Source organism: Chelon labrosus (assembly GCF_963514085.1).
Source record: "Chelon labrosus genome assembly, chromosome: 14".
Lineage (NCBI taxonomy): Eukaryota > Metazoa > Chordata > Actinopteri > Mugiliformes > Mugilidae > Chelon > Chelon labrosus.
This window is the reverse complement of record NC_140347.1, coordinates 10,407,657-10,551,835: the sequence shown is the minus strand read 5'-3', so window position 1 is coordinate 10,551,835 and position 144,179 is coordinate 10,407,657. Positions and strand designations below refer to the sequence as shown.

Sequence of the window (144,179 nt, the reverse complement as noted above, 5' to 3'; positions counted from 1 at the left end):
GCAAAAACAATGACACTACCGTTGGCCACAGAGGAGGCCCAAGAATACGAACTTGAAATGTGATTGGTTAAAGGAACAGCATCATTACAGTGTATTTCAAGCTTCAGCCGCCGGCAGTTTTAATTGAAAAGCCCCAGGCAGATTTCTTCTACTCCGGCAACACATGATGGCTGAAATATGATTGGATAAAAGCTCCAAGGCAAAGTTACACAGCCAGGAGCACCGCAGCTAGGAGACACACAAGCCATTAAATGAAAATAATAGATTAATTAAGATTAACGTGAAAATAATAAAATGTAAGTCAGTGATTTTGATAAAGTTTAGGCCAGCAGAGAAGGCTTTGCTGGCCCTCACGGCCCACCACTGGTTGTCAGAGTAAAATGTCCCTACCAGACGGTTTAGCTGCAGAATGCGCCACAGTGGTTATCCCACTGCTGCTTCAATTAGCTGCATATTTGAGGAGGCAACACATTTTCCCTGCCATAAACTGTGGCGGAACAGTTTCTTTTCTGCTTTTACGGGGCACGGCGGGGCAGCTCCGTTCTCCGAACACCACGTGCGTGGATGTGGCTCGCTGGCGTACATTTTGAAAACATGTCCTCACCACAGAGGGAGGAGCCGCGCAGCGATCAGCGTGTCTGTGCAAGACTCGGATTCAAGCTTGCTCAGCTGAAGCCTTAACTAGACGCAGGACAGAAAAGAAAAGCTGTAAAACTAGGGAGATCATCATCAAGCTCTGACAAGAAGAGGCTATCAGTACATTTAAAAAAAAAAAAAAGACTGTACCCACTGTATCGCATTCTGCATAAAAGTTCTGGAGACTAATGGGATTATCATGAATATCATGTGGTGATGTGGCAGCTACACTGATGACTAGCCCAAGGGTGCGGAAAAACAATTATTGTGCAAAACCACCAAGGGAAACAGAGACCATTTTCCAAAGCAATGCATTTTCTCCCCTCATTTTCATAAATCTATGCTGAGAGAGACGCTTGGGAGGAGCCATTGTATTTTAATAGCTGTCGGAGGATGTCACTCATGTTTCAGCCGTTTTGACAGGTCGAACATTATCCCTCAAGCCAGGAAAATGTCAAGCAGCATTCCTGCTAGTAGCTACTGTAAAACTGATGAGCCGTAAGGAGACGTAGTACAATCACAGATCTATTATACCAAGGAAAAAGGATTTCAGTTTAGTGGCAAACATAACCTCGCCGCATCTTCAGCCCATGAAATGCATTTTCGACTGTCTTTCTTACACTGTGGACATTTTTAAGCAAGGCTCTTGAAATCAGGAACGCCTATTGTTCTTTATAATCTTCCGATGCTGCGATATGTCAGAACATAAAGACTCTTCTCGGCCCTTTGTGAGCCGGAGTGGCAGTTTCGATTTCACATGTTGAATCTGACATGTAGGAAGATGTGGAGCGCGCTCGTCCCGAGATTTAATTATCTGATAGCATTGTATGAAGTATGGCTTTTTTCAATTATTGTAAATTCAAGAATGGCGCCCCGTCGCGTCAGCTGCGACCCCGGGCCGATCTCCCTCAGCTTTTGCTTGCGCATCTCTGGGATCATAAACCGATCGGTATCTGTGTCCTCATCCTGTGTCCACCCTCCGTTTCCTCGTGGTTGCAAATCACCCTGACAATTTTTTATTGCTTCTATCTTTTGATTTGACATTGTCTGCTGCCCTCAGGGGTGACATGGAAATAAGATGAACGCATGTATGCCTGGTCACTGTCGCGCGGACTAAGGTTATTTCTGTAATATGGACGCAGACCAACTCTCTGTCCTACTATATACACTAATATATTTCACGGAAATGTCTGGTAGCCCTTGCATTGTGTGTGTGAATGTCTACGACAAGGGTTTGTTGAGGCCTGGGCAGCAGCTTTAGATCGTGCTTGAAGATCTAATCTATCGATTTACTTCTCAGATCTTTGTCAGAGTATAATCAGCTCCCAACGGAGTGACCCCAGCCCAACTATCCACCACAAAAATGTCGTCAGTGAATTGACTCGGGCCGGGTTCCAGGCTAGGATTTTAATTGTGGTTTACACAAACCATACTGACGCCCTTGGCAATCATCCACAAATACCAACAGACTGTTTTCAAAACAGAACGAAAACCACAGGTATAAATTATAATACTAATTGCTCCGTCACGTTAACCCGCTAATCTACGACAATGAGACAGCTCCCACAATACCAGCACCCTGAAACTGGCCACTGTAACTGTGCCTGTTAATGTTTGTATTGCTCAACAGACCTGCGTGATGTGAATGGGACATGCCAGGAGTCTGATTTATGTGTTGGCGCAGTTCAAATACAGATAATAGCGTTAGCGTAGCTTGTCAACTTCCTTTCCAGCAACTCTTGTAGCTCCACTTGTCTGGCGAGCTACTGAGCATCAGATCAAATCTACCACATGATTTAAGAGTTGACTGTTACCGTTTAAAACGAAAAGCTTGTTTCTGCCGTCGCCTGTGAGAATTATACGACTCGTTTAAAAAATGACTACAAAGTTAAAGCTCTAAATGTGCCGCTGCTATCGCTAACTGCACATGTCTGCATCGCACGCGTTAGCAAGTGTGATGTGTGTTAAGTGTTGCCTCGCTAAGGTATTCAGTGTATTAATGCCGGGAAGCTCAAACGTATGAGACAACACGGATTCCATTTAGTCTGTCATTGTGAGCAGAAATAGTCCATTAGACTACTGTAACTGGTTCTTTAAATACAATGGCAGCAATATAAGTAAGAATGCTCACAGGCAGCACATTATTTCTGCAGGGTTCCCTTTGTCAAAACACACACTGACAGAAAAAGCAGTGTTTGAGACTCAGCACACACAGCAACATGCATTCATTCATCTTCTGTAACTGCTTGTTCCTGTTAAGGCTCGCGGGGTCTACTGGAGCCTATCCCAGCTGTCATCGGGCGAGAGGCGGGGGTACACCCTGGACAGGATATTCAATTTTAAGGTTTAAGACCTTCTTGATAAAGCTTATAGTTGGTGTCACTGAACTATCCCTTAGTTATGCTGCTATAGGCCTAGGCTGCTGGGGGATGATGCACCTGTCCTCTACTCTCTTCATTCTTGCACCAAGCGCTTATCCTCTAATTTCTTTTCTCGGGCACCAAGCTCCTGTCCTCTAATTTCTTCTCTATTACCGGTTTCAGACCAGGTTCTGTAAAGCGTCTCAAGACCATTTTTATTGTTATTGACGCTATATGAGTAGAATCGAATTGAATTTTCAAATTATTCATGCAACAGTTGCTTGTAAAGCTGCAGGGTCACGCAAACTGCACTCTGCCTAATACGCTCTGATTTGTACAACGTATTTTCAGACTCTCTACGACGAAAGGGAGGAACGGAAAGTTAGCATTAACTTGAGCCACATTAATGTGTGAAAATAAGCCAGAATTTTACTTTAGGATAGCTAGATGTGTGAACAATCTTGTCCCACATGTTGTAAAAACATCATTAAATGTATATACTTTAAGCAGCTGGAGGAAATTTCCTTCTGATAAAGGCAAGTACAGTCTCCAGCTGTGCTAGCAATACTGTGAGAATGAACTAAAAGGCTCACAGCCCTGTAAAAATTTACAGCATAGATGAGAACATGTAATACATTCAGTTTACGGGTTAAATTTTCAACAGTTTTTATTATTAGTCACGACTCTGCTGTCTGCTGGACAGGTTTATTCTAGTTTAAGGTATTTTTTCTGTGTCTGTCATACGAATAGACGGGGTTACAAGGGACTCACCATTTAAATGAAATAGTCGCATTTCCATGCAGGACTTAAAGTGATGTCATGTTCAAGAAATGAATTTGTCATGGAATCACAGTTTCAGTTGAACATTTTCCTCGTCGGACCGGTGTCTCAAACTGTCTCTTCCTCCTCGACATCCCATAACAGCCTTTAATAAACCCATTACCGCTTCCTCTTGGAAATGCTTATTGGCATACTGGGGGGATTTATGCATGAAACACGGAAGGCGACGGGCTTCACACTATTTCACACTGGATATGTTTGGTGACAGCAAGCGGTAATGGATTGAAAGGTGCAAATCTATATGGATTTACTATGGGGAAATAATAAAACCCGCTGGCCCATTCTTTCAGGTGGAGTGGGCAATGCAAAACTGGCTGGGACAGATTTCACATTATCACAAATGTGTGGTTTCAATCCTCACCTTCCATCAAACACATTACAATGTGGCTACAAAAGTTTTACAGTTACACTTCGTTATAAACCAGAAAGTTTCTCCCGTCGTTTTTCTACTTTGTCGGAGTTCGTTTAGAACTTTAAAATGAATATTTAACACGTTTTGGGAGTACATTTATTTCCAAAATATTTTATGTATAAAAGCATTTACTTTCTCCTCTCTCATATGCTTTTACAATTACCTGTGTCTGTACTGAACATCTCTTAAATCCTTCATTGAGCTTATTCCTTTTTTTAAATTTATGATTCTTTTCTTTGCTCTTTCTCATTTGGTGCTCTGCTCGTACAAATGTGTATTAAAAAGACACAGCATTAATTCCTTCTTTCTCCAGATTACTATGTACCAAGAACATGACAATTTGAGACAATCTTAATCATGGAAACTCGATTAAAAAAAAATAATAATCTAATTAATTAGAAGCTTTGTAATTAATTAATCTCGATTAATCACATTTTAATCGCATAACAATATTTGCCCCTAAAAGCTACACTTTTTTAATTTAAATGGTTTTTGGTGGACAACTGAATCAAATAATAGACACAGACATGAATATTATAAACTCAAGCTCTTTTAATGTCTGGAAAAATGCATTAATTGCATTTCAATTCAAAACAGTAGAAAAAGAAAGAAAATATCCCTGGCCAGAACTGAACAGACCTAAAGTTAAAGTGCCATTTTAAGTACTTTAATTCCTTTTTCCGAAAAGTACGTACTTTAAATGGTTAAAAACAAACAAAAACAAAACAAACAAACAAATAAAAAAAACATGTCTTGTCTATACTCGGACCAGGACTGCTAGCGCTAACAGCACCGGCATTTCCTCCATTTTGCTAGCTGTTAGCTGAGCTCTGACGTGTGCATCAGTGTAATCTGTGTACCAGGAAATGGTGCACTGACATAAGTTCCGCCTTATTTGGAATGCAAACTGCGATTAAATGCGTAAATTTTTTTAACGGGTTAATTTTTTGTAATAAATTAACCGCAATTAACACGTTAAAGTACCACCCCTAAAAAACTAAAATTATTACAAAATTCCTTTCAGAAACATTGTGCGCAATGACCTGCAATTCTTTGCAGAAAATCTACAATGGTAAGTCTGAATTCCGCAGCCTCTCAAGGTGTTATGCCACCCAAGGACATAAGTTATGAGCGAGTCCATTGTCAATATTAACGTTATACTATTTTTGTTACATCATGACATCCAACTATGCATTAGAGCTGAGCACAAACACTGTATCTTCGAGACTGTGCGACCGTCTTCACCCCCCCTCCTTATCTACATCACAGAACAGCAAACAAAAGTCTTGCTTCTGTGGATCTGACAGCGGTGCAGAACCCAAAGTCACATAAGTTAACAAGTGGCAGATTTCCACATGCTAATTCAGTCGCTCTGGGAAGTGGGCATGCAACAGTGACCTCTCTCTGAGTCAAAGTATGCCACTGGCATATTAATGCCAACGTGAACATAGTCAAGGGCTAAATTACAGCGCTTGCAACTGCATCCTTTACATTTTAATTAAGACCATGTGCTTTCAGTACTTTATATTTGTTTTGCAATGGAGCATTCTCTGAATCTTAAAGGTCGCTGTGGTCAATCCAAGCTATAATTGTCAAAGAAACTTGCGTATCTGTCACTTTCAGAATTAATCATGCCCTAAACAGACGTAACAGGATTATAATCAAATAAAGTCAGATAAAACAAACATATAATCATTATTTATTAATTAAATTCTGGAAGTAAATTGAAAGAAAATTCAGGATGCTAAATAAAATAACGATTAAAAGATGACAGGTATAATAAAAACAAAGAATACATCGTGAATTCTTCAATACGCCATTCAATCGTGATAAACTATCCCGAACACAACCCTTTGAAATAATATTGGGTAGTCCCTGCAACCTGAATTGGCTATTTAGTGAGGCCTTTAAAATAAATGGTGAGGCATAAATTGATGAACATATACTACTGAAATTTGATTAGTATAAAAAACTAAAATGTGCGCATTAGAATAAAAAGGGTAAGTCGTAACTGAGTGTGAATGGAGTGCACCACTCAGTACGTATCAGATACAGCATGACTGAAAACAACAGGCGAAGCTTTTAGCAGCATAAAACGGTTTCGGTATTGCACAACTATTAGTTTTGTGCAGCTTTTCTTTAATAAATATATTTATGATGTGCGCTCTAGTTGAATTTCTTGTACTTACAATTAGCCTGTACACTCGTATCTACCAAATAACAGTACTCATTCATTCATTCATTGTATAGGCAGCCCTTAAACTTACAGTTATCCTGTGTACTTGTACATATCATAACAATGTCAAGTTTTTTGTATACAGAGTACAGTTGTATATACCGATATCAGTGTACAGTCACTGCATAGTTAGATGTTCCACTTGTAGATTCTGTATATCTTCTGTTTAGGAAATAGGTTTTGTATTCTGTGACGTCACATGTTGTAGGGTAGCAGGTTTTGTGGAAGTGGCTGTGAACTCAACTTCAGTCCTGAATAATAGACCTGGATAGACGAACATGGAGCAAAACACTGCGGCCCAGTCAGCCATCATTCACGTTTCTGTGGTCAAACCGCCTTGCCCCTGTATATCGAGTTGATTAAAATTGATCTAATGTTTACAGTAATAGCAATGAAACAGCTCTGAGGTCACGCTAACGCTACCGCAAACCCCGCCAAGGCATACTTCCAGGATTCACAGACGGTAAAAGACGGTAAAGGTACAGAACAATGCAGCCATTAAAAATGAAAGGAAAGCCAGCCAATGGAGCCCATAACATTATGACCACCTTCCTATTATTGTGTAGGTCTCCCTTGTGTCTCCAAAACAGTTGCGACTCATCAGATAATGGACATGGGTGTCCTGTGTCTGGCAACAGTTGTTCCTAAAGTGTTTTTATGTATGTTCCTGTGTCAGGCTGCATCCTGCTGGGGATGGCTGCTGCCATCAAGGAGTGTCATTGCTATGGGGTGGGGGTGCCTGGTCTGGTCTAGGTGGGTGCTACATGTCTAAGTAACATCCACATGAATGGATGAATGAACATTTCCCAGCAGAACACTGGATTGTCACAAGATGGACAATGGTATTTACTTCTCCTGTCAGTGGTCATAATGTTGCGGCTGATCGGTGTACATGATGAAAGCACACTGCTGCTGTCGCACACCACTGAAGGAGCAGCAGCGCTTCTGTCGTAACTACTCTGTTATGTAATTATAAGTGTTCCGGACTCTAGTGTGGTTGTTGTGTTCATTCCAGCCCAACCAAACTGACCAAGCAAAAAAAATCTAAATATAAACAGGAAATAAGTTGCAAGTAATAAACGAATAAATGAGTAATAAACGAGTTTCGATTATATTTCAATTTCGACTCTAAAATGTGGTTCGGAACAGTAATGAGAGGATCATTGATGGCAGATGATGATTTTTCTGTCATACATTACAGAAAGGTTAGCATACAATGAACAATGAGTCTGGCTCCAAATGACCCTGAGAGGGAATGCATTAAGGTTAACATAATGAAAAACATTTTCCTTAAGCCCTAGCTATTCAAGGTTTTAACATCATGGCTCTACAGTCATTGTTGTTGGTGTAAACTAGACCAGAGGTACGAGCCGAACTCAAAAGACTGTTAATACATTTGCTTAAAAGGTGTAATTGTGTGTATTGTGCTGTTTCTGTCTACTTTCAGTTTTTCAGTCTACTAACCTAGATTAACCATGTCCAGGCTCCACTTTTGTACTTTGCATTAGTGATGTGTCAAGCGCAAAAGAGCCGGTTCTAAGAGCCGATGCTTGGTTGTTAATCAGAGTCGATTCCTATCCAGTGAGAGCCAGCTCCCCACTATTTTTCCTTTTGCCTGTGAGGACTTAGGATCGTACAATTATGTGAAAGCAGAGAGGAGGACAGATGCTGTGGCTGACTGAGTAAGACAGCAGACAGCGGTGAACATATTCTCATGGAGAGAAGAAATCGCATCAGCTCATCAAATCTGAGGCATCAGATTTTTCTCAGTTTTCGCAAATATTCGCTAAATGTGTTTATACTGTTTGTTTACCGAATTTGGTTCTGTTTTTGCTCGTGTCGATTTGATTGCAGTCTTTTGTTCATTTATTTGCACAATTAAAGTTTTATTGAAATATTTAACAACAGTGAGAATGCTTTTGTAAAAGAATAACGGCACAAAATGAGACGATTATTAGGCTTCTCATAAAAACATTGAATGCAAAAGGGTTTATCAACACACAAACCATATGTATTTGCTGTGTTGGGCTAAAATATCAGGCTATAAACGATAAATAAAGAGCCATTCGGGAGCCGAAAGAGCCGGCTTTTGTTTGGAGCCGTGGCAAAAGAGACGGTTCTCGGAAAAGAGCCGAACTTCCCATCACTACTTAACACACAAAGATAGGACATAAATACATTTCCTAGAATACAAAAACTCATCCCATAACTACAGTTTAAACATCACAGTGCAAGTGCTAAATGTAGCAGACAAATAAAACAGCGCATGTCAAAATCAGAACAAATGTAGAAAGCCAAAAGTGCTGCGTGAGCGCTGTCCTCATTCCAAGCCACAGTCCTATTTCTCCCTTCGCCTGACCAATAATTATCCCAATCAGACGATGAAAAGGAGCGAAGGGGGCCGGGATGTGGACTGATCCCCGTAAATCTTACATAATCCCTTTTCTTTCCCTAAAGGGCAAGAAAAAAAACTCAACGCGGAGTCAAAAGTGCACATGGGGTGTTTTAACGACGGAGACGAGCCAGAAAGTTTGGAGCTAGCCAGTGGCGTCTCATTAATATATATACACGCTCAGACCCGAGCCGGCGAGCGTTAAAGGATGAGTACCTGCTCCAGTCGGGCGCTGATGTGCTGCAGCTAAAATGAGCGGTGATGAGGAAGGAGTTTGAGGGAGGCGTGTAGCGATTGATGTTATAATGATAGCGGGTTTCCTCCCAGAGGCTGACTCCTTTGCTGTTGAAAAGCTGCGGGTCCGACGGAAACCTGCTGAGGACCGGGCACATTTTCCCTGACTTGTCAGAGGATGAAAAGAGCTAAACGCCTCACAAAGCAGCAATGTGCACGAATAGTAAAAAAAAAAAAACTGCTCTCATCAAAAATGCTGTTTTCAATTGTTTTTTTTTTTTTATCTGTGATACAGTAAGTGGCTGGATGGATCTCTTTAACCCTGTTTCTTCTGCATTTACTGTCTTTTTATACTGACGTTAAATTCTATACCTTCATATTGTCATCTTGCAAGAATATTTTCATATTGTTTTGACTTTTGTGGTGCTCTTATTTGTGAAATCATTTCAAAACGGCCCCTGCACGGTGGATGTTTAACAAAAGGAAGACTAAAATTAACTTTTTCTCCAGAGGTGCAGCTAAAAAATTCTGTCCCCGCTGGACAGAAGACCTGGGCACAAAATGCATGCAGCTGCATGTTAAGTTGCTCAGCCTATTGTGCAGAAAGCTGATTAAAGAGCAATTGTAAAAGAAAAAAAAAGGAGGATGTCTATTTCTCATGGGTCAGGAGTGCCAGACAGGCTGCACGGCTAAAGACGGTGTCTGGGAAGATGGACGGCGGTTGGACGGTCTGCCCGAGGCAGACGCGGGCCGAGCGCGGCCTAGCCTGGACGCTGTCGGCATCGCGACACGAGCAGCTGGAGAAACAGTGAAATAAAACACTTTTTCTGCCGGGCGTTCTTCAGATTCAATGCGGGGGCCACCTTCTTCTCTTTCCAGCTATCGGAAACCTAAACTTCACCCCGACACCGAGCTTCATTTACAGGGGGGGCACTCCAGCAACCCGACACCGCTGCTACATTTGGATCGGGCCAAGGTGCAGTATTCCTAACAGTGCGGTGTGTTCAGTACCGGGGCAGGGTGATAGATAGGAGCACAGTGCAGCGGTGCTGTTAATCCTATTTCACTTCATAAAAAGACTTATAGCTGGATGAGCAGCTGGACAGTCGTCTCACTAACAGTTTTTCCAGTTGTGCTTTGACATCTCCAGTGTTATGATCGCTACAGAGCTAGTAAGAGATACCACAAGTGATATAGGAAGCAGTCCAGATCACTTGGCTTCAGTTTTTATCCTCATTTAAAGTGTACGGTTGAGCTACGTGTAGCATGATAATGTCCAACGCTCCTTGGAAAATTTGGAAAAACTCAGGTGGAACATTACAAGGCTGTAGGTTTAGTTATTAGTGTAGATAATAATTTACATTTACAAGCCCCCGCCATTCCAAATACACTCATAGCTCATTTGCACTATAATGAAAATGCAAAGAGATCAGGGGAAGACTTAGACCACAGGTGTCAAACATACGGCCCGGGGACCAAAACCGGCCCGCCAAAGGGTCCAATCTGGCCCACGGGATGAATTTGGAGAGTGCAAAAATTACATTGAAATTGCGCTTTTTCTTAAAAAATGTACAGTTGTACACTTTCATAACGTACGTGTACTTTTTTATTTGGTCGTTTTTTATTGGTTAATACGCCGTTGTGTTAGTGGTCCGGCCCCCTTGAGATCAAACTGGGCTGTACGTGGCCCCAGAACTGAAACGAGTTTTACACCCCTGAGTCTTTGACTTTGACTTTATTGATCCACAAGGGGAATTGCTTGGTCACAGTAGCTCAGTGGCATATAAATCAATCAATCAATCAATCAATAAATCAATCAATAAATAAATAAATAAATTAAATTAGTTATGAAAATATGATAAATTTTATTATGAAAATAAAACTAAAAAAAATTAAAAAAATAAAATAAATAAAAATAAAATAATAATAAAAAACTAATACTTCATTAATAATAATATAATAAATAAATTACAATAGTATATGCAAAAAAATTACAAGATTTACATATGTACCAATCTACAAAAAAATAAAAATAGAACTAAATATACACTATATACATATAGGGAAGGGCAAACAATAAGGCGTAAGAATATGGATGGAGGAGCATTAACATGAATAACATGGAGCCATCTGTTACACAAAGGTGAGTTGTTGGCGTATGATTCTTTTCAAACATCAGTTTCGCTCATCGGAGATCGACGTGCAGCATCCGAGGTTAAAATTTGCAACGTTTGGGTTAGGCTCACTCAGGTCCGCCATGTTTCTGTGTACGATTTCCTCTATGATCTGAATCAATTTTTTCCAAATTCCAATGATAGTACAATAAAAACAATGCAGCCAAACTACATTATTATTAATGTTTTCCATTGATTTTAAGCATTTTAGGAAAAGACAAACTGTTAATAGTGTATGACAACCCTATGTGACAGCATGCATACACACACATTCTCTGAACAATCATCCCTCATTCAGCTGACATATTGTCACTGACACATTTGCATTAAAACAGGAGCTCCCGACTTCCGACTGCCGCTCGGGTTTCACCAAAATTGCTCCTTCGAGTTTGTTTTCAGACGTCTCGACTGCGGGGCTCTGGGCTGCGAAAGGAAGTCATTTTAATCAATCCTAAATAAACAAACAACGGTGGAAGCTCCGAATGACGGAAAGCGAAACTGACCGCATGTTCCCCATAGGTGCAGACGCCTGGAAATCGTCATTTGTCAACACCGATTTCAGTCGCGTCGGCGAAAAGAGCAGTGACACTGGGAACAGTGCGGCGGCGTTGTGACATTTCGCTCACTAGAAGGGAGTGATCCTGGGATCATTGGAAATTGGACCACAAAAGAAGCGCCTTATGCGAGCAGGGCCTATTAATTAGCACGCTAATTAATTTTCATTTGCGTGGAAATATCAGGCCGGAATTAAAGGGATTGTCTTCACATGTGGTTGTCTTTAATGTGGATACATCAATTACTGCTGTTGTGTGTTATAAATAGGGAGAGTGTTGAGTCATTTGAGGCTCCATTAGTCCTGGTTTTGTCTCATATTCCATTCTGGCTGTTGTTCTTCCTGTAATTACAGGATTATTATTTTTTTTTCTTCTGCAAAAATTAGCTCTGTTATCTCGCTCACTCTCAAGCTGCAGTATCACACATCCTGTGACCCATTAACTAAGATGCAACAGCCCAAAGTTCTGCTTTACTTAAGTAAAAATTAGAGCGAGACATCAGACGAAAATAAACACGCACTTCTTTCTTTGATTCTCCTAATTGGATCGCAAAGAAATGTGGATTTCTGGTGTACTTCCTTGTCTACAGATGAGCCCAATTTCATAATTGCAACCCAAGGCGCATGTGACTTTAAACGCTTGGGGGTGGAGGGGGGGGACTCAGCGTGGAACGATTACTCCTTCTCCGGTGCTTTGCATTTTAAAAACGTCACCGCGGCCGCAGACAGACTCCAGCAGGAATGTGATTATATCAACAAAAACGGTGTCAGGTGCAAATGGCTTTGAGCTGCCCCACAACAATACCAGTTGAATTTTCAACACTTGAGATTTCCTCTGGGACGACCGTTCCGTATTACTGATCTATAAAAAGAAGCAAATTGCCCGCTTGCACAACCGAACTGCCGTTTGACAGGGCCTCTGGGCGGCTTCTCGTGGTCGCTATTAAAGCTCTGGGTGGTGTTTTCCTCCGGGGCCCTGACAGGCGGACTCGCCCCCACCCGAGCCTGCTGGATGCCAGGATCGGCCTCCCGCTGCTGGGGCCGAGGACGGCTTGTTCGCTTCTCTCTGAGAGTCGCTTTGGAACAGGACGCGAGTGTGTGCAGAAGCATTCCCAACTTCTTTACACATCTCAGCAGTCTGTGGGACTCTGCCTGTCTGAGACATGTAATTTGAGCCTGGAGGGAGGAAACACTGGAGAGGAGTTAAGTGCTGCCTGCTGATGAGGACGCCGGATGAATGTTTAACAGATTTCTGGAAGGAATACACACGGCGCTCGTGTTCTTCCGACGTTTCCCCGCTCTGTGCGATTCTTTGGGGACTTAAAAGACCTTTATAGCTGTAGCGTCTAGAATAGCTCCAAGATATCCACTTTGTCATAACAAATTGTCGCGTTTGCTCCGCGAGGCCGCTTGACCTACTGCACTGGCTCAGATGCGGGAGGGACCGCTGGCACGGAGTTAAGGGATCAGGGCTGTTGCGGGATATTTTAAATAGTTGTGCGAGGTGCCCAAATTCCACTGCAGGGCAACTCCCACAGCGGCCAGAAGCACATAGTCACTTAGCTGAGACACTGAGATAGGCGGATTGGTCACACGTCAACGAACTTGCGGGAAGTGGTTTTTATTACTGCTCTCGTGTCGGGGCCCTCTGTAGAATCTTTCACCTGGCAGAAATCTTTATTTTTGTACTCCCATCATTATTTATTCAAGAAATAATCCTTTGAGTATATGTGTTTTAATGTCAGTCAGTGATCTGCATCATGGGAATTGCACATCCGGAATTGCACAAAAGTTTCCTCCTCTGACCAAAGGATCTCTTTGTAAATGTATTTCTTTGACCTGTTGATCGTCTAGCAACAACAATGGTCAGTCAATGAATTTTCATTCATTCATCTTCTGTAACCACTTGTTCCTGTGAAGGGTTGCGGGGTCTGCTGTAGCCTATCCCAGCCATCATCGGGCAAGAGGCGGGGGTACACCCTGGACAGGTCTCCAGTCCATCTCAGGACTAACAAACACATGCACACCTACGGCCAATTTAGAATCATCAATTAATCTACTGAGTGTCTCCATGTCTTTGGATAGTGGGAGGACGAAGGAATACCTGGAGAGAACCCAGGTAGACACAGGGAGAATATGCAAACTCCACACAGAAAGGCCTAGTTCGAACCCAGGACCTTCTCATCTATACCTTCTCGGTATAGACTAATATTTCAAGTTTATTCTCAGGTGATGATGGATGTTGTCGTTAATCCAGACAGTAAAGGCGTTAGTGACCAAGTAACTCACCTGCCTTCGTCTTGGATCTGTAGTAACGCTGAGGCTAGGTGAGCAGGGCCAACAGAGACAAACATCTTAAATTAAAGATCAAAAAATTGCACTAAAGGAACGCTAAAATGCAAAAACATACACACAAGGCACAGGCAGCTGGTGAAGCAAATAATAATAAGACAAGACTGCGTGATGGCCACAGTTAGTATCTACACAGCTGCTGGGATCCAGAAAACACTTAGCGGCTCTGTGAGACGCGTCAGTCCACAGTCTGCGGCAACAGCTCGCCTCGGCGCATCATGTTGCAACAGCTGAACCACTCCCTCTCCAACAAGTCATTGTTGCCTGTCCCAACAGAGCGCCCAACCTGAATTAGCCTCGAAAGCGGAGACATGGGAGGCCGACGGAGAGGAGAGCGCGCCGGCACGCAGACGAGTTTCGCCGCCCCGACCGCCTCGCGGTGACCTTTTGACTGTCGCACACTTTCCTCCGTCAGCCGATCAATTTGGCGATAACAAGGCGAGACGATGGCGGATTCATTACTGTCAGTGCTCAGCATAATACCTCTGATGCTTAGTGTCCCCCCCCCCCACACACACGAGGATAACAGGAACACTTTAATTAGAAGACGCCATGGCAACAGTGAACATGTTTGGCTTAGGCACAATGGGGCGAAACAGACAGTTCCTCCCATTAGCCGTGAGGTTACAGATGTTGTTGTGATCGTGGGGATGTTACCAAGAGACAAACAGCGAGGATATTTTCTGGGGTTTGTCTTGCTCTTGACTTATATATATATAAAAGAAGTCCATCTCACAAACAGACAGGAAAGTCAGTCTTTAAGTCTACACCTGTCAGAACGGAAGGAAAGCCAGGGAAGAGGGAGGAGGAAACTCACATTGTTGTTTAAAATCCTTTGAAGACACGCACATTTTTTCCCATTCACGAGTCTTACTTGCAGCGCCAGTAGCTCTGGCCACCGGGCAACGATAACATTGTATTCACCAAAGCAATTGGCAGCAGAACCACTAAAAAGAAGTCTGAAGGAGAAAGAAACACCAGCAGCGAGGGTACCTGGAACTCGAAACACGTTAGTCATTGCGCAGCACGTCAACCGGGAAGAATGACGAATGTCTTCACGGCTTGAGAACAGGATGTGAGGGAAAACAAAGAGTAGGATTTGTCATGGCCAAGTAATGTCTCTTCCAAAGAAAGACATAAAAGAGGTATTGCAGAAAAGCTTCCATGATTCTGACCCCTATACATCCAGCAGGAGTTGTACAGTTAAGAAACCATCTACAGACGCATGAAAACCAGGAGTCCTGCAACAGGTGGTCTAACCCCCACAAGGGTCTGATCTCAAAATCAGTGGGTCAGTCTGATGTGACACTGAGACAGGCTAACTTCGCAGAACTGTGCAAACTTCTTCAAGACTCTTGGAGAAAGCGACCCTAACCCTAAGCCTAACCCTCCCCCTAACCCTTTGTCCCCAAACCTAACCCGGGTCTAACTTGTAGAAGATACAACCTGTGCCTGCGCATAAGTAGCCTCCTCTTTAGGAGTAAGGTTACTTCCTTGTCTCCAAACCTAACCCTAACCCTAACCCGCCAAGTAAAGATTTTAAAAAAGTCATGCAGTGAAAACCAACCATGTAACTTGAGGACTTACAGAAAGACAACAGGTGGTGACGTACAAACAGAACGTTAGGGAAGCAAACCTGGGTGCAGCACACCTGACCAGCTTGTCAAAACGAAATGGCACTTTTGTATTCTGCAGCTGCGATCGGTCAGCTGATCCTTCTTAAATTCCTCCTTACCAGACTCATCAGACTCACTCTGTCCTTTCATTATTTTCAAATGACGTGGGACTGTCCCCCGGTTAAGACATTTTGGCTTGCCTACCTTCTTGACTAGTGTGTTAAGTGGTTCATTTGCAATGCAGAACTGATGACTCATCTGGCAAAACGACTTTCCATCAGAACCGTCTGTGGCTCACTGAGGTTGCATCCTCCCTGTTAATGCACTGATGTGCTCTTAGTGTGTTGGACTCAAATTTACACCGATCAGGCATAACATTATGACCACCTTCCTAATACTGTGTAGGCCTCCCTCGTGGTGACTCGTCAGAGAATGGGCCTTCTGAGGGTGTCCTGTGGTGTCACAGCGATTTTAGAACCACCGAGAGAATAATTAACATGCAGCGTGGGTGTTCCTCCTTCCTTCAGGTGGCTGGTTCTCGGTGACCCTGGATTCCAGGGCACCATAGCTGTGTTGGGAACAGGTGTGTATCCTTTCCCTGAGACCTGGGGATTTCCATCACCCTTCGTGGGATCTCTCAGGCCGCTTAAAATGGTGAGTGTGTGCTGCACTAGCAGAAGGTTTTTTAATTTGGTATTTTACAGACGTTAAAACCTCCTGGCTTTGGAGGCTCTCTGAATTTCCCCTTGAAATCAGAATGTTTTTAGTTAAATATTTCTGCACTTCTGGAGCAGCTATTTAGTGAACTGGATAATACATCAATCAGGCATAACATTATGACCACCTTCCCAGTATTGTGTAGGTCCCCCTTGTGCCTCCAAAACAGTTGTGACTCATCAGAGAATGGACATGGGCCTTCTGAGGGTGTCCTGTGGTGTCTGGCAACAGAATGCTGTTAGTGGGGAGCCTTTAAGGGGAGAGGCCTCTGTGGATCATCCCACAGATACTTGATCAGTTTGGGATCTAGTGAATTTGGAGGCCAGGTCACCACCTTGCTGTTCATGTTTTTTTTTAGTTGTTCCTAAAGCGTTCTTGTGTGTGTGCCTGTGTCAGGCTGCATCCTGCTGGGGATGGCTGCTGCCATCAAGGAGTGCCATTGTTATGGGGTGGGTGTGTCTTGTCTGGTCTAGGTGGGTGCTACATGTCTAAGTAACATCCACATGAATGCCAGGTCCAAAAGTTTCCCAACATTGCATTGTCAATGGTCATAATGCTATGCCTGATCGGTGTATGTTCAAATTTGTTGCTCCCATTTTTTTCTCCACACAGCCAGGAAGATGTTTTTCTTTGTTTGGGGAATAGCACTAGTGTATCATAGCTAAATATTGGTGAAATGAACGAGTTTCGTGGCAGATTTAGAGGCTGCGTTTCGGTGCCCCATTCACTCCCACTATATGGATATACGCGGATCTAAATATCGTCCGAACGACTCAAAGTGACACCAAAGTTATATGGGTGAGTAAACGTCGTATTTTATGCCAGAAATAAGGTCCATGTTGTAAAAAACGGTAATTCTCCTTTAATATTTAAATTCACAAAAACATAATGAGCATATGGCTTTGCCGTCCGTAATGCAAGGAGTCCTGCTGATCCAAATGATGGCCAAAACTCAATAAATAAATAAATAAAAAAAATAGAGCAAAATGACTGTTTGTAACTGATGGAGTCTGTTTTCTGTGAATACATCACGTGAAGTCTGGGTCTGTCACTGGGCAGCTAAGCCAGAATTGTATACTAAAATCCTAAATTTCCACTCACACTTTCACACAGTGGCTTTACACTGACTATCCGTGCACCATACAGACAGTTTATGATAAAGGTAACATTAATCCAGATTAATTCCAACAATCATTAGTAAAACACATCCAGTCAGGACTTCCACCGCGCATCAAGGGCGAAAAGGATTAGCTACAATTTGCATAATGAACGGGCCAAACAAACAAACACACACACACACACAAAAAAAGCAGAGGTAAATAAACCTTGAAGTGAGTCCTTGTCTCTTTCTGTCCATTTTTATGTACGGGGTTTATTAATCAATATTTGTGGGCCATAATTATGGCTGTTTTTTTTTTTTTTCTCGTTGAGAGGTAATGGAGATTAATTAGTGACCTGCGACAAATGCCGTACATATAAAAGGATAACGAGCTCCGCTTTGTGCTTTCATTTTTTAAGTGATATGCCAAGTCATCTGAGAAAGTGAGAAATTAACTTTGGACGTTTTAATTGTGTTTATGTTTGTCATTTAAAGACCCCCCGGTGGGTCCGGCTTTATGGTGAAAGCGTCTGGAGCGGCAGACACTTAATGAGTCGGGTCCCGTCGCGTGGATGGCCTGTCTCAGTGGGACCCTGTCTTACTTAAGGTAAACTTCTATGGATGAAAGCCCCATTTACCTCCCCATCATGTGCTTTAGGTGGCTCAGATATTAAAAAAAAAAAAAAACGCCGCCAAAGCTTATAATCCATTAGAAGCGGCCTGCACTCAGTCTGAAACTGTACAACTTTTTAATTAAACTATATGTACTTTTTTTTCTCCAATATAACCACTATCCTTATTGTATTTCCACCGCCTCCACATTTGTCTTGTCAGTAGAGAGGACACCTATTACATGTTTGTCACTTCTAGAATATGGATCTTTTTTTTTTTTGGCTTCCTTATATTTCATCTTTTCTTCCATTTTTTTTTGTGGATTCCGTCGTCTTGAATCAAAAATAGAACAACCGAGGGTGCGTGGCGTCCACCAAAGCCAATTTTGAACACTTACACAGCTTTTTTCCCCTTCTTTTCCACTTTGAAATCCCACGCCAGTCCGCTGCCAAATATCTTCTCACCGGCTGATTATTGCGGGTTCATTTTCCATTTATTCCCGGGCCGAGCGCTCAGAGACCGTGTCTTCACCTCCTACACACACGCGTGAGGAAAAAGCATGAACTTATGCTGCAAATATGTCGAATATTTAAAAAAGAAAGAAAGAAAAAAAAAACACTTCTTCAGAGGCCACTGCTGAGAAGTTTGCATCTTTGACAGGGCTGGCACCGCCGCTACACCTCCTCCTCCTCCTCCTCCTCCTGACCACCAACATGGTGCGACCGCATGGTTTCGCTCCCTAGAGGAAACTCAAGTCCCAAATCTGTAATTAACGTGATGGCGAATGTTAAATCCAGCGAATCTTATCCACTCGCCCCCGACCGCGGAGCAGCTCTGAAACAGAAACACCATTATGCCGTGGAAACACACGAGCAGTTAAGTAACACCACTACACTGTGACTAGTTGCTGCTAGGTGGCCGGGAAGCCTCGTGCAGGCTGCACGGATAACGCTGGGACGCAACAGCATTGTGAAAATACATCTACCTGGGCACATTTAATTAAAATAATACTTTTGAAATACTTTTTTTTTCATCCTAAAACAGTTTTAAAAGGATACTTTCTTGCACATTTGGTGTGTGGAAAAGGTCACGTGGTTTATAAATATTCTATAAATTGCCAATGTGCTACCCAGCCTGTGGCATTTGGGCCTCGTCCGGTCAATGTCTGCACTTGCCAGAGCCTTAACGCAGCTGTAAGTGCCAAAAGTTTCCCGGATTTGTTTCCCCAAATGCGCCTGCTGTCCGGGCTGTCTCTTCAACCTCTGACATATTTTATTTATTTATCTATGTTAAATGAAGCTATTTACATCAGGGGTGTAAAACTCGTTTCAGTTCTGGGGCCATGTACAGCCCAGTTTGATCTCAAGGGGCCCGAACCACTAACACAATGGCTGTTTTTTGCACAAACCACTACCTCACCAACTCAAAATGTTTTTCTCATAGTTTAAGCAGTTGTTTATTTGTAAAGTCTATTCCACCACCACCCTGTACATACAGAATGTCTTATATTTCTAGTTATTTTTCCTCCCTATATTTTCTCAGAGTATGGTTATTCTTTTTTGTATATTTTTTGATATATATTTTTTAAATTTTTGTATTTGTGCTTTTTTTTTGATAACCTTTTCCCTGTCAAAGTCGTCACTGTCTTCTGTATATATATTTTTGCCAAATTCTGTGCTACTGGAACAAGGAAATTTCTCACACGTGGGATTAAATAAACGTCTTATGTCTCTTATGTTTTATTAAGCAATAAAAAAACGACCAAATAAAAAAGTCCAAATGTTTCCCCTTGTTTTAGCGCAAAGAAGTACACGTACGTTATGAAAGTGCTTACATTTAATGAACAGCTGTAGATTTTTTAAGAAAAATTGCAATTTCAATCACTCTCCAAATTCACCCTGTGGGCCAGATTGGACCCTTTGGCGGGCCGGATTTGGGCCCCGGGCCGTATGTTTGACACCTGTGATTTACATCGTATATTTAGCGTACGTGTTTTAATCAAAGCTATTTTAAGGTTTTACTTGTATGTTGCACTTTTTTTGTGCTGTTTGTCTTGCAGGAGAGCAGAACTCTTAGTAAAGTTGCGGAAGGACTCGCAGGAAGCTTAAACTTTAACACTGTGGCGCTCATTGTTTTTTCAGAGGAGCTATTTCAACCTCAGCCTTCTTGCCGTGTGTGTGTTCTGTGTTTTGCGCCTGGACGCCAACTGCAACTGCATCCCGTGGCCTTCCCTTTGAAGGAACCCAAAAAACAAAAAAAACACCAGCTCCGACGTTGCATCTACCTCCCTCCTCCCCTCCCTCGCGTGAAAAAAACGCTTCCACGCGTCCTACTGGCTCTCCCTCCCCGTGACGCTTCCCCCTCCGCGCCGCCATTGGCCCGCGCGAGCGCCAGTCGCCTTGACTGACATCACCGGGGGCGCAGTCTCCTCCCAGCGGCGGCGGACGCTTATTTGAGTGGGGACCAGCGGATCCGTTGTACATTGAGCCGGTTTTTTGGCGTCGTCAATGGGAAGCGCGCGAGGCGGTGGAGAAGCGAGTTACGGTTTTAAATTGAGATCCGCTGCAGCACCATGCTCTCCGCGTCCATCCCGCGTCTGTGGATTACGCTTTGCCTTCATTTGTGCTGTTGTGTGGACAGCGCGCGAGCACAGAATGCGAAAGAAGGTAAGTTCTTAAAGTTTGGACTCTGCTCCATCCCGTCGCGATGCGAGATAAGATCCAGTTTTTACGGAGACGTGTCTCCCAAACAGCTTAGAGACCTTTTTTTTTTATCTTTCTCTGTGCGTGTGTGTGCATTGCCTCTTTAGTTTCCTTTTTTTTAATTATTATTAATAAGTCAGAATGTGGATGTCATATGAGGCCGGGGAGCGGAGGTGACAGCTCCCCGTCTGCTCCCGGGGTTGTTTCGCCTCTCGGTGTTTTTACGCACGGCGATTAAACAACGCGTAACAAGGATCCAGGACTCGCACGCTGCCGTTTTTTATTTTATGTGTATTTTATCCCACTCCGGTGCGCAATTGGCACCTCCAGCCTCGCTCCCTTATAGATTAACAATCTGTCACGACGACAAACTGGGTGATATCAGCGGTTCGATCGATCGTTGCGGGCTCGCCCCGGCTGGGAAGTGAGCGCGCCGTCCATCAGGACGCAGTTTCCGAGGCTTGTTTCCTTCCAAAGTGGCCCGACAGTCCTGTGTAGTTTCTAGTGAAACACACAACTGACGGATTCGTTACCGTAATCTGTCCTAGACGGTGGAGTTGTCTGGATCCGAGATAATAAAAGACCGAAAATAAAGCTGGAAAACGGCACATTCTGATTATGTTATAGTCATTATTCTATCCGTAAAAAAAAAAAAAAGAAAGAACTCTGCAGGTATTGAGGATCAAAATTACAGTGTGACAACCGAGCGTGGCGTGGATCTGGATCTGGATAGGGTGTCCGGATCGTAAATCCTTGGTGTTTATATGCGGAATTTCGTGCCCCTCCATATCAGACACTCTCCTCCAAAACATGACCGTATCATTATTATTATCATTATTTTAATTTCCACGGCCGTGCGTCCCGGCTCCCTGCCCGGAACCGCGCGCTGACATTAAACGCAATTTTAACCAACTTCCTTCTTTATTATTATTATTATTTTATTTTATTTTTTTTGTGTGTGGAAGCCACCGCGGTGCCCCGCTTTGCGCTCTCGCACGCGTCCGGAACGTGAAGCAGGCTCGGGCAGAGACGCGTTTATCGCTCTCGCTGAATAAACCCTTTAGCCTCGCGTCGCACGTGGTTAAATTACCAGTTATTTTATTTTATATATTTTGCTCCTTTTGATATATATATATATATATATATTTAAAAAAAAAAAACAACCTGTCGTTCATATTAAGCCCACGTAGGCTACGGTTTGCTCCTTGGAAGCAGCAGCAGCAGCAGAAGCAGCAGCGGCTCTTTTAACCTTAACGCACCTCTATACTCCAAAAATCCCATCTCTCAATAAAGGTCAAATTAATCAGTGAAGAAAAAACGTGCAGCAAATCTCTAGACTGTAAAGTGTTTCTAGACGTCCATTCCCTCTCCATACGCATACGTGTCTTCATTTGTCTCCTAAAAGTTCCCCCTGCAGACACGAGGTCCACGTCTCCTGCTCCTGCTCCTGCTGCTGCTGCTTCTTCTGCTGCTGCAGTGTATACCTCCTTCTTATTGAATGTTTTTGCTTTAGCCGCTGCTGCTGCTGCTGGAAGAAATCAGGTCACGGGTAAACGCGCTATAGATGTACTGTAGACGTGTAGCCTGTATCAGTAATGCCGAGGCCCGCTTGGCCCCCGGTGAGATTTAACCACCTGCCTTCTTGGTTTCCTGTCACTAGTGATTCTGCTGGACTCCAAGGCGCAGCAGACAGAACTGGAGTGGATCTCCTATCCTCCCAACGGGGTAAGTCTGCAGAATCCCTGCGTCCCCTGCATGCAGATGTACCCCTCCATCTCTTATATTTTTCTGCTTTCTCTGATGTCTGGAAACTGTGATCGGAATAGTAAAATAGCGTACAGGAGGATCGGCGTGCCACATTCCTCTGCTTCCAAAAGTCTGCCGTCCAGAAGCAGAAGAATGTAACAGGCTTTCTCTGCGTGCAAACTCGCCCCGGCCTTTCTTTTTTTTTTATTTTTGACACTCCCGGCTCAAAGGCCTTAAAGCAAATCCAAACTAACCAGGCCGATTAGATTAAACGCAAGGCGGTGAGAAACTTTCCAAATAAACAATGCGAGCCCGGGCACATAAACCGAGCACAATCGCTATGGAGAGGTGTGCCCGCGCGATCAAAAACAAACTGCTAATCCGCCTCCCTCCTGTGCGGCTCATTGTCCGCGGCACGGTCTGTTGTGACTTTGAATGCCGCCGCCGCCGCTCGGGCTTTGACTGCCAGCCGTTTAGCTCGCCCGTCTCCGCTTGTGATGACTTCTTTGCGGATGCGTTCACTTACAAACACTGTGTTGCTTCTTTCAGTGGGAAGAGATCAGCGGCCTGGACGAGAACTACACGCCCATCCGCACGTACCAGGTTTGCCAAGTCATGGAGCCGAATCAGAATAACTGGCTTCGGACTAACTGGATAGAGAAGGGCGATGCCCAGAGAATTTTTGTGGAGCTGAAGTTCACCTTGAGGGATTGTAACAGCCTGCCCGGTGTGGTGGGCACGTGCAAGGAGACGTTCAACCTGTACTACCAGGAAACGGATTCGGAGGTGGGCAGGAGCTTAAGGGAGAACCAGTACGTGAAGATTGACACGATCGCCGCGGACGAGAGCTTCACGCAGGGCGACCTGGGCGAGAGGAAGATGAAGCTGAACACGGAGGTGCGCATCATCGGGCCCCTGTCCCGGCGGGGCTTCTACCTGGCCTTCCAGGACGTGGGCGCGTGCATCGCCCTCGTCTCCGTGAAGGTCTACTACAAGAAGTGCTGGTCCATCATCGAGAACCTGGCCACGTTCCCGGACACGGTGACGGGCTCGGAGTTCTCCTCGCTGGTGGAGGTGGAGGGCGCGTGCGTGAGCGACGCCGAGGAGGAGGCCGACAACTCGCCCAAGATGCACTGCAGCGCCGAGGGGGAGTGGCTGGTGCCCATCGGGAAATGTATATGCAAAGCCGGGTTTCATCAGAAGGGGGACGCGTGCGAACGTGAGTGCCCGTAACAGTATTTTTCGGAGTGTTTTTTTTAGATGTTGAAGTATTTGTTTTTGTCTTCTGCTTGGGCTTCACATAACAAAAGGTGCGTCTAGACGGAAATCTCAAAATAAACGGGGAGTGTTTGTGATTTAATTATGCAAAGTCGAGCGGCAATTTAGGCGTCGGTGGGTGAGTCGTCGGCAAACAGGATTAGAGCGGCCGATTCGACGGCGGCGGAGTTGAGTGAAGCATCGGCGGCCGGACGTCTTCGGTGTAATAATTGGATCCCGCGCTAATTGATTGCGAGGCTCTTAATTTATCGGCACGATTCTGTTGACACTGGGATTAAATAATAACTTCAGTTTAGCTCCTTAGCTCCACCACGTCTCCCTCTCTCTCTCTCTCTCTTTCTGACTGGCCGGGAGCCAAGACAATCACTAACAGAATAGAGTAGAGGAAGTCCAGCCGAGTCCGTGTCTTTCTGTCGTTCTCCGCCCCGGCCGACGACCCGGATGGAGAGGGAAAACAAATAGCGTTCATACTGTGGCACTGGGCCTCGGGATATTTACAAAGGAGCACCCTAAATCATGCTGTTGCAATTAGCAATACGCATTTTGTCACTCTAAACATGTAGAGCGTTATTTTCAGCGGTAGAAATCACTGTGGATTAAAAAGGGGGGTGACTCAGGTCACGGAACTTAAGTGGCCTGCCTTGTCAGCCTTGTTTTTTCTTCTTCTTTTTTTTTTTTTTTTTTGCAAAGTGGGCAACCTCAATCTAAGCAGCTTAAAAGGAGCAGCAGCCAGATATAATTGAACGGAATGCGTCTAAGAACAAATTAGTGTCCCTGGCAGACGAGCTTTTATGCCACGCTGTCATCCATTAGGGACCCCTCTGAGGGAGGTGTGTTAATGAAATATATTAGGCCGTGTAATTTAGAGCAGCGCGGCCCGCCCGGAGTCGGCTCCCGCGTCTCCCGGCGTTAGCGGGCTATCGCTGATTCAACCCCGCGGAGCCGCCTCTTATTGTTCTTGTTGTTTTAATATGCACGGATGCGAGATCCTGTCGCGCCCTCGGGTTGAGAGAAAGCCCGCGACTTATTTCCACAGGGAGAGCGGTGCAGCAGCAACAACAACAACCGGCGGCGTAATTTTAGCTACCCCTTTTTCTTATTGCGCGAAGCCCGCCGAACTGGAGACTGTTGCTTGTCTCTGTTAATTAATCCGTTCATGTGTCAACTGAAACAAATACCCACAGATGTGGGCAAGAGCCTACCTTTAGGTTGTTTTATAGCCAGAGGAAGGACGCTCCTTAATGTGTGTGTGTGTGTGTGTGTGTGGATCAAATTCCGGGGTTGACACTGCACCTTTATGAGCTTTATCTCCACCGAGGCATGAGAAGCTTTTGTATTAAGGGGTAGTTAATCTAAATAAAATGAGAATCACGGTGCACCATCAGCACTTCTTCCAGCGGCTCCGCTGACATCAAATTGTCCATTCAGTGGTTTCTTCAGAACAATCTAAAAGCTATTCAAAAGTATTTCTATCAGCCGAACAGCAGAGCAACGGGTCCAAGTGTCTGTGACCGTAAAAAAATAAGTGAAATCCAGCAGACTGGTCAGCCTCAGCTGCTCTAAAAGTACATCATCTTTCAGCCGGGAACATCTCAAGATGCCTCAAGATACACGACGGAGCTTTACCGTCTAGGGCATATGTGTCAAACATACGGCCCGGGGACCAAAACCGGCCCGCCAGAGGGTCTAATCTGGCCTGCAATTGCAAAAATTGCAAAAATTACATTGAAGACATTAACTGCAATTTTTCCAATAAAAATAATTGCTATTTCCTAGGGTTCACACAGATTTAGAGTTGTGGACATAACACAACACTGAGACCTAGAACTAAACAGAAATTGCACTACTTTTTCTTAAGAAAACGTAAAGTCATTAAATGTAAACATTTTCATAATTTTCTTCTTTGCACTAAAACAAAGGGAAACATTTGGAGTTGTCGTTATTTCTAGATAAATACGCTATCGTGTTATTGGTCTGGCCCCCTTGACATCAAACTGGGCTACATGTGGCCCCTGAACTAAAATGAGTTTGACACCCTAGACTCTAGGGTGTATTATGCTTCAGATGAACTGGAATTTAGTGAGAGGCCTGTTTATACCAGTTCTGAACGGCCAGAGCTGAAGGTGGGAAAGGTGAGCAAGGGGCAAAGGACAACCACACACTTGAAGGTCTCTCCCCTAAAGCTCGGCGCTTGCTTCATCGTCAAACGAGAGCTTTAAGAGAGCGCTTTCCTGGCGTGTTGTCCGTCTGGCAAAGTTAAAAATGTTGCCGCGAATCAATCGAATCAAATAAAGAAGACATTTTGCCCCAAACGCTTTGTCTAAACTGGTGGAAGCACTTCCGGGCGCGTTTTCCCAACACCCGACAAGTTGCTTCAGAAGTCGCCCAGTCACCTGACAAGCACTCCTTTTGACGCAAACCTCAAGCCGGTCCCGGCCTATTTTAGAACCGGGGCTCTGTGCTATGATTATAACACGGTCGCTGAGTAAAACCCTCAGCTGGAGGGTGGGTGCAGGTGGAGCGAGCAAGTTGAGCTGTCAGTCATGTCATTTGAGGAGCCCCCTGTGCGGAGGCAAAGGCCCTCTCCGAAACTTGTTGTGATCCACTCATTCATCACCGTCAGCAAAGAGGGATCCCTTGTCTTTCACTTCTACTCCCCTCCCCCCCACCCTCCCTTCACCTCCCCTCCCCGAGCTGTCTCTCTTTAACTCTTTGTGTAGCAGTCCGTGGCAGTAAATGTCACTCTTCTTCTCCGCCCGCTGTGTCCGCTCAGTGGTCCCAGTGTAATGGGTGTTGAAAAAGGCCAGTTGAAGTGTCCCCGCAGCCTGCGAGGGCTTCATTTCGCGGAGAAGTGCGTGCTTGCGAAAATAGCGCCCATTCATCCGCCGGTTCTGTTTAGCGCTGGCCGCTGGTTGCAGCGGAGCCACCGAGTCGATTAGGCAGAGAGAGGGCCCTTGTGGGGGGACACTGGCGCCTTTGTCCCGCTCAATCCCGGGAATGTATGTTGTCCAATTTTGACACATCGCATCATTGTGGCGCTAAGTAACCAGTGCCTGAGAAATGATTAACTGTTGACCCTCGCCCAAAAAAAAAAAAGGCCTCTGTTTGGTGGAAAACACATAAAACAGGCTGTATCTCGCTGCTATCGGTGCATGCTAACAAGTGAATTAATGAGAGGTTACAACATCCTGTAGATGCCGGCGCCATCCATCTCGACTGTCAGGGAGTTGGACAGAAGTTAGTTGGAGACTGATTGATGATTGAGCCCCCGGGGGGAAAGGGCCGAGGAGCAGTCGGGGTCTGACCGCGACAGCTAACGTGCTCGGCAAGCCACCAGGCGCACCGTTGCAGCCAGACCTAAGGAAAAAAGCCGCACTTAGCATTTCAAATGAAGCCAGGAAGCCGAGAGTCAGGAGGTCCTCATACATCTTGATGCTCCCCTGATTGATAAGGAGCGAGTTTAATACACCAAATGGCTGCCTTTTACAACTGTCCCCAGCTTAATTATGCAAATGACAGGTGTGTGCCGAATCCACGGGAGACGCAAATGGACCTAAATCGCTCAGGATTGAAATAAATTGGTGATGGATGGGATCTCATCCCGTCGCTGCCGGCGTCTGCTGGGTGGGAGCATTCTTTCACATCCCGGGGCTTTTTCTTTTTCCCCCCCTTGTTGTCTTGGCCTGGCAGGTAGCAGTCAGACAAACAGATGTACCATTCTCTTCTCGGGAGGCTCCTACCGGCACAGTTGCCATTTTTCCTAAAATTAATCACTGAGGGGAGGACACTCGGAGACGCAAACCATTTTATCCTTGAACTGATTGATGAAATATTAAATTAGATGATTTATTGAGTGAGATGCTAAATATCTCCAGCTGAATATTTGGAGTTTTGGACTGAACGGGGTTCTTTCTACTTTTTCTTTGGCCTTAGTTTTTCAGCGGGGAGAGACAGCGGGTAATGGGGCGGGAGAGAGGAGAAGGCATGCAGCACAGGGCGCAGGGTGGAATCAGATTTGCCCAAACGGGAGGTTTTCACTGCATTCAAGAAGAAAAATGCAACATTTTTAATGATAAAAGGGAAAACATTTGGAGTTGTCGTTATTTCTAGGTAAATGCGCTATCGTGTTATTGGTCTGGCCCCCTTGACATCAAACTGGTCTGTATGTGGCCCCTGAACTAAAATGAGTTTGACACCCTAGACCACAGGTGTCGAACATACGGCCCGCGGGCCAAAAGCGGCCCGCCACAGGGTCTAATCTGGCCCGCAGGATGAATTTGCGAATTGCAAAAATTACATTGAATACATTAACTACAATTTTTCCAATAAAAGTAATTGCTATTCCTAGGGTTCACACAGATTTACTAAGAGTTGTGGACATAACACAATACTAAGACCTAGAACATTTTTAATGATAATGCGGCCTGTTCCTCATGCGGAATTCAGCTTTTTGATAAATTAAAATCCACCAGCCACCTAGAAGGCATTCAAACAAAAACACAGAACTAGGGAAAAGTTTGACGTAACTTAATAAAAGAAATGGATGGAGTTTATGCTTTAAAGTCTGGGCTTTCTTACATTTTTGTCGTCTTTTTCCGCTACGGACATCTCAAAAGTCGCTGTATTCGCTCTCTACTGTAGATTCCATTTTCTCTTGATGCTGTGTCTGATTTCAGTTAAAGTCAGTTGATTTTCTTCCTGAACATATCACTACGAGGCTCCTTTTCCTCTAATTCCTTCTCATTAGTAGAGACTAAACGACGGCTAGCTCCTCGGAGGATGAAGGGAGGAAAGAATGTTTGAAATCTCGAGTTGGCAAGCTTTAATAAAGAGCGTTTATTTGACTTCCACTTCTTCTTATTTCCCCCGTTTTAAATATATATATGCGCTTCCGTGTATTCGTGAAGTAAAGGCAAGGAGACTTTGCTTCCCGGGATTCCCGCTTTCTTGAGCTGGTGCCAGCAGCGCTTTCTGTGGGATCCAGGTCCCCTGTCAACGCTTCAAATGAAATATTAAATTTTACATAAAAAAAAATAAAAAAAGGCTCATTCACGAGGTGGTTTGGCTTAGTAAATATTTGTGTCATGTTAACCACAATTAGGCGTAAAGCAGAAAGGAAATGAAAAGCCTGTCATGCCCAATTATTTACCGCCGAGCTAAAGACGAATGTAAACCACACAATCGGGGTGCAGATAAGTGGGTTTGAAAAATGGTACAAGGCTGCCGGTTTAATGGCTCTGTCTCTCACCTCCGCCGATAAACTGTAGCTGCTGACTGCTGACGGAAAAGCTCAGTCCGCGCAAGTGTTTTAGGCCTTGTTCAGGCGATACTCGTGGGGCTAATGACAGCAACTCTGACGGAGAAATCTCAGATATCAATCTCAGATATTCTTTAATACTGCTCTTGAGTTTTGAACCCTGGGCTTGTCCCTCTTCCTACTCAGTCCTAGACTCGTGGCGTTGTCGCGGCTCGGCCGGGTGCCATTTGACGTCATTTTGAGACTCTGAAACAAGGAAACAAGACCAACTGACCTGCTATCGTGACCCGACAGGACTATATCTGTGTTCTTCAAAAAGAAAAAAAGTACACACCAAGGAGCTGGATTGCTTCCAATCCCGCGTCGTCAATTGTTGGTGATGAAAGGAGCAAGCCTTAAAGGGGAACTACCATTTTTTACAACCTGGATGTTATTTCTGGCATAAAATGCGATTGTTTACTCACCCATATAACGTTTGTGTAATTTTTAGTCCTTCGGGAGATATTTAGATCTGTGTATATCCATATAGTGGGAGTGACTGGGGCACTGAAAAGCAGCCTCTAAAAACGCATTATCTGCCACGAAACTCGACTGCTTTTCGGTGCCCCAGTCACTCCTACTAAACAGTAGTTCCCCTTTAAAGAAGATTTCTGTATTTTCGTTGACGTTCATCCCCGGTGCAAATTAGAAATACGTTCCTGCGTAGAGCTGCCGATTCTCGGAATGTGCGCCAGGCATTTTGCGCGCCCTTGTTTGACCGGGTTGTGGTGAGAAGAAAGGTCGGGATTTTGTTGCAAATCGCGCTGACCGCTCCTTTCAAGTCGGCAAGAAGGAAAAAGAAAGAAAGAAAAACGAGAGTGATGGCTTATCAGCATTGAGGTCTTGAGGAATCTGACCTGCCAGTCCAAATTTGAGACCCAGTGTTGCATGACGTGAAAAGACCCGAGTAAACATTCCTCATTCTCACGCAAACAAAGGCATATGGTCAACCATACCGGTTAAAGACTTTGCAACCCCCAGAAAGGGAGACCTTTGGGCCTTTGCGTCAGATAGCGTTATTTCCAAGGTGACGCCGAGGTGCATATTTGGCCAGGCACGAGGTCAGTGAATATTAACTTCATTTACACATGGCTGCAGACCAGCGCAGTGCCACAATGGGGGCCTGCCTGTTGTGTTTAGTAACACGAGCGCCCCGGCTGACAGGACACTGTCAAGAAGAAGATGGATGATCGCAGCAGTTGACCCCTGATCACCAGAAGAGTCACCTCTCCAGCCCCCTCTCCCCGCATGACAAAAGAGCCCTCCCCACAGTGCGGCGGCCCTCATCTCCACTTGCACTAACGGGTTCAGACATCTCCATCGATCCCTGCATCCATATCTCTTTGCAGTTCTAAGCTTTTGCCCTTTTTGGCTATTCAAACTGTGGCACAGATGTCTTTTTTTTTTTTTTTTGTAATTGCTCGCTCGCCGACTGCGCCGGAGAGATGCGATCTGACAGGCGAGCCCCATGTCAAAAGACAAAGTCTTTGGCGATCTGCGCCGTGTCCCCCCGTGGCACGAGGGTGAAAGTGATACGCGACCGGGCCCGGGGTCTTGCCACCTTATGAGGCAGCAGGAAGGGCCCCGTTGACAGTGGAGCTGCTCCTCTGGGAGGCTTCAGATGACTGGCTCGGCGCTTCGCTCTTCCTTTAAAAGAAAAATCAATAACTTATTACATAACCTCGCACTTTTTTCTTTTCCCCCCGCTCACACCCAGGGCAGAGGAAGCGGAACTTAAAATGTGATCATGATGGCTCTGTTGTAGGAGATTCACCTGCTTCTTCCTAGTAGTTTTTATAGAATTAGTCATTCTGAGAAGAAAGGTGGTTATGTCCATTTTTAGTCCTTCGGGAGATGTGTATGTCCATATAGTGGGAGTGACTGGGGCACCGAAACGCAGCCTCTAAAAACGCATTATCTCCCGCGAAACTCGTTCATTTGGTGATGACAACAAGTAACAAGTAACTCAACGGGGAATAGCACTAGTGTATCATAACAAAATATTGGTGAAATTAACGAGTTTGGTGGCAGATAATGCGTTAGTTAGAGGCTGCGTTTCGGTGCCCCAGTCGCTCCCACTACATGGATATACGCAGATCTCAATATCTCCCTAAGGACTATAAATTAGACAAAAGTTATATGGGTGAGTAAACGATCGTATTTTATGCCAGAAATAAGGTCCAGGTGTTAAAAACAGTAGTTCCCCTTTAAAGAAGATCTCTGTATTTTCATTGACGTTCATCCCCGGTGCAAGTTAGACATTCCCCCTGCTCACACCCAGGGCAGAGGAAGCGGAACTTAAAATGTGCTCATGATGGCTCTGTTGTAGGAGATTCACCTGCTTCTTCCAAGTAGTTTTTATAAAATGAGTCATTCTGAGAAGAAAGATGGTTATGTCCATTCGTGAATTTTTTAGAACTTGGTTGAACCGAGCGGCCAAGCTGGCGCCTTCGTGTGTCGGGGGAGGCTCGGACACAGCAGCGACGAGCGGCCGGTTTGACGTTGTTCCATTCCTTTCTGTCACAGCTCTGCTACCGGAGCGGGGGGCAGCGGGGGAGGGGTGGACTGCAGTGGGCGGGGGTTGGGTCAGGAGGGCTGGTGTGGCACTGGCACAATTCAGGGAGATAATGCTCAGTTGCTGACTGCGGGCATTTTCAGTGCCGATTTCGCTTGGGCTGCAGGGGGCTTTGGATCGGTCAGACCTTTAGACCCCGCGCTTTCATCCCCAGAATGCAGAGTCCGTGGTGTCTTTTAGCACGGCTCCCTTTTTTTTTTGAGCCGACCACCTCATCCATTAAAGGTAGCCGCTCGGCTGGCCTTAAGGGCCCGCTCTCCTGTTTCCATGCGAGTTAAATGAACTAAACAAAAGACGATTAGGCGGGGACATTTTCCGTGTCACCGAGAATCCATTTCAAAAAGCCCACTCTGCATGATAACTCAAAGAAGCAGGGAGCTCTTTGGAGCCTCAGACTGACGCTGCTGCTGCTGCAGCTCGGGCAGAGTGAGAGGCCGTAAATTCACTCAAATGTAATGGGTTTAATCTTAAAGCGCCCTTCATTTTCCACCTCCGAATCCACACAGTGAGTCGGCAGGAGCGCTGAAAAGAGAAAACAGGTGTTTGAGGCTGTTGTTTGCCATTTGTACCGCTGTCAGCGGCGGCTCTAGTGCAGTTGTCTTTTGTGAGGTCGTGTTGCTCCTTTGCATATTTCACACCTTAGTTAGTAGACGCATTTGTTTGGCGCCAGTGATTTATCCTAAAAGACAAGGTTGGAAGAATACGATTTTTTTTCTTTTCAACAAACAAAAACACCAAACCCAAAGGCAGTCTGACTGAACTGACTGAATTTTTATTTATTATTTATTCTGGAAAGTGCTGCCAGAAGTTTAAGGCTATATACGAACTATTTGGATAAACTGCCCCACTTTCAAACTTTCCAGACGAGTCGAAACATTTTTTTTTTATCCGCGCTGCAGAAGCATTGGCTTAAATTTTTAGTGTAACTTAATCAGCGTCGGGCTTTGATCTTCGCCGCGAACAACCGAGCAGGCACTTCCTTCGGGTTTTTCCTGCTCGGAGGGCAAAGCTGCATGCCCTCCAACACAGTGTAAGGGAATGCTAATCTTCTCTTTGTTTCTCGTGGAAAGCTACTTATCTCCCGCTAAGCACAGGTACCTCGGATGAATGGGCTGGTTTGTGCGGATGTGTGGAGCGCGGTGGCAGCCAGACGGAGCCGTCCCAAGTATGCATGGGGGGGGGGTGGAGGAGGGGAGGATCCGGCGTAATGTGACATCAAATTCATTACCCGTTTAATATTCTGTATGTTCCAGTGGATCCTTTTAATTCTGTTTTTCGGCCTTATTATAGCCACGTCGTAACTTCCCTCCTTCTTCCAAAGCCCCTGGGAGGTGGTGCTGCTCGAAATTAATTATTTTTTTTCTGTGAGGGGTTTGACATTGAAACTCTATCTACGTCCCGAGTAGAGATTTTCAGCACGGGCTCAGTTCTTCTCCCTTTCTTTCTTTGTGCGTTCAGCCACTGCTTCCCTGAGCCTGGTTGGCGCCTCGCCTCTCATAGGTGGGAGATTAACATGTCTGCGGGCAAAAACCCAGCCGCCGAGCATCTCTTTCTTTCTTTCTTTGCCGATGGACGAAAACTGAGGTTTTAGAGCGGCGCATCTGGGCTCTGAGGAAGAAAGAGAGCTTCGACAAACACCTGCTGCTTCCTTTGCTAATCCTGTTACCAGGCTCGAAAACAACAACCAAAAAAAACCCAATAAAAATAATTAAATTATGAACCAGAAGAGTTTCATAGCATAATATTGGAGGACATTGAGTAGAGTGTAAATGATTCAAAGCTGTAAACAAAACGCTAGCAAGCGCTGCAGTAAGCACGATAAATAACTCAGACCTTCCCACAACTTGATTCCTCCAAAAACCTTCCACACATTTCTTAAAAGATGAGATCAATTGAGTTGTCCTTTGGCGTGAAAAATGCACTCGAGTAGGATTTTTCTCACGTCGGCCTGTCTGAGCGGCTCTGCACTGCAGATGGAAACCTCCGCGCGCTTTAGTCCGTAATAGAGATGCAGCCACAGTTCAGCACGGGGCAGAACACAAGTAAACAGAACCTGATGAATGTCCACACTGTGGCCTACTATTCGTCGAAGCATTGAAACATAAGTCACATCTAATCAGACCAATGCGCGTAGGCCTCGGGCCACATTAATGCATAAGAAATAAGCTCTGTGTGAGCTATTGACATCCTTCTCTGTGGCCGCGAAAACACCCAGTCATGGTCCTAATTGTGCGCCTCGAGAGGAAAAACTGGAAAACATAAAGTAGGAGCTGGGGTTTAAATAACATTTCATGGCTGTCTGAACATCCAGCTCGACTCGGGGCGTTTTGAAATGGCTGTCAGAGAGTGTTTATGGCGGCATTAACATCGGACTGCAGCGTAATGGAAGTGATCAGACAATAGTGAGGGAGGGGAATGTCTGTTTACTCGCAGGTCGCGCCGGGGCGTCAGGAACATCTTCATGCGCCGCCCAAAAAGTGCACAGAGTCCACATGTTGCTGAAAAGTTGCCATCCATATTTTGTTCCGTTCTTCGGGGAATTCCTGACATTAAAACATTTGGTTTTGGACAGTCAGATATCTTGTACAGCTGTTTGTGTTTCAGCAACTTGAGTATGAGCAGACCAAGTTGCCAAGGAGCAAAGAGCTGGACTCACCCCCCACTCTCAGTCCAATGCGTCTATGTTATCCGGCCAAGATTAATGAAAAAAAACACTTTAACACGTTTATTTGGATCCCACTGTACATATTGTACCCGCAACGCTCATAAAACGATTCCTGGACTCTTTTCAAGTCAGGGAATTGAGAAGGAATACCCCAATCGTATCGCCATTGTGTTTTAGTTGTAACCATTCCCAAACAAGTGCAAAATAGTTGACCCACCGCAAAACTTTCAGGGGCCCCGCCGGTATTCTGAAGGCCCAGAGAAGCTACTCGCTCTGCATGGTTAGTAATCCCATATCTGATGAGTTGGGCTTCCTTTGTGAAAAGTAAAAATGTCCATGATAATGTATTCTAGAGTCACGGATCAGCAACGAGCATTTTGTCCAAAGCTTTAGACCGTGTCCCATGGCCTTCTTCGACATGCTCGCTTGGAAAGAGGTACTGAAATCAGCTGTGGGAGATACTGTAGGGGAAAAAATGTGGGAAAATTTTAAACAATACAGGTCCCTATGGTGCCTGTAAGCATCGGTGCCCCAGCCACTCCCACTATATGGATATACGTACATGATACGGGGTCTGTAGGTCAATCTACAGACCCCGGATGATGATAACAGGTAACTCCGGACTCAATGGGGAATAGCACTAGCATATGATAACAAAATATTGGTGAAATGAACAAGTTTTCCGGCAGATGATGCGTTATTTAGGGGCTGCGTTTCGGTGCCCCAGTCACTCCCACTATATGGACATAAGCCGTTCTAAATATCACCCGAAGGACTACAAATTACACAAAAGTTATATGGGTGAGTGAATGACCGTACTATATGGCAGAAATAAGGTCCAGGTTGTAAAAAACAGTAGTTCCCCTTTAAGAAAAAAAGTTCTACGCTCAAGGTTGTTGGATACTCCGTGAGCGTTGAGCGAAGTTTGTTCTCGCTCCTTGGGTTGCGAGAAAAAAACTCTCATTTTCTGGTTTGGGGGTTCTCGCAGCTCGTTCTCGCCACATCAACCGGGCAGAACCTTTTTCTTGTGTGGTGTCCAGAAATTGGAAGTGGGCGTGGTTGATGCGGAAAAGCAGACAATACAGGTCCCTGCGTAAGCATAGACGAGCAGAAGTGAATGTTAGAATCATGTAGACAATGAAGTAAACACTGGAAGGAAACATGCGCATAAATCACAAGCGACTCCACAGCGTACCACGCCTGTGTTTAGAGCTGGTATTTATAAAGACGTTTCCCTATCAGAGCAGCCCTGGTCATGGCGCTCATTTTACCAAATGCGATGGCGTTTTTTTATTTTTTTTGAAATAAGAAAATAAACAGTTTCCTTTATCGCACTTGACCCTTTCCACCTGGCGTTCGTCAGCCGCGCTGCCTGCATGTTGGTTCTGTCGGCCGCCCTCCTCCTCCCTCTGCCTCTTTTATCACTCTAATGGGGTGCTATCTCCAGACCGCTCTCCCCGGGTCTCGCCGGCCCTGCGCGGCTCCCTTCGCCGCGCATTCTTTCCACATCCATCCCGACACGCGGGCGGATTTAACACATAATCAGGCCGGACGGGAGGGCAGCCGGAGAAGGAGGGAAGGGGGGGGAGGCGACGGGTCTGGTCTTGACAAGACGCATCATGCGAGGGCCGTGGAGACAGAAACGCCTAAACTAGTCATTCTCACTTTGACTCTGGCAGTCTGCAAAAAAAAAAAAAAAGGGGAATCTCCCGTAGTCCCGCGCTGCTGCGGCTCACTTTTAGCCTCGCCCGTTGCAATGTTGAGACAGATGGGGAGAAGCTCAATATCCCAGCTGCTTGGACAAGCTAGTCCTCTGTGTGCTCAATAGTAATAAGGATTGTATCCGTGATTGGATTTGCGGATTGTAAGCAAATAAGGAAGCTTAGTTTTCAGCTCCTGCAAGACGGGGTGAATGAACACATTCACACAGGCTAAAAACTAAAACGGGGGTATTCTTGACCTGCTTTAGTGGGACCTGGACTTCAGTCCTTGACAGTTTCCCATAGTTGATCCTTGGGAAAACATTTCAGCCGCTGCTCTAAGAAGAAAACCACACTCTCTGCGTGCTTACACAGTGATTCATCATCTAAACTTTGTCGGATCTGACCAGTGCTCTGATTCGTCCGTGATTCTTGACGCTGCAAAACTCTTCACGTGCGCAGGAAGTAATTATTTTCTAATTTGGTCGGGGAGAAATGTGTCAGGCTTTGCCCCCTCCCAGAGTGTCATGACACCGCCGCGTGAGAGTCGAGAAATCGGCTGTAATTCAAGAAAGTCGAGAAGCTCGGCTCGGAGGGAAAATCAAATAAACCGGGATCTTAGAAAAACACAGAAATCCGTTTTTAAGCAGTTTTTTTTTTGTGTGTGTGTGTGTGTGTGTCTGCATAAGATAAGGAGACTTTGTTTAACTCTCCGGGCTTGTGTCTGCCGTGGTTGAGACACTACATTCACAGGAGCGTTTGATTATCTATATCCCGCTACTCCGAGGACTTTCTTTCTTCTCAGGCTCCTCTTCCTCTCTCTCTCTCTCTCTGTGTAAAATTGCTGACTGCAGCTTGTCCCCTTACACATCGCTGAATGAATGCTCTTGACCACTGGAAAGGAAATTACAGATGCTGGCTCTGTAGCCTGCCGAGGAACCAGTTGGAATGTAAGACTTATTTATTTATTTTTTGTCCTCCCTTTCTCTCTGCTAAACCTCATCCCGCTCCTCTAAGGACTGACTAATTTCTCTGTGTCGTAAATAAGCTCGCTGTTGTGTCTCTTGCGCCGCTGAGCTTCTTTAACAGGCCCCGTGTCAACAAGTACAAGCCCGCAGTCGGCCTTTATCTCCGCGAGAAGGAGACCAGACTTACATGAATTGGCTTCTTCCCAAAGAGTCACTCTGAAACACTTCATCCTTACAAATGTAATTACATGTCGGACTGTAAGTCCTCTTGTCAAAGTCAGTTCAAGTGGAAAAGAGTGTGGGGTTTTTATACATTGTCTCAACATGTTTGTGTGTCAGAGTTTGCTAGTAAGGTATCAGTCATTTTGTCAGTTCGGGCGGCTACCGGGTGAACAGACTCGGTGTAATTGCTTCGCAGATATATCCCCTCACAATGAAAGTATTGCTGCGGGGACAGTCGACAAAGAACCTCTCACTCACGATCATGCCATCTTGACTGAGAGCGTCTCTTCGGCATCTGGTGCCAGGGAAAGGGGGGAACTTGCCAGCAGCGCGTCAGTGTGTTGATGCTGGGAAAGGAATGCCGTGCCGGGACGGCTGTGTTTGTACTTGTCACTCAACGCACCGCCGGTGGTGGAGAGAGCCGGAGAAACACTTAGTCGCTGGTGTCATACGGCCGTTCAAAATTTTTGAGGCCTCATTTGCCGCCTTGTTGCTTCTGTAAACATTTCCGGGTGCCAAACCCGGTCAGACGCACTGATAAACACATGGGCTGTCGCCGAGGACAAGCATGGGAAATCAAGCATGTTTTGCTTGTTCGAATTAAAGCGCAAGTAGGGTTTATATATAAAACTCTTGTTTTTGCAGTCTGTGCCGTCAGTTTTTAGCTATGACAGCGGATAACTCACCAAAGCAGTTTCTCAGATTGGAAGAGCACGGCAAAAGTCTGATGAGCCAAGAACTGCAAAGGCGGTCGAGATGGGTGGTACACCCGCAAAGGGCCAACCTTGACCATTTTAATCCGAGCAGGCACTGGTCAATTGTCTCATTTCCGAGCCAGAGTGAGATTTAAAAATCTCCAGCAAACGCTGACATTTTTACTTTCCCGAAAACAGTAAATAACAACCTTGTATCAATGAGTCGGCAACACATATTTCCTTGAAAACCAAAGTGGATGCATTGGAAATTAAACACAAAAAAGCTACAACTATTTCATAGTGTTAGTAGGCATTCTTCATTGAATTTTGCATGACTTGCAAATCTTCCGCAGGAAATAATTATATGGTTTTTCTCCACAATGGTCGCCCCAAAAGTGAAGTGGTTAGTTGAAGAGATTGAGAAGCCTGTGCGTGCTGATCGAAGCGCTTTCCCTTGAATATCATTGAAAGATCAAGAAAAAAAAAAAGTTTTACGCTCAAGGTTGTTGCATACTCCGTGAGCGTTGAGCGAAGTTTGTTCTCGCTCCTTGGGTTGTGAGAAAAAAAAGACCTCATTTTCTGGTTTGGGGTTCTCGCAGCTCGTTCTCGCAGCTCGTTCTCGCCACATCAACCAGGCAGAACTTTTTTCTTGTGTGGTGTCCAGCAACTATTCTGTGATTGGTCAGAAATTGGAAGTGGGCATGGTTAATGCGGAAAAGCAGATATGCTAGCAGACACTCTGTGAGCTACCCGATGCTAATATTTGTGACCGTGGACCGTGGACACCAGAGTTTCCAGAACAAACTTTTTTCTTGTTCTCGCAGTCCGAGAAGTGAGAACAAAATTCTCGAGTATGTAACAAGCTTTCTTCAGTTAAGATTTGAAGTGTGGTTGTAGTTTTAAATGTGGGGATCCCTGAAACAGAAGAGTAAAACTACCATAAGTCACGATAAACTGGAGTTGTCCTTTAAAGCTGCGTTTAATTTCCCCTCAAAGGCCTTGCATATGCCTCAACCTACACTGCAGATCCTCTGGTCTGCCGGAACCGGAGTTAGCCCCGGTCCCAGCTGGGTTTTCCCCCCTTCGCGCACCGGTCACCCAGCAGATGAGCTCTCCGAAACCCAAAGGCAAACAGACGTGCTGGCTTATCAGAATGTTAAGAAGCCCCGGCATGGCGGGCGAAAGCAGTGGGATCTAGCCAATCTTTAACCTGCCGGAGAAAAGCCCTTCAGTGTCATTATGGACATCCGTGGGAGACTGTTTACACTGTGTATTAGACCCGGCAACTGCACACGGTTTCCTCCGCTGTCTGTTAAATATTATCACTCACCAGAACTGTAGGTACAGTAAAACAGCCTAATGTGATGAGGAAACTCTTGAAGGCACCGCGGGCTGTTGTTTTGCCCGGCCTGCGTTCAAGACCCACGGCTCACGGATCTGTTTTCAGTTACGCGAAGGTAAAGAAAGATTAAAGATAAAATGATGTTGTTTTACTCCTCGAAGAAAAAGGTCTCGTTCCACAACGCTGCGGCCGTGCGGGAAATGGAGAATGACAGGGCTTTCATGTATCTGTAACGTGGGGGGAGGGGTGGACACCTGGGCTTCGGCCTCTTCTTCATGCCGCTCTGGAAGTGTCTGGAAAAGTCTGCTTCCGCTGTCCGTTACAAAAGAAAAACAACACAACAGCAGCGGAACAGAACTGAGCTCTGACGCAGGGGAAGCCGGTGTGAAAACCTGTCGCTCGTTTCCCCCCGGTGGCTCATGAAAAAAGCATTTTTTTTTTTTAGTATAATTTGATAGTTTCTATGCAGGACTGTTCGCGGTGTAGATTTTCTCGCAGATTGTTTAGAAAATCATGTGGCCTAGATTGCAGTTTCCTAACTGGGCTTAGCTGAGATTTGCAAACACAACCAACCGGCGTGGATTAGCAGACTTCCAGGCTAAAGTAGCCGGGCTCTGAGTGGAGATTTTCCCTCTTCGCAAGTATTAAACATCAGCTGCGTGACTCACATTCAGGTTGGCCATGAATCATTGTATCTGTTTTCCATTATCCGTCCTGGCTGTCATTACCCGGCACATCCGACGATCATTTGTAGCTTAAGAAAAAAACGACGTGTCTGCAAATTGATTGGGTTTAAGAACATAATTGTGAAATTACTACCTCGCCACAGAAGCAGTGATGAGTTTTCCTTCATTAGTCACGGCGGCAGCATCGTGGTTTGTTTACCTACTTGGTCAAAGGTGAAATGTTGAAATGATCCATGTGCTCGTGCTTGATATATATATATATATATATATATATATATGCTTATCTCCCTGCTTTACTGAAGAATGTTTCCTCTCACAGATAGGACTTGTTATAAACAAGCCGGACCCCCTTTGCTGACCTGAGGATTCATCAGAATAAAAATAGCCTTGTTATTTCCTCTCTAAGTGAGAGGTTGTAGTTTATCCCTAGGCGGTGGGCGTCTGCGCGCTGCTTCGTGGCTCAGCCTGCGTGATGAAGCCCGAGGGGGGGGCCAGGTTCCCTCAAATACTGGCTGCATTAAGATGTGAACACAGCGGATTGTTCTGTCATGCCCTCTTCATGGTGGGAATTCAAGTGTGACGCTGAGACTCTTTGAGGCTGTGTTTGCACAGGACTAATATCACCTCAAGACATTCAGTCGTTTTTTTTCTTCTTTTTAATGACTTCTGAGATCATCAGTGAGCGCGATCCTGTGTGAACCTCGCTCGGCTGGATTATACCAAATAAAAATTACAGTGAGAATTCCAAAGGTCTGTGAAATCTCTGCGTGGGGATGTTTATATTTTCTATTTTCAATGCCGGCATTAAGGTATTAAGCGAAAAGCAGCCCAGAGCCAGAAATAGGGCTGTCTGCCTCAGCTGACAGGTCGCAGTTTCTTTTCATAACCCCTGACAGACGTGTTCCTCATCCAGTTGGTCTAATGGAAATTGAACATTTCAAAGGTTAAACGTCCCTATCAATCACGATAGCCTTGGATGCGACTCCTTAAAAAGCAAATCCCGTGCTCCCATTCACATGCAGTCATGGCACGTTTGACTGCGTACGATTGTTTTGGGTTCTTTGGATGAAAACGTGAATGAAAATGTTCTGGGAGGCAGGTTGGAACAACTGGCGAGATCAAAGGGGAAACTCTGTCGAGTCTTGCATATTTCTTATCCGTACTTAACGTAACCCGTACCAGTTGCGGCATGTCCAGCGAGGCCACAACCGAAATTGAAATGTTTCATATTAACCCGATAGGGCAAGAAATCAAACTTTCAATGTTCTTTGGGCCAGGACGCTCAAAAGTATGGGCTTCAACATCGAGTCCGTTCCAAACCTGAATAATGACGTGATCCTCCACGGTTTCCAAGCCCTTTTATTGGGTCAAAACATAAATGTGAGGGATTGCAAGATGAATTGGACAGGAAAGAATAAAGATAGATGAACTGATGCCTTGATAATCAAGAAGTTGGGAATTAGGGGTTAGGGCTAGGGTTATAATTGTGGTTTGGTAGCCTAAAGAGGCAAACTCAGCTTTTGACTTTCCCTTTTCTCTGTGCTTTCCGCAGCATGTGGCCGTGGTTTCTACAAGTCGTCCTCCCAGGACCTCCAGTGCTCCCGCTGTCCGGCCCACAGCTTCAACGACCGAGAGGGCTCCTGGCGCTGCGACTGCGAGGACGGCTACTACCGAGCACTCTCTGACCCTCCGTCTGTGGCCTGCACAAGTAAGTCCGCCTCGCCGTTGCTAGGTAAACAGAGCCCGGCCTCGGTTGCGTTTAAGCTGCCACACATGCGAGCGGGGGGAGGAAGCAACACACTCCAGAGCCCCTTATCCAGACCTGTTCGGTCTGTCTGCAGTGGTCTCATGAAAAGCCCCAGATGTGTTCCATAGCAGTTCCTCTGCCTCCCAGTATGTCATTATAATTATGTTTGCAGGCTCGCGTGTCTGTTTTCTGTCTTAGCCGGTTGCTAATGATGAGAGGAGCAATTTGCCATTTCCCGTCTGAAAGATTGCAATTACAGTCAGCAGCGGCAGCCCACGCAGCACCCCGCTTCTTCATTTGTCCTGGCCAGTGTAACGGTCCTGTGACAGCCATTGATGGCTTATTTACACAGACGGGGGGGGGGGGGGGGATTCAGTCTGGGTGGGGCTCATTTGCTTCCAGATCCATTCTCAAACATGTTTATTTCAAAGTGCGGCTGGATATGTTCCTTTTTTTTTTTTTTTTTGCCTTCGGCTTCTGTGCGCGGGGGAGAGGCGCACCCCAGCGTGGCCACGTTAGCGCTCGTTTTATCTCTGGAGGTGAACAGGAACCCCAAACTAAATCTCGGCGCCTTATCAGTGTGTCTTTCTACTGATAACGAACCACAGGGCTCCTAGTTGGGCCCACTAGCTTTTTACTCTCATACATACATACGCTTCTGTTTGTTTTCTGGACGTTTCTATTAGGGAGATAAATTAGTTTCAGATTGTGGTAATTTATTTTGTAACCTTTTCTGTTCATTAAAAGAAAAAACAGACATTAATATGCATTCTTGGTTCATATCTTGGGCAGCGGTCTTTTTTCCCCAGTACATTAAAACTAGGCCATGTCGGAATTTCTAATGTGTGTGTTTGTGTGTGTGACGGAGAGAGACCGCTGGTGAGATATCATGCAAATAAGTAGAATTTTATAGCTCCGCATCGGCTTGTCTGCGCATTACATCAGAGAATCAAAGAGAGTATTCAACGGATTTTGGATGCAGTGTTGTAAATTCCATACAAACGACAATTCATTGTTATTTATGGGTGCCCGTAAAACAGCTTGTTAGGCGGAATCCCTGCCTCTGCTTGCCCCGAATATTTCCAAGTTTTCCCTTGCGCACAGGTGTGTTTATGTTGCCAGAAGTGTGAGCCTGAGTCCTGAACTTTGCACCTTTTCTTTCTTTTTTTTTAATTACACTCTCTGAGAATCCACTTTCAAGATATAATGAATTAAAATACTGGAAAAAGAACAACCTGTTTTTTCCCCATATTTATCTTTAAAACCTATGACGCCCATTTTCAATTAACGGTCTGACAAATTTGGAAGAAATGCGTTTGGTTGTGTCTCACACTGTCCACAGAGTCAGCCATTTCTTTTTCTGTCCCTGTGGTAAAATTGTAACAGGGCTGGGATTAAATTTTCCCCAAAAGCAGCAGAACTGACCCTCTCGGATCTGTTATATACTATTAAATACCGACTCTATCAATGTAGTGTGGCTGTGGGCCTGTTCAGACCTCGCGTTAAGATCCGATCTGGTCTACCCGGTCACAAGGACCCAGCTTTAGGTGCATGTGTTCAGACCTGGCATTAACATGCGTCTCCAGATCTGATCTCAGTTTCTCCGTATGTAAATAAACCCCGACATCATTTGGGGTGCAGTGGAATATTTTAACAGCTGCTGTCTCTAATGGATCTCTACTGCCGCTCCAGAGCTAAGAACAGCGCTGTTTTATGTGTGTGTGTCATAACTGTGGCTTCACACGTCAAGTTATTATTTATTGATCAACACGTCACAACTTCTCTGACGCGGGAGCACACCTGTTGAGTATAGGCGGTCTTTAATGTGACTCAGGACGCATTGCGTTCACACTACCAAGGAAACGAGAACACATCCGGATACATGCGACCCAGACCACCTCCAAATGTGGTCAGAGATCGGACCTCTCAAATGCGATCTCAATGCGTCCAGGGGGTGTTCATGCCCATCCTTTACGTGATCGGATCGCCCAGATCAGATCTTAAAGGGGAACTACCGTTTTTTACAACCTGGACCTTATTTCTGGCATATAATATAATCGTTTACTCACCCATAGAACTTTGGTGTCATTTTTAGTCCTTTGGAAGATATTTAGCTCCAGCAGACAGCTGCGTATGTCCATATAGTGGGAGTGACTGGGGCACCAAAACGCAGCCTCTAAATAACGCATTATCTGCCGCGAAACAGGTAACTCCGGACTCAATGGGGAATAGCACTAGCATATCATTAAAAAATATTGGTGAACTGAGCGAGTTTCGCGGCAGATAATGCGTTATTTAGAGGCTGCGTTTCGGTGCCCCAATCACTCCCACTACATGGATATACACGGCGTCTAATGCAAGGTCTGAACAGGCCCTATTAAACAACTATAGCAACTGATGGCTGCTAATGCTCCATAGCTATGTTGTAGGTGTTGGTTCATCGGCTGTCAACTGACGAATACCAAATTTATTTGTGTATATGCACAGCTAGGTTGTTGACGTATTTGTGAAGAAAATTCAGTGACCTCAATTAGAGCACAAAAGTTTTCTTTTTTTTTTTTTTTAGATATTAACGCGTCACTCTAACATCCCACTGATCAAGGGAACGACACGTATGCATTCATGAGAACAGGAAAAAGTTCCCACTTCTTTGCGGTGTCCTCTGGCTGTTCCCTTTTGGGTAATCACCTTGGCCAAGTAGTGCAGTAATTACTGAAGTTGCCTAATGTACACTTTCCATTATTCATTTTCATTAACTTTAGGCCTACACTTGATGACCCCATACCATTATATGTAAATATGTATTTTTAACTCATCTGAATAAGTTCACCCTCCTCCCCATTCAACCGGCGCGATTTTTTTTTGCATGGCTTTCTGTACGTGCATTTCCACATTCGCTCCTGGATTAAGTCAGTGTGACCAATAGTGACTGTGATTTCCTTTTTTCATGCCTTATCCAGACCAGGAGTGAATAGTAATTGAAAATGAATTTGCACTGCCTGAATAAATAGCTTGATTGACAGATTTTTTTAAATAGGGGTTTGTAAAGCTACCATATCGTAGGCCTTAGCAAAACAGTGAGATGGATCTCTGGCACACAGAGATTAAGGACGTGTCTACGAGGATTTGAGAGGAAATGAGATGAAGATGTAATGTGGGGACATGAAAAGCCAAATCCAAGCTGAATAAAGATGAGGGAAGAACTTCCAAAAAAACATGTCTCCAAATGCATTGTTTCCAATGTGGGATGTACTGAGAGGGGGACGTTGGAAGAAAGAAATCGTCTTTGTTTGTTGAATGTTTGTCCGTGCCATTCATATGCAAAGTTGTGAAAAGATGAGATGTATGTGGACGACTGTCAGGAGGCATTTTCTCCAGAGACGAGGCACAGACTGAGTTGTTGACAGTCTGGGGAGTTGAGCATCAATCATGCGACAGCTGTGTGTGGTGCTGGCGCAAGCTAGGGGCTGAAAGGGGCATTTGTGAGCAGTCATCTACTACCCCACCTCCCCATCACTACCCTTAAAAATGTGCCACCTCAACATGTTGATGTCCGACAGAGGGTCCACCCTGCCTGTAGTAACAGATTATACCACTAATCTGCAAGGGTTGGGGCTGGTCTTAAAGGGGAATTACCGGTTTGTACAACCTGGACCTTCTTTGATTTCTGGCATAAAATACGATCGTTTACTCACTCATATAAGTGTCATTTGGAGACGTTCGGACAATACTTAGATCTGCGTATGTCCATATAGTGGGAGTGACTGGGGCACCGAAACGCAGCCTCTAAATAACACATTATCTGCCGCGAAACTCAATATTTTGTTATGATACGCTAGTGCTATTCCCCGTTGAGTCCGGAGTTATCATCATCAAGAGTTTCGCAGCAAATAATGTGTTATTTAGAGGCTGCGTTTCGGTGCCCCAGTCACTCCCACTATATGAATATATGTGGATCTAAATATCGTCCGAACGTCTCCAAATGACACCAAAGTTATATAGGTGACCGTATTTTATGCCAGAAATAAGGTCCAGGTTGTAAAAAAATGGTAATTCCCCTTTAAACTTTAAAATAATGGCCAACCTGTTACAAATTTGACTTCTTCTAAGGCGTCCACCATGGTCATGCACATGGAAATTCTATGTAAATTACCACATGTTTTTTGTTTCCACGCTGTAATTAGATAAGGCCATGCAAATGCAGCCAGTTCACTCAAAACAAGATTCCCAAATACTACCACATGTAAGGACACATAAGACATCCCACCCTCAAAGGCTTTGGGCCTTGCTCCAACACTTGACTGCTTCACAGGGTTGGCGGGGCACTGGAGGCCCGGCACTGAGTAGCTCCACGAAGCTTTCATCAAATCCTTCACAGCATCAGAAATCAGAACTTTGCTTGTGCGTGCCGTTGAGCTGCACCAAACAAATAAAATAAAACAGAATATATAACACAGTCGTCGAAATGCTTTGGTTTAATTTTTCATTCCTGTCCACGTGCCATCACGTACTCTCCAGAGACAGAGGCTGAAATAGAATTTCAGTTTGGAGCACAGCATTGTGTGCAAGCAGCAAATCCAATATTGAATTCAGGTCGCCGCCGTAGTAGCACTGAAATTTAGTTATTATGCAAAAAAAACAAAAAAAAAAACAGCTTCAGCTAAAAAACTCTTTCCCTCTTCAGCATGTGTTCCTTCATGCAACTTCTACTGCATGCGGCCACATCATTAGAGCCGAGGCCACGGGGTCACAACACACATTTGTAGAGTGAGGATTACCTCATGGGCGATTTGAATACCACTCACCCCTGCCACCCCTCTCCCCGCAGCTCCCCAATTAGAGCACAGCCAGCTAATAGGCTGTGGAGGGTTAAGTTAGCCCCGAGCACCTCTCAAGGCCGATAAGCGGCAGATTCTTCCCTCCTAAGCCTGGATTTACTCAAGACTTACAACTCTGCACAGAGTGGAGATGGGGTTGAAACATGACCTAAAAACAAGCTGCTGCTATATATTGTTTTATATTTGATAGATTATTAGTGGTTCCGCACTCTTCACAACTGAAGCCGTTTTCCCACAGCTTTTTATTCAAGGGGGTTTTGCTCGACAAAATCCCCGGTTACCCTTTAAAGTCTGTGCCATGCTAACATGCAAATGTTGTAGCAGGAAACATAAAGTGTGCATATACGTATTCCATATTTATGCGCAGCGAGAATACCCTCACACATGCCTACCCATGCTTGGTTGCGGTGGCGCGCAGGGAAGCTAGCAAGTGATTGAGACATTTCAGGCTGTGGGGGCTCGGGCAGGCTAATCCGTGAAATGAAACTTGACTGGGAGGAGGGGTGAGAGGAGAGAACACGGAAAGATAAGACAGAGTGGGGAAGAGAGAGACAGAAAAAAAGGGCAAGAAAGAAGAGGGAGAGCGACAAGCCCTTGAGCTGCAGGGATGAGCAGACAGCGGAGGGCTCAGGATGTGGTGCAAATCTGTGCTGCGGGTGAAGTTGGGGCAAGAAGAGTTTCGTATTCCTGAGTCTAGACAGAGGCTCGGCAATGGAGAGAAACAAAGAGACGTCAAGGGAGAAGAAGCGAGAAAGAGAGAGTGAGCTGCGTTTCAAACAAAGTGGGACATATCATGTGTCATTGTACCATATCAATGACTGGACATCCTTAAAGGGGAACTACTGTTTTTTTCAATCTGGACCTTATTTCTGGCATAAAATGAGATCGTTTACTCACCCATATAACTTTTGTGTAATTTGTACTCAGTCGGGAGATATTTAGATCTGCGTATATCCATATAATAGGAGTGACTGGGGCACCGAAACGTAGGTCGGGGGTCTGTAGGTCAATCTGCAGACCCCGGATGATGATGATAACAAGTAACTCTGGACTCAGTGGGGAATAGCACTAGCGTATCATAACAAAATATTGGTGAAATGAACAAGTTTCGCGGCAGATAATGCGTTATTTAGAGGCTGCGTTTCGGTGCCCCATTCACTCCCATTATATGGATATACACGGATCTAAATATCTCCCGAGCGACTGCAAATTACACAAAAGTTATATGGGTGAGTAAACGGTCGTATTTTATGCCAGAAATAAGGTTCAGGTTGTAAAAAACAGTAGTTCCCCTTAAAGGCTGGGCAAACGTCTCTACCTATATACTTGATTTTTCTTTTCCGAGGAGACATAATAAGTTGTACAACAGTGAGACAGAGAGAGAGCATGAGAGAGGAGCACAAACACTTACTCCCGCAAATCCCCATGCGTTTGATTGCCTGCTACGAAAAGTCGCGGAGCTTTTAGAGCTCTGATCCAATTGCACCGCCGTACGGAGCAGTTCCCATCACTGGTTAGACAAACCGAAGCCCTCCGAGAACAAAGACGAACCCGGAGACGTAGCGTGCATCTGAAAAAAAACACTGCAAAAGACAAAGGTCACGCACATCCAGGGTCAGTCCAATCTAATTTCCCTTCTCCTCTTGTTGAAGAGAAATCACTGCTTTGATCTGTGGCACCTGAGACCTGAATTAGAGTGGTGTGAATGAAATGAGATGTTAGCATCACTTACCGTGGCCATGGAAATGGCAGAATTAAAAAAAATCCCTCCGGTTTGGGCTGGGGGAGGAGGTTGACAGGCCTGTGTGTGTGTGTGTGTGTGTGTGGCGTGCACCGCCAAGTGTGTGGGTATCCGAGTGCATATGTGTTGAGTCACACTCTCCCTTTGTACACAAGGAAGGTGGAGAGTGTGGGTTGAGTGTCAATGCCAAGGCTGAAGTTGAGTGGCGCTATTGGCAGTCCCTGCTCTCCACTTCACCTGCCACAGGTGGCTCTTTCATCTTCCCGGACCACAGCCTGTCTCTTATCTTACCCGATAATCATGAATATAGATGTGTCCGCCGAGCCCCTAATGGGTGTAAAAGGGAAAAACAACTAAGTGCTGTATTAATGAGCCCAAATATTGTGAAAGCAGCTTCGGCGTTATGCATATGCATGGCCTGCTTTGTTACTTAATGCGACAAATCTAATGAGTTGCGAGGTCCCTCCCCGAGATTCCCTCAAAGAATATTTCTTGAGAAAACAAGTCCAAGAAAACATAATGAAGTTCTTTAAATTAAAAAAAAAAAAACATAAACAAATAATACAAGTCATATAATCTTTATTGCGCTGGAAGGAGTTTATTCATATCAACATCTGGGCCATTAAAGCCAACAGCCTGGATTGTGAAAGATGAAAGCGGCAATTTGTTATTCATTGTTTTAAGAGATGAGCTAATCTCTTCGCCATTATGTGAACATTTATAGGTAAATGAACTGTGGCTGTGCGCACATTTAACGCCGCGGAGCTAGCTGTTGTTGTTGTGTGCCGTGCGAAATTGTATACGGCGGTTACAGGGCGGCGATAATCCGGGCTTAAATCTTGTTCATAAATACTGCGGGTGAGACAGGGTGTAAAGTCTTTTTTGGAAGACATTAACTTTAAGTGCGCTGCTGTCGCCGTGATATAGCGCTGGAAAGAAACCCACTAAAGCCACTGTCTCCAGCTGGGATAGATGCATATATATAAATATATATCGGAGAGCAGGACGACTCGCTGTCTGTGGTTTCTGATTCCCTGCATTTGTTTGACTGTGCAAACACATCTCAATCATTTCCATAGCAGCTGCAGATTTGGTGCAGTTCACAGTCATCCTATAAACAAAGCCCTTAGTCTGTCGGGATGACTCACTAGCTATGTTTGCATGTATAAGAGTATTGTTTGGTTAAAAATGAGAACCAGCCTGCCTTATGGGCTAGACACGGGATTCTTTTTTGTCATTAACGATGGATTAACCCAGGGGTTCCCAAACTTTTCCATGCCAAGGCCCCCCAAACAACATTAGCTTCTGACCGAGGACCCCCTTTGCAAACCTACAGACAATGCTACAAAATATGTAAAGAAACATCAACTTTTAGAATCTTTTTTTCTTACTTTTATTCACTATATAATAACATAATAATGATTAAAAATAATTAGATTATATATTTTTTTATTTTTGCAATTTTCTTTTCTTATCTTCCCTACAATTGTCTGAGGCCCCCCTAGCGCCCCCCTGGCAGCCCCCCAGGGGGCCGCGGCCCCCACTTTGAAAACCACTGGATTAACCAACAGTGTGATATTGCAAGAGTTCTGGGGACAAGCTAAAAGAAAACGGGTATGTCCATCAGGAATATTGGACTTCATCTTGTGGTCGTCTGCATCATTTGTAAAAATGCTAACACATTAGCAACAGCATTATCAAAGCTTTGTCATTTTTGGAACAGGCGTCTAATCCTTTGTGTGACATCCAGGAGTCAGTTTTAGATGAGTCACTTTTAATAGTAATAGGGCAGGAAGCTCAAAAGTTATTAGCTAGGCAGTGCAAGTGGACTTGAAAGTAACAGCACACCTGCGCTGTAAAATACGGTGGCCCTGAAGGTCAAAACACAACGACATTTCAGAAAACACAACGACATTTCAGATTGCGGAAAGGGTAGGGACAACACTTCTTGTTTCTGACTGGACACAACCCGTGCTAAAATATAAGCTGGTGTCATTGGTTGTCTCTCTGCCAGTCAAGAAATGTCGTTGTGTTTTGTGAAATGTCGTTGTGTTTTGACCTTCAGGGCCACCATAGTAAAATCTCAATAACGGTTTAATTGCAACAAATTTCCAGTGTAAGCAGTGTTGATGGAGCAATGAGGCGAATCAGTGTGGTTTGATTGATCGTCTGTTTTTAAGACGGCGTAAATCAGACGATTCTGTTTTGGAATGTCTGGGCTCGGCTGCTTCCTCCCTCAGCCCTCTTAACACCGACCTTGGTGCCTGCCAGAGCTCACTTCCTTTCAGAGTACCTGCACTATCCCTTTCTGTATATGGGATTATTATTAAGTGGTCAGCTCTGGGGCTGGAGCTGCCATGTCCTATGTCCTTAGTGAACAGTGAAAGCGCATATCCAGCCAATGGCTGTCACTTCCCTCGGCTCTCACTTATTTAATTCTGGCTTCTTCCGTGTCCACCTCTGACAGGACCTCCCTCGGCGCCACAGAACCTGGTCTACAACATCAACCAGACCACCGTCAGCCTGGAGTGGAGCCCTCCGGCCGACACCGGCGGCCGCAACGACGTCTCCTATAGGGTTATATGCCGACGCTGCAGCTGGGAACCCGAGGAGTGTGTTCCGTGCGGCGCAAACGTGGGATACTCCCCCGCGCAGTCGGGATTAGTGGACACTTACGTGACCATTCTGGACCTGCTCGCCCACGCCAACTATACTTTTGAGGTGGAGGCCGTCAACGGGGTGTCAGACCTGAGCCGCACACAGAGGCTGTTTGCCGCCGTTAGCATCGCTACCGGACAAGCAGGTAAGAACTTTTGTCAATTTGTTTGCTGCTGTGGGGTAAAAGTGCTTGTTAACTGAGTGGGTGCGAATGGAAATGTGAAGCTTTTGTGGGACACGGAGGATCTTGGCTTTTTCTTTCACTTCAAAGAAGCGCTTTAATACCTTTCCGGAAACAAACACATCTTTTCAAGACCTAGATGTGCACCATTTAGTGTCTGTAAGTGTGTGGGCGCGTGTCGGAGTACGGAGCTGAATCCAAGAATTGATTAGCATAGCTTAGCATAAAGACTGGGAGCACGTTAGCCTGATTCTTGCATCTGCATCTTGTTTGTTTGCCCATTTGAGAGTAGATAGATGTATAAGAATGACAATTTTGCTTACAGATCATATGCCAAACTGACCCTGAGTGGTCGTTTGTCAAGAAATACCAATCAGCCACACCATTATGACCACTGACAGGAGATGTAAATTAGCATCTTGTGACAATACAATGTTCTGCTGGGAAACTTCCGGACTTGGCATTCATGTGGATGTTACTTAGACATGTAGTACCCACCTAGACCTGAGCAGACCAGGCACCCCACCCCATAGCAATGACACTTCTTGATGGCTGTGTATGGATCGAACTAACAAGTTAAGATGAGGTGCTAGCTCTTAAAGCCAACCAGGTACTTGGAGGCTTGTATTGACTCTGAAGTTCTGGCTCACTCTAGCATTGTTTACAGGGTATGCTACATGGTAGCATGGAGCTCACGCTTTTCTCCAGCCGAGAGAGCATTAGAGACATTAGAACCGTGGCAATTGACAGTCTAATTTTGAAAACCTCTCATATGCACACTACAGTAATGATTCCCCATTAACATTAATGGCCATAGTCTGATAACGATTCATAATACTTCCAGTATGCATATTACCCAGATTAATTTAATGTGTATATCAGCACTGTAGTGGCAAACATTATTAGCTTAGCAATGATGCGGACTCCCAGCGGTACCTAAAGAGCTAGTAGTGTATTTGCTGCTCGGTCCCAAGGGAACCCACCGTAATTAAAATGCTGTGTTTCGCAGTGACAAACTCTGAAGCCTTTTTTATTCATTATTTCTATGGATCCAGCCAACAAGATTCCTCTTTCATGCTCGAGCATCCATGAAACACAGTTGGCCCAAAAGACTACTACGTTCCCACTATGGTGATAAGAATAAGGCTGGGAGAAGAATATTGAAGTGTTAGCTGAATATACAGCGTGTGTGTGTCTGGATAAATACAAGTGCAACGCGCCGGCCAATCATGTCCTGCTGCTTTTGCATGCGGTTACAAGCCACAGACATTGATGTCATCATTTTTATCTTAATTCGCCACTTTTCTCCTTGGAAAATGCCTTGAGACGGCGGTTTGCTTTGAGAAGCCGCGCGCCAGTGCTAAGGAGACGCGTGCATCTGTGAGGGAGAAAGATAGTGGCAATCTGCTGAATGCCTGTGCTGGAGATGATTTATTTTTCGCGGCTCGCTTCGTGGCAGAGACACGAGCTGGAATGCGCCGAGGGGTTGCGCGGCCAAGGACGCGAGGACGCCGGGAGGAGGGCGACCTGCAGGACAAGAACCGAAACGTAACAATTAACACGTGCTCTTTCGGAGTCACTTGTAATTATACGTGGCATGTTGACACACAATTACTCAGTTAACCTGGCGGAATATTTGGCCATTAGCTATTGTGAAGGGAAGTGGCGTGCCTGGCCAAGACGGTGTCATGTTTATCATTTTGACTAAGTGGCATCATTTAATGCGGTATCACGCTGCAGTCAGTAGAGCTGGCCTGGATGGATCGGATTGCTGATGTGTTTTGATACATTAATATTTTCTCATCATTAATATCTGTGAATTAAATGATTTAAAAGGAGTCCTTGCTTAAAAAAAAACCCAAAAAACAAAAAACATGGAGGTGGCATAGCCTCTTGAATAGTACTGCAATTCTAAAGCCCCTATTTTTGACTGCCCCAGACTAATCAGGTTCCTTCAGGGTTAGCAGCTCTTCAAGGCAAGGCGACCTTCTCCCTCTGTTCAATGGTGGGGACAGCAGAAAAGAATAATACCTTTAAAGTGAAGGCTGGAATTACTAAAGATTCCAGTGAAAAGAATAAATTAAATGAAATATGCAGAAGGAAAATCAGCGCCGGTTTAATATGCATTTCTGTCTCCCCCGTCTGCCATGACAAATATGAGATGAATTAGCTATTATAGTTATCCAGTGACACTTTTCTAACAAGTATGCTGAAATTACTGTATTTGACAGTAAGTTTAATCTGTTCTGGAGGAAAAAATGACATGTCCTGTGGCCTTTACGTGGCCTTTAAAGAAGAACTACTGTTTTTTTACAACCTGGACCTTATTTCTGGCATAAATATGGTCGTTTACTCACCCATATAACTTTTGTGTCATTTGAGAGTTTCGTGGCAGATAATGTGTTATTTAGAGGCTGCGTTTCGGTGCCAGGACCTTATTTCTGGCATAAAATACGATTGTTTACTCACCCATATAACTTTTGTGTCATCTGTAGTCAGTCGGGAGATATTTAGATCTGCATATATCCATATAGTGGGAGTGACTGGGGCACCGAAACGCAGCCTTTAAACAAAGCATTACCTGCCGCGAAACTCATTCATTTCACCAATATTTTGTTATCGTACGCTAGTGCTATTCCCGTTGAGTCCGGAGTTACCTGTTATCATCATCCGGGGTCTGTAGATTGACCTAGTGTATCATAGTAAAATATTGGCGAAATTAACAAGTTTCGCAGCAGATAATGCGTTATTTAGAGACAGCATTTCGGTGCCCCAGTCACTCCCACTATATGGATATACGCAGATCTAAATACCTTCCGAATAACTACAAATGACACAAAAGTTATATGGGTGAGTAAACAATCGTATTTTATGCTAGAAATAAGGTCCTGGTTGTAAAAAAACAGTAGTTCCCCTTTAAAGACCACCTTTTGGATTATCTTCCGTGGGCATTTGGGGGTGGGATGAGAAAGAGACAAAAAATACAACTATCATGACACGATCAGTGCACAGGACAATATACAAAAATGACCTGTCCTCTTCTTGATTACAAAAAACATTCAGTATTGGTCGAAAAGCCTTGTCTTCAAGGATAAAACGGTACTGCTTGGCATGGCAAAGGATCAAATGTCAGAAACTACTGTTAACTGTCTGTAGGTGTAGTGAGCGTTCCCTTGCTAGGATTTTAAGGCCGTGCAACTAGGGCTGGTCGATTTTGGAAAAAATGAGAATCACGATTTTTTTTGGTCAAGATTGAAATCACGATTCTTCAAACGATTCTTTTTGAGTTGGAAAATAAAATGCATTTATTCGGCATTTCGGCAAAAAAAAAAAACAAACAAAAAAAAAACTCACTGTAACCCCCCAATTTGGGAGAGACCCAGAGGTGAACTGTCCCCCGCGCCCCCCTCCTCTTTCCCTTTCTCACGCACACCTTCTGTGCATGGCACCTTCTCAGAAAGCAGGGGCGCCTGCAGCTGCAGGGGGCGACAATTTGCCAGTTCCCCACACAGATATGACAGATAATAGAAAACCATGTAGTGGCGCAGATGTATTTGTTTATTTATTTATTTTCCAAGTGCTCGTGCCGCCCCCCTTGTGTCATGAAAAAATGCCGCACGGGCGACTTCCCGGTTCGCCCGTGCCTAAAACCGCTACTGGGTGCAGATGTGTTGCCATACAGGAGAACTTGTTTTACCCTTTTTATCGACCAAACGGGACCGCGCTGTTTTCTGAATAAGATGCAGGTCACCACACATACACACACACACAGAGCTCGTGGGGCCGCGATGAATGCTCTGGGGGAGCGACTGAATTGCGCATGCGCGTCTCTTTCAGGAAAAACCTCACAGACAACGGAAAATGGCAAAAGAATCGTTACAACTCGATTTTATTAATTTGGAGATCGTTTGAACCAAGAATCGAAATCGTGATCAAAATTCAATTAATTGCCCAGCCCTACGTGCAACACAACACAAATTTCACCAGGGTTAAAGAAAGCCCTTTTCTAATGTGATTTGATACACCTGAGACCTGAAGGGGCAGACACTCAAAAGCATTCGTTTTCCCGTCTTCAGCGGACATTAGCTCCAAGCTGCCCGGCCTCATTGTCCTGCTCACTGGACCCTCACTGTGTCCAGCGCTCTCTGGGCTGTTGGGGGGATGCTTGAATGCTTTGTAATTGGAACGTCGGAGCTTCCTAAAACAATCGGTCCTTCCCGGGCGGGCGTGCTGGACCACTCATTAGAGAAGGACTGCATTATTAAAGCTTTTATGGTCCATCATTTAGAATTGATTAACCTTTTGCGTGGCGAGGCGCTGGAGGCCCGCAGTGCTGAAAGAACCTTAAAAAAGTGAAGCCCTCCTCTATATTCCTCCCATCTCCACCTGCTGAATGATAATCAGCGTGAACGTAGGCTCGTAGCTAGGGAATCTCGTAGGGGGGAATGAGCAAGCGGTGTGTGAATGCAGATGGTGATCCATCTGATGAGGAATTCACACCTCCCCTAATTATACCAAAGGAAACGTCTGGAGTGAGGCTGGAGCTACTCAAGGTGCCGAGTTTCTCCGTATTGTTCCCGGAAACCTAATTACCTCTCATCTCGGTCTTAAATGAGTTTAAGTAGAGGCTGCAAGTTCATAAGCTTGATTTCTCCAGTTCCGTCCCCGCAGCAGTTGAATGGAAATTTGTCATGTTGAGGTTTTTTTGCCGTCTTCGCCGCGTCCTATGCCTGGAAGTTAAGAGCGTCTCAATCAGCACTCCATTGTGAGTCGACAGTGCTGCAGAGTCAACCTCAGAGGCCCTCAGAGTCTCCGCGTCTTAGCTTTACTCAAGCACACTCGTAAACAAGGCCTTTTGTTCTTCCAGCGCACTCGTGAGCGGGCATTGCTCACAGCATTACCGGTAATATTTATTCAAGTGGGGTGTTCACATCTCTGGGCCAGAAAAATCACGGTGGAGGACGGGCTTACAAGTGGGATTGGACGTTATGGGTTGCGGGAAAGGCGACGGGACCCCGTGTTTGTGTGCGCGCCTGGTGTATACACATTCGGCTTGAGACCGGTGAAATGGGGGTTCAGGCGCAGTCTGCTAGAGGCGTAAGCAATATATTGAGTGATGGGAAGAGCCTGTGGAAATAGATTTTGACTGCTTGTATTAGCCAGCAGCTCAAAGCCTGTTACCATCCGATAGCAACTTGTACAATAGTTGAGCTGTGCTCAGAAGTGTTCACAGGCTTCGTGAGTCAGAGCAGCGAGCAGGGGGTGTGACTTGATGCCTGATGCATTATTTAGACTGTGCTGAGTTAGACTGGAAATGCCACAGAACTGCAGAAAAATGCCACAGCCGTCATACAACATCATGCGATAAGTCTTGTTTTAAGCCTGTTGCAGACGTGGAGCACATATGCTACGCTGTACACTGTTGTTATCCAAGGGATACCTTAGCATTTTAAGCCAGGGGTCGCGTTAACTGAATATTTTCTGTCATTGACCGTTTTTTTTAAAACTGTGACGTAAAAATCTAAAGGCCATCCGTCATTTTGACAGATTGCAATTCACACCCCTGACCACTTGGTGGCGATTGAGCGTATTGATTGGCTCTTGTCTTTCATCGCGGAGTTTTGTCGATTCACGACTAATGCACACGTCAGAGCTAACCATAGACATATTTACAACATACTGTATATATCTATATATGTCTATGTCTATGCGGCTAACGGCTAGCAAAATTTAATTTGCGTACCACCGAAGCACTTCAACCCTACGGTACCGTCTAAGAGCTGTTTACGCTAGCAGTCCCGTTCCGAGTACAGACAAGACGTGTCGGCAGCCCAAACTTTTTTTTTTTTACCATTTAAAGTCAATACTGTTCTGAAAAAGTACTTAAAGTTAATGAAACTTTAATGAAAATGAAATTCTACTGAATATGTCATTATTATCATTTTAAAAAATTGAACTGACGGGTAAAAATAGATTATGACGGGATTTTTATGACCCTGTCCGTCAAAATGACAGACAACGAAAACGTCTCTGTTTTAAGCAATGTCTCATTGATTATTTTAAGATGACTTCCTGAATACTAGTCCAACTAAAAATCCCATTTGAAGTATCCTGGGGCTTCTTAGCAAACCGAGACCTTTCTTTTGGTCTGTCACCAGCCCAAATAAACTGTCTATATATAAAATGAATGTGTAAAAGAATCTTAATAATCCATGTGAAGAACGCCATGGTCATTATTCCAAAACACTCGATAAGACTAAGTCATAATATCTTAGAACAGACATATCTCCCTACGTCTCCCTTTTTGATTTATAGTTTTGCAAATGTTCTCACTTTCTTGCATATCAGAGGCCGAATTATCCTCTGCGTGTATTTTTAGTCCTTCTTCATTTGTTGTGCAACGCTGCGTGCATGCGGGATGATGTTATAGTCCCCCCTCAAGTACAAACCTAGTTAAACATGCAGAGGGAACAATAGGCTATTCCCTTTAGTACGATCTCTCGGAGCAAAAGGAGAAAAAAAAAAAGAAAGAAAGGAAAAGCAAAGGCACACAAGAATGTAAGCCAAAGCATTTTCACTTTGATCTGAAAAGCCTCTGCGCCTTCGCATTGCACGAGAACCACATATTCCCGTTTCGGGCAAAGCCTGATCCGCTGTCCCGCAGCGGTTTAATATCTGCAATCATTGACTGCTACAAGAGAGCAGTGATCTTTAACATATTAAATGTTCGTGGGGTCAAACTGATATCCGGTTACTCCGTGGTAACCTATACGTACCACTTTATCGACACCCCATCATCACTAAATGGATATTTTTCGTTGCGTTTGTGAAAGTAACACTTGGGGAACAATAGGGCCATTGATTAACTCCTTTTTGTGTTCTAATCTGCCATGGTGGCCTTAAACAGAAGGATTGATTGATTCTGAGGAGTCCCCACTGACCAGTGCCAGCCAGTGTAATTTTCTAGTTAAGCGGATCCTCCTTTGTAGCATTTGTCCCCGGTTTTACGTTACCTGGGAGCCCATTCTCTTTTTACCCCCATCCCCGCGCAACCCCACATGCTTGCGGTAATTTGATGAGAGCTGGGCAAAGCAGTGAGATTCAACAGCTGCAATAAAACTGCGGTGGTCTCAGAGCAGCAGCTCGGAGCACTTAACCTGTAGCTTTTCTGTAAATGCCTCCTGATTTGTCTGTCACCCAATCCGTCAGCAATGAATAATTTTCATGGAAGGTGCACTTTAATTACTTTCCCATTTAAATGGCATTATCGTGGCCTATCTTGGTAATTAATCTCACCAAGTATCCTGTTTCAGCCTTTTATTGCCGGCAGACGAGCTCCCTAAATCCCCCCGAATCTGCTGTGCTTGAATGAGCCCTCCCTTCACAGAAGCTGGCGTTGCCTCTTTCCCCTCCGCTTGGTCCCCGCCGCAGCCAACGGACGGCCCTTTCTCTCTGCGCAGGCAGCCTGTCGGAGCGACCGGCTGCTTCACCGCCTCGGAAAGGACACAGGCAGACACATCCATGCGGGGCGGTGGGCAAGAATAGGCCTTATCCCGTACATGTTTAGAGGGCTGACACAATAGCGTGAGATCTTTTGTGTAGATATTCAGCATCTGAATTTTTTTCATCTCTCACTAGGCGCTGGCTAATATATTTTTTCTTTCTTTATCACACGCACACTTTTGATTCGGTTTCACACGCTCTGCCGCCTGAAATACTCTTAAAGGGGAACTACTGTTTTTTTATAACCTGGACCTTATTTCTGGCATAAAATATGATAGTTTACTCACCCATATAACTTTTGTGTAATTTGTAGTCGTTCGGGAGATATTTAGATCTGTGTATATCCATATAGTGGGAGTGAGTGGGGCACCGAAACGCAGCCTCTAAATGACACATTATCTGCTCGCTGATTTGATGATGATAACAGCTAACTCCGGACTCAACGGGGAATAGCACTAGTGTATCAGAACAAAATATTGGCGAAATGAACGAGTTTGGCGGCAGATAATGCGTTATTTAGAGGCTGCGTTTCGGTGCCCCACTCACTCCCACTATATGGATATGCGCGGATCTAAATATCTCCAGAACGACTACAGATTACACAAAAGTTATATGGGTGAGTAAACTATCATATTTTATGCCAGAAATAAGATCCAGGTTGTAAAAAAACAGTAGTTCCCCTTTAATAGCACCAATAACTGATGTTATCCTGTGTTTGCAAACTGTTTTTGGACATTACATTTCATTTTTTCAGACTGTATCTCTAGGACTATTATTTTTTTTTATTATTCTATAAAAGTAAAGACCAGACTTTTGCTTTATTTTGCCCTGAGAATTTACCGATTACACTTACCTTTGCATTGGATGCCTTTCTGCAATGTTGAACAATTTTATTTAGCCCTTTGAATGTGACCTGGATTGTGTTTGCTGGGAAGGCCATACTTATACGCTTGTTTTTTCCCTTCCTTTCTGCCTGCGATGCGATAACTAAATATTACAGAGGACTAGGCAGAAAGAGGGAGTCGGCATCCAGTCGAGGGCTAAAGGAAAACCAAGATATCATAAAATCCTAAAAAAAAAAAAGACGTGCTCACAGAGAAATATCCTCATTTCTTTGCTCCTTCCTTTGTTGCTCGAATAACAGGTGGTCCTAGTGGCTGTATGACCAACATATTGATTTGTACAAAGGAGGGCGAGAAGAATGAGCTACAACTGAAGTAAAACATCTATTAGATCCATGTTTGTTTTCCTCACGATCTCCCTCCTCCGTGGGTACAGCTCTAATAGTAGTGCGTGTCGCGGCAGCAGCTGTTTATTAATGTTTTAGTTTTTCCTTGAAACATTCTAATTTTCTGTGGATTACCTTTGTTTGTTTCCACCGAAACCCCATCCTCTGCTCTGTGTTTTTGGAAGCAACGTTATTAATTTGGAACGTTTGCAGAGAGCGAGAGAGAGAGAGAGAAAGAGAGATATATTATTTCAAATTCAGAGAGATGTCTGAAAAGTTGCAGCACGCCGGTGTTTGGGGCTCAGCTGGGGAATATGTGGAAGGTTGAAAAGGGAGCGCTGATTCACATTCAGCCTCATCCTATAGGCTGTCTTCCCACCCCCTCCCCACCGCCAGCCCCCACCACCCCGAGCGCACGCAGACACAGTTTTAATTATTCAGGCCTCTGCAAGGCAGCAGAAAGAGATTGAGGCAATGTTTGTTTTTTTGGCAGTCAATCTGCTGTTTACCTGCCACACAGCGGCCCAGATTTTCAGTCAGACCCTCACCTTTCTGGAATCACTTCTTTTTCACAGATGTCAGCTGCTCTCATTTATCAGCCGGGACATTTGACAACAGTTTTTTATTTTTTTCCCCCCAGAACTTGGCCACTAAATAAGTTTCCCAGAGAAGTGTTGCACTTATCAACATTTTTGGGGGAAATTGCATTTTTCTCTCTCTCTCTCTCTCTCTCTCTCTGTGTGTGTATTTTACAATATCTTTAAGCCCACTGCAAATAAATAAAGACTTCTCTGCAGGCCCGAAAGCAGGAAGCAGAGAGTGTTTGACGAGACTCCGCTGCATGTTTACATGCTGGCGACAGGCTGGCCGAGCGCTTCGATTGACAGGCAGCCGAGTTAAAGGCTGTCGCGGAGCAGTCTGTCGAAGCGTCTTTAAGCAAGACATGGAGCTGTTAATCTGCTCCGTCGCTGTGGGTAAAGCGAGCCAAAACGCCTTTTAATATGCAAAATTCTCAAAGTGTCGATTATTGCGATCCCTCTATCTATCGGCAGATCTGTCTTCGCTAAGAAAAATAAACTTCTTGGAGCAAACACAAGGATTTCTTTCAGAATGCCTAAGCTGAGTGTTCTCTGTCTGTTTCGGGTTCCTTCCAAATTATGGTAAAATGCTACTTCACCTTTACTATGTTGGGATGGCGGCTGACATGTAAACTTGAAAAGTCTCTAAAAATCTTGGAGCGGAATTTTCCACCCGCACAAGCAGAAGGCGCTAGCTCCTCCGCTCCCGCCACGCCCCCCCCCCCCCCCCCCCCCAACCGCAGGGTGACAGATTACGAAGAGAGAGTAGTCGCTCAGTGAAATTACAGACCTGAGGGGCAGTTGATGAGAAATGTCACTGTCGACGAAAATGGAACTCTAATATATTCCGTCTCAGGTTTTGCTGGACACTTATTAATGTCTCTTACTGAGTGCCACTAATTAAGGTAGTCAGTCTGGCGCGGCAGATGAAGCGTGGGACAAATAACGGTGTGACCTGAGAACAAAAGAGCTGCGATGAGAATGTACATATTTAGCAGCGCTATGTAGCACCCAGGCATTCAGTGTTCAGGCAAGGATGTTTGTGCCTATTTTTTCACTGCTTGTGAGAATGTTTTCTGTGTTATTTTTTTAATTATTATTTTTATAATTGTTTTTTAATTTTTATTAGTGACTGCAGTGACTACTAGTTTACTAATGTTTGCTATCTTCATAAGCTTTGTCAGTGAACTGATCTTTGCTAACACTAGTCCAGTCCAAAGTTGTTAGGTTGTGTTGCAATTAATATGCAATTGTATGCAATTAATCAAAACAACTAATTAGGCCATTTCACAATTAGAAAATGTATTAAATGACTGCTAATTTATTAATTACGGTTGTCAAAGTTAACACGTTAAATTCCTTTCAATTATCTTTTTACTTTGGGAAGTAAGGAAGTGCTCGGTGCAGCGGGAACTCTGCGGAAAGCAAGCGGAGTCTGAAGTGCAGAGGGCAGTAATGTAGCTTTGTAGTGTGTCAAAACTGCCAAAGGTCCCTAAAATAAGCAGAAGAAGAAAGCAAACAGAAACAAACAAGCAGAAGTGACATGAAAAGACACTTTTTATTTGGTTGTTTTGTTTTTGAATGGCAAGTTCGGCTTCAAAGCCCTGCCAGGCGCTTGTCTCGGCAAGACCAGAGTTATCTGCATTTACTGTTGATGTGAGCTGAATTATGAACTGAGCACGGAGGTGAGATGTTGATAAGAGTATTACAAACCGGAAAAATACCAATTCCAGGTAAAATTTAAAGTATGTTTAATTTGAGTTAACTGTGAATTAATAGTATGATTAATTGCAAAACTGATTAATCGCAAAACTAGGATTAATCGCAAAAATATGATTAATCGTAATTAAATATTTTAACTATTTAATTATTTAAGTAAAGTCTCACAGACGCCTGTGAAGGTTCTCAGTCATCCAGGTTATGGTATATCCAAAAAAGTATCTCAGATGTGTGTGTTTGTTGCTTTCTTTCAGTTTTATATCATTGCGAAAGGGGAATATTTTTGGTATTCCCACTCTGAGCTGCAAACTCTTTCACTTTAGGTTGAGTAAACTTCTGACTGACGCTTTAAACTAAAGGCCCAAATCAGGAAAATAAGAATTATTATTTTTTTGCTGTGGTAAAGCCATAAATCACACGGACATAAAGTCAAAGAAGAAGAAAAGAATTTCTTACTGAAAAGTAACTTCAGTCCCATATTTAAATGTCTTTTTTTTTCAAGCACTGACCAGTCAGTAAAGGCAGCTGGCTTCGGCTGCGGAATGCAGCAGCCCTCCGTTTACTGCCCACGGGTGACTGTAAGGCCTCAGTAAACACCCGAATACTTTCTTTCCTCGCCTGCCTCTCTCCCCTAGCCTTCTTGCACTCCGTTTCTCTCATATACATTCATGCAAACGCGCGCACACATGCCGCACACACCCGGTCGGCATGCACCTGTGACTCCCCGAGCTCTCCCTTTATATGGAACACATGCTCGGGAATGTCACGGCCCTGGCTGCAAATGGCTTCGGCACTTCGCAATAGAGCCATTCGAGTGTTTCATTTCCTGCCGAAGGAGTTAAAAGGGCTTCCGAGGGTAATAAAAGCCGAGCAGGGTTTCATGCCGTAGGTGCCCAATAGCAGAGAATTCCCCCTACTGGACAACAACACACACACACAAAGATGCACAGCAGCAATGCGCAGTCAATAGCAAAACTTTGATCGTTGTGTCCTGTTGGTAGTGGTATTTTATTTATTTATTTTTCGTGTAGCCTGCAGCCCAAACAGTGTTAGTACGTTAGCCTGAGAGCATATTTCATCTATCACGTACAGGAGAATAACAATATGGGCCTGAGCCTCCGTCTGCTAGACTGCTGCAGGTTTAACTAGCAGCTATAACTGTTTGTCATGCCTCTGACCTAAAGAAGACGTAAGATTTAAAGCTGTCAGACCTGTGTAATACCTGCTAAAGAGCCTGTTTTTTTTTTTGTTTTTTTTTGGTTTGCCAGACACTAAAACAAAGCTGGCACGCGCTGACATCACATTTGTCTGGTAGCCAGAAACATCTTTGTCTGGTAAACATGGAAATAGGCAGCTTGCCACGCTTTCAGCAAGGTTTTGATATATGTTGGTTGTTTTTTGTTTTTTTTGCTTGTCGCGTCCAAAACACATTTTGCAGCTTTAAAATGACCATGTTTATGTCAGAAGATTATTCATTAAAGATATTCTTTTTGGTATTGCCTGAGAGAACTGGGGGAAAGAGTGAGATGTGCAGCATCCGAATGAAGGCACCTCAGTTTGTATTGTCATTAGAGGAACACATTTCCACAATAATTAGAAATTAACCAAATTACCACAAGTTTTGGAACTTTAAAATCAAAAAATGTAAATCAAATCAAAACTGAAATCATATAGGCAAAGGGTTAGGGTTACAAAAAATGCCTTTTTAGAGGAGCAAGCTTTATTTTTTGAACTTCTAGTCAATAGATTTTTTTCTCTTTTTTAAAATATTTTTGATTTGGGGGTAGGAAAAGGGCTAAGTTTATCCCAACTTTTGCAAATACACTTACCTTTGCATTGGACGCCTTTCTGCGATGTTTACATATTTTATTTAGCCCTTTGAATGTGACCTGTATTATGTTTGCTAGAAAGCCCATACATTATACGCTTGTTTTTCCTTCCTTTCCGCGAAATGGTTTATGCCTGTGGAACTGGCAGAGGTGCGCGTTGTGTAACGCGGCCGTGCGTCGCCGTCGCAGGGTTGTGTGGGGATTTCTTTTTGGGTTCTGTGAGCACTGCTCACTGGTGCTTTGTGAGATGAAAAAGAAACGGGGGAGATTGACAGCTCTGCTTTTTTTTCCGTCTTTCATTGTCTCATCAGCATACTGTCTCCTGCAGTGAGGAAAACTAATTATGTCTTCAACCCCCTGCTTCACCCCCCTCCCCTTTTATTCAGATCATCACACTTGGAAATCATAATGAGTTTGTGGCAGACCACTTTGGCTTTGGAGAAAGGAAGGGGTGGTGGTGGTGGTGGTGGGGCGAGGGGGTGGATTTGAAAAGTCCATTTGCTTTCACTCAAACAGGCCGCTGGCAATTACGGGCAACCTTTTGACCCCTGAAAGCTGTCGCCTCGAATTCTTTCAGGGTCTCACCAAAACTTAGTTTAGCCCTGCACACCTGCTAGCTACCTCATCTGCACTTCCACTGCTTTAGAACCCGAGGTGCACCAAAACCTTTGCGCTATCAAAGCAGAGGGAGCGCGCGGCAGCCATCTGGTAGGCTGCTTTTAATTATTTGGTATAAAACAACGGTAAAAAGATCACAGCAGCTGAGGATCTGAAAGGACGCTGGTATCGGCTGCGCGGCAGATGGGCTACACATCTGGGCCAGATCAAGTTAGTGGGGGCAAAAAGGATGCGGTGACAAGGTAACACCGCCAAGGACTCCCAGTCCCTTTGTCTTGGGTGCTCTCCTTCACCCGATGCTGTTTCCACCGCATCCTAAGACGCCTGGGACAAAGCCTTGGTATGAACCATTTGGGTCGGGCTGAAGCTCTGTAAGTCTCCCCGTGAGAAATTAATTGCCCATTTAACCTTGTTATTTCAGAGATTGTTGACAAAATGCAAAGGGAGCAACACATTTTAGCTGTGAAACTATTCATAGGCAGGTGGTTGTGACATTTAAGATATTTGCTTATACTACTCTACTTGGAGAGAAGAATAACCTTTAGACACTTTTCCAGGGTTACATATCTCCTGGTCGTAATGTTAGGACTCATTATGTTACTTTAGGCCATTTCTCTTTCTTTAACCTACTGTTCTTTTACTTAAACGACATTTTGCGTCTTCCTACCTTAGCATCTCAAGTGATTTTCCAGTGCTGTTTAACGATGTATTAAAGAGGAACTACTGTTTTTTACATCCTGAACCTTATTTCTGGCATAAAATACAATCGCTTACTCACCCATACTACTTTGGTGTCATTTGAAGTCGTTAGGAAGATCCAGCAGAGCGCTGTGTATATCCACATAATGGGAGGGACTGGAGCACCTAAACGCAGCCTCTAAATAACGCATTATCTGCCGCCATACACGTTCATTTCACCAATATTTTGTTATGATACGCTAGTGCTATTCCCAGTTGAGTCCGGAGTTACCTGTTATCATCATCCGGGGTCTGTAGATTGACCTGCCAACCTCTGACCTGGATGATGTCATCTTTGAGTGTCGCGCATACCTGCGACAGACGGCTTGTTTACCTGTAATTTGCTACTTCTAGTTTTTTTCTGAATATTTTTCCGATTCTGAGGTTGTGGACGACGACTTTGTTTATGATGGATGTCCTTAGCGTTTTGAGCCAGAGTATATGGATGAGGAGCTCGTTGAAAGGAGGATGCGGAGGCAGAGAGAGGAACAGCTGGCCAAAGAACAACAAACCGCTGGTGAAATATTGGTGAAATGAACGAGTTTCGTGGCAGATAATGCGTTATTTAGAGGCTGCGTTTCGGTGCCCCATTCACTCCCACTATATGGATATACGCGGATCTAAATATCTTCCGAACGACTCCAAATGACACCAAAGTTATATGGGTGAGTAAATGATCGTATTTTATGCCAGAAATAAGGTCCAGGTTGTAAAAAACAGTAATTTCTCTTTAAATCAATTTCTGGTGGAGAAATTGATGCTTCTGCTCTTCTTTACTGTTCTTTGACGATGAGTTGAAATAAAAAGTCGTTCTCTTTTTTTCCCACAGCCATCTTCGTGATTCGGATTTAAGTTTTTGATTGCCGAAACATTCTCTTTTACATTTGTCACGGTGTGATTACCTTTAAGGATAAGGGGAAAAAAATATGTATGTTTAATATCAGAGCAGCAGTGCCAGTTTTTAAAAGTACATTACACCTTTAGTGAAAATGTATTTTGGAGTAGAAGGGCATTAGAATCAGTTCAGCTGTTCAGTGCAGGACATTCGGTGGCAGACTTTCCCCGGTTCGCCACACTCTATGGAGTAAATAATTACACTCAAGTTTGCCCAATACACTCTAATTGGGTCAATGTGTTAGCACTTGTGGAGCGTGCTAGAGCTGCAGTGATTAGTTAATGTACTAATTAGTCAATCGACAGGAAATAAGTGGACAGTAAATTGGATAATCAATTAACTGTCATTAAGTCGATTTGCGTAGTAAAATGCCAAATATTCGTTGGTTTCGGCCGCTCACATGTAAAGATTTGTCGTTTTTCTTTGCTTTATTTGTGGGCACAGGACGTTTAACGATAATAGAAATAATTATTAACTGCTGTCCTGGGACGTGCAGTACATCTCAAAGCTTTGGCATTGGAACGCTTGTTGCCTGTTGCTTATATATAATGACTGGAGAATCTAGTTAAACTGCAAACTGTCATATAAGTGTCAAGCAACGTCCAAAAGCTTAAATTACAGAAACTGAGTCCCTTTATAAGGTTCTTTTGTATGGGAATCAACACAGAAAATTGCTGCTTGTGTCCAGGAATTACTCTCAGTGGATGAAGTGTGAATCCTTTCTACCACTACGCCATTTATGTTTGCAGTATCGCAGTCTGTTCACCATTTACGCTGCCATTACTCTCACTGGAACCGAGCAGTCACTTTCCCTTTCATGCCGTCAAGCAGTGAGATGGGGAACAGCTATTCTTCTCCGAGCGCTGTGTGCTGAAATGTATTCTCAGAAGAAAGATTACATCTAAATGAAAGTTGGAAGAGCCTGGATCCTCAGAGACAGAGCTAATTAAATTTGTAAATTCCTCCCAAATCATCTCGCTATCACACTGGTGCTCACCATCGGATGCTGCCAAAAAAAAAAAACTATGTCACAATGTGTTAAGACCAGCGCACTTTGGCTGCAGACGTTAGGGTGAGAGATGAGGAGTTGAAGGCCTGCAGAGACCTCTGTGTTTTCAGCAGGTTCAGCTTTTGTAAAAACACTCCTCCTCTGCTGCTCAGTGACATAGATAATCACTTTTTAATGTCAAGATGTTATTTGATTTTGTCTGCAATCTAAATTACTTGTGAGAATCAGTGACTTCATGCACTGGCTGGATGTACTGTATTTCAGTTTTTGTGTGTTTGATACAATCCTTTGCATTCTGGCTGAAATTAAACTGCAGCAGCTGACAGCATTTGGAGACAAGTGCATACCATGAAGTCAAGACCCCCACGTACTAAAATGTGCGTGCATGGCGTGCTGCAGGAGGGCAGGAATTCTCCCCCAGACTGCCAACACTGTTATTGTTAGTTTGTCACCTCCGGCTAACTGAAGGTAGCTCACTTTAAATTGTGTGAACATGTTTGACATTTACATTAGAATAACTCACTAACTCCCCAATTAACTGGTGACAAAGTGGATCGGAGCTCCGCTAAGTAAACACACCGGACGTCTGACACAAAGAGGCAAAAGCTGCTGTCTCTCATTGTCCCGGAGGTAATTGGGATGGTGTCTGGGAGAAGCTCGGCACCCTGAAAAGCAAAACCCTTGCCCTCCCACTAAGTCTTAAGCCTCGTCTCCCTTGCTGCCTATCAAACAGAAATCACCAATTACAGTAATGGCAAATCCTGGAGCCAATACACAAAGGCTGACAATGATGTGACACCTTGCCAGCCTTAATCAGGACGTCGGGCTTCATCTCTCAATTTGCGAGGCCGCTGTCACTCTCTCTCTCTCATTGGTTCGCAACTTTAAGCTGCTTTGGCCCAATTTCACAAAGTACTGTTATACTGTGTGGATTTTATAATGTATCCACAAAGCCACTAACTTACATAAAAACAAAAAAATAAAATTCTTACCCTTCCAAAAACTTGCTTTTCAACTTTTGCCGTTTCACATTTATGTAGCAGCTATTATTTTGTGGCTTTATATTAAGGTGAAACTATTTTGGGAAAGTTACATTAGGTTGAAACGTAACTACGCGCCCGCAAGAGCTGTGATTGGTCATCTCTGCAATTTTGGAATTGATTGTTTTTGAGTCAATAAAGATGGAACACATCGAGGAACAGTTAACTGAGGAGGTTTCGGAAGTACAACTCGACTTTGGCAAAATGTCGTTAAAAATTTTCCGAAATTTTGCCGAAGTCGAGTTGTACTGTTTGTTGTTTTTGGATCAATAAAGATGTAACGCATCGAAGAACAGTTAACTGAGGAGGTTTCGGAAGTACAACTCGACTTTGGCAAAATTTAGCCAAAAATTTGCCAAAAAAATTTGGCAAAATCTTGCCAAAATCTTGCCAAAATTTTACCAAAATTTTAGATGTAAGTTTCAGTCGCCATTGTTGAGAGTGAAGCAGGAAGTAGAAACAAAAATTAACCCGACTGGCAAAAAAGACACAGCGCTGACTAGCGTAGCCAGACTGACTAGCGCACAAGTATAAATTCACTCATAAACGGCGCGTACCGCCATTAGCTACGCAAGTAGATTACGGTGTCTAAGTCCCGCGGAGGTGTAAACCACACTTTTAGAGTGGCTTCTCAGGGTTTCTGCCTCTCGACTGTGAATTATTTCAGACGTTGTTTTCAAAAACTCTCTTCTTCGCACCAGCACGGCGTTGCTCACATTGGTAAGAGCGAATTCCTGCAAAACAGTTGAGATATTCACCAACAGCAAACTGTTTTGACATCTGAACTTTGAAGAAACAGGAGAGCAGAACAGAGAGCTTTAAAGTTCAAATCAGAGGATGTGGTTTTAGCTGTCAGCTGTCACTCATGATAGTGTGCTCCCAGCTAACTAGCTTGTTTGCATTTAGCGCGTTAGCTACAGGAGTGCATCTGTCAGCCCAGCAAGAAGCAACAAGGTTTTTGTTGTCTTTCTTCCCCATAGGTTTCCTGCCCAAAACATGCCGAACGTTGTAAGTTGTCATCATTTCAATCAGCTATTACATGCTCAAAGAAAAGGTGCATGGTTGTGAATCAGACCAGGAAGTGGCTAGGTTCATTATGGACATATTCCAGTGTGACGCAAAGCAGCATTGTGGTTTGATAGCTAGTCCTAATTTATAGTAATAGAGTTCTTTCATTGTGTATTAACGCAGACTGACATAAATCCTAAACCTACTTCCGTGACATCAGCAGGGGATGACACGGAAGTATGATGCATAACTTCTGCTACAAGGCCAAACTCAGGCTGACATACTGACAAAGCAGCATACTGCATGACACCGTGTGTGTTTGTGTTCCACACTGCTGGTGGTCCTCTTCTAGTTGGGGAATCTGCATCACAAACAGACAGCCCTCGCCCCCTGCCGCTGCTGCTTTCTGAGCCTGGAACCGCATTAGCGCGGACGTAGCCTGAATCCACACGGCCCTGTTAGGCTGCGGATCAGAGCGGCCGTCTGCGCAGATATGAATGGTCCCACCGAACTATTCCGGAGTTTAATAGCGAAGGATTAAGGCAATTCAGACAGATTTACAAAAGACAAGCTGGAGCAGCTTTTTTAATTGTTCCTGCGTGACTAATAGTTGTGTTGGGGCGGGCGTTTTAGGAGACAACACAATGTGTTCAAGGCATCGGCTGCTGATTATTCCCATGTGGAGGCTGAGAATTTATTTGACCAGAGCACGGTATTTGCAGTGGATCTAGATTAAGAAATGGATTTTTTTATTTCTGCTTTGACGGCTTCTCTTTGTGCCGTACCTGCTCCTTTTTCCCCGACCTTAAAGAAAATAGAAATATGATTCCCGGCACAAAATAAAAAAGCAGTTAAGCACAGATTGAGTTTTTTTCTTTTCGTCTGGCCAATCTCCAAACTTTAATCAGTCCTCCGACTTCAAGGAGGCACAATGCTTTCCACAGGCTCCTTTCTTACCGAGCAGCCGGAGCGATTCATCTGCTCGGCCCGCGGTTTTTATGCGACCCCTTCCCCCCGCTTCCGTCGTTATAAGCGGGGCCCTTATAAGCGACGCCGCGAAAGCCATGAAACAGCCAAAATGAGAAAACATTACAGCTAATAGAGCTGTTAGAAAAACTACCCCGCTGGATTGCTTAATGCCACGAGGTGCCACCTCGGGTGCGGCGGGCGTATTATGTTTCTCACGGTGGCGTTTTAAAGTCTCGCTCAGTGTAACCGTTATTTCCTCCGCAGCCTTCACTGATGATCTCTGACATCTCATTAGAGAGTCTCCTATTCATATTACCCTCGCTAAAAAAGATCATTGCTGGATATCGTGAGGCAAATTCCCGGCCAAAGACGAAAAAGTGTTATTATCATGTCTGATATATAGTTGGCAGCTAAACAGGGACGCGTTGCTCGAAGGAGAAACTATGAGATTGTTTCCCAAGATAAATTTTCAAGGCTAATTATCTTGCAATAATGACATCATTATAATGATAGCGAGCCGAGGCTCACGCAGTTGAAGAAAGAAGCTCTTGTCTTAGCCCTCCCTCGCGCCGCCACGCACAAACAGTTTTGTTCTGAAAAGTTTCAAGTGCCTCTATTCGAAACGAACACTTCTGCTGAACTTTATAAATCAAAGCAAAACAGACCGGAGACTTGATCCAGGCAGATTATACAATCCAAGACGTCACCGGAGGAATTCGATGAAAAGAAATATTCAAATAGATTTGTTTTTCAATATTCGGTTCGCCTCAACTTGGCTCCAGCAAGTAAGCAAGTAAGTTCCCCAGACTTTTGACAGCCCGCCGAGAGCCCGGCGTGAACTTGTTGTTTTTCAGCTGTGGGTTTTTTTTCGCGCACAGGTGGAAAGCGCGCAGCAGCGAGGGGAAGAGTCGAGCCGAGAGAAAGCGAAAGTCACGACCCTGACTGAAATAGGCTCGTGTGTGAAGGATTCCTGTCTGTGGCAGGAGAAGCCGGCACCTGTTTTTTTTTTGTTGGTTTGTACCTATGGACATTTTACCATTTCTGCTGGGACAAGAGAATTGAGGCTTGGGTGAAAAATGTTCCTGGGACTCTGCAAAGATTTGACCCCCAGAAACATAGTATGTGTATTTAGAAGCATGCACCACGTCCAGCAGCTGCAGACAATAGGTTGATTTATGCTGTGGGACAATACACATACTATATATAGAGACCTATATCTTGTATTGTTTTATTGCAGCAAAGGTTTCTATGTGGTGAAGATAGGCAGTTTCTCATTTGATTTAAAGCCGGTGTACTACTATATCAGAATATATGCTCATTAGGAGATGAAATGACTTTAAAACAGACGGCCAGAAGGGTCATGCAGAGAAAAGCGTCACACCCTCATATTTTCTTGAAGAAAAATTATTTGATTATCGGACAATTGCCTGCCAATCATTTTGGACACGTTACCTTAGGCTCTGGAAATGTACAGTATAATCAATAGATTGAATAAAGCTGTACATTTACACTGGCCATGAAAGAAGATTTTTTTAGTCATTATTTAAGTTGAATCCAGAATGTTCAACTTATTTAACAGCCTTGGTAAATTTATAGTGCTTTCCCTAGCTGTTGGCTATTGGTATGCTTTACAGGCACGTTATCACATTTACCCGGTTGTTCACAAAAAGCTCACATTGGCTCACATTGAGCAACTTTGGTTCATTAATGGTTGTCTTGCTTAGGGACACCTAGGCATATGGTCCATGTGGACAGCCCACTCTGAGCAACAGGCACCCCCATACTTTCATGCATAATATACCAAAAAAAATATCTATATTGAGATATTTAACCCCTTAATGCCTGAATTGATTTTTCAGTTATATAAAGAAATTAATTATTTGTGTTTTTGCTTACCACTGTGACCGGTCCTAGTGCTTGCTAAAGGTTCCTAGGAATTTTTTTAATGTGCACAAACCGACATTGGAGTATTACATGTGTTATTTCGGCTGCAGTCTGAGCGGAAACAGTGCGTCGCGAATTTGCGACACTAGGCGTTAAGGGGTTAAGACAGGACAACAAGATAAGTTAATGATAAAGATAACAGTACCCTGTGAAATAAAGATACAAAAACTCACTTGGGGACTTTGGGGCTCATTGTTGCCCACGTTACCCAGTTAATCAATCCAGTTCCATGCGTCGCTGGGGGGGGGGGGGGGGGGTTATCCCAGCTGTCATTGGGTAAGAGGGGTTAGGGTTAGGGTTGGGGTTACACCCTGGACAGGTCACCAGTCTATCACAAGGCTATCACAGAGAGACAGACAACCATTGACACTCACACCTACGGCCAATTTAGAATCACCAATGAACCTAATGAGCATGTCTTTGGACGGTGGGAGGAAGCAGGAGTACCTGGAGAGAACCCACATGGACCCTAGAACCTTCTTGCTGTGAGGCACCAGTGCTAACCACACCACTGTGCCACCCCAGTTAATCAATAAATCAATCAATCATCTCATATTGGGTTCATGGGGGACAAAGGACACAGTGGCCGAGCCTTTGTAGGGCAGAGCGAGGGAACCTGGGGGCCCTTTCTGTGCCCAGCTCAGACCTGAGCAACCTGAGAGCTGGCTTTGTCTCTGCAGAGCGGCCGATCACTCAGCGCAGCTTCGGATGAGAACCACTGTTCGGAGAGGTAGAGGGCAGATCGTGCTGTCCCCAGTCTGGGAACAATCAGCTCTTGTTGGACTTAGCACAGCAAGCAGCTTTTACACGACACTTGATAATAAATCACAGTTATGAATTTGATCTAAGCAGATTTTTACGCGGGGTGAGTCGTGCAAAACCTAAATAGTTCGAAACTCATGTTTTTTATTATTCTACAACAGTCACACCGTCTCTGCTTGTCTCTCTCTGCGCTTAGTAGTCATTAATCATAATCAGTTGGCTGCTGTCTCCAAAACTTAACAGAACATAAGAAGGAATAGCTGCGACCCAGGGGTTCAGTCACTTAAAGGATCAACCGCTTCTATGCAGTGATACACACGAGCCTTCATCCCCTGTAAAATACTTTTCCAGGACAAATATGCCCGGAGTGTGTTTTTGTCGAGCGCGGAGCGACACACCCAGTCGTGACCATTCATGCGTAGACGTCTGGTGACTTAGCAGTCTGTCATTTTCTTTTTGTCTGCGCATAAAGAAGACATCAAGTGAGCTCATAGCAGACGGGTGAGTGATAGAAGAGCTCGCTGCCGATGACAGACGTAAAAAAGCCGATCCCTGAAACCGCAGTCAGCTGATAAGTGGGGTTTTTTTTTGTGCAATCTTTTTCCCACATGTTGTCTGGCTGGAGGCCCGTCTGAAGTGCCTGGCCCGGGGGTTACTCATCACGAGCACAGCTGCCGGCATCGACCTGCTCCCTTGATTACAGGGCTGCCGCTGAGTCGGCTGGGCGTTTTCAGCCCTGTCCCTTATCACCAGGTGCATTTGCCCCGGCTATACGCGGCACTCGATTTTCCGCAGATGCACTCGCTCGCGCTCAAACTTCCGCGTAAGGTCGTCATCGCCATGCGGCTTCTGTTTTCCGGTGTTACGGAATTAGGTGTTGCTAGGTGGAGCTTTGAGGCCGGCTCAGTGTGGAATCAGGGAGGGATTTATATTAAAAAAAAAAAAGAGAGAAAAAGGGAAAGTCAGTGCATGTACCTCACAGCTACTAGCGTGAAAGTGACCTAAGCATTAATACCTTTCAGCGTGAGGTATTTTTAAAATGGAGACATCAGAAGGGCGTCAAGAGCTTCATTACAGAGGTCACCTGTACCTCTGTATGGGGGCTGCAGCTAATGGCTATTTTCTTCGCAGACTGATGTAATAGTTGTCTTCTTAACTGCGTGAATAATAAAATAGCAGCAGCATCCCAGGGCTCAGGTTGCCATATTGCTTATTTTATTTGAACGTAATGAATAGAGCTAATAGAGCTTTAGTCAAAAGAGGACTCAAGAACACGCAAATATATGCACTCACAAAGCTGGAATCGGTTGTTTGCATATGTTTGATCTGTCTTTCCATCGACAGGGCGCTCTTATACCTCACCCGGGTTGAACAAACCCAATGCAGTGGCTCGGGTATGCAAGCTACCCCCTCTTTCTCACCCGTAACTTCCTGTTTCTCTCTAATTATCTATCCAATAAAAACACCCAAAATAAAACTGGACATTTGGTTTGTGAATGTTATGGAGCCTTGGTTGCATTGTTTCAAATGATAGAAATATTCAACATGCCTTGATGATAATGTTGTTCTCCTTCCCTATTTTATTTTGAAATCCGCCTTCCCTGTGTGTCCTGGTTTCTTTTACTTCCTGCTTTGTGTTTTTCTTGCTTGTTTTTTTTATTTATTTTTTTTTGTGCTCATCCGTCTTGTTGGCTCGCGAGGCCTCGTGTATTTATAGCCCAGTTCCTCCCGCCTTCAGCTGCCAGATTGCCGCACATGCTCTGAATGCCATTAGCCGTCCGGCTAGTTTTAGTCTGGCCGACTCGCTTTTTGTTCTCTCTGCGTCTGCGTTTTCAGCCTCGTCGTTTCGTCTTGCCTGCTCGCAACCAGCAGGGAGATAAACCTGCGGTTAGTTTTTTTTGCTTTTGAGATCTTCTGAGACCTGTGTTAGGGTTCTTGCAGAATTAGCTGCAATGCAACAAGTTCCACGGGTGTTTCTGTTTCTCACAGTGGACTGACACAGCAGGCATACCACCAGAACTATAACAACAAAGCCTCACAAAGTCAGGTCAGATCTGTTTAGTTTATAACCAGTATCCCTACGTCACAGATCCAAACAGATCCCCTTAAGCAGCCTGTTAAATTTCTTCAGAGTCTAGACAGACGTGGATGTAAACTGTAATATTAAAGGAGACACACAACCTCTAGATTTTATTTTGTTTAGTTTATTTTCTCTCTCTTCAAAGATGAAGGTGACCCCCCCTTCCCAGAATGAGGTGCATTTGTACTCTTTGAGATTTATCCCACTTGCTGTGTAGTGGATTGTTTTCCGTCTTCCTGAAAAATGAAGTATCAAAACAGCGGACCGGTGCTGAAATAACCAAACTTGGAATGAGTGTTTGTCACGTCGTCTGGCGAAGTAGCGAACTTGCTGACGGATTGGAGGTGCTCAGCAACCTGACTGCAGCGCCGGAGAAACACTCTCTTGCACCTCAGCGGTGTGAGCGTGGTCATTCTCAGCGCTGGTTGCACTTACGTCGCACTGCGATCTGATTTAAAGGGGAAATACTGTTTTTTACAGCCTGGACCTTATTTCTGGCATAAAATACGACCGTATACTCACCCATATAACTTTTGTGTAATTTGTATTCGTTCGGGAGATATTTAGATCTGCGTATATTCATATAGTGGGAGTGAATGGGGCACCGAAACGCAGCCTTTAAATAACGCATTATCTGCCGCGAAACATTTCATCAGTATTTTATTATAATGCGCTAGTGCTATTCCCCGTTGCTAGTTTTTTGCAACATGGCTGGTTGTGGATGAACCGTAGCAGTAGCAAATGGTAGACAAGCTGACCGTCACAGATGCGCATGGCGCTCAGAGATGACATCATCCAGGTCAGAAGACCTACAGACCCTGGATGATAACAGGTAACTCCAGACTCAATGGGGAATAGCACGAGAGTACAATAACAGTACAATAACAAAATATTGGTGAAATGAACGAGTTTCGCGGCAGATAATTGCGTTATTTAGAGGCTGTGTTTCGGTGCCCCACTCACTCCCACTATATGGATATACGCAGATCTAAATATCTGGGTGAGTAGGCGATCGTATTTTATGTCAGAATTAAGGTCCAGGTTGTAAAAAACAGTAGTTCCCATTTGACTATATGGTGCCTCGAAGAACTTCAGGCCTGGCCTAGATCTGTTGGCAATCAGCATCGTGGTGGACTAGACAGCTCGGTGCAAAATTACAGAGGCGGCTGGATGGGCCCTGGATGTGATTTCCCCGAGATGGAGCTTTTCCAAAACTGTGATTAAAGAGCATATGAGCGCTGATTAATACGGCCGTCTTCCTGATGACAGATGTATTTCTATAATAAATGGATGTTTATGATGCCAGCCCCGAGCGCTCATATGTCCCCATATTCTGCAAAACGGCGGCGACGGGCTTATTTTGAAATTTTAATAATCCACATGCCAGATACCATGCATTACAATTAACTGCCGGTGATGAGGAAATGAGAGCTGTGTTAGGAGCAGCTGCCCCGGTGTGAAGCCGCAGAAGAGCGCGACTATATAGAGGTTGCAACCTCAAAATAATAGCGGCGCCTCGGGATTCTGACCCGGCGTGCACCATCACAGTGCATTTTGTGAATTATCTCACTTATCAATCCCCGTGGAGCTCAGATGTCCAATCAGGATTTTCAGATTGGAGCGCACGGCCCTCAGGCTGTGCTTTGACATTTAAGGCAAGCAAAGAGGTGAAAGGTTGTTAGGCTGCTTAGTAGCTCCTGTAAATATCCACAGCCTCCGCGCCGGTCTCTCGCCATAATCGGCTCTGTGCCTTTTCAGTCCACAGTCTTTGTTTTATTAAGATAAACGATAAAGTCTCCGTGCATGCAAACGCATATCTCTGTTTAGCCCGGTCATGTATTTGAAAAGACATGCCTCGCAGCCGCTCGTAGCGGGAAAAGGTCAGCGAGAAAGCAGGATAAGCAAAGCCAAGCGTGTACATTATGACAAGTACCAGTGCTTTTACTTCTCATCTGGTCTGCGCCTGTTTGTTTCACAGCGTATTCTCTCTGACAGTCTATGCGCTGAGCCGGAGTTAGATAGCATCACTGGAACACAGCTTACCAGCTAAAGGGATTTAGGACAAGCATGGCATAATTTCATGACTTCATCAGGCTGTCTCGCCAGCGAATTCTGCAGATCTGGGGAAATCAGTAATTAAGACTGGGAATTTCAGGCTGCGCATCACAAAGCCAGACAGTTCCTTCGGATTTACTCCGATTAAGGGAGTTCGCATGGTGAACGGTCCACGAAGAAAGCCAAGGTTTGCTGTTTGCAAACTTTTTTTTGACCATGTAATCTCTTTCAAACGACCTCCCCTGGAACTAGCATCTCGCATCTCTGTTTTGGTTTCGTCCCGCCGTGCCACTTAACATCACATTACATTGCATCTACCACACACATACTTATGAATTCCAGAATGAGTCAAGCAGAGTTTTATTCCAAGCGACTTGCCCCTGTGTTTGTTGTGTGAACAGACGAGGAGTTTTATGTCTGTGGCTGGCACACAGTTTTGATAAAAATCTAACCGGTGTACACTGCTGCGCCCCTTGTCCTTGTCCTCGGCGTCATCAGAGAATCATCATGACCCTCTAAAACATGACCTCTGTGTTATTAAAATACATCTACACGGATGGCTTCTGATCATATTGGCAGATATTCTGTGTTTTACGTGGTAAAATTTGCCAGTAGAGCCAGAGAAGAGCTGTGGTTTTGCTGTAGTACTGTACTCTGCATGTGTCCCTGAGCACCTAGGAATATGGCTTGAGCTTTTGAATATGAAAGAGTGCATTGGCAATGGATGGGGGGGGGGGCGTGGGTCTGGCTTCCTCTGTGGGGTGACTGCTCTATTTTATTTCAAATTTTCTCTCCACCCTGTATCTCCGGAAACATTTCGACCTTTTCCTCACAACTAGTGAATCCTGTTCTGTAAGTGGCTAGGGTTGTCTGCTTTACGTATAGCATATCATTTATGCACGAAATGCCATGGCACGCCCAGATTCTCCAAAAACAGCAATTCTCTGATGGCAACTATCATCTATTAACAGAAAATGTTGCCTTAAAGTGATGTAATACCTCTGCACGCAATTGGACAGTCCTACAACCGGATGACGTGGATGACTAAAATGTGCGTGGGTGGGGAAGTGGTTTTGGCTTTCAGGCTGCTCCGTATACCCTCACCAAGAAGTATTAACCTCCAAATAGCCTCAGCGAAATCCAAAATGCACCCGCTTTTTATCTTGAAAATAAATACGGCTATTGTCGACCTAATGCTAGCCGACTTGAAGAAATCAGGGAGTGCTAAGATGATAGGCAGCCGGCCTTGCTCCCTAATTTGAGCACTGACACAGGCAGGCTGAGTGCTTCTTCAATAAGTGGGGCCCCCGCTGCTTTGGCAATTATGTAACAAAGCTGACCAATGATTTCTGCATTTGTTGCACTACCGAATGGCGTTTTTGATATCACACGAGAGCGGGCAACGTGGAACGCCGCGGCGGCTCAAAAATGAACTTCCTGTCAGGAGGCACTGGAGGGGCAATCATGCACAGTGTGCTCGTTTGCATGTCAATGTAGCCTGAATGCAATTCCCCCCACTGACCTTCCGCTGCGATCCAGATTCCTGGCGTCATGCTAGCGCGCAGGGCTATACTTAAGCTGTTAGGTGTGGGTGATGCACTCGGCAACTCAAACGCCAAGAAAAACATGCACTTGCTCGAGTGCAGGTGGAAGAGTGCGGGGGTGGGGTGGGGGCGGTTCTTTGAGGTGAAGAAATTCTCATGGACATCTAATCTGCTAAAACGGGATGGCTAAACGCATCCCGGCAGCGTTTGATACCTGTTTTTTTGATCCGCAGATGTGAATATGTGATAGTGGGGTCCTTGAACTTGGAAATAATGAGTGGGGGATATGATGGCTGTATTGAGCTGTCAGCAGTGAATGCGTCGGATATGTATTAATAATTATCCCATCACCTCTAGAGCTGTCAGCCCTATAGAACATGAAAGACCCTACCCAGGTCTCCTTCAAATCAGGCCCAGTTAATTGCTTTCAAACCGAGCCGCCTTTGACCTCTCCACATGGTCACTAAAGGTGTCCCTGACTCGACCGGCATTGTTATGCAACGAGCACTCCGTCCTCTGCCGGGCTCTTTAAAACTCCATTTTCAAACCCACTTGGTTCAAGGGTATTTTGAACACCTCCATCTGCGTCCTCGCTGAACGGGAATTATTGGGCTATCAAAATATTACAGAAATGATATTGTTCACCATCAACGGGGGGAACATGCTCCGGCTTCGGCTACGTCTGGCCAGAATCCACACAATCTTTTTAATGGAGAGCTTTTAGAGGATTAGGAGGATTAGGTAATCAGACTGGCTAATACAGATACCTACAAGGTTTGGTTTTACAAGTAAGTGGATACAGTGAAGTTGCGGGTGAATTTTCTCTCTGGAAAAAGTGCCGCTAGCATGAGTTTGAGAAGTTTGTCGGCCAGGAAGCCAAAAAGTAGTCTCGCGGTTAACGCCTTTTGAGTTTCTTGTTATTTGGGCCGTAGAAGAGGCGACACGACAGCAGCTCGTGAAACACGGTAGCGCGCAGAGTCTCCAGGGAGACTCTGGCTCTGAAGCCCAACAGTTGCCCTCACATTCATCGCAGCCCGTGTTTTGTTATTGTCCTCCAACACAAACTCAAAGAGTGCGCTTCAGTCACTAAAGGGACTTCTGATTTTCATTCAAGCGTGCTCTAGAAGTGGGCGAATGGCCTACAGAGCTAAGCGGCAAGCAACTTCCAGCCTGGCTCCAAAGCCAGACAGGTGTAAGAGCAGCAGCAGTAGTTGGAGGGTAGGTAGCATCCGCCCGTGTGCACACTTTCTTTCCACATGCGCAAACATGCACAGGCTGTAAAAACCAGCTGCGGCCGCATGAAATTCTGTGAACTGATCCCGTGATCACACAATTGGATCCTCCATGCAGGGAGAGATAAATAACCCCGGCGAGGAGAGGACTACATGAAACGGTTGGAGCATATAGCAGCTTGACATTGGAACAGAGTGATGGAAAGTGAGGGAACCAGCAGCAGCCCACATGGAAGTCTTTATTTTTAGCTTAGGTGGTTATCCTATAACAATGAGCGAAATCAAAATGCCTAGTTTGAATTTAGGAGGGAATTCCGACAGTATTATACTCTGCAGGGGTTTTGTCAAGTAGGGCAATCGGTCAGTTGATGGTGTTGGTTGTAGGACAGGAAATTGACTATCTGGGAGTTTTTGGAGCTTGGCCAATGCAAGGCCTAAAAGCCAGAGTCTCTCAAGTGTCTCAGAATACCTAAAAGCCAATCATGGTCTCCTGGATTAACAGAACACACTGCTACGTAACACGGTGGGAATTGTGGGTACCTTCACAACACTGGGGATTGAAATTTAGTAGTCTTTTGGACATAAAAACCAACGAAGAAGCAATTTGGCACCCTGGTCTCTAGTTTTAGACAACTGCTCTAATTAGAAAATAAAAGGTCTGCGCTTTGGGGGACGAAGACAGCCAAGGCAGCCCGCTTGCATCATGACTGTAACTACAGGAACCAGCATGTTGGGAGCTTGATCCACATACAGACTAAAAGGCTTTGGTTGCTTGCGACAGTTCTTTCTGCTTTTAATCCGTCTCCGTGGAATCTGTGCGGCGCAATCGCCCGTGCACGCAACAAGCGATCAAAACATGTTCGAGATACGGCGCAGAGGTCACGCCGCAAATGTCAGCTTGAACCGAGCTGGCAACATTTAACAACAGGCGCAACATAAAGCAGACGTGAGCTTGATTATGTCTTGCCTCATTAATGTCAACCCGGCCCGGGGCCAAACTGTTGCTAGTCGTTTCCAAAAATGTGTTTTTATCCGGCTCAAAGTTTCGGCCGTGGCTCGAAAACTTCAAAATCCGGAGAGAAAAATTCAACTGTGTCCAAATGTGCATGGAACTACAATAACCAAAGGAATAAACACAGAGGCTCGGCCATTTGAATGAAACATCTGCTTTATTCACTGTCAGTCAAATGGCAAACTATCGCATATCGGCCCTTTTATTTTTGTATAGGCCCTGAAATTATCGCACAAATACGATAATTATCGTATATGTGGCGACACTGCGCCCCTTTGTGTTCCATGTGCACACTCACGAAAACTTCCTTCCCCTGCATGTTTGGCCATGTTTAAAGCCAAGTCTATTCTGCGTCGGATAATGGTGCAAGGTTTAGAAAAAGGAGATTTGCGTGCAAGAGCCTGAATGTGTTTGCAGGCTACCTGACGTCAAATCAGTAGGGTGGTGACTTATCGCTATTAGCAGAGATCACTAGCACGCAAACACTGATAAATTAATTGGACTTGTAGTTAGGCGTGTACATAAGAGGCATATCAGAGGCAAACGATTGATGGAAAGGGGGTTTGCGGCTGCTGTTTCATACCAAAAGTTCAGTTTCAGTCATACAGTGAGCAAATTCATGTGTGCTGTTCTAATTCCAGAGCATGCCATCGCAAAGTAGATGTGTCCTAGATGTTTATTTTTGTGCCGATATTGAACCCGAAGGATTGGAATATTTACTGAAGAAGAGGCTGGGAAAAAAAAAAAAGTCACAAAAACACACCAAAAAAAAAATCCTGTTCAAGTCTTTAAATGCTGTCAAACATCGGCAATCTTGCGCATTTCAACACAGATGGTGCTGTAGGCGTTAAGAGGCACGCACGCGTCTTGAAAACAGCAATAATTAATACATGAGTTTTTAGCACTGGTGCGGTCCATGAGATGAGCACGGAGGCAGAGGACGGCGCTTATGTAATGAAGTACCTCCGCTCTGCTTTCTGCCTCAGAGTTGAAATCAGCAGGCTGAGTAAAAGAGGAGGATATTAAAAATTCACTGTCTAATGTATTCATAAGATATTCAAATGCAGAGCACGGCGGCGGCTGGCTTCTGGATCGCTTAGCTTTACAGGAGAAGGTGTTTGGGGTCACTACCACATTTTCTAATATTGCAAAATGAATGCACAAATGCCTTCCCAAACAGTCTCTTTAAGGCCGGCATAACAATTATACAATTTTCCGCTGTGCTAAGCCCCACAGGTTGGCTAAAAGTCTGAGAGAGGCTGACTGGTTCCGGTCTCCATGATATCAAGTTAGCCGTTAATGGCTGTCACACGGTGCCGCTTGAGTGATTCACGGGGGAGAAAGAGAGAGAGAGAGAGAGCCAGAGGAGCATTTTTTTTTCTTCCCTAAGAATTAAAGCTCAAATATGATCTTCATTCACTGCCTTGAGAAACGCCGAACGACTGCTTTTCCAACCTGAAAATCACCTTCCTGTAGCGATCACCTTTTAGTCGGCTGAGCGGCGGGCCCGCTAATGCTGTTCACTGATCTCATCATCTCTGTGGAAACACGGGGCCCACGCTTTCTGTCACCCGCGGAGGGGTGAAGGAGGAGGTGGGACTCGGCTGAGTCATTGCTACTACAGCCGCGGGCCAAGGGGGCAGAGGAGCAGATCTGCTGCCTGAGCCCTCGTCACAGCGGAGGGAGGAGAAGCTGTGCGGGGAAGTGGCTCATCGGGCCGCTCGCTGCCTCCGTGACTCGGGCAATATAAATGCTTCCTCTTGAAAATGATGTAGTTCGGACGAGTACATGTCTGCAGAGGTGGTTTTTGATATGCATATGCTTTGTGTGTGTGTGTGTGCGCCTCGGACCAGCATTTTATATCCTAGCCTGAGCAATTTGCATATGGGGAAGTGTAGCATCCAACGTTTTTGGAGTTTACGCCGTAGAAATGTGCAAAAGTGATGATAACCCGGACGCCTCAGGATATTAAAAAGGTCTTTGTTTAAGTTGAGGGACATGTGTTTTGTTAGCTTGTCCCACACTAGGGACAATCAGTTTATCTACAAAAGCAGACCATGGACCAAAGTTATATCAACGGGCTTTTAAAGGGGAACTACTGTTTTTTACAACCCGGACCTTATTTCTGAAAATACGACCGTTTACTCACCCATATAACTTTTGTGTAATTTGTAGTCTTTCGGGAGATATATAGATTTGCGTATATCCGTATAGTGGGAGTGAATGGGGCACCGAAATGCAGCCTTTAAATAATGCATTACCTGCCGCGAAACTCATTAATTTCACCAATATTTTGTTATCGTACGCTAGTGCTATTCCCCTTTGAGTCCGGAGTTACCTGTTATCATCATCCGGGGTCTGAAGATTGAGCTACAGACCCCGGATGATGCCTTCTGACCTAGATGATGTCATCTCTGAGCACCGCGTGCTTGTTTACCTGTAATTTGCTACCCCGGATGATGATAACAAGTAACTCCAGACTCAACGGGGAATAGCACAAGCGTATTATAACAAAATATTGGTGAAACGAACGAGTTTCGCAGCAGATAATGCGTTATTTAGAGGCTGCGTTTCGGTGCCCCAGTCACTCCCACTATATGGATATACGCAGATCTAAATATACTCTGAATGACTCCAAATTACACAAAAGTTATATGGGTGAGTAAACGATCGTATTTTATGCCAGAAATAAGGTCCAGGTTGTAAAAAACGGTAGTTCCCCTTCAATCTGCAGATCAGGCGAGTATCATATAGATTTAATACCAAATGGAGTATGTGAAATAGTGGAATACATAATTATTAAGAGAAGTATTATGTATTCTCTATTTTCTCTGGAAGAGTTTTTATCAGTCATACATTGGTAGACATACGTAATTTTAGTTGGAATGATTTAAGGACGTTATTCTGTGTTCAAACACCTGGTGCTGTTACCATGTTACCAAAAAGAGATATTTTTTGCTTTTTGCTGCGTTTATTTCAACCAAATAATTCATTTGAGCAGGGACTGACTTATTTGTGTGCATGTGGATTTGGATGATGACTTTAAATGAACCTAACCACACACACACACACAAAAACAAATTGGCGTTTCAAATTAAGAGAGCTGATGAATTCAGTCCCAAATTCTGTTCCGGTCATGAGCTCCTCCTCACAATGTACAATACTTTCTATCTTAAATTAGTTTCTGTCTAAGAGCATGCAAGGTAGAAAAAAGAGGGAGGGGATGAAAGCAAATATCAGATTAACGCAGAAAAGCCAAGAAGAATCATTTAGCAGCCATAAACCCAAACCAGAATTAGGATAATTACGAGAAAAGTCCACATTTCTAGAACGCTGCGCGGACGGGCGCAGAAAAAAAGCCGCCAAACTGGATGATGTTAAGCTGCACTAACTGCTTGTTGTGACTCGAGAGAGACGACTCAATCGCCCCTTTGACCGGCCGACTGCACTGAGAAAGCGCGCATTGTCCCGGTGTTTTGGGTGGATTATGAGGGGACATGTCACAACAGCAGGTTTTTGACAAGGTCTTGGGTGTCCGCCGTCGTGCGCATTACTGTCAGGAATGCCGATGAGGCCTAATGAGGTTTTAATCCAGCCAGAGTCATTAGTGGCGGGTCATCTTAAAACAATCTGGGGTCAGCCCGTATTAAGGCTACAGAGGTCCACTCCAACTGGGTCACTGAGCATGGCCCAGACACTTGAACAACTTCTGCTTGTTCCGGGAAAGGGGTTGTCTCTTGTTGGCTCTGCTTCCATTAAAGTATTTGCCTTGATTTATCATTTGTAAATTGCTTAAACTGAGATAATTAACTAAATTTGTGTCATTAAAGTGTTTAAGAATTTGCATCTTCTCCTTTGGTGTAAACTCTTCATTTATAAGACTTCCTTTCATATAAAAACGCTTTTCTGGTCCGTTAAAGACCCAGGAAACAAGTCAAAGCACGTCCTCTGATAAGTGGCGTGCACCTTAGAGTTCAAGTCATTCCCAGGGTGGCTTTTCTAAACTTGCTAAAAATGTGTCAAATAATAATACGTTTTGCCCCAAGAGTGCGGTGAGTCATCAAGATTTTACAGTATGTTTACAGAAAGGACTTTGGGGCTGTTTAGAGTGCAGATTTACTGTAAGGATCTCTTTTGAAAGCATCATCTCCTCCGGGTGAGGTATAGTAATCCAAAAAGCTCGCTCTGTTTGTTCTCACTGGGCTCTTTCAGGGAGAGTGCTGTAAAATGTTGGTGATTATAATCACGGTGACGGCGATAATGACGTACCGTAAAGGAGGATGGAGGACGTACTCGAAAGCAGCTGCAGAGATGGAAGCGGTTGTTGATACGCAACATCTTGTGAACAACTATTATGTGAAAAAGTTTCTGTACACAATATAAATGTTTGAAGCATAGACTGTATATAAATATGGACTACGTCTCCCCACTTCCTTGCAATGGCCAAACTGAAGCTAGTTTCCAGGGGATTCGGTCAGCGGCATCTTGCGAATTTGGAGCCAGAGTCTTCACAGTACGATCCGAGAATGGAGACACAATATCAATTCACGATAACACGATATCAGTTTTCGTTGAATTAATACTGCGCTCTGCTGTACCTCCACCAGTTACAAAGAAATGTTGGATTATACACTATACTTATATACTATACTTATATATATATATATATATATATATACACACACACACACACTTTATTTGTTTTTTTTCAACTCTCACAGCCCTACATGACCGCTTTACGGACATTTGACATGGCAATTTGTAGTCGTCATGATGTCACATCCTGTTTCTTTAACGTCAAATAATTCACTAAAACGAAACTAATAAGAAAGATTGACACTAGAGCATGCATCGGTATTATATTAACTACCTAAAATGACAGAAATTATCCTTGAAAAATAACGATTTGACATCTACTTTAGTGTTTTAGTTTGGCTGAAGTCCCGCCCACTAACCTGGAGGGGGTGGAGCTTATGACCTATACTGCAGCCAGCCACCAGGGGGAGCTCTACATGCTTTTGCTTCACTTTTGAGGAACAGTTCCGCCGTCCATATTTATTTACAGTCTATGGTTTGAACCTGTCCCTAAAATAAATAAAACCCCGAGTAGGACAGTCATTGCATCTGATTTAACAAAAAAAAACAACATTTACATTTACAATAGATCAAATAAAATGTAAACCTGGAACTTACACACTGTCACCTGGCTCCCGTTCTATTAAGCTTTACACAGCAGTTTGTTATCTTTCTTTACCTATCTTCTTTCAGCTGAGTGTTTAGAGTTTTGAGCGTTCCCATTTTGTCTCAGTCAGCCTTGAAGCTCTGATAATCCGCACCTCGAGACAGTAGGCTGGCGGTTTCCAGTCGCTGTGCGTTACCTAGGTAGCCGAAACCATCTGACGGAGTTGGCATCGCCCTGGTAAACACGCTGGAGCTTCACATTAGTATTCAAGAGCCACACGGTTAGAGTATGATTAATATTTCTCCTACATCCTTCAGGTGGATAGAAGGAAATACGTTTAACAAGCACATTTGCAGTATTCACTACTGGGCTTCAGGGACCTTTGTCGTGTCCTCGGATTGCATTTGCCATGTGGTCTTTGTTGCAGCTTTCTTTGATTTGCACATACCGTAATTATGCCTGCCGTTTTTTTTATATATTTGTGATATTAGTACCAGTAAAAGTGGAAAGAGCAGTAGTTAGTGTTACAGGACAAGTCCAGTAGTAACACACAGTAGTGGCGTGATTACAGCAGATGTTTTTTTTGCTCCGGGATCAGTAGTGGTGCAAGTCGGTGCAGCGCTAACCGTAGAAGCAGAGCAAACGAGACATTACATGGCGCACACATAAGCTCCATCTCTTCACGGATTACAGATTCCATACAATCATTTACTTATGGGCATTGAATCCTAAAAATATAATTGCCTGTGTGTGCGTGCGTGTGCTCTGTTTAGAGAATTTAAACGCGGTAGCACTTAATCCAGACAGCCAGACACTTAAAATGAGTCATGCACAGAGCCGGAGATAATTGGTGTGCATAAGACTAGTGTCAGAAGGTTACAGGTACACACCTCTCCCTTCTAAGAGGCTTCTGAACAGCTCTGTCATCACGGAGACTAAGCGTCTGCCTTGTTCCACTGGAAATGTTGGAATTAATTGAACTGAATTGTCATCCGTAATCTACATGTTGCTGCTTTCCACCGGCCGGGACACCGCCGCCTTCCGCTGTTTGCGCTGTAATTGAAATTTCGATCATGAGGTGTAAACATTTAGAAGCGTCCCTGTGAATATTCATCAGCTTCGCGAGGGCCTGTCGAGTGTCGGCGGGGAGAGTCGGAGTGGCTGATTTGGGGCTGGCTTTATGCTTGCGTGTGTGCGTGTTTGTGTGTGCTAAGAGGGTTTGCCCTCCGCTTATTGACGTGTTTCTTCTCCAAACAGCCCCGTCCCAGGTCAGCCAGGTTGTCGAGGAGAAAGTGCAGCAGCGCAGCATCCAGCTGTCCTGGCAGGAGCCCCAGCAACCCAACGGCGTCATCACGGAATATGAAATCAAATACTATGAAAAAGTGAGTGGGTTTGTATGTCTTTGTATGTCGGTATGCACCGCTTATATCCATATAGTGGGAGTGATTGGGGCACCGAAACGCAGCCTCTAAGCCCTCTCCCCTCTATCTCTAAACTTTGCATCCGCATTTGCCGACTCTGCAGTTCACATTCCATCTGCGTGAATGGACGAGATCCTGCAAGTACCTTCTTTGTCTCATAATTGCAATAATGAATGAGATGCTCATAAGATTTTAATCAGGCCTCAGTCCTCTTCACAGCCGCCCCCCATGCACATGGTAGCTGCTGCTGCACTGCCAGAATTAGCAATCTGCTACTGTTATCTCCTTTCCCCCTTCCACATAGATTACACCGCCGCTTTCCCTGCGTCTCAAATCTGAACGCATCAGCTCTTTAACGGCGAAGGTTTAATGGAGTGAATTTAACCCGGGCGAATCAAAGGCAGCGCCGCACCGCTCCGATGCCAGCTCCGCCGGCCACGGCGCTCTCTCAGCGCACCGACGAATCAGTCTCCTGTGTCACGTACTGTGGCTGCGGCCTGCCCAGCTGTAAAAGTGGAAAATTGGAAACAACGACTACACCCCTAACAGACCCTGGCATTCCATTTGGGCTTTTAGCGAGCAAAACGTTTACAGATCAACAACAGAGTGCACGGCGTTTGTGCAGCCCCGCGCGTCTAAATGTGTTCTTCGATAGAGAAGATATTTTTATATGTCTTCACGCTCTCTGTGTGGCAAGCTGCAGAATTGCATAATAGTCATTTCTAATCAAAATTCAAAAGGGTTCACATCCAAATTGGAGATCTTCTGTAATCTGCGCTGGTATAAAGCAACCAACGTCGATGCCAAATTTGAATACTTTCGTTATTGTTGTTAAAAAGTGAAACTCAGAAGCGAGGCAGCTAACGGAATTAGCGCTGTACGACTGCGTCTGAGTTTTGCACCAAAATTAGCATTGAAATTGAATCGGCGATCTCTGTTTCTAAAGAAAGCCGACTCTAAATAGAGGTCAATTTATGACATAGAGACCGAATCTGGAACCGACTGCCAAATGTGGATGTTTTCATCTCCGATCGACACATTTGCGAGCACTCAGTCAGATGAAACTTTGTTACGCGACGTTCGCTCCATTTAGAAAGTGCAGGTAATTACATCCTCTGAAGTATAGCTGTGTGTTCAAAGCAAATACCTTTTAAAGATAACAGCACTTGACTAGGACTCAATTATGAGAGCTTTCTTTTCCCTCGCAGCAATCAGATGTTTTTTGTTATTGGTAAAAAAAAAAAAAAAAGTGAGGAAAAAGAAAAAAAGATGATTTCTCTCCCCTTGCAGGATCAGAAGGACCGGATCTACTCCACAGTGAGGTCCAGGTCCACGTCGGCTACCGTCAACAACTTGAAGCCCAGCACGGCCTATGTGTTCCAGATCAGGGCTTTCACAGAAGCAGGGTACGGCACCTATGGCCCCAGACTGGAGATTACCACCAAGGAAGAGGCCACAGGTAGGTTTAACTGCAGTGTTGTGTTCTGATCTGAATACAAAATGGACTCTGGGCAGACGATAAGAACTTTTAATCACTTTTCATTACACTGTGCAGATTGTTTTATTACATATTTTTTTTTTATGAATGTTTAGTTGCATTTCCTTTATTGAGTCCTTAAGGGGCAAATTTTCTGAATTTAACCCATCCATTCCTTCACGCAGCAGTGTGTATGCGAGGCGCAGTGGAAGCAGTTAAACCCATGTTGATGTGCAGCTTTTTAATTGTCCTAAAACGTCTCACTTTAACACTTTAGACTGACGTGGACAATGCCGTTATACCCTCAAAAATCCCATTCTGCTGGTAGATACACCGATCAGCCATATCAGCCATATCACTGTGACCACTGACAGGAGAAGTGTTCTGCTGGGAAACTTCTGTACCTGGCATTCATTGGTGTGGATGTTACTTAGACATGTAGCACCCACCTAGACCAGACCAGGCACCACAGGACACCATCAGAAGGCTAAATTCTCTGATGAGTCACAACTGTTTTGGAGGCACAAGGAAGACCTACACGATATTAGGAAGGTGGTCATAATGTTACGCCTGATTGGTATATATACATATATTTTAGTTGTAGCACAGTATAAATTGTTCGTCCAGCTTAGATTGATAAGGCAGCAGCAACAGGAGATTTCCTATCTGTCCCATCCACTTTTACATGAAACGCTCACTGAAGGTACTAGAATGACTCCAAATGTCCCAAATGCTAATCTCCCAGCAGAAACAGAGTTTGACCACAGCGCACTTTTTCAACTCAACAACTGACGCCCAACCTGTTAAGCCGCCGCAGCCCAGGGAAATCATTCGCTTTCAAGCAAAGCAAACACAAATTGCTTTGACTTTATGCTGACTACACGTCGTGGGAAAAACCACCAAGCGCAAGGACAAGCTACTGTAGTGCCATGAGGATAAACTCATTTAAATCTAATCAGCTGCATTAGTTCTGCCCTGGGCCTCACAGCGTGTTGGGAGATTTGGGGTGATCCTTATGAGGAGTTGTGGATCACAGCGTCCCGCATCGTAAACTGCCGTAACCATGGTCACACATAAGGTCACAGTATGAGCCTTAAAAATGTCCCCGTCAACATTCACGCTTCGATATTCAAAGCCAAAAAGCAGCCGCTGCTAAATGACCCAGTCTTGTCCGTTTAAAGGGGAACTATTGTTTTTTCCAACCTGGACCTTATTTCTGGCATAAAATACGATCATTTACTCACCCATATAACTTTGGTGTCATTTGGAGTCGTTCGGAAGATATTTTGATCCAGCGGAGCACCGCTTATATCCATATAGTGGGAGTGACTGGGGCACCGAAACGCAGCCTCTAAATAACGCATTATCTGCCACGAAACTCGTTCATTTCACCAATATTCCCCGTTGAGTCTGGAGTTACCTGTTATCATCACCTACTAACCTCTGGTTGTGGAAAAACTAGCAGTAGCAAATTACAGGTAAACAAGCTGACCGCTGTGGGTGTGCACGGCACTCAGAGATGACATCATCCAGGTCAGAGGCTAGTAGGTCAATCTACAGACCTCGGATGATGATAACAGGTAACTCCGGACTCAACGGTGAATAGCACTAGCGTATCATAACAAAATGTTGGTGAAATGAATGAGTTTCGCGGCAGATAATGCGTTACTTAGAGGCTGCGTTTCGGTGCCCCAGTCACTATATGGATATACACAGATCTAAACATCGTCTGAAAGACTCCAAATGACACCAAAGTTATATGGGTGAGTAAACGACTGTATTTTATGCCAGAAATAAGGTCCAGGTTGTAAAAAACGGTAATTCCCCTTTAAGCATTCCAGTCCACAAGTAAGCTAGTTGGCCATGTACAAAATAACCCACTGCAAATATTCAAGTTATCGAGCCAAGGTTAACGAGCTAGCTTCAAATGCATCGTTGCCCGGATGCTCTTTAACGCTTCCAGAATGTGAGCAGTCTAAATAGTGTGTCTGAGTGTGCACTTGGTCTTGTAATTTAATGATATAAAAGACGAATCAAGTGCTTTAGTTCCATCTTTTTAACCTCTGTACTTCAGAAATCTCAAGAAAATATAGAAGGGACCATGTCGCACCAGATATGTCAGGTTTTTTTCTGCAGGCATTGAGATGTTTAAGTTGCGCCTAGCCAAACCACCCACGCAAAATATACACCCCCCACACACCTTACATCCAAGCCTTTTGCATAAAAGGTGCATTAATTACTCATACCACATGTAGAGTGTGTCCTGCTACAAGGTTAGAAGCTTGCAGTCCAGTCAAAGTGTCCTTGACCGGCACAATGAACCAGCAGAGAGCCTCAAGAGGGAAACCTGCAAGTGTTTCAGTATGACGGCCCGCATTCTTGAACTTCCTCACAGAATAGGCGAGTGGCAATGCGGAAGCTCGACTGAGCATCAGCCAGTGCTGTGTGGGCCCATTTTCACACATCCTCAGACAGTATATCTCAATATTAATACAGTGCAGATCCACTTGATTTAAAATGCATGAATTTCCCCTCCTTACACACCGCTCACGTTGACTTTATGCGACGCTACGGCGAGGCGTCCTTTAGAGCGATCGGCAGTTTGTCAACGCAAACAATCCGAGCACTGTGAGAACTCTGAGCGGGAAACAATTCAGCCTGAATGTGTCTTTGTTTGAGATGAAGGGCATCGCAGTCGCCGTCTGGGACTATTAAGCCCACTTTCTGAAACAGTAGAGCCGTGTGTATAAGGAAGGCTCAAAAATAGAAGTGTCCCTCCTCCACTCTCTCTCAGAGGGGAAGGGAAGAGGAGGGGGGGAGGCTATCAGTCTCCATGCTGCTCATTGGGCTCAATTACCGTACGTCCTGCAGATTGTAGCCTTTCATGTGCTGAAGTTCTCACCGAGCATTCTGTCTTTCTGTCCATGTGTGTGTGTGTGTGTCCGTGTCATCAGCGGCGATTGTCTCCAGCGAGCAGAACCCGGTCATCATCATAGCGGTGGTGGCCGTGGCGGGGACCATCATCCTGGTGTTCATGGTGTTCGGCTTCATCATTGGGAGAAGGTACGCTCTCGCGGGCCCGATTGACTCTCCGCTCCTGTGAGTCTGCGCTTGTCAATTAGCTTTTCTGTCACTCACGGGCCTCCCCATGTCTGTGGAGTAGTCGCACGCGCACACACACGTGCACCCATCATCTCGTGGCATGCCGTGCTAATGGGTTGTGATGCATCATTTTCTTCCCCACCAGCCCCCTACAAATTTTTAAGCTATTTTTTTTTTGTCTGCAGAGCCATTATGAAACAAGTACTCCAGAGCGAGAAAGCTTTGGTTGTGCATTGCTGTGTTTGAGTGTGTGAAATCCTGAGGGCAGGATGAAGTATGGTGATGATATTTTTTTTTTTCCCCCGCCATCGCAAAGCACCCAGCCCGTTGTCATTACCACCATTTCCTCGCATACTTTGTGTTTTCATCTGAGCAAATGAGATCTCACCAAAACTTGCTTTCCATGATGGATTCATCAGAATGACCCCATTTCAATGCTTTGTGTGTTCTGCTTCAGGGATCACCCTCCTTCTTCTCTAAGTTGTTATTTAGTCGAACCCAGAACAAGTACCCAGATGGATTCAGTGTGACTTTCACTTTCTAGTAATGGATATCTCTGATATCAGTTAAAGGGGAACTACTGTTTTTTTTTTACAACCTGGACCTTATTTCTGGCATAAAATACGATAGTTTACTCACCCATATAACTTTTGTGTCATTTGTATTCCTTTGGGAGATACTTAGATCTGCGTATATCCATATAGTGGGAGTGAATGGGGCACCGAAACGCAGCCTCTAAATAACGCATTATCTGCGTTCATTTCACCAATATTTTGTCATGATACGCTAGTGCTATTCCCCGTTGAGTCCGGAGTTACCTGTTAGCAGACGAACCAGGTTGTAAAAAAACAGTAGTTTCCCTTTAAATATAAGGATCCATATATCAGGTGCAAACAGGAACTGCTAGCCTAGCAGCTAGGGCAAATCAAATTCAAAATGTAATGTATTATATACTTGTATACGTATATCATATATTAATTACCTCTTGATTTGTGTATTTTTACCCCTCTCAGTGCTGCCTTTTAGTGGTGCACTTTCATCAAATTTTGTATGGAATTTACATAAAGTGCAAACGTTGGAGGCACAACAACTATTAAACTGAGAGTTACATTTTTTATTTAAGAGACATCCTTAGTATCCCTCAACATTTCTCAATTCTTTTATTTAGTCTCTATTACAGTAATAGTAATGTACAGTAAACTGTACCATTATGCACCTATGTAATCAAGCAGTTCCTTTCTAAGAAGCATACTTGTGATATGAATAAAGCAGCTTACGACAGTCGTCTAATAGAAACCCAGGTGGTAAACCGGGATCTACTTACTTGCTTTATCTGAAACGGATACATGCGTCATATTGCTAGAGTAAGAAGGATGGGGGTTCGAGGGAATTAAAAGAATGCATGAGGGCGTGTGCATTTGTCACCTAGAGTAAGTGCATGTCCATCATTTGTGGCTTCCCATATTATTGCTTTTTTTTTTTCAGTTTATGCCCAAAGACTTGTGCAGCGGATCACCTGCTAGAGGCGACCTTCAACCCGTTAACATTAACATTAAAAGACATGTTGAACAGTCCTTTACAGTGCATGCATTATGTCATATGCTACGTGATTATAAGCTTGAGCTGTCTTTTGGATCCGCGGCTCTTCGCTCAGCCGGAAAGCGCCTTTTGTCATGTATGGCGCGTTAAATGTGCTGTAATTTAGGGCGTCTATTTCCTCCTCACAATCAGCTGATCCTGCCACTCTCTTTCCTCCCCTCTCGCGCAGGCACTGCGGGTACAGCAAAGCCGATCAGGAGGGAGACGAGGAGCTCTACTTCCAGTGTGAGTGCCTGCATTCATCAGCACATACACCGCACCGTACACGCACCATATACTACGTGCGCACACACACACACACAGAGAAAAACAGAGACATCTCAGTCGCTGGATGCTGAAACGGAAGCACGCCTCAAAACCCATTAGCACCCGCGGGCATGACTGGTTTATCCCAGTCAAGTCAAAGCTGGAATCTGTCAGGCCCAACATCTGCTGCTGATTGGCTGGACTATCCTTGCGGAGATAAAGAAGTCAGGAAACTACAAACACATGAAAGTGACAGCTGCCACGAAGAGAGTAGAGGGCTGACCTGTGTGTAGAGCAGAGTTCTTTAAAAATGTAGCCCGTCACAAGTCAGATGGTTTTACTGTGACAGAGTTTCTGGTGTGCACCACAGTTTGCTGTGTCTGTCATAGGTGCTTCTTCTATCAGTAAGGGTTTTTTTTTTCTTAACTGATACACCACCCCTAATGATGCCCCCGGAGATGCAGCTGCAGACAGCTTCCCCGAGTGGAGCCGTAATGATCCGCGCTGTAGGCAAACTGCCGATTTGGAAACAAAAGGGTCAGGGGTGTCGCGAAGCGCACGGATGGAGCAGAGGCAGCAGCAGCGGTGCCGGCGAGCCCAGGTTGGCCGCTGCTAAGGATCTGACAGATCCTCCTCAGCGGCTCGCAAGTCCCACCTGCTGAACACAAAGAAAAAAAACACACACAAACAAGGCCAGTGTCGGGCTTAATGGAGGGATCCAGCGCGCAATATCAAATGACAAGAGGCTGCCAGGGTGACGGACGCCAGATAGTGCACAAATCCAACACGCAGACCCAATTTGTCCACCGCGTAGAGACGAGGAAGTCGCGATAAGACATCTCCTATCTGATCCACTGACATCTCGGACGGACGAGGCAATTACGGGAGCGAGCGGAGGGAAATCTCGGCTGCCGCGGCGTCCCCTCGCCACAATTGTTGTATTTGCTCGGGCGGATTGGTCAGCGTGCCGTTCTCCTGTTCAGACAATAAGTGTCTCTCTAACTGGATGTGCTCGCCGTCGTGTCATTTTTTTGAAAATTGAATTGTTTGGGCCCGGTGCTTATCCAGAGTATCACTGTTGCACTGTCTAATTAAATTTTAAGTTGACAGGTCATGTTGTCGTCGGTGGAATTTAAAATTCATAGTGTAATAGCCCCCGCGAGTGGCCTGTTAACTTAATACTGCATAATATCGTAATTTTCTGTTAATTTGGGAGCACTGTGCAAAATAGTAACCCTCCACTCACTCTCTGGCCTCCCTCTGTTTATTTTTCTGCGCACTTGTTTCCGCTCTCATGGATATTCATGAACTGTTCCCATATCGTCGTCGTTGGAAATTGCAGAAACTTCTGTGAGAAAAAAAAAAAAAAGAAGTCCCAAACCCCTCGCCTGAGGCACGAGTCTAACAAAAGAACGCTGTACCACACGTTCTCCCACGCCTCATTTAGCCTCATTCATAGGGACCTATTTCATGATGGAAAACGCTGCATCTGCATCTCCCCTTGTCTTATCGTTCCTCGATGCTCGGCCCTGCTGTCGTTTTCAGAGCATATAATTGCTCATTGCCGTCTGCAAATGCAAATATGGACTGAGTGATTGATTTCCCCCGCCCTGAGTAATACTTTAAGATTGTAATGGAGAGAGACAACGTATTAACCAAAGAACATAGTCTGAACATTATTTCAATTGCACTAAAGGACTGAGAGAGCTCTTCAAGTCGACGTTCTAATCCCAGGATATTAACTTAACCCAGCTTACTGTCTTACATTTATCTTTTTTCCTTAAGGCATTGAAACCTCTATACACCGATCAGGCATAACATTATGACCATTTGTCCTAATATTGTGTAGGTCTCCATTGTGCCTTCAAAACAGTTCATCAGAGAATAGACATGGGTCTTCTGAGGGTGTCCTGTGGTGTCTGGCAACAGAATGTTGTTAGTGGGGGGGGGGGGGGGGGCTTTGAGGTGAGGGGCCTCTGTGGATCATCCCACAGATACTTGATCAGTTTGGGATCTAGTGAATTTGGAGGCCAGGTCAACACCTTGTGCTGTTCTTCATGTTTTTTTTTAGTTGTTCCTAAAGCGTTTTTGTGTGTGTGCCTGTGTCAGGCTGCATCCTGCTGGGGCTGGGGTGCGTGGTCAGGTCTAGGTGGGTGGTACGTGTCTAAGTAACATCCACACGAATGAATGCCAGGTCCAATAGTTTGGATTGTCACAAGATGGTCAATGCTATTCACTTCTCCAGTCAGTGGTTTTAATGTCGTAGCTGATCGGTGTATTGAAAAAAAGTTGAAAAGTTGAGAACTTCTGGCTTATCTGAGAGACTGGAAACAGTTATATTTAAAGGGGAACTACTGTTTTTTTTACAACCTGGACCTTATTTCTGGCATAAAATACGGTCATTTACTCACCCATATAACTTTTGGTGGGAGTGAGTTTATCGCGGGAGTGACTGGGGCACCGATATGCAGTCTCTAAGTAACGCATTAACTGCCACGAAACCTCTGACATCATCTAGGTCAGAGGTTAGTAGGTCAATCTACAGACCCCGGATGATGATAACAGGTAACTCCGGACTCAACGGGGAATAGCACTAGCGTACGATACCAAAATATTGGAGAAATGAATGAGTTTTAAGGCAGATAATGCGTTACTTAGAGGCTGCATATCGGTGCCCCAGTCACTCCCACTGTATGGATATATGCAGATCTAAATATCGTCTGAATTACTCCAAATGACATCAAAGTTATATGGGTGAGTAAAAGATCGTATTTTGTGCCAGAAATAAGGTCCAGGTTGTAAAAAACGGTAGTTCCCCTTTAAGAGGGGAAACCTGAAATGTGGACTTGATTTCAAGCCACATCAATTCTAATGTGTGTTTTTGAAGGTAGAATAAATGAATTTTACTAATGAGCAATCAGTTGTTTAACAAATTCAAATCGTTGCTAACCTGCACACACATTCCTATAATCTATATAGAATTCCCATAATAATATTATGGACCTAAAAGTATGAACCAACGAGGCTGGTGAGACAGACAGGAGGTTAAAGGTAACTGACAGCTTCACAAAAAGCGCCGCACACAGGTTACTCAAATCTTTGCTTCCCCTTTATGCGTTAAATTTTTAATTTTTTCCTCTTACGCTGGCCGCTGACTGCTCAACAGTTCTCTCTGAATCACTGGTCTTACTAATCATTTGCCTGTCAAGTGCCCGCTGGTGCGCAGTGTGCATATTTAATCATAACAGTAATCCTCTTACCTTTCTACAGTCAAATTTCCAGGCACCAAAACCTACATCGACCCCGAAACCTACGAGGACCCAAACAGGGCTGTCCATCAGTTTGCTAAGGAGCTGGACGCCTCCTGCATCAAAATTGAACGGGTTATTGGAGCAGGTGAGCCCATCCCACGACTCTCGGCTCTTTCTGTTTAGTCACTCTGCGCTCTCATATATCACGCTGACAGCCAAATATTTACACCTTGAATAGGGACACAGCTTCATGCTTCGTATATTGATAGAGCAATTGCAAAGGGGGGGGGAAAGTTCATTGCAATTAATGCGTGGGCTGCATCTGGCGGAGGCAGCCGCAGAGAAACCCACAGCTGAAAAATTGCTGCCACATGGGTTTTGCAGAGGCGGTCAATGACAGTATCTATGCATCTCTAGCATGTCTTATTATAGGTCTTGGTTGCACTCCCCCGAGTATAACAAGATGTCACATTCCAATTTGTATTCCAGCCCTGCACAGCTGCTTTGTCTTAAAATACACTAATAAATTTGTCATCGTGAAGCGCTTTTATTTATTTATTTTTTTATCTCACCGGCCCCCTTCACTTGTAAACGGTTTTTATCCCACACGCGCTCGCAGGAGAGTTCGGGGAGGTGTGCAGCGGCCGGCTGAAGCTGCCCGGGAAGCGGGACGTGTCGGTCGCCATCAAGACCCTGAAGGTGGGCTACACGGAGAAGCAGAGGCGGGACTTCCTGTGCGAGGCCAGCATCATGGGGCAGTTCGACCACCCCAACGTCGTCCACCTGGAAGGGGTGGTGACGAGAGGTGAGCGCGGCGTTGATGAAGCGGTTCCTCAAAAACAAAATTTGGCAGGATCCGCATCGGGGGGGTATATTTAGCTTTGGGAGGTGGGAGTGTTGCAGTTAGAGTGGCATTATATCTGATTAAATTAGCCACACTCCCTGTTTAACATTTTCTCATTTAGACAGTGTAATAAAAGGAGCAGATGGTAACTTTTAATTAAAAGCCAATGAAACGCGGCTAAAAATAACTTGAAAGCGCGCTCGCTGTAGTCATTTGTTGTGAAGCATTTTGCAGGCAAATAAAATGTAGCTATTAATTAATCTTCCCCCTTTTTGTCCACTTTTTTTCTTTTTTTACAGGTAAACCGGTCATGATTGTCATCGAGTACATGGAGAACGGCTCATTAGACGCTTTCCTCAGGGTGAGTATCACCTTCAAAGCAACATCTTTTTGTAACTTTACTTTGCGTTTAGGCAGAGACCGTCCCAGAGAGCGGGGAGTCTGCAGCAGGATCTGTGCAGCGCATAAATATCATAAATCTTGTGCCGGAGCCGCTCCGGCGCCGCGACCTACATTTCCCTCATGGTCAGTGAAGACGGCTGACCTGCCCGTGTTTCTTTCTCCTTTTCCACAGAAACACGACGGCCAGTTCACAGTCATCCAGCTGGTGGGGATGCTGCGGGGCATAGCGGCGGGGATGAGGTACCTCGCCGATATGGGATATGTCCATCGAGACCTGGCCGCGCGGAACATCCTCGTCAACAGCAACCTCGTATGTAAAGTGTCGGACTTTGGCCTGTCGAGGGTGATAGACGACGACCCGGAGGCTGTCTACACGACAACTGTGAGTCAAGTGCTTGGTCTCCTCGCCAAGAGCCCCGTCGTCCGAATCCTCTAATCTAGTCGATGCATGAAAATAGAGCAGAAGTACAAGCGCACGCACAATGTTTGATATCTCTGCTGCTTTTTGGCACGACTTTCTTCTTAGGCATCCTTTAAAAACACTTTATTAATTGTAATTGATGTAATTATTAATTTAATTATGCCTCATAGTTCAGTCATACCCCGATCAGCCACAACAGTAGACGTATATAACGTTGACCATCTTGTGACAATTCAGTGTTCTGCTGGGAAATTTTTAGACCTGGCATTCATTCGTGTGGACATGTAGAATGGAAAGAAAGGGTGGTGTCAAGGATGACACCCAGACTCTTAACCTGGGGAGAGGGGGAGACTGCCGAATTGTCAATTTGAATAGAGAAGTTATTTATATTGGATAGGGTGGTTTTGGTGCCAATGAGAAGAATTTCAGTTTTACTACTGTTGAGTTTGAGGAAGTTGGTGGAGAACCAGGTTCTGATTTCCTGAATACAGTCCGAGAGGTAAGTGGGTGGAAAGGTGGAGCTGGGTTTGGTAGACAAGTAGAGCTGGGTGTCATCCGCAAAACAGTGGAAATTAATATTATGCCTATGAAATATCTGGCCAAGGGGGATGAGGTAGATGATGAATAAAAGAGGACCAAGAACAGAGCCTTGGGGAACACCAGAGAAAAAGGGGGGGGGGGGGGGGGGGATGTAAATGTTTTTAACTGAATGAACTAAGTGCGGCCAGAGAGATACGAGATGAACCAATTGAGCCCCCCCACTAACAACATTTTGTTGCCATGACACCACAGGACACCCTCAGAAGGCCCATGTCCATTCTCTGATGAGTCACAACTGTTTTGGATTCAACAAAGGAGACCTAGACAATATTAGGAAGGTGGTCATAATGTTGTGCCTGATTGGTGTTCCCAACCTTTAGTATTTAGAAATCATTTTTGAAGCATTTAAACCACTGTACCCTTTATGAAGATTCATAGTTAGCAAGTCTTTCTGCTGATGCTTTCAGTAGTTGTTTCTTGTGTGCTGTGATCTTGTGTGTAACTGAAAAACTCTCTCTGAATTGATGTTTTAGGGGAAGATGCAGGATATAATGAATGTGATCTTTGCTCCAGCCACTGACCTGCGTTTTACCGAACAGGGCGGCAAAATACCCGTCCGGTGGACCGCGCCGGAAGCCATCCAGTACCGTAAATTCACCTCTGCGAGTGACGTCTGGAGTTACGGCATTGTCATGTGGGAGGTCATGTCCTACGGGGAACGGCCTTACTGGGACATGTCCAATCAAGACGTGAGTTACCTCCTGATAAAAAGTCTTTACGAAGCCTACGATAAATTTGTTGACTGCCGCAGAAAACGAGATCGAAATAATCGATCTGTAAAAGCCTGATTCAAGTCAGAGATGGGGAAGCCTACAGTGAATGTGGAAATAAATCATCTTTTGCTATAATATTTGTATTTTTTTTGCATGTGGCACGCCCCTTCTGCACTTTACGAATAACGACTGCGGTATCGATTGCCACTTAATTGTTGACTAATTTATTACATTGTCTGGTCCCGGCTTCTCGGGTTTTCACTGCAAAGCTGGTGTAAGTGCTTTCTACACTAAATGATCAATGATTTCCTCGTAAACATAAATGTATAATGATTGTCAGCTGTATTTAGTGTAAGAGTGTCACCAAAAGGCAAGAGAGTTTTAGCACAGGGGACGAAATCAGGATCTCAACTGAAACTGATACTGTTGAACTAATTATATCTGAAGGGGAGCATGGGTTGTAAGAATATAACACTCTCCCTAGATTCATCCCTAATGATGCCCAAATGAGGTCCCTCCACTAAAACAGAAAGTTACGAAATCCCAGTTTTTGTTTCTTTTTTGAGGCTTCCTTACAAGACCCTCCCGAGAGCAGCTCGACGGGGACGGTAACCTTGGGCTTAATTAGTTCAAGAAGTCTCGCTAATAATCGCGGCGTTTGAATCAATTTGGAGGAGAAACAAGCCTGAAGTGGGACATGCGTTCAAATGATTTCCCGAGAACATGGATTCGGCCGCGGTTGCGCTATTAATATAAATAACAGGAGTGGGGAAACGCGTGTCATGCAGAACGCCTTCGATTCAGACGTCTTTATAATGACTTGTGGTAATGGGAACCAGTGTGACTAGCAGCGTCGAACCGATTGCACTTTGAACAACCTGTGCATGTTTTGCAGTTTGTGTTGCTTTGTTGTAGAAATAGAAGATAAGGCTCGGATTTTGGGGTGCTGCAAATATATGAACTCCTGATATGTCTGTGAAGGTTCTCGGTCATCCAGGTCATGCTATATCCAATAAAAGCATTGAGTTTTTTGAGAAGATGTTGTGCCACTCATCCGGGTAGCTTCTTCAGTTCTAGTGGACTGGTGAGAAGTTTGAGGTTTAAGCAGGAACTTCTTCTGAATTCTGAATTAGCTGCACCGGTTTCTGGTTGTTAACCCAGCAAGCAAGTTCCAGTAGGAGTTCCTATTTAAACCTCAGACTTCCCACCAGTCCCCTAGAATTGAAGAAGCTACTCGGATGAGTGGTGAAACGTCTTCTCAAAAAATCTCTACAAGTCCAGTTGCCCTTTTTTGAACCTTTTTTGAATAACTTCTTCTGAAACTTGCTTGTTTCCAACCAGAATTCAGTGCAGCTAATTTCCATTAACGGTTAGATACTTTCCTGTCATTGAGGGACAGGGAGACCGTTTGTCCCTGTCCTCTTCCCTATGAATGGTGCTCTAATAACCCTTCTCCGTCAGAAGTTTCAGCCCCATTCACACCTTGAGACTGGAGACTCTGACGGACACACCTCAAATTTCCCACCAGTCCCCTAGAACTGAACAAGCTACTCGGATGAGTGGTGAAACATCTTCTCAACGGCTTTTTTGATTGAACTGCTGATGCTACACAGTCTAACATTTGCATGATGTCTTCTGTAACTGTCAAGTAACACAACGTAACCCAACAGCTGTACCCCAACCTAATACTGTGAAATATCAGAATGAAATACGGTCAAACTGCAATAACAACAGGGTAAAATCGAATTACCTGCAACTGCACTATCATAGGCGTCCAAAGTGCCACAATTTGTTCCCATCTTGCTTTCCAATGGCATGAAAATCAGTGCGTCAGAGCTGGAAATGCAGAGATTTCTGATATTAGGTAGTTTATGTGTTTCTTCAAGGTACAAAGGCATACAGCTCATTTGATTGCAAAATAACGGTTGACAGGATAGTATGATTCATAATCAAATTCCTCACTTTGGTCCTAAACCTGCATTTGCACCATGAAGTAAATTGTAAGAGCTGACTCCTAGCATTGCCCACACTTCTCGTCCACAAAGAACACATTTGCTTTTTTTTAAGCCCCACACTTTTTACAAATGTCACAAATTGCTATAATGATTGACTCACCCGCGGTTCTCTGAGTGCTGTTGCCGACTTTCCTGCCGGCTCCCGCTGAGAGAGCCCGACTGCGCCAGACCACTCGAAGCTGTTGCTTATTCCTCGGACACTTGACACATTTTGATTGATGGTGGAAGGCGAGCGAGTTCTGGCCTTAAGAGCCGCACGCTGGTGTTTAGCAGCCGCGGCATCATAGCTAAACATGATTAAGATTCTCCGGCGCTCCAAAGCCGAGGCCCGCTGATTGAACGATCAGGTGTTGGAAATGCAAAGCAAGATGGCTGAGCATGCGAGCGGCGTATGCTCTTCCACTTGGCAGGCATCAATGTCAGAACTTTTTTTTTTTTTTTTTGCGCTTTGTCAAGACGTCAGCAAATATCCTCTTGGGATGCACAAAGAATTATTTGCATTTTTCCCAACAGTTTCATTGTTTTGACACCTTTTCCCTCCGTTCTTGTCTGAGGAGATCTGACAGGAATAGCTAATGCATATATGCAGAAACATACACAGCTCCATCCGCACAATATAGTAAAGAGAGGTAGGGGCTCAAGCCGAAGTGCCTGATTCACCTTGTGTTCTCATGACACTGACTTTTAATAAACCCTTTGGTAAACTGAAAGCATGACGCGTAGTGACAGCAGATTAGGTTTAAAGGCTCTGCAGAAAGATTGTCTCTATTTATTAGCATCTGTCTGTCTTTATGTTGCTTGGTAGCTTTGGTTAGCTGCTGAGCGGGACATACAAGCCAGCAGCGTTAGGTTAGCTCATATTTCACAAGGTTCGAATTATCCTCTGCTGCTCTGTGGGCCTACAAGCCAGCAGCATTTACTTAGTTTATTTAGATTGTAGGTTAAGCTAGCCAGCAGTATTTAGTTAGCTTATATTTTACAAGGTTTGAGTTAGCGTCTGCTGCTGAGCGGGACATACAAGCCAGCAGCATTTACTTAATTCATTTAGATTGTAGGTTAAGCTTCATATCACATGACTATAGGTTTGTTAGGGTTTCTCAGTTGAACAGGGCCTCTAAATGTGTTTTGCCTTGGATTTTGGCACAAGGGATTGTAACATCTAATCCTGTGTATTAATGAAATGGAGCATATATCAGAGCCGTTTGTTTAATGTAGGAAGTGAATCTAAGGGAAATAACTCTGTCTATACTGTAGCACAAACCATCTAGACTATTATCAAAAGTGACCTTGATAACGCCTTGTAAGGTCATCAATAAAATCTTGAACTCAATTCTAAAAACTCAGCCAGTAAAGACCGATGGCCGTAATATGATCCCATGTAGCTGCCGTGCTTAGCTCCAACTGGATATTGTTTCTCCACAAAGCCCAGTTATGGGAGGGTGAGGACGAAATAAAAGCAGGCATAACCTTTCAGGATAAAAGCTCCGAATCCGGTAATACACCTGGACTAGAAAAAAAAATAGCACAAACCTTTAAGCGTGACCATCAAAGAGGATTTGCTTTGTTTTGGGTATTATTAGCGATGAATGGTCACACGATGTAGGATCACGGTTGGATAAAAGGCGGAGTCACAGACCAAACTCCAGGCTTTCAAGCTCACCGGGTGGAGGGGGGCAGCAGGGGTTGTTCACGAACCAGTGGATTAGCGGTTTGATCACCGGTACATTGGCTACACACTGAAGTGTCCTTGAGCAAGACACTGTACCCCAAATGGCTCCCATTGGTGCCACTTGGGGTATGGTGTGAATGTGAATGAATGGGTAGATGTGTCATGGGAGTATCAGTAGGTACAAAAGCTTTTTACAATCCATTTACTTGGTGATGTATTAACATTTATACCAATTGTGTGCACTGTGCCATTCAGTTGCAGTATTACTTTTGTGCATGTAGCATACTGTACGCAATGGTGTGTTGTAGTAGACAGTTAGGGTCCATTGATGTTTAAAATGAGTCTGAATCAATGATTGCTCAATGCCTACCCATTTGGACTCAATAGTATTATTAAACTGCTGCCATTGTAAACCCGGATTTCAAGTCACATTCCAATCGCACACCAATTTTGTTGCATTTTTGCTTAGACCCCACCTGATGAAAAGACCCAAATCCCCATCAGTTGGCAACACTGTTCTCCTTTCAGACTTTCAAATGGCTCTATCCTCACTGTGGGCGATTTACCCATGGCGCTATAGAAGACATTATACAACAGTTTTCACAGGCTGAGTACTCCGTTTGACAAGTAAATGGACTCAGACGTAAAACGTAAACACCGTAAAGTGGCCATTTAAACTGTATTACTTTCTTTTTTTTTTTTTTCCAGACAGGCTTAACAGATACAAGTGGAGATCATTAATAGATCTCGCGGAAGGAAATACAGTAGAACGGTCTTGGCAGCCCCATACTGGTAGAGGAAGCTGTTAGACATAAAATGCTTCGTGAAGGAATGCAGAATTATGAGTGACTAGTTGCTCCGCCATTCCTTTTCAAAGCTCACCGGTGCAGCTATTTCAAATTGTTCTGAAGAACAATTTCCATTCACTCAAAACAAAGCTGGCGCACACACACATATAAAATCTGGTCGGCCATTTATTCCTCCGCTCAACCTGCCGTTCACAAAATTGATTAAAGGATCAAATGTGCTTGCAGAGAAGTAAATTGTTCACACTGTCAGAACGGTTTGGGGTAATGTCATAGTAAAAGCTGACAATAAGCAGTTCTGGGGTTAAAGTGAAACTAATTCTACAGATTAATCCAGATTCTACAGCGAGGAGTAACACTGAAGGCTGACGCTAAGGAGTTCAGTTCAGTGGATTTGGGTTAGGTTGATGTCAAATGGAGCATGGCTTGGCTGGTAGCTCAGCGTTTTGGAGTTCGGTTTTGAGCGATGCTAGAGGCTGACATGAAAGAGATGGGATCAAGGATTAGGCCGAAGGTTAGGGAGATACTGAAGTGTGATTTATGCCTCTGCAGGACTAGATGTCGTAGCCTACGCACGTTGCCAGCCTACGCACGTAGCCAGCCTACGCACGTAGTTTACGCATGTACCCAGCTTAAGCACGTAGCCAGCCTACGCACGTAGCCTACGCACGTAGCCAGCCTACGCTCATGCGAGCCATTTATACTTGTCTGTGTGGCCTGGTCTGCAAAAACGCCACCCAAACGCTCGTCGGCGCTGTGTCTTTTGCTAGTCTGGCTAGTTTTGTTTCTACTTCCTGCTTCACTTTCAACAATGGCGACTGAAACTTTTCGTCGAAATTTTGCAGAAAAGATAAGTTGCACAAATGCTTGTACGTTCGAACCTCCTCAGTCAGTCTTTCTTCAGTGATTAGAAAATAGCGGAGATGGTGAAGTAGCCGGAAATACTGAACCGGAAACACGATGCTACCAAGCGGACCAGTCCCTTGCGGTCTGCGTCGCCGTGACACGTAGTTCCATTTCTGTGGAGGTGCGCTTCAAGCTACAGCGTTACGTCGCCGTAGCCACGCCATCAAATTGACACAAAATGATGCATGAACTGCCTGTAACTGTTGAGTCTAAAGTTACCAAAATGCTGAGTTTGGTGTTACGGTTAAGGGAGACTGAAGGCACTGGAGGTTAATGATACCAAATGCTGATACTAATGCCTCCATCTGTATTGTGTCTGCAGGTCATAAAGGCAATAGAGGAGGGCTACCGTCTTCCAGCCCCTATGGACTGTCCACCTGGCTTACATCAGCTAATGCTGGACTGCTGGCAGAAAGACAGAGCTGAGCGTCCCAAGTTCGATCAGATAGTCGGCATCCTTGATAAGATGATTCGCAACCCTAACACACTGAAAACCCCAGTGGGAACATGTACAAGGTAAGGAAATGAAGGCGCAAATGAGTCCTTTTAAGACATAACTCCACACAATAAAGAATTTGAACTTATATTTGAGCACATTAGCAGATGAGCCGGAGTGTCCAGTGGATGATTTAGCTTCTCTAGTTCAAAGATGAAAGATAAATCCCAGCGGATCGATACCCCAAAGCAGCTTTATCGTCAATAGCAGGGCTTTTAAATCAATCTCTATAATGAGTTCGTAGCACTAGAGTGCAGTGGGAACCCCAGACCTCACTCTGACATTTGTCAAATGAATTCTGTTTGCAGCCCGGACATTCTTTGCTGAAGTGAGATGAGACTTGGTGGTTACAGCTGCTTAAAAAGCTCTTTATTATACGGAGACCATGTGGAGTGAGAATTTGGGAATGTATTAAGATTGAAAAGATATTGACGTAAATATTTCTCATAAGCAGAAGCTGACATGCTGCATCTATTCATGATTTTCTTATTGATTGAAGCATCCAATCAGCAAGTTTTCCCCCCCTTCTCACAATTTAACGCGCTGCAGGATGCTTTTGGTCGCCGCTTTGTCTCATCTCGCGCTTCATTGTGTTTTCAGACGGAACGTTTCCTTTTCACATGAGAAATGAATGTCTTTCTGTGTTCATCCCGCAGACCAATTAGCCCACTGTTAGATCAGAGCACACCAGACTTCACCGCTTTCCGCTCAGTGGGAGAGTGGCTGGAAGCCATCAAGATGGAGCGATACAGAGACAACTTCACAGCAGCAGGCTACAGTTCCTTGGAATCTGTGGCCAGGATGTCAATCGAGTAAGTGGACAAGAAGCCCTCGAGGGTTTAAGCATCAGTGGAGAACGTTGAAAACCACACCACCAACCACAAGTAGACTCCAACTCACCTGCACTTCCATTTGTTTTCCATCCGTTCTTGAGTAAACAAATCCACATTGGTATTCAGTTGGGGGGTTGGTAGATTGCCATACCATGAAATGCATGAGTCTCTGAAACAGGCATATATTAGAGAAAAGCCTTTATTATTATTTCCCCCCTGTGCTATATTAATGCTACACCTTATAATATTTTAGTGAGAAGCCCTTGTATTGATCTGCTCTTGTTCTAATTAGCTGTTTTTGTGAACTCAACACTTCATCCAATGTTTACCTCTTGATAAATCCCCTCTGGCGTGCATTCCCACAGCAACTAACTCTGTTACCTCAACAAAAGAACCACGTTACACCTGTTCCTCTACCACTCTGAACTCGTCTTTAAAGGGGGAATTACTGTTTTTTTACAACCTGGACCTTATTTCTGGCATAAAATACGATCGTTTACTCACCCATATAACTTTGGTGTCATTTGGAGTCATTCGGATCATATTTAGATCTGTGTATATCCATATAGTGGGAGTGACTGGGGCACCGAAACGCAGCCTCTAAATAACGCATTATCTGCCGCGAAACTCACCAATATTTTGTTATGATACGCTAGTGCTATTCCCCATTGAGTCCGGAGTTACCTGATAATCCTCAACGGGGGAGTAGCACTAGCATATCATAACAAAATTTTGGTGAAATTAACGCGTTTTTAGAGGCTGCGTTTCGGTGCCCCAGTCACTCCCACTATATGGATATACGCGGATCTAAATATCTCCCGAACGACTCCAATTGACACCAAAGTTATATGGTTGAGTAAACGATTGTATTCTATGCCAGAAACAAGGTCTAGGTTGTAAAAAACAGCAGTTGACCTTTAAGACCAATTGTTAAACAAAAGCAAAATGGAATAATTGTAACGAACTGGTGAGGACTGTTAGCCTGGAAGCCAGCCTGCCCGCAAAACGTTTATGGGGGTAAAGTTGGAATTAAGCTCCGGCAAAGATTTTTTTGGTCCAATCAAACAGTTTGATGGACAGAATAGTAATAGTGAGCACCGTGGAGTGGGTTTAGTTTACATTACAATGACTTTACACACTAGAACAGGGGGACTCTCAATCCCACAGTCTTTAATTTCTGTCATGTGTGGGTTTTAAGAAAGTCTTTCCCTGCCTTAAGCTTCAGGAACTAGAGTGAACTCTTTTCTGTGTTGTATACTTACTACTCGAGGCCGGCAGAATATTAACGTCAGCCCAGTCTGTGGCTTTGCCCTTGAGCTCTTATGTTAAGCTCCCCACTTGCGTCAGTTGTTAGCATCTGTTTCCACATCACCATAAAGCACTCGAGTCCAAATAAACTGCTACATCCTCCTTGATATTGGCGCATTAATGGGATTCATGAACGGGCCTGCTGTGTTTCGGTGCCGTACTCGCGATAATGAAAAACCCAAAGCTGTATATCGCACTTGTTTTGCCTCATAATGTGGTCTCAGGTGCGCTGACTGATGCGCTGTCCTGTCTTCCAGGGACGTGATGAGCTTGGGGATCACCCTGGTGGGCCATCAAAAAAAGATCATGAGCAGCATACAGACTATGAGAGCCCAGATGCTGCATCTCCACGGTACAGGTGTCCAGGTGTGATGACATGCGACGGGGGCCGCCTCGGACCGGGGCCGAAAGCAGAAACTTATATGGAGCAGCGCCTGGGGACGTGACCAGGATACTTATCAAAGCAAGCGGACATCTGTTATGTCTGAATCTTCCGGCTGAGTCTGGAGTGAAACCATTCCTTTGTTCCTCAGTGAAGGAGGTCCGCCTTTTCAAAAGGGCACTAAAGAGAGGAAAAGGGCAAAAAACAGCAACAAAAAAAAAGAAACTACCTGGACGAGATGACTTTTTTTCCTTTCTTTTTTTGTAGAAGCGCTAACGAACTCAACCACATATCAAACGGCGCCTTGGAAAGGAGTTTGACGCTTACGTTCTTTGACTTAACGAAAGAGAGAGTGCACACTTTGACTAGGATTTTGCTTTAAAACGAACAAAGAACTACTTGTCCACTTGCAGTAGTTTCACTTGTTTCTTTTTCTAATTTGTAATTATTATTTTTTTGTGTGTGTGTCTGTTTTCCTCTTCTCTTTGGATGTGACAACAGGGTAATTTTTATCCAAACGCGGAGGGAACTTTTTACGTGCAGATTTAAAAAGGTACCTTTTTTTCTGTGCTGGACTTTTTCGAGCTGTTTGCAGTGACTTTTCCTTCACGTCCCGTCGGAGTGCAAACGGTGTTCCTCTCGTGCTCGTATGCAGCCTACTGGAGCGGCTTCATCGCGCGGCTTCAGCTTTTCAGAAGTTTTTTTATTAAGAAATTCTCTGACAAGTGCAACGCGGAGGAGACGAATCGCCAGACTTTTATACCAGAGTAGCAATATTCTTTGTCTTAGTGTTCACTGCAGGAGTTTCCGAAAAGAGAACGGAGAGGACACGTTGCAGCAGCGCAGTAGAAAGATTGTATTGAAATCACAGCCACTGTTTATTGATTTGCCATCATTTTGCTTAAAATATTGCACACAGTGTGTGTTTTCGGCTGCAAATACAGTTTTTCAAGGGTGGACCCGCGAGCAAGAGTAGACGTAATACTGCCTTAAAAATGTGTTTAGATTTAGCGTTGCAACTATTTTAGGCACTTCAATGGCAACGCTTTCTGTGGCTCATTTCAAGGGCGGAAAAGCTCCTTGTTTTTTTTTTTTTTGCTTTCCTTGTAGTGCGAAATCTGCAACTTGAACTTGGTGTGCACGGTTTACTGTAGCGCCACGAGTGACGCAGTTAGCGAGGGATAGTCGGGCTAAAAAGAGCAATAATTACCAGGTAGAAACGGTCCTCAGCAGAGATTTCTTCTTTTTTTTTTTTTTTTTTTTTTTTAAGGTGCTAGGTAAAAACGCATGTGCGTGCCGTGCTGAGACAAAACCTTCGGAAAGATTCAGCCACTGCTGGTAAAGGAAAGGAATGTACCTCTGTGACCTGAAACGGTTCGGAAAGTGCTCACAAGACTGACGTGCCAACTCATGAAATGAAATAATCATGTCGTACTTTGCCTCTATGATATGCTAAACGTTTGATGAAACCCTTACACGGCGTGGAAATGCTGAACTGAGCGGCTGCGGGGATGAAATAGGCGCCGTTTGAAACACTAGAAAGGTGCCAATTAGCCACGCTATCATCCTCTGACACATTGTGCCGCCCAGAAATCAAAGAGGCCCCTTCAGGGTTTGGGTATGAAAATGCAGGACCAAACAACGGGGCCCGAGTCGGAAGCGGGCCGCGCTGTTAAATCCCTCCGTCCCGGCTCTGCGGGCAGTCGAGACAGCTCCCTTGTTTATTCATGCGTCTCTGCTGCTCGTCCCTCACAGGCGTAGATGAGACGGAACATGCATTAAAGTGTTTCTTAGGACGGCTCCTCTTTTCTTCCGCACAGCTTTTTATGGAGAACACGGATGGGAGATGTGCTAAAGGCCAATCAGCCCGTTTGGTGCCATCTGTCTCCACTTAAAAATAATAATAATAAAAAACGTCCATGTTGAGTATCTTTTAGTGAAGTATTATTTGATGAGACGGTACAGTTATTCAACTGATAGTTAAAGAGGAAGAGGAGGGGTGTTCACGGAAGAAACGTATTTCAGTGATGCTGTAACATGTCAACCTATATTTTATCAAGAATCAACCTCAATCCCAGCCACTAATTCCACTTACCATTTCCTAAAGTATGTCCACACTGAGCCAGAAGCATTGGACTATCCGTCAACTCTAAAGAGAAAAATATAGTCTGATAATCGTACATGCAAGCCTGCATGGCTGACTGTGTACGTCAATTATGCGCGATTCAATGGCAACTTGGACTATATGAGCATATGTACTTACGTAGTCCAAGTCCTCATTGATTGTGGGCTGCGTACAGGCAGTCTGAGCAGATCTGTGGCCTCTCTGTGACCACTCATTTCAGCTTCAAATTATATACTACCGCAGCTTTGTGTTCACGCGGTGCCGGGTTGATACAGCTGCCACTGTTTGTTTTAATTTCTCAGCTTTGGACTGTAGCGCGGGCAGAAAAATTCCGATCACGGCAATCAGCCGCTATTCACACTTTAGTCGGAACCAATTAAGTTTTGGCACTTGCGCGGGAATCCTTAAAAAATCGCGGGGAAACGAGAATTTGGGAAGTTACAGTACTGATCCTAAACGTTGATGAACTGCGCCTTTAACCGGCAGTACGTACGAGCAGGAATCCAACAAGCTGCCTTCACGCCACCAATTGTCAAACAACAGCGGTACGAAATATATAAATGGCAGCAACTAAATGGCGAGTCTCGCTGTGGGAAGGCACAGTAGGGGTGTACCGGTACACACAAGTCACGGTTCAGTACGTACCTCAGTGTGTGGGTCACGGTTCGGTATGGGTTCGGTACAACGGGAAAAAAGCAACAAAAATTAGCTTTATTTATTTTGAACAGACACCAATTGACTGACAAAAATAAATAAAAACCACCTCCTGTTATAAAGTAAAAAATAGACATATGAGTGATGCCGTCTTCTGTGCGTTAGCTTGTTTGATGTGTTTCCTGCGACGTACCCAACCTCCGCGAAACATCGTCGGCAGACAGTCTTTGTCCGGTCCATCACTCCCGGCTCTTCCAACTCCACACTTCTCTTAGTACATCTACGCTCCACACTCTCCATTACTATTCTTCTTCGTCTGTTTGTATTCTAATGTAGTAGGCTAACGAGCTAGCAGCAGTTAGCTAGCAGCTTTTAGGCTCGTTACCGCCACCTGGATTGAAGCGATGACTCGACTTTTTCTTATTTATTTTTTATTTTTTTTAATAGTCTCCTCACTCAGACGTATCCGCCGTATGACTCAGGAGCCCGTACCGTGACACCGCGGGACAAATACAAATACCGCTACACTCCTAAATTGCACAGTGCAGGTTTTTAGCTTGAACAGAGGCATTCTCATCGGTGTCGTGTTTGACGTTCGCTGGCTCAGTGTGGACGAAATGCGTCGATCTATTTTCGGCGTGGAAGTCACAGAAACGAGCCCTGACCAGACCCCTTTGTGATACATACCCTCCCTTTATACTATACAGCAGAGCTCAGCAATTGGGTCTTAGCCAGACCTTTGAATTGAATACCGGTATAAAGTCATTCAGTCAGCACAAAACTCCCCCAGTTCACACAGGCAGCACTCTCTCTCTCATAACCCCTTCCCCCCTTCCCCCCGACTCCCCACTCCCCGCTCTGATTTTCAAACCGTGCCCCCCCCCCCCACACCCCAGGGTAAAAATTCCTCTGTCCCCCCCCTTTTTTTTTCTTTTCCCTGTGCTGTGGAGACTTGAGCCAAATTGAGATTAAGGCCAGGATGGGATCGATCCGACGTCCAAATCACTTGCAACCTTCACCAACAGAAGTCACTTTACTGTCCGTTTCGGCTTCTCTCACCTGCTTTCTGAACTTCAGGTTGCTCAACTCCGGACTAAAAAAAAAAATAAAAAAAAGGTAAAGATAAAAACTTAAAAAAATAAAAAAATAAAAAAGACATAAACCTGCAGGAAGTAGAGTGTCGGTGTGTTCGAATCAGGAATAGCAGATAGAGTAAGAAGTTATTTTTCAAATCTTGCGGTTGAGCAGTTGGAAATTAGTTTCACCGCTTTGGCGAGGCGGTGGATAATTCCAAAGAGTGCAGCACTGTTGATTGTGTCAGGAAGAGCTGAGACTTGAGGGGATCTTTGTATATGTTCTAATTGTAAAACTTGTACATTTTATTTATATTGTTTTTTTACACATATTACTCAGTAGAGAGCTCTGAATACATTGAAAATGCACTATATTTTTCTATCTCGCAGATGAATTATTGTCACCCACAAAACTTCTGTTGTACATAATTTTCCATTTAGGACCAAAGACAGCTGGTAGGATGCCCATCTTTACTTTGACTCTGTTTGGATTTTGCCTTTTAGTTTGTTGTACAGTGATACAAATTGTCAATTTATTATTTATTTTTCTGTGATAAAAGTATTGAGAATATTCACTGGTCAAAAGTATTTTCCCCAACAGCAGAACTGTAAGATCCTTTAATTAGACAATTTCTTGTTACATAGACAATTCTTTTTGCTTTGTAACCTTTGTAATAGACTGTACATATATTTTTGGAAATATAATACAATCTCTATAGAATTCTGCGGTGTCTTTTGTAGTGTTTTTATCATCAGTTGCATCATTCTTGTAAGGCAAATGTCAAATATTCACCACTGAGCCATAACATTATGAACACTCCTGACAAATATGCTGTTTGTCCTTCGCGCGCCGCCAAAACACCTAGTCTCTGAGGACCTCTAAAGGTGTCCTGTGGTATCTGGCACCAAAGTGTCAGCAGTATATCCTTTAACTCCCATATATTCTGAGTCGCAGCCTCCACAGGAGGTGGCTGGTTTATGGTGTGCCCTTTCTCAGACCGGTGTCTAGGTACTCGTGACTCTTGGCTGGGAGCAGCCCACGAGCCTCCTACATGGCCACAACCATCTCATGCAATCTATCCCGTGATAAACCCTGCGGATCTACATTGATCCAATTGAGATATTTCCCAACACTCTACGTGCTGAGCCTAAATATACGCCTGCTTTTGACTTTTAGTTATGGTATCACACTGCCTGGCCAAAAAAAAAAAGTCACCACCCGGATTCAACTAAGCAAATAGGTAGGAGCCTTCTATTGGATAATTACTGCATGGGTGATTCTCTTTCAGCTGGCAACAAGTTATTTAACCCCAACTGATGCAATGAGTAGCTTCTCATTTCTTAAACAACCATGTCTAAAGACACATCCTGTGGTCGTGGAAAATATGTTAGTCTGTTTGAGAAGGGTCAAATCATTGGCATGCATCAAGCAGAGAAAACATCTAAGGAGATTGAAGAAACTACTAAAACTTGGTTAAGAACTGTCCAACGCATTATTAAAAACTGGAAGGATAGTGGGGAACCATCGTCTTTGAGGAGGAAATATGGTCGGAAGAAAATTCTGATTGATCATGATTGGCCATCACTTAAACGTTTGGTGAAATCAAATGGAAGAAAAACAACAGTAGAACTCAGGGCTATGTTTAATCGTGAAAGCAAGAACAATTCCACACGTACAATGTGAAGGGAACTCAAGGGATTCGGACTGAACAGCTGTGTAGCCTTAAGAAAACCACTAATCAGTGAGGCTAACTGGAAAAAAAGGCTTCACTTTGCTAGGGAGCATAAAGATTGGACTCTGGAGCAATGGAAGAAGGTCATGTGGTCTGATGAGTCCAGATTTACCCTGTTCCAGAGTGATGGGGGCATCAGGGTAAGAAGAGAGGCAGATGAAGTGATGCACCCATCATGCCTAGTGTCTACTGTACAAGCCTGTGGGGGCAGTGCTATGATCTGGGGTTGCTGCAGTTGCTCAGGTCTAGGTCAATACAAGATCTTGGTGAAAAATTAACCCAGACATTCAAGAAGTGGATGGATCAATGTGATTAATATGTTCAAAAAGTATTAATCGTTTCATAGTTTACAGTAAAAATCATCAGTGATTTTGTGTGTGTATGAATGCGCTTGTGAAACCGCACGGACACACTTACAATTTGTTTGTACAAGATAACACAGCCAGAACTGTCTAAACACTCCTCCAAACTTCCCTGTTTTGTACTTTAATCTTCCGGAAATTCCAGTTACTCAACAGAGATTGAACGGATTTCTTCTCGTCGCATCTTTCAGCAGTTCTAGTATTTATTTTGGTAAGTCCAGTAGTGGCTCATCATTCTGTCTCCAAGCCTGCTCAACTTGTCTCTGTGAAGCACCAGCTCCTTTTCTGTTTTTTTCTTTTGTTTTTTTCTCGTGAATCTGGCCTCCGTCCACGTGTTTTTCTGTGCTGCTACTTCTCAGCTCCCATTAACTTAAGCTGCACGGTCTGATCCTGCTTCAGTGGTTAGATCTGGTGCCTTGTCTTAGTGGCTGGCTTTAAAACCTAAAGATGGATACTTATCTCAGCAGACAGTAGATAAAGGAGGCAGTCTTAATCTGTTATCAAATGGGAGTCACTTTAAACCACTTTTTTTAGTTGCTGCTCCAGAAATACATCAGGAGGAGACTTAGTCAAGCAGCAGCTTGAGTGACAAAGAAACTAAAAGGGTTATTTACCCAAATAACCAATGACATGCAATGACTCATCATTCATTCATTTTCTGTAACTGCTGTCCTCAGAAGGTTGGACATAGACGTAGCGGTCATTGGGCGAGAGGTGGGGTACACCATGGACAGGTCTCCAGTCTTTCTCAGGGCTAACACAGAGAGACAGACAACCATTCACACTAACACCTATGGTCAATTTAGAATCACAAATGAACCTAACCAGCATGTCTTTGGATGGTGGGAGGAAGTACCTGGAGAGAACTCACACAGACACAGGCAGAACATGGAAATTCCACACAGAAAGGCACCAGTTGGCCTGGATTCAAACCTGGAACCAATGACAATCAAACACAAATAAAAAATAATCTAACCAATGCACACAGAAAGGAAAGCAAAAGTAGTGAAAAGAAACCCTCTTTGATAGGTCAAAAATGACAACAACAAAAAAGAGTTCCTATAAAAATCTGGAAGACAAGAGTCACAGATCAAGTCATTAATTTTTTTGTGAAGCAGAAGAGGGGATTGTAAAACCACAAAGAAAACGTGACAAAAGAATGTTATTTGTATTTATTTCATACATATTACTTCACGTACTCATCACTCCCACGTGTCTGGAGCTTGTCCTTTAGCAGTTTAGACGTTTAAGCCACGGATGTCTCATGCGTTCACAATTATTTTATCGTCCAGTCTTTTCCATCACGTTTCAACGTTTTGTTTTTATCAGTACGTACGCTTTCTGGCTCCGGCCAAATCAACATGGCGATGTCTCCGCCCAGATCTCCAGTCTTCCCACGCAGGTTTACGTGTGTGCCGTTTGAAAGCGCGTGCGGACCAAGAATATTTTGTTCAGAACGTGCTGCTCTTCAGTTTTCACAGTCACTCAAATGAAGAATGTTCGTTATATTCAGCGATACCAAGAATATTCCATTTACACTGGAAAAAATAGAGTGCCTTACAATTTTATAATGTTTATAATGATATTTAAGCAGTAACCATTCCAGATGGATGGTGAATGCAAGTGTCATGGTTCTGTGTTTAAAGATTTCCTGTGAACCTGTTGAGTTTTCTGTTTTATTTTGTAAAGTTCTTCCTTGGTTTCCTGTTTAGTTGAACTCCCTGCGTTCTCCCCTTTTGATTGTTTCATTGGTTTCTCCTTGTGTTGCTCCGCCCTCATTAGTTTCACCTGTGTCCCGTCACCCCTCTGCCCACTTGTGAGTATATATATATAGCCCTGCCTTTCCCTTTGTTCTCTGTCGTGTTGTCTGTAATCATCCCATGTTGTGTGTCACTTCTGTCCTCTTAGCCTTCCCTGTATGCTTCTTCAGTCCTTCCCTGTTTTTCACTTCTTACCTGTATTTCATACTTGAGGTTTTCCGTTATCTTGCTCCATGTGCAGCGCATTCAGTTACCCGCTTGTTTGTTAGTTTTCATTAAAGCCGTTTTGTTTCTAACTCCTGCCTCATCTTGTGGTGTCCTGCGTTTGGGTCCTACCTCACCACCAAAAACTGTGACAGTGACATCATGACCACTACAAGGTGTCATGCCAACTGCTCTGTGAAAAAATAAATAAGTACAGTTTATAATCCAACATTTCTTCATAACTGGTGGCGGTAAAGGTAAATGTGAGTGAGCCTGGTGGAAATGTGGGCAGGTCATCAATAACGCGGCTCTGTGTGGCTCCACTCTCAGACCGTTCTGCGCAGACTCTGGCTCCAAACTCGCAAGATGGCACTGCCTGTATCCCGGGAAACTAGCTTTAGTTTGGACAAAGCAAGGAAGTGGGGATGCATTATCCATATGTATATACAGTCTGTGCATTGGAAGTAAATAACATTAATCGTTTTGCGACAATTCAATGTTCTCCTCGGAAACCTTGGACCTGGCAATTGTGTGGATGTTACTTGGACATGTACCACGCACCTAGACCAGACCAGGCACCCCCACCCCATAGCAATGACACTCCTTGATGGCAGCAGCCATGCACAAAAACGGTTTAGAAACAACTCAAAAAAATCTGGCCTCCAAATTCACTAGATCCCAAAACCGATCAAGTATCTGTGGGATGATCCACAGAGGCCCCTCCCCTCAACCCATAGGGCCCAAAAGCCCCCCACTAACGACAACGTGTTGCCAGACACCGGTTAAGAAAGAGTAGTGAAGAAATATTAGTGCATCTGTGCACCCTTCAGCCCCTATCTAACAAAATTATACAGTAGAGCATCTCAATCACACCATTTGTCACACTGAGTCAGAACATTACGAGTGTATTTATTGGACTCTCATAGCATTTTTTTGTCAGCATAAATATTTTATATTTTAATGACTCAATCAGGTTGTATATGTCTAGCTACTGTCTTACTTTTAATACTGTAGAGTTATGACTGTCTGTTTTTGGATTTTAGTACACAAAAGAAATGGGCCCACCAAACTGTGTCCATTGCTTATGTCCCCTGACTGCATCTGTACTGAACATACTGTTCCCAGTCTCCTCAGGGACGCTGCAAATATAATTTTTCATGTTTGTTTTTTACATTTCAATGGCAAGTGAAATGCAATCTTTGCTAAGTCGGGCTACTAAGTCGGATTTTTCTCGACGGCATTAAAGTTTTTAGCTAATCACCGCCCTTTATGTATCGAACCTTTATAAATCAGAGAGCAAAATGTCTTCATCTACTTTTCTTCAATACACACAAAAACAGAGGAAGCTGGCAGACTGCCAGAGGAAGATACCAGGGAAAGAAATCATTTGTATTTGGCAACTCTGCAATAATCCTGAGCCTTGCTTCACCATTATTACAGTATCTGACATTTTGCATCTAATATAGAAGTCAAACGGGAATATGGAGATGAATGGTTTTAAACTGTGTAAATTGATTAGAGGGGGAACGAGCGGGCCTGACTAATGCTTTACCTGTTGGACTCCACAGGGAAAACAGATCACGACCCATTTAGAAAACAAAGGCTTTGCTTCTCGCAGTTCAGGTGTATCCTTTGGGGAAATATTATGTGGTATTTACAGATGCAAGAACGTCGACTTTTCACGCCTGATCCGTTGCTCTTGTCTTGAAGAAAAATAGAGGTGATTTCTGCGGAAAGGGGCCCGGTATCGCTAAATAAAGAGACGGTGCTTCATCAAAAGTTTAGGGAAGAACTTACCAAAAGAACATAAATCCATTCTCGTCACGGTCGTACTCATTATTCAGAAAGTGTTTTTGCTAATCAGACCAAGTTTAAAATACATTCGTTTTATGAATGTTTCCACTGGGAAGGTTATATAGCTCTCTAGGCAATTCAGCTTCCAGGACTACAATGATATACATTGCAGTCAAAAACAGAGACACAGTACAGAGCAAGATGCAGGACACAGTGTCAGAGTAGGACATGGGCCTTCTGAGGGTGTCCTGTGGTGTTGTTAGTGGAGGCCTTTGGGTCCAGTGGGTTGAGGGGAGGGGCCTCTGTGGATCATCCCACACAAACTTGATCGGTTTGGGGATCTAGTGAATTTGGAGGCCAGATCAACACCTTGTGCCCATTGCTATGGGGTGGGGGTGCCTGGTCTGGTCTAGGTGGGTGCTACATGTCTAAGTAACATCCACACCAATGCCAGGTCCAAAGGTTTCCCAGCAGAACATTGAATTGTCACAAGATGGTCAATGTTATTCACTTCTAATGCATAGACTGTATATAAATATGGATGATGCGTCCTAGTTCTAGAGTGAACTAGCTTGGATTCGACCTGGCAGCATGAACTAGGCACCCAGCCCTGGTATCACTTTCATCCTGCCCTGTGGGATCTCCACATTTGTTATCCCATAATGTCAAACCAAGAAAATAAAACTAAACAACTTGGAAAAATCTGTGTATGTCATCTGATTCTGTGTAACAAGTGGGTTACACCACTGACCACACATGTTGTAATATTTTAAAAAAAAAAAAAAGAGGAGGAAACCAGGATGACTTTATAGCCGGGAGGTCCTGAGTGGACGCACAACACAATGACTACACTGTTCGGCTGTTTGTGTTTGTCTTCCTATAGGGTTACACTGCCTAGACTGTCCAAAGCAAATGGACATAAACAGCCTTAGTAGGTGTCTTAACCTTACACCGACTTGTTTTTTTCAATTCAGTGTGGTGGGATGCAGACAGAAATAAATGTGTCACATCGCTGTAAGCGCATTCATCTCGGTAAAGGCCTTCAATTCACAGTTCAACACGCTATCATCAGAATTCTTCACATTCTTTGTGCGCAGCTTTGAAAGCAATGACGGCCTCTCTGACTCGGCAAAGAGCAGACTTGCCTTGATTTTTCCCTTTAATGCCGCATAAACCTGAGTAAAAAGCTACTCATGCTCTTAAGTGTCAGATGTCAAATATAATCTCTAAGTCAAATCAAATTTATTTCTTGCCTTATTAGCAGGATAAACAGTATTTTCGGCGCAAAGCGCTCTCTTTTCTCCGAAGCTGCCCCTGATAGACGAATCAGGATAAATGATTATAGCAGAGGTAATTAAAAAGCCTGAGTGACAGCTACGAGGGCATCTGAACGCCATCCATGCTTTTAAGGGAAAACGGTTGAACTATTTGCTGTGGCATCAGGTCATGCAATACAGGTAGTTAGGGATTACTACATTAGCATAAGCAGAAAAAACCTCTCTGATGAGTAATCTTTGAAGCATGAACACCGATTAGCCATAATATTAAAACTAACCCTAACCCTAACTATCAGGTGAAGTTTAGGAACAACTCAAAAAAACAACAGCACAAGGTGTTGACCTGGCCTCCAAATTCACTACGTCCCAAACTGATCAAGTATCTGAGGGATGATCCACAGAGGCCCCTCCCCTCAACCCATAGGACCCAAAGGTCCCCACTAACAACATTCTGTTGCCAGACACCACAGGACACCCTCCATTCTCTGATGAGTCACGACTGTTTTGGAGGCACTAGGGAGACCTACACAAGATTAGGAAGGTGGTCATAATGTTATACCTGATTGATGTATATGGTACTGAGCGCGTATACTTGAATCAATGGAACTCCAAAACATGTTAGAGAATGTAGATCATGGCTTTTTATTATATTTTGTCACATTCATTTTCAGTTTCAGAGAAGCAGTCGTCAAAATACCAAAACATGGACGTGAAGTGGATGGGCGCCTTTTGGCCCTCAGTTGATAACCTGTGTTTCAGCAGGAACACGAAGCTGCGCTTGTCAGTATATTCATGCTAACAATGGAATGGTGACCAAGCAATTTCCCTTGTGGATGAATAGAGTTTGTCTAAGTCTAAGAATAAATGAGTACAGTGACAGACGTAATGGTGGACACAGACTCATTGACCAAATCTACAGTTTTCTAGCATCTCTAGTCTCTCTAGGTGTTTTTTTTTTTTTGTTTCGTTTTTTTTGCACAACTTGCAAATTTGCTGTTTTGCCCTAGCAGGCATATCTATGCTACCCAGCCCCAAAAACTTAAATAAATTTACTGTACACTAACCTTGCAAACCGACAAAGTCAGTGAGCTATGGATATGTTATGCAGACGATGCAATGTTGTTATGCAAAAAGTCTAAATTCTCTACCAAGAATGCAGCCCTGCTAGACAGTGCACAAACATCTTTGATTCCACTGAATCTTGTTTCTTCACACGCAACTGCAACACTATACGCAATTTTGCAGTATTTTTGCAAAAGCTAAGTAGGAACTGCAACCCATGAACATCTGGACCAAGCACACATTTAAAATATATACTCACAGCAAAGCAAAGTGCTGTTAGGCCTAACAAAAGATGGTAAAGAAAGATGCTTCATTTCCATTAAAGTTTTTCAGTTTTGTCTTCTCCAACAGTTTGTGAGAGATGTTTGAAACTTGCGAAGAAACGAAGGTGATGATAATTGCACATAATCCATTTTAAGTCAGGATAATAATCATACGACAATGCCGTATCATCTGTGTGAGCCTATCTATTATAACTGCAACATACTCATTTCCCAGGTGAAGACTTGCCTGAAGCAGATATTGTTATTCATAAAGGATACTATAGTAAGTACACCACAAGTTGATTACAATCATTTGTTCCCGGCAAATCAACGGATAATGCATTCCTAATGCAAATGCGACCACCTTCGCTAAGGGAACACTAATTTACCTTTCTGCTTTTTTTCCCCCCGAAACTAAATTTCATCTTGATTAAGTGTTGCAGCGGCAGTCAGGTTCCTCAAACGTCTGGACTGAAAGCGTCGGCTGATTGAGAGCGGCCTGGCCTCCACGGATTCATAGGGTCCTTTTTATGGCCGAGCCCGTGGCACCTTCCTGCATTAAGAATTTAAGGAGGCAGTAAAATATGGCTCCCCCCCACCCCCCACTATGGCCTGCAATCCCCAAGGTAGATGATCTGTTTCATAGGCTGGCAAATGCCTCTGTGGGAAAGGTTGATGGATTTGGCAGATACAATGGTTCCTTCAAAGACACAGCCGAGTGGAGTGAGTGATGGCGCTTCTGCCATTAGCTCACCGCTTGCTGTGAGCCCAGCTCTGGTTTTCAGCTCTGGTAAGACTCATTTGAAAAAAAATCGACCACATAAACTAATGCACCAAAGGCAAGTCACATTAATTATGATTATTATAATTAAAACCAATATGGAAACAAATGTTTTAATGTGGTCGTGTTGCAGTTAAATGGATTACACAACAACAACAACAACAATAGTAATAATAATTATTTAAAATTTAACATATTTCATTTTTACCTAAGTGCAAGGGCAGACTTAGGATCAGAGGTTCGCATCCCCTTATGTCCATGGCTGAAGAGCCTTGAGCAAATGCCCTCAAACCACTCCCTGGACGCTGCAAGGGTGGCACCCTTGTAGTAGCAGTATGTCATTCTGGCCATACTGATAGCAGTAGCTGCATAGATGAAAGACGTTTGGTGTATTGTCAGCACATACAAATGTGTACCAATCTGTATCTGCCACTGCCGTCTCTGCTCCCTTTCAACAGCTCGCCGAGTCCGTGCTCACGATCAGTCCGAATGAGTTTTGCAATACCACAGGGCAATTTTGGGAAAAGTTCAACAGATTCCCTTCGATGGCAACAAAGCACTGACATTTGGAGAAACTGAACAGTTGATGTGTTGATATAGGCTTTAATTAGAAGGGCTTTGTGTCTGGTTTGATTTGAGCTTAATGTGGACCGAATGTGTTATGGAAAACCCTCTCTGGCGTCAGCAGCACAGGCTAGTCTGCCTGGAATAGATAGAAACACAAGAAAAGTGAAGTGCGTCAAAACCAGTTTTGATAGGGCCATGTAAATGCACAAAAAAACTGTTTTTATGGCCTCAAACCCTTAAAGAGGAATGGGTCGATTTATTTATTTGGACCTTATTTCTGGCATAAAATACGATCTTTTACACACCCATATAACTTTGGTGTCATTTGGAGTCGCTCGGAAGATAGTCACTCCCATTATATCCATATAGTGGGAGTGATTGGGGCACCGAAACGCAGCCTCTAAATAACGCATTATCTGCTGCGAAACTCGTTCATTTCACCAATATTTTGTTCTGACACGCTAGTGCTATTCCCCGTTGAGTCCGGGGAATGGTCTTTGCCAGTTGTGGTTTCTCTGCAGAATTTTAACAGTGAAAGCCACGAAAGCCTAATTCACACATGTTGAGATGTTTCTGCTATTTCCGATCTGGAAATCATACATGTGGGGTCTTTCGAGCTCTTTTCGAATGGCTTCATGAAATTGAAGATCTCTCAGATCTGGATAGCAGTTCCACCTAAAACCCGAGACCACAATGAGTCATGAGATGTATAAAAATGCTTGTGATTTTACATGATGTTGATATATAGCCAGGTATACTGAGCTCCTACTTGGGGGCAACATTTTCAGTTCTTTGTACTTAATGTAACAGAAGGTAGGAAGTTCCATAAAAATGGAATGAGGGGTAATGGAAAATGGAAAAAGGGGTGCATCAGAGTGCAATGATTGACTTGCACTTGAACAGTGGTGTGGAGGTTAGGACTGATTCCTCCCTGTAAGAAGGTTGTGGGTTTGAATCCATTGGCCGACTGGGGCCTCTCTGTGTGGAGTTTGCACGTTCTCCCTGTGTCTGCATGGGTTCTCCTGGTACTCCGGCTTCCTCACACCGTCCAGAGACATGCTGCCTCTCGCCCAGTGACAGCTGGAATAGGCTCCATGACCCTCCAGTGGACAAGCGGTTACAGAAAATTAATGACTGGATGTTTATCTGTTCACTGTATCTGATATCACATGTATAGTATTTTACCCTTTTATTTATATCTTGATAGTCTTGATGGCTTTATGAACCAAACAGTCTGTTAATCTTCCTTAAGGCAACACTGGAACCAGTGTCCTGTCAGCTAGAAGCAAACAAACAAGTCCAAATTATGAGTGATCAGTAGCACCCGACCACTCAGAGGTCAACGAGAGTGATTTGTGCAGGCACGTGGCTGTGTAAGATCAGGATGTGCTTATCTTCAAACCACCCTCTCAAAGGGCCTAAAGAGGCGGGGGAACTCACAGAATGGCCTATTGTAAATTGTGCTGAGCAGGAGATGTGGGGCCAGAATTGTGACACCATTATCTTTCCATCTGACATGAGACGTGCCGCATTATTCATGGGGAATGAATCGGTGGAGGACCCTAAAGGCTTGGGTGAGAGAAGCCAGGCAAACAAGACAATAGATGAGTATTTATACAGTCGCCATAGTGGAAGCGGCGTCTGGAGATTACTTACAAACTGATTTATAACGTGCATGATATGCCACTCCTTTGGGAGTGATTAGACGGTGGCGATTTGCAGACATTCATAAAACGAACAGCAATTGTTAACATCTGCCACTTTCATGCTTTATTTTGCACCAACACATTTGAAGACAACATGCTGCCGCCTCTGAAATCAGCCACGATTCCTTGCAACTCTTACACTGAATTTATAACTGTCCGGTCCTACTGGCGAACAGCTGCTCGGCTGTCCTCTCACCGGAAGCGTGATTTTCATAAACACAGCTGACAACCACGCTCCAAACACCATTCGGCAATCACTGTAATAACAGTGCTCAGCTCGAATGCATGAGAGTTTAGAAATGCATGCGGTGCACCGAGGAGACACAGCTCGATGCGGAGGGATGGCCTTCAGCAGTTGGCATGTCCTGTAGGTCCTCTCTTCACCGACCGGGTTGGATGGGTCGATGGTTGGATACTAGACCCAATAGGGGTCTCTAATGGGGCCGGTATTGATCCTAGCATGGTGTTAACCACATGGGTCTAATAGAAAAGTGCTATCCACTTTCAGAATTTGGAGCACACATGGATCAGAAGTATTCGCTTTGTCTTTCCTCTCTGACAGACAATAAACAGCTGTGGGAAAGGTTTATTTGAGCAACCGGGGCCAGAGCTGTTGCCGAAAGGTTGGCTAATATAGTAAAAGAGCAGCTGAGAAGGCTCATACCGGAACACCAAGCTGCCCTTGAGTGCTCCACTCCCCCTTTGAATAAGTGCTTGCAGCCAAGAGCTATGATGTATAGCCTACATGTCCCCTAATGACCTTGATGTGGTATATTGAATGTAAACTAGCTCTCAGACTATGCTTGCACAGAAAATATGGTACACGGCGCTAAAGGGGTCATCTTCAGTCTTAAGGCCAGATAAACAATCAGTCCACGTGGATCAGGCCTGGGCAGCGAGGAGTGGTGTGTGGCACGAATCAGCCCAGTATCCCCATGTGTTTATATCTGTATTGAACTATTCTGTAGCACACAGCTGTACAGCATGCAGTGCCGACATCCAGTCCATGGGCAGAAAGTAATGAGCAATGGGAAAAGCAGTAAGAAATAACCAAAACACAAATTTGAATCTTTTCATAACCTACATTTTATTTGATTTAATGTCAGCCTTACACTAACATTAATGTAATTAACTATTCATTAACTTTGACAACACTATACTTATCAAATATTGTCGAAAGACAGCATTTTAAAAGGTTGGCTACTGAAAAAAAATGAATGTGGTGTATAATATTATCAAAATAAATGATATGTTTCGCAAGATTTCACTATACTAATGGTAAGAAATTTACCATTACATCTTCTATAACCGCTTGTCCTGTGAAAGGTCCCTAACCCTAACCCTCCCCGTGTGTGCGTCGCAACTTCGGCAAACACGAATTGCGTTCACACTACCGAAGGAATGCCGACACATGCGACCAACGGCGCCACCAAATGTAGTCAGAGATCAGATCTCTCAAATGTGATCTCAGTGCGTCCTGTTCACACCTGTCTTTTACGTCAACGGATCGCTCAGATCGGATCTTAATGCGAGGTCCGAACAGGTCCGTAGATGCTTCCACTTTGCAAAATCTCTTTCTGTACTGAGGAGGAGCTGAGAGACATTTTGAGGAAGACCCTTGACCCTTTATTGTCATAAATGCATAACTATATCCATATAGTGGGAGTGACTGGGGCACAAAAACACAGCCTCTAAATAACGCATTATCTGCTCGGATGATGATAACAGGTAACTCCGGACTCAACGGGGAATAGCACTAACGTATCATAACAAAATATTGGTGAAATGAACGAGTTTCGCGGCAGATAATGCGTTATTTAGAGGCTGCGTTGCGGTGCCCCAGTCACTCCCACTATATGGATATACGTGGATCTAAATATCGTCCGATTGACTCCAAATGATGTTTCCCTTTAAATCAAAAGAGAAAAACTGAGATACATGGGACCAGGGAAAAAACGCAGAACAAATCAACAAGAAAATTTGACAAGGGACAAGGAGAAAGACAGGGCTATATATACACACACACAAGGGCTGATGGGGTAACATGACATGGGTCAAACCAACGAGGGGAGGAGGACGCAGACCAAAGACACAAGGCAAGACAGGTGAGAGTAGTCCAGTGGTTCTCAAAGTTTCTCTGCAGGGCTCCCTTTTTGGACATAAGAATATTTTCAAATTTATTTAGAGGTTCTTTTCTTTCTTGACTTTGACACATCTGTTGAGTTTGTGCTGGAGGTTATTGAACGTTTCTATGGCGTATGAAACCTCTAATTTTAAAACACTTTCACATTCCACATTTCACGCTCCGCTTTGAAGTGCCCACATTTCAGTCCCGTCAAGTTTCAGCTGGGAAACATCCTTCCCTTTTCATTTGATACAATGATAAATGTTTCCCGTTGTCATAATTTATAGCAGCTATCATTACTGCACATTCACTGATTAACCACCAAATTAACCTTCAGATCACCATTCAGCTGTAATTGTTAACAAGAAATGTTTGCCGGCAATTGCTCATTCTATTTCAGCCACCGACGCAGCTGCCAGCTGCAGTGCACATCTGCAGGGAAACCGAGTACATGGGACAAAGGAGATTCAGCAACGAGCACACAAAAAGCCTACTTTGCATTACGCCACAAAGTTTTATGCAGAGTTTGATCGGTTCATTCAGATAGATTCATGATGTAATGATTGCCTGAAGATTACAGTGATGTTTTGCTGATGTTTAATGAGTTGTTAGAGGAAGTAAAAAAAGATTCAGTCACTTCAGCACTTGCTAATGCCATCCTTTGCATATGAGCATAGGCTGTAAATAAAGATGGACTACACAGCTCATCAGAAGTGAAGCCAATGCTAGTAGAGCTCCCCCTGGTGACTGGCTGCAGTATAGGTCATAAGCTCCGCCTCCTCCATGTTAGTGGATGGGACATGGGCTGAACTAAAACACTAAAATACAAGTCAAATATTCTTTTTTTCAAAGATGGTTTCTCTCATTTTTGGTAGTTAATATAATACTGATGCAAGTGTTTTAGTTAGTTATTTGATACTATAGATACAGGATGTGGCATCATAATGACTACCAGTTACCAGGTCAACCACTCCACGAAGCAGTTCCATAGGACCATGAGAGTTGGAATAAATTAATAAATAAAAGTACAGTACATAATCCAACATTTCCTTGTGACTGGTGGAGGCAGAGCAGAGCGCCACATTAATTAAGCGACAACACGAGTGAGTCTGACGGAAGCGTGGGCGGGTCATCGAAAATGCGGCTCTGCGTGGCTCCACTCTCGGACCATACTGCGCAGACTCTGGATCCAAACCTGCAAGATGCCACCGCCTGTATCCCCGGAAAACTAATGTCAGTTTGGCCAATGCAAGGAAGTGGGGACGCATTGTCCATATTTATATACAGTCTATGCCATTCACACGGGGGTGGCAGTGGCTCTGTAAGAAGAGCAGGCTGTCCATGATCTGAACGGTTAGCAGTTTGATCCCAGAACATGCCACACTCCGAAGTGTCCTTTCGCAAGACACTGAACTCTCAGTTGCTCCCAGTGCATGGAACTACTGTAGGAATGTGTGTGTGCTTGTGCGAGCGAATGGGTAGATGTGTTCTTATGACTGTAAAGTCCTTTGAGTACCAATGGGTAGAAAATGCCAAACAAAAAAGATTTTACATGAACTGCATAGCAGGGGATATAAACAACTGACTTGATGACATCCAGGCAAAGGGTAGATTGATGGATTGAGCGCGAGCAGCAGCAGCAAGAGGAAACTGTCTACCTCCTGATCCCCGTGTCACACCACCAGAACAGGTGAGGGATAGATGCAATTAAAGCTGTGTCATTGGCTGCATTATCATAAATATTGCAAGGTGAGGGGTAATTTGCGTGATTGATCGAAGGAGTCTCTGACGAAACACTCCTGCAAATATTAGTTTTTATACGGCTTTGCAGCTGAAGAGTGATGGGGGACAAACAACAAAACAATCAACCAGAAATATCTCAAATGTCACGCGGGAATTCTTTGTACTAACTTGTTCCTCCTCATTTGCACCCCAGTGTTACCCAAACATGGGACGTTTGCTTTTGAGGGTCACAATGCTATTGGAAAGCAATGCTAAACTGGTGAAGCAGATTTAGAGACGCTATCTATCAGACCCTTTGCTTTCTTTTCACATTGAAACAGCATTTATCATTGTTATTGACGCTATATAAATAAAATTGAATTGAATTGAATTGAATCTCACTAATGCCCGGTTTACTGCCATTGTTATAGTTCATCAACATTCTTCATACCTTGACTCCCTACACAGTCTCCCATTTCATGTTTTCCAGGTCAAGGTGAAGCCGCAAAGGTCTTTCCTCATCATTTATAGTTTTATTCGTTTGGCCTTTTGAGTAAGGCACTTTCTGACTCCAAACTTGAAGACAGCCTGGGTTGTAAAAGGGACAGCGAGCGTCCATAACTGTGACACAAGCTTGCTAGATGTCAACGTCTTCTCGATCTCCATCTGTACACGGGATAATTGTGACGTTTCTCGCGGCACGTGTTCAGGCCGCAATTAATCCTCCGAATTTAGTTTTGCACATTTGCATAAGTGATTACATCAGTCTGTAGCGCCCATATGTTCCACCTGTGTGGTAGCACGGGGAATTTTGCGACCCGGGGTGCTTTGAAGTGGCTGCGTCGGTGGCGGTGTTGTCTCCAATCTAATGCGCCCTATTTTATTCAGTTCTTTAACATATCGCCAGGGGTGGAGGGCATAAATATCCCTCTCTGGAAGAAGGTGCTGACCCGTTGTCAGACCCATATACAAAGTCTCGGCAGTTGCAGAGCCTAGATCAATTTTATGTTGTTTCCGCTGACGCTGCTGTCTTACGGTGGGTAAGTCCACTCACTTGAGCTGTCACCACACACTAACTCATCCATGTGAAAGGCTACACATTGACCCAAGTCGCTCTCCTTGTTGCTTCTGTTACGGCCCAGAGTATGTCTCTGCGTTTCTGTCGCTGTGTTTAAGCTGTTTCAGAAGGACAACTTCAACTTCCCGGTTCCTCCCTGATCTGCCTTCACCTCATCCATTCTACCAATCCAAAAACGGTCTCATTGGATGAACTGGTTTAAAAGCATTAAAAGTTTTACTGACATTCGAGGCAGTGTCAGTTAGCGAAAACGGTTGCTTTTTTAGAATCGAGTTTTTGAGCTACTTTTGTTGTGTTGTAGATACATTAGGATTATTGGCTGTCGTGTTTTGGAGCAGGGGCTAGATCTGAGTTCTGTTTTTGATTTCATATTACTGCACACACTTGTCTAGAAGCACTAGGATTAGGGGTGCTTCTCCCATGTGTTTTCTGTTTTGGATGAGCATTTACACGAGTAACTTTGGTTTGTTTTAGAGAGATACGTCTTTTTTTGTTCTCGTTTTAATTTGTTTGAGTAGCATCCAGTGCCCACTTCTGTTCCTCTTTATTCATGTGCTTTGTTTTAGTTTTGAATAATTGTACATTAAGCAATAACCAACCAACTGAATCTGTTTCACACCTGGTTCATTTACGCTACATCCCTATAGCCCTAAAACCTCCACTTGTAGTTAATGCTGTTCTGTTTGAGCATTCAAGTGACTGCTGAATCTATAAAGTGATAGTTTGATACATAACACCAAACTACACAATATTAGGAAGGTGGTCATAATGTTAATGTCTGATCTGTGTATATTAGAGGGTATGTGAACAGTTGGTTCTCACAGTCAACACGTTGGATGTGGTAGGAATGGGGATGTATAAAGACACATTGAGGGACATTGGGGAGTTTTAGGTTCTTGCTGAAGCCACCACAGCCATGGACATAGAGGAGATCAAACCAGTGACCTCACGCATCCCAAAACTGCTTCTCTGACCCACACACCCCTGGGAAAGTGGCCCAAGACGGGACAAACCATTAACTGGCGACAAGGTGTTGAGGAATGTACTCGTACCAATCTGATTTGCTACTTCTTGGACTTTAGAGGTTGTGTGTAGACCATGTAGTCAACAAATCAAGGAAATAGCACATTGGGTCATCAGGGTATACTTAGCCCAGAAGCAAATCTCAATATTATTCAGATATGAAGCTAAAACATTGGAAACTTTACTGACATATTAAATATTTGTCCAAAATAAATATCCTCAGTCTAGGCACCTGACATGAGATGGCATGACATCCTTGTATCTGGCACTTTATTCAAGCATCCCTGATGTACAGACAGTTGTCATATTTGGGAGCAGCCAGCTAGTAAGCCGGCTCAGTGAAGCAGATTCCCTCTGCAAAATCTGAGTAAAGGTCACGAGCTGTGTCGTAATTTTAATCGCGGCCCATTGTGCTGTTTTTCCAAGAGTCATTTCAGCTCCATTGGAGGATATCTCATTTAGGAATGATACGCTTCAGTTTTATGAAATAATGCGTTAACCTGATATCGATGGAACCACATGCTTGCTGCGGTTCAGATGGGCAGAACAAATCAATGAAGGCATTTGGGAACTCTATCCTCACAGTATAACCACTAAATGATGGGTCAAACACAGCTATACACAGTATAAATTATCCCACCATAATTTAGACATACTGATTTAATTGCTGCCCTTTATTTGACATTTTGTATTTATTGCTCATGCAGTGGTATTAGATTTCTTTCTGGGACTTCTTTCTTAAATTTTCTTGGATTGATTTTCTCTTTTGAGGGAGCAAAGTAGACCAGCTTTTTTTTTTTTTTTTTTGCCATGTTGAACAACAAGATTGTGTTCAGTGTTCTCATAGACAGGAGATACTTTACTCAGATAAAAACAACCAAACGATCTCAACAGGAGGTTTGCATCTTAAGGCCTCACTGGGCCCGGCATCGACGGACGGTGGAAGCACGTGGAAACGGAGAAGATTCGAATCGAACGTGACGCAGAATGCCCCGACGAAAAGAAAACACACTGCCTCTGCAACTAGACAAAACATTAAACTGTAGGGGACTGGATGTGAACACTGTGTCTTTGATTTCAAGCATAGACTGTATATAAATATGGACGATGCGTCCCCACGTCCTTGCACTGGCCAAACTGACGTTACTTTCCTGGGGTTTCGGGGGGCGCCATCTTGCGAGTTCGGAGCCAGTACTGTGCAGTACGGTCCGAGGGTGGAGCCACGCGGGGGCGCCATATCGATGAACCTGCCCACACTTCCGCCAGACTTGCTCGCGTTTTCAGTATCAAGACTCGCATCTTAATACTGCGCTCTGCTTTACCTCCACCAGTTACAAGGAAATGTTGGATTATACACTTTACTTATCTGTAACGGCCCTACGGGACTGCTTCACCAAGCTGTTGGCATGGCAACTTGTAGCCATTATGAGGCCACATCTTGTTTCTATAGCCTCAAATAACTAACTACAACTTAAACATGCATCAGCATTATATTGACTACCTAAAATGACAGAAACCATTGCTAAAATATATATATATATATGTTTTAGTTTGGCCCCAGTTCCATCCACTAACATGGAGGGGGTGAAGCTTATGACCTATCCTGCAGCCGGCCACCAGGGGGAGCTCTACTTGCTTTGGCTTCACTTTTGAGGAGCTGTTGCTGACTATGCTAGAATCTGTACTTTCAATTTATTTTAGAGCTCTTATAATAATCTCACTTGGCGCTACAAGTAAGATTACAAGCAAGAAAACAAAATACTGCACTCTTCTGGAGCGATGTAATTGTGCTTGGACATGCTGTGTGAAATTATTGCTGGCAGGACTTTCTAACCTTTATAAGAAATCAATTAATTGAATAGCATATTAGCCTAAATAACTCCAGGGCCTTTAGGCAGTTTTACATCTGCATTTATTACGCACCTTTTCAGGTTTATTACGCAATGGCTGGTGAAGAAGCACAATGGGAAACTAGCCTGTTCCTCTTGAGAGTAGGGGAGATCCCTGAACACTCAATGGAGAGTGACTGAAGTGTCGTGGATCCCGAAAGAGGGAAAATCCAATCAGATTGACCACTCCCTCATCATCTCCCTGCTGAGTGTCTAGGCAAAGCTCCTCTTCAAGGCTGTTCCCAATCACCCAGCTGGCAAACGCTGATGCCACAGCTAATCAAGGAGGTGAGAGAGAAAGAGGGAAACTTGACAGTTTTGAAGACTTACCTGGGAAATGCGTATGGCTTGCCCTTACCAAATATCACACCTCCGGGAGAATCAGAGACCCCATCAGGGTTTATTGTTGCAACTTCACAATGACAGTATCCATCTTCATGAACTATGATATAAACCTAGTAATTAAATCCAAATCAACAGTTCTCCACCGTGTCGCAGCCAATCTGTGTGACCATATATTGTCTTTGTGTCTGAGTCCATCCTGCTGGAGCTGGCCTTCACCATGAGAATATTGCTGGGATGCTTGCTATGGCTTTCAGAATATATGGACTACCCAGGGACATGATTAAGTCTTCAAGTCTTTACTGTAGGACTGAAGAAGTCCAGACGTTTGGATTCAGCTCTTGGAGATGCCTGGTGGTCCCAGGTGTAAACTAGAAAAGACCCTCTCTGCAGTGCACCCCTTGTCTCGAGCCTAAAATAGCTTACCCCATTTTCCCGCTCTGTTTCCTTAGAGGTAGCTGCCTACACTATACAGTTGGGCAACGGTGCAGATTTTAATGCTAAAGTTTGCACAGATGGCCTTTGATTTTCATTAGTGATCACTGAGTTGTATTAAAACGAACCTATTTAGCCGGTAATAATGGCCGTTTTAAAGGCTAGTGGCTCCAGATCGTACAGCTTTGTTAGGTCCCAAGTTGGCTTCTGGAAGCAGTTGAGCATTTAAGTCCGCTGGGGTTAACTAACCTGAACATCAAGCCCGCATCAGCAGACCCATAAAACTAACCAGAGAAGAGGAAGATTATCAAAGATACAATGTCTTCTGGCCGGTGTAAAGCCAATTCATTTTTTATGAGAGTACAACACTGGCAGCTCGATGAGCATGCGGCACAGCATGCAAGAACAGGGCGCTGATCTTGCTGCTATTTCTGCCTTTCGCAGTGTTCGAAGCCTGACTTTCCGAAGCACAGTTGCATTATTGACTGATGTTGTTTTTGTGCGTTCTGTTACAGCACCGGCGGCACTGATACCGGGTACTCCGGCTTCCTCCCACCACCCAGAGACATTAGGTTAGGTTAATTGGTGATTCTAAATTGGCCGTAGGTGTGCATGTGAGTGCGAATGGTTGTCTTTTCTATTTGTGTTAGCCCTGCGATAGACTGGAGACCTGTCCAGGGTGTACCCTGCCTCCAACCACAACCTATCACAGGACAAGCGGTTACAGAAGATGAATGAATGAATGAATGTTGCAGTTCCTGAGCTCAGTGTTCAGTGGTGCCCCAATATTAGACTGGGTTATATATGTATAACACTTCACACTGTAATTCAATTTGGACACGGTGTGTGTTGGCATGCACGTGGTTCATTTTCTACGAATCAGAATTTGGAAAAGCATAGCAAGAAAACAGAAAGAACTAGACGTATGATTAACCAGATTTCTTACTCTCATTTGAATAACGCCTCTGCCTCGCCGTACCGCTAAAGAAGTCAATATATGTGGCTTTAATAGACTCCCATTAAAGGCAGAGTTGTTTCACTTAAAGTGAGCGCTAAAATACTGCAAGGCCAGTGTGCCAAAGAGACTGCTGGAGAAATAGCGGAAGGGAATCCGTGTCATTTTTTTCCTTCAAAGTCCTTCATTGGATGCACACAGTTTGTTCTGGATACAGATGCTAATTGCATTTTAATGTGTCATTAAAAATAAACTCATAAATCAAATGGCAGCATAGTAATTGGGGTTTAGAGACTTAGCAGCCCCCTTAGGAGGCATAATCCTACTTTCAGAGTAGAGGGGGGTTCTGAGCAGTAGTGGATTTCAGGGCAAACACAAATAAACGGCCGGCCCCCCTCTCCGACCACGGCATGTCTAGCGAGGTGCTGTTTAGGGCCCTGCTTACGAAGGCAGGGCGAGGTGGAAGCACTATGGAGCGAATCCAGGACACAGGATCCGGACAATGAAAATGCTTCTGCCAGGGGAGATGAGCCAGGACGCCAGGAGCTTTGGATCAAAATATGAATGCAATCTGTTAAACCAAAGGGGCATGTGCAGGTTAAGCTGGGCTGATTTCATAACCGACTCAGGCAGGTGTGAGCGTAGGAGTGTAAGGGAGGTAAGTCGAGCCGGTCGGCTACAGTGTCGGTATCACTACCTCCTCATTAGTGTCCGAGAGAACCGGAGGTACCATTCCAACATCATATGGCTGATGAGGCACACAGTATAGGCTGCACTGAACAGAAAATGATCTCTTCCAGTATTTTCATCCATCCTGATATGATGTCACTCACCGATGTAATTCTGCCGTTCATAACGGCTTTTGCATTTCCCGTTCTAAAGAGTAGTTCCCCCAAATTACAAATACACTATGCACATATTCTCTTTTTTTTATTATTTGTACCTTTCTGACTTATTTTGACATTTCTGGAGGTGAATGTGAATCCATTTATTGAAAACAACAAGATAACTGGGAACAGTTTTCACTGCAAATGCTTGAAACAAAAGCAAACAAATAGCCTCGCGAAGAGAGCTGGGGTACTGAATGACAACAAAAAAAATAATGTAAAGCTGCGCTGCATGAATATTTTTATATGAACCCCGGATCAAATAACGTGCATATAACGCAAGAGGAAGAGGGAAGGGAAAACAAAGAATTACGACCGCACAACCCCTCCCCCCCCCCCTCGATTTTATGGAACTTTTCAGCCTCTCTGAGCTCATTATCTTTGTTTTCCAATTCAGTCCTTCATCAACGAGCGGTTTTTCTGCGAGGAAGCTCTGGTAATCTGACTACGCTACTGCAGCCGAGAAACAAACTGGTGAACATTGTGGAACGTTGGTGTTAGACTAGATTAGCTCCAAGACAAAAAAAAAACAAAAAAACAACACTCGAACTGAATGCTAACTGTGCTCTGTGCGTGATTTATGTGTAGATAGGTCATTGCTTGCCAACAAAAATCATCGAAGGCAGCTTTAACGCCTTCAGTGTATGAGAAAGCAATAAAAGACAGTTATATTTTCGTAAATTTAAGAGTTAAAGAGGAAATACCGTTTTTTACAACCTGGACCTTATTTTTGGCATAAATAAGTCGTTCACTCACCCATATAACTTTGGTGTCATTTGGAGTCATTCGGAAGATATTTAGATCCAGTGGAGCACCGCGTATATACATATAGTGGGAGTGACTGGGGCACCGAAATGCAGCCTCTAAATTACGCATTATCTGCCACGAAACACATTCATTTCAAGCATAAAAAAACGAAGTAGGTGGGTCAATGTGCAGTATTACACAAGTTCATCTGAATATGCTGAATATTCAAAAAAGCTAGACCCGTGTTTAAATTTTTTTTCTTAAATTTTTACGTTTCATTCCACCGTGATTTATTATCCATCAGTTGTGTTAAAGGGGACCTACTGCTTTTTACAACCTGGACCTTATTTCTGGCATAAAATACGATCGTGAGATACGTGTACGATCGGGAGATATTTAGATCCGCGTATATCCATATAGTGGGAGTGACTGGGGCACCGAAACGCAGCCTCTATAACGCATTATCTGCCGCGAAACTCGTTCATTTCGCCAATATTTTGTTATGATACGCTAGTGCTATTCCCCGTTGAGTCCAAAGTTACCTGTTATCTATTCGCGGACGTGCAGCGGTTTGTTGTTCTTTGGTCAGCTCTGGCCTCCGCATCCTTTCAACGAGCTCCTCATCTGTATACTCTGGCTCAAAACGGTAAGGATGTCCATCATAAACAAATTCGTCGTCCACAACCTCGAAGGCAGCTTTAACGCCTTCAGTGTCAGTTTGATGTAATGAAAAATAAAATCTGCATTTTATGATATGCTTGACCATAATAAGGAGATTAATATAGGTTTCTTAGAGAAACTCACGCAGAAGCCACACAAAGCCATGTAAGTGGAATATAATATAGTGTGTGCAGTTTTGCGCACTGTGTGCACGGGTTGTCACTAACAGACATACTATTCATAACCAAACAATCCAGAATAAAGAAGAATATATTTCATCTATCGTCGCAAAGGTGCAAGATAAGCCCCTGAAATCTCTCCGTCAGACGTGGCTGCCCTGATCTGTTGTTTTAACAGAATTAGGAGGATCTGAGGTGGATTATTGTTGGGGCTGAACCAACACTGTGTAGGACTGCTGGGCTGTGCTTAGATGTTCCATGCATTTTACATTGTTGTCAGAGTGATGTGACAGGGAATGAAAGGCTTTTCTGTGCACACAGGCTGTGATGTTGGGAGAAGGAATGCAGCTTGCTATTGAACTCCGCTGGAGACACAATGATTAAGTTAAAGCCATATTACTATTTGCCCTATGAATCTGGGATTAAACAAATTCCAAACTGATTACATTTTGGCAAGAGAAACGTTTCTTTCTTTTTTTATTTCGCTGAAAACTCACGTTGTGTTGGTGCCACGTCAAGGTAACCCTGTCATGCAGCTGCTGAGTGATTGGTCACGCTGCGCTTATTTGGCAGGGCTGAAATGGAATTAAAACTGATCTGACAACTAACTTCTATTTTACACAGGCACCTGCACGCTCAGACTCATCACTGTGCTGCTCCTCCTAACAACGAAAACTAAAAATGGGGTTTAATAGTTTTTTTTTGGTTTGTTTGTTTGTTACACTTCCAACTTTTGTGCTCTACTTTTTGACATTGTTCAGCTGGTAAAACTTGCTTTTGTGCTTTTGTCTACAGTAGATTAAGCGGGAGTCCTTGTAAGTACTTTCAGAAATCATTCTTCCAAATAGAGAGCTTCACTACCTTAGGGTAAAGTACACAGACTAGGAAGAGAGCAAATGGAATCTCCAAAAACACGTGTATATCCATATAGTGAGAGTGACTGGGGCACCAAAACACAGCTTCTAAATAACGCATTATCTGCCGCAAAACTCGTTTATTTCACCAATATTTTGTTATGATACGCTAGTGCTATTCCCCGTTGAGTCTGGAGTTACCTGTTATCTATTTGCGGTTGTGCAGCGGTTTGTTGTTCTTTGGCCAGCTGTTCCTCTCTCTGCCGCCGCATCCTCCTTTCAACGAGCTCCTCATCCGTATATTCTGGCTCAAAACGGTAAGGATGTCCATCATAAACAAAGTCGTCGTCCACGACCTCAGAATCGGAAAAATATTCAGCCATGTTGCAAAAAACTAGCAGTAGCAAATTACAGGTAAACAAGCCGACCGTCGCGGGTGCGTGCGGCGCTCATAGATGACATCATCCAGGTCAGAGGTTAGTAGGTTAATCTACAGACCCTGGATGATGATAACAGGTAACTCCAGACTCAACAGGGAATAGCACTCGCGTATCATAACAAAATATTGGTGAAATTAACAAGTTTCGCAGCAGTTTCGGTGCCCCATTCACTCCCACTATATGGATATACCCGGATCTAAATGTCTTCTGAACGACTCCAAATGACACCAAAGTTATATGGGTGAGTAAACGATTGTATTTTATGCCAGAAATAAGGTCCAGGTTGTAAAAAACGGTAGTTCCCCTTTAAACTCAGTGGTGAACATTTATCAAACAAGCTTCTAACAACTCAAAAGACATATTATTCAGGTGTATTCCATTGGCCTTTGAAATATTAAGCATTTATGGACACTTTGAGGTTTCTCATTATGTTTCAAAACTGTTCAAAGGCTCTGTACATCCATGGCCCACCCACACAGGACTACATAGTTTCCCTGAATATACTATTATGTACGACAAACCCTCGCCACACTTGCTTTTGTTGTATGAGGGGCAAATTGGATTTCCGTCATCCTTACTTTTACATGAAGCACGGTGACCTCACACAATCTCGACCATGGCTCCATTGATCGCTTGTCTAATTAGCCAAAATTACTGAAAGTATACATGGGGGTGAGCACAACTTGTAAAATGACCAACTGTTATGATCTACAACTCATTATGAGTAGTGGAAATGGTTTCCCAGTGCTCTTAACCAGATGTAAAACAGTGATTAGACCTGGCACATGCACACATGAATGATGATACTGTTGAGTATTTGCTTACCGCTCATCGAAACACAGCGTGTAGCACAACTGAAGGTGAAAATGAGCAGCCTTAAGCACTTGCGTGTTGTTTTATTATTTAGTTTCTGTGGTTTGGTCTCTTCGTAAATCCAGTTTGAATGGTAATTATTGGGTTTCCGTCTAAAATGTGAAATATTATGTAAGTGTTCTAAGAAAACATATGTTTAGTGCTCTGTAAATAAAACTCAATTGATTCAAATGAATTGAATTCACATCTCTCAAATGAACTGTGCAATCTTATTCTCTGGTTATATACTTCCTGTCGTAAATGTGTTTTAGGCACCGGCGCTGGACTCCAACATATATTTACTTAACTCATTAGTGAGCTTCCTGCTGGTGCTGTCTGCTCAGTCCTCCCTATTTGGCCTGTAAACATGATGCTGAGATGACTTCACACGGACACAAAACTCCTTTCTAGGCTTAGAAAAAGCCTTCCAGATATTAAACATTCATGCATTAAAAATTCATCTTATAAAGCATAATTAAAAGATGATTCATTATAATTAAGATCTTGTAATACATATGCTGTCAGTTAGCAACAAATTTATGTGCAGGAGAAGAGGAAGCACGCTTCAGTAGGATGTTGGGACTCTGCCAGCGAGGAGGCTAGACGAGTGGCATCAGATTCCTGGTCCAGGCAGTTTACGACACCTTGCCAAGCCCCATTAAACTCCACACATGGCGCAAGGCTCAGTCACCTCCTGGTCCCCAGTGTGACGAGGGGAGGAACCCTGCAGCACCTTCTCAGCAGCTGTCCTGAGGCCTTGGCTGATGGGCGCCACCGCTGGTGCCACGACCAGGTGCTCAAGGGTAGTTGTGGAAGTGGTCAGTAAAGCCATCAGATCTGGTAAATTCCAACCGGGGAAGAATTTCATCACCGTCCGCCAAGCTAGTGAGTATCCTCCATGACTACGGACAAGACCCGGCCTCCTCTCTACAGCCCCGGACTGGCACTCAGCCTCGATGTGGTTATCTAGTCAGACTAGAGGAGGTTTGTTGAGTGTCTAGCTCAGCACAGAGAGAAGTATATCACCTATTGCTGGTGGAAAAACTTGGGAGACCTCAATTTCGATCATTGTCAGTAACTTCGAAAACAAACATTATCTTATTTGGCCATTTTGTTGTTTATGTTCAACTTTGTTCTCCTGGAACGCTTTGAGGTCGCATCTAGTACATCTTCTAGTACACTCCAAGTGGGATAAATCCGACATCATCTCAGTTTTCTGGAATACAGCACTAATAGTGGCGGTAGTGTGTTAATACGCTACACAATAAGGCCTGTAAATTAGAATTAAATGTTCATTTAATTCACAACAATGGATTTTTTTTTTATTTATTTTTTTTTGTGAAGCAATCCAAAAGATGAGATTACACTGGGTTTTTGTTCTGCAGTCCATTCAATTACCATCATCATTTGAAGCAGGTGTTTAATGCTGTGTAGCAGATGACATTGCGAAAGTAACCTTCCTAACCAATTTGACTGTCTGGAATGGAAGGAAGCCACATAGCAAAGAAATACTAAGAAGGACCCACATTACCTATTTGTGGTGTTGGGATTATTTTAAACAATAGGATATAACCTCAATGGGGACCATTTGGGGTAATGTAATGATCAATAATTGTAGAATTTATGGAGGGTAGATGAGTGAAAAGTAGTCATCCGTGAACGAAAATCAGGCAAATTATGTCTGTAAAAGGAATTGAGGATAGAATAATTCACGCAGACAGACCATAAATGTCTGAGCCTCTGTGTGCTTTCCTCTCTTCTCCACTTTCTTTCATGTAAAATCCAAGTAAGAGCAGGAAACTGGCATGGATAAGAGAGAGCGGGAGTAGAGGGTGGTGGGAAGAGACAAAATATGTTTTAAAATTCTAGTCATTTTGTTGTCATCCCATACCAATGTGTCACTGTCAAATGCTTTATCTGTCAGCTGCACTCTTGCCCATGGACAGCCCTGGGCCCTGTGGGAGACTTCATGGTGGGTTTTTTTTCTTCCCTCCTTTCCCCCATGTCTGCCTGTGGCAGGTGTGGAGTCATCACAACTCTATTAGCTTCACCACGGCAATAAAAACACATTAACCTGCTAGGCTGAGGACGGTGCTCATTACTCTGCTTTGGCTCAGAGGAGCTCTGTAGACTGTAACACAATGTTTCGTGGAGGTTGGGCAGTGCGTGTGAGCCGCAATGAGGCCTTGCAAATACCAGAGCACCTGGCCGAAGGGTCCCCAAAAGGACGACTTGTAAAAGGAGTAAACAAAGTCGTAAGCAGTGACAATTATGAGTTATGAATCTAGGCTAGACCAAAGATAGACTCATCGATGCTAAAATAAAATGTATTACAACGTGAATCTTATTTCTGTAGTCCATTTATTCAGACAATGTATGAATTACTTCAGAGAGGCCAAAGCTGTAAGTAAGGTCTACTGGTTCAGCTTCAACAGCCAGACCAGTTTATTTGGAGGTAAAACCGAAAGGTGGGAATGTGTCATTAAAGGGGAATTACTGTTTTTTACAACCTGGACCTTATTTCTGGCATAAAATATGATCATTTACTCACCCATATAACTTTGGTGTCATTTGGAGTCTTTTGGACGATGTTTAGATCCAATGGAGCACCGCCTACATCCACATAGTGGGAGTGACTGGGGCACCGAAACTCAGCCTCTAAATAACACATTATCTGCCACGAAACAAGTTCATTTCACCAATATTTTGTTATGATACGCTAGTGCTATTCCCCGTTGAGTCTGGAGTTACCTGTTATCATCAACCGGGGTCTGTAGATTGACCTACTAACCTCTGACCTGGATGATGTCATCTCTGAGCGCTGCGCGCACCCACGACGGTTGGCTTGTTTACCTGTAATTTGCTACTGCTAGGTTTTTGCAGCATGGTTGAATATTTTTCCGATTCTGGGGTCGTGAATGACGACTTTGTTTATGATGGATGTCCTTACCATTTTGAGGTAATACGAGTATATGGATGAGGAGCTCATTGAAAGGAGGATGTGGAGGCCGAGAGAGGAACAGCTGGCCAAAGAACAACAAACTGTGAATAGACAGCAGGTAACTCCGGACTCAACGGGGAATAGGTTCAGGTTCAGGTTCAGGTTACTTTATGGGTACCCATTGGTAAACTAGGTTTACAGTCTAAGAGGCAGGACATCCTTTACACTTATAGACCACCACATGACATACACCACACAAACCATGAAACATACAGTATAGCACTAGCGTATCATAACAAAATATTGGTGAAATGAACGAGTTTCGCGGCAGATAACACGTTATATAGAGGCTGCGTTTCGGTGCCCCAGTCACTCCCACTATATGGATATATGCGGCTCCGCTGGATCTAAATATCTTGACTCCAAAGGACACCAAAGTTATGTGGGTGAGTAAACGATCGTATTTTACGCCAGAAATAAGGTCCAGGTTGTAAAAAATGATAATTCCCCTTTAAACAGTAAAACAGTCCTTAGTCTATTAACGGTGATAAATGTCTTTAACAGATTGGGTTGAGGTTTTTTTTTTTGAGGTTTTTTTTACAACCTGTCGGGCTTGTGTGATTGCGTTTTTTCCTTGAGTTTCTTGGCCAGGCTACTGTTTTTTACCAATACCACAGCATCCCATGATCTCAGAGGTTAATGGCTTCCGCGCCGTAAGTCCCCATACCAGGTCGAGGCTGGATCTTGTTGTTTAAGACGAATCCAGTGCTATTTTTCAAAGGTTGCAGAGGGTGGCACATTCAATGATGAGGCCGCCCAGCAGTACTATGACGAAAATGGATGTATAATTTTTGCATATTCTTTCTTTTCCTTCAGACTTAGGGTCATGAACATCACTGCCTACTCACTCGTTGCTGTGTATTACGCTATTATTTAATCTCTAACTTTTTTTAATCTCACTCTGGTCTGGTAATCGGAACACGGAGACTTACTATATTTCAAAAGTTGCTAAAAGTCACTTATCAAGTTGTTCATTTGGTCTAATGATATTGCGCCTGTTACTGATTGAATGTAGGCATCTTTTTTCAAGAACAAAATAGCCTGGGGCTTAAGGGGCTAACTTTTGGAATGATGACCAAACCCAGGAACTTTCATCATCTCTTAAATGGCAGAGGCAAGACTTATTTCTCTTAAAATCAAGACTGGATGCAGTCTCAGACAGTGCACGGAACTTCCAGTGTATCCTGGATTGGGCCTCCTTCAACACAGATCATAACTCTGCATCGTCATGAGGGTGTGTGTGACGCTGATTTTGTAATCTGTACATTAGCTATCTCTGCAGATGTCTTTATATACGCAAAGACCTCTGCCAGCTCTCAATGGAGTCCATTTAAACAATCAGAATGGAGTATCTTTGCCGTTGTCAACAAGTTGCTGTGTTATTTATTTTTTATTTTTTTGTGTGTGTAGACAGCCTTAGAGACCAATCTTTTACATAAGAAATTAAAGTTTTTAAATCCTTTTACGACTCCATTCATTCTCATTTATGTTTCTTGAAGCACAGATTATGTTGCCGTCAGGTCCGCTTAGAGCCAAACCAGGGTGGGGCCAATCCTAGATGGATTACAGGTAATATTTCAGACTTCTACCGGCCTGCCGTATCAAACACTCAGCAGGAAAACCAGGAATACACACCACATTCTACTCTGAAGCCTGAAAGACCGCCTTAGAAAAACATTAAATCCCCCCCTCTCTTCCCCACGAGTGCCATCTTTCAACAAAAGACAAGCATAATGGATCGCATACCACACTCGGCTCTCTCTGTAGGCATTTCCATCTGCACCCTGATAAAGAGGCCTATTGGTGCTCTTGCTGGGTGGGGTGGAGGCCTGACTGGCACACCACGGGGGGTTTGTCCACCTCCCTCGCCGCCCTCACTAATCCTAGTCTTGACAGCCAGAGAGAGGACCAATGAGGAGGTGCCTGGCAGGTCCTCCACATCCACCCAGGTCAAGGATAATTAGCCTGTAGATTTCTCTCTCTTTCTGCTCACACATCTGAGACACACCAGGAGACACATTAACCGGGTCTGAATTGAATTGCATATAGAAGAGCAAAATGGGTCTAGTTTCCCAGCATCCAGGCCTGTCCAGGAGATCAAAATGTGGACCCCTATTTATTTATTTTTTTTCATGGGAATCTTGTGCATCTGCCAGGAGATGTGGCAATGAATGAAAGCTCTGTTCCACCAAAACCACATTCTAGGATAGTTTAATTTATCCACTTCATACTTTTATGTTATTTTGGGTTAGGGTTAGGGTTAGGGCTTTTACCAACAGCCATACCACAGGTTCTCAGCCAGTGGGTGCCCAGATACCTGGTAACTCTATTAACCATCAAAGTTGATTCTCAACTTTGGAAATAGATCTTCTGCAACTTACAGTCAAACCTAGGTACACTTTAATTAGAACTCATATGACATATTCAACTCATTTTTTACATTACAGCTGATGTTGTTTTAGATACTGTACTCCATCTGCTTTCACCCCTTACTCTTCAAGCGATATCTCAGCTGCTTTATTTCTTCCTTCTCAGCTGATTTAATCATTTACACTCAATGACGTTGCAGCTACTGACGTGCATTCACACTGGCGGGGAGAGAGCGACAAAGCTTCAGTGTATCTTCAATGGAAGCTGGCGATATGAAGAGACAAGCTGATGCAGACATCAAAGTTGAGTTGGTTGACTAGTCACTCAACTGATGCGGTGACGCATGCATCAACCAGTCGTGCAGTTGCTTCTTTCATTCCTTGGTTTTTTATACGCCAATCAGGCATAACATTGCATAAGTCTCCCTTATGCTTCCAGTACATTTGTTCGTGGGGGGCCTTTGGGTCCTATGGGTTGAGGGGAGGGGGCTCCGTGGATCATCCCACATATGCTTGATCAGTTTGGGATCTAGTGAATTTGGAGGCCAGGT

The 144,179-nt window shown here is 44.2% G+C and overlaps 1 protein-coding gene across 3 annotated transcripts; it reads left to right on the top strand.

Moving 5' to 3' along the window:
- The first annotated feature begins 23,237 nt into the window (after positions 1 to 23,237).
- epha7 (eph receptor A7) lies at positions 23,238 to 114,021 on the top strand. 3 transcript variants are annotated; one of them, XM_084560389.1, is made up of 15 exons: positions 23,238 to 23,900; positions 41,661 to 41,816; positions 50,902 to 51,237; positions 87,476 to 87,600; positions 88,930 to 89,098; positions 92,071 to 92,179; positions 93,987 to 94,042; positions 97,334 to 97,459; positions 97,934 to 98,119; positions 98,458 to 98,519; positions 98,733 to 98,942; positions 100,121 to 100,270; positions 106,013 to 106,206; positions 106,843 to 106,998; positions 108,585 to 114,021. In XM_084560389.1, the coding sequence occupies exons 1-15, from the start codon at positions 23,297 to 23,299 to the stop codon at positions 108,697 to 108,699; spliced, it is 2,754 nt and encodes a 917-aa protein (XP_084416515.1). In that variant the 5' UTR covers positions 23,238 to 23,296; the 3' UTR covers positions 108,700 to 114,021. The 3 variants fall into 3 exon arrangements, with proteins under 3 accessions (XP_084416515.1, XP_084416514.1, XP_084416513.1); XM_084560388.1 differs by having other exon boundaries at positions 92,071 to 92,215; XM_084560387.1 differs by having other exon boundaries at positions 23,261 to 23,900; positions 97,346 to 97,459.
- Positions 114,022 to 144,179: the final 30,158 nt, after the last annotated feature.

Excerpts from the sequence above, each read along its gene's own strand:
- epha7 (XM_084560388.1), top strand. The coding sequence starts at position 23,297 with ATGGAGCCGAATCAGAATAACTGGCTTCGGACTAACTGGATAGAGAAG. Across the intron at positions 97,460-97,933 it reads TGAACGGGTTATTGGAGCAG|GAGAGTTCGGGGAGGTGTGC; the intron begins GTGAGCCCATCC and ends ACGCGCTCGCAG. Across the intron at positions 106,207-106,842 it reads CCAGTGGGAACATGTACAAG|ACCAATTAGCCCACTGTTAG; the intron begins GTAAGGAAATGA and ends TTCATCCCGCAG.